Source organism: Candoia aspera, chromosome 3 (assembly GCF_035149785.1).
Source record: "Candoia aspera isolate rCanAsp1 chromosome 3, rCanAsp1.hap2, whole genome shotgun sequence".
In the NCBI taxonomy this organism is placed as follows: Eukaryota; Metazoa; Chordata; class Lepidosauria; order Squamata; family Boidae; genus Candoia; species Candoia aspera.
Genome location: NC_086155.1, coordinates 22,333,080 through 22,462,291, shown reverse-complemented (window position 1 = coordinate 22,462,291; position 129,212 = coordinate 22,333,080). Strand labels below are relative to the sequence as shown.

The following is a 129,212-nucleotide window of genomic DNA, read 5'->3' as shown; positions in this document are numbered from 1 at the left end:
AAGAAAGAGTGGGACTCCAGATGCATGAATTTATATGTAGGTACTTCTCAACAATATATTCTCAACTATTGCCAGTCATGAAAGCTAAATGGAACCTCCATGCTTAGAGGCAATATATCACAAGTTGGGAAGAAGGAGAAAGAACTAAGAATTGTTATTACTCTTATATCATGCTTGAAAGCTTCTGGAGCCATCTGAGTCAGTGCTTTTAGACAGACTTTGATCTTACCTAACAAGCCAGATAATTCATATTATTAATGTGATAAATACTAACTGCATTTGAGTCATAGTTAAATACACGAATCAAAGCTGAGTCTAATCTTTAAAAACACATCACCTTCAAGCAAGGAGACATCTAAAAGGGAGCGAAAAAAAACACACCACCACCAACTACTGGGTTAATGGAGATCTCCTAAATTAGAGTTCCTCTCCTTTCTGGAGGGACTGTCAACGATCATCCTTGTCTGGGGATGGGAGTTATAGTCCAATATGGCTGGACTGACCAGAGAGATAATCCAGGGCTTAGAGATGTTCAGCAAGCTTTATTTTAACATGTTTATTTACTATGCTTCAGCCAAAGCAACAAAATGAAAATACAGTGGAGCATCAAATTATAAAATATATTAAAGATAGCTCAGCATTAAAATTGCATAGGATAATATTCCATGCAGTTAAAGCTTGAGTATTAAAAACAGTCTTTGTTTCTCTCTGGTCAATCTATGTCTTATTTCACATGGCGAATGGAAAGCCTTCAGGGTCTGCTCTCAACAACCAATCTTAATGTCTGCTTAATTATCCTGGTGATCCCAGGTTATTTAGGACTTTGTTTGTGTGTGCCTTCAAGTCAGTCTTGACTCCTGGCAACTGCCTGGACTAGTCCCTGCAGTTTTCTGGCAAGATTTCAGAAGTGGTTTGCCATTGCCTCCTTCCTAGGGCTGAGAGAAAGTGACTGGCCCAAGGTCACCCAGCTGGCTTTGTGCCTAAGGTGGGACTAGAACTCATGGTCTCCTGGTTTCTAACCCTTAACCACTACAACAAACTGGCTCTCTGTTTAGAACATTAGTTTGTAATGTTTTTTTCTTAAAAGAACAATTGTCTAACTTGGCATTACTCCTCAGAAATTGTCTGTCTTTGCCATCCATCTATTGGCCATAAACCGGAATTACAATGGGACCTACAGCTCATGGGGAAAGTAAATGCTTCACACATGCTCATCTGGACTGCCAGGTATCTCAGGTTAAAAGATTAATTAGAGAAACTGTGATGAGAAAAACCCAAGACTCTGAAGAGCTGCTGCCAGCCAGTATGGACAAAACTGGTCTGAATGGACAAAAACTTAAGTAATAAAAACTAGCTTCCTCTACAAGCATACACATACAAATAGAAAGCTTTGAGTAGATAACTGGTCAGCCTAGGTCTTTGGATCTACTCTACCCTATCTAGTGCCAGGCATCAGAATGGCTGCTTTCTAGAGTTGGCAGCCTTCTGCTACTGAGGTCAGAGTCTTCTTGAAGCAAAATGATGATATGGGCAAGTGACAGGCGGCTAGAAAATCTCACCTGGGAGGCTAAATTCTTAATCCAACTGAACAAGATCAGTCACAAGGAGAATCTACTAAAAATACCATATTAAGATATAAGCCTGGAACCAGGTTTTTCATAGCTGGCTTGGCTGTCCAGATCAGCATTGCTAGCAACCCACTGAAACTCATTCCTTGTCTCAAGATCCATACCAAGAGATCCTTTAGTCTGCTGATATTTCTCTTTGTTGTTGTTACCTTTTTCTTCATCCATCACTTACCAAAGTCTTCACATTTCCAAGTCCAAGAATACCAGAAACAGCAAATCCACTGAATTTTTTTGCAGGAGGAGGAATAAGAATCCACAGAAGGTGGAAGGGCACTAGTCAAGGCACCTTCCGCCAGAGCATCATAAAACCTAATGTCTATCAAATGGGTGAATTTGACATTCTGGCTCTTTTCTGGTCTTCAGGATGATGTTGAGACCTGAGCACACAGACCGCCAGATGTTCTAAGAATTCAAGGCATCATGCACACCTTCCCCCAATACACATTTTATTCCCTCAGTAATCTTTGGGGGCAGGGGTTAGGCTAAGGTCTATTGCTGTAACATTTCACACAGAGTGAAACTAGTCAGGATGTGTTCTGTGACTGTAAAAGAAAAATGACATTTCCAGACGGCAGTTGCAAGGAAGTCCAAGATCAAATCAGAATTTTTGAGCCTAAAACGTTCCCCTGCAGTATCTACTATGCTGAAAATCTTCTCTTCGAAATATGCAGCCTTCTTCATGAGCATGAAATACAATAACCCTACTTTGAATTCCTGCACTGGGACAGGGTACAATCTAAGATTTAAAAAGCTGTAATCAAGAAACATTTTCAAAGTCCTGCTACTCACAAGTTTTGTGGCTTTAATAAAATGGCAAAATATACAGTAGCTGCATAGTCATAAAGGTCTCAGGCTTTTCCATAAGGATCCACACAACTGCACAGAATAAGGCTGTGCAAGGATTGCCTAGCCTGGGATCCCCAAACTCTTCAGCTCAACTGCCTCATGAAGTTTCGGATTGTTCACTGACCCCCATTTATTATATGAAAATAATTTAATAAATACTTCTTTAACTATAGTACTATGAATAACAACAACAACATCATTGACACCTTGGATAGTCCCATTGACTCTTGGGGGTCAGTACTGACCACTTTGGAGATTATTTCAAATTGGGCAACTTCACATTAAAGAGGTAAGTTTCATTCTTTATGTTTAGTTTAAGAACATTGTTAATGCATATTTATAGGCCTACACATGAAACGAATATATTAATTTTGTAACTTCTGGCCTATATTTGAGCCTGCATGTGCAGGGGTTCCCTGAGGCCTGAAAAATATTTCATGGGTTCCTCCAGGGTCAAAAGGTTGAGAAAGGCTGGTCTAAGGACTCGCTGGTCTCAACTCATCTCCAATTCTTGTGTGTGAATATTATTTAGCATGGGAAAAAATAATAAACACTTAATGGTGCCTAATTTCTTTTTTTTTTTTTATCAATGGGATATAATTTGCAAGAACATTAGACTATTATGTAATGACTCATCCAAAGCTTGTAGAAATAGAGGTTTTCTAGTTACGTGGTATTTTATTTTTTGCAATCCTTGCTTGTATCAGATTTGCACTGTTTTCAAAGCCCCAAATAATCCTTTTCTGCTCTCCCCAGCTTCAAGCTCTCCAATAAACCTAATGTACTACCTGCCTACCCTCCAACTTCCAGTAGAAAATTTTGAACTATGGGTAGGAACTCTATCCCAAGTTGATAGAAATCACCCAAGTTGCCCAGTTCAATGCCACATTCTGGCTTTGGGCTAAATCAAGCTCTGGGTCAAAGCTACTTTATGAAGAAATTTGCTTCTCTGCTATAACCATTTTTCCTGCTCCACTTCCGAACACTGAATTCTCATCAGCAAGACAATGCTGCAGATAGTAATAATAAAACTTTGAGACACTGAGCTGAACTTAACACCCCATACTTCTCCATTTCCCCAAGGCTGACACAGATACTAAAGATGGAATAAACAAATGAACATTAAACATTTGAGAAAGAATACAAATAAGATATTCATGTACCCACTCCAATTCACCATCTTCCTGTCTGTTAACAGTAACAACCCCCTACCCCACCCCTGAATCTTGCTAGATCTTAAAACAAACATTGTTGTATTGAAGTTTGATTACACACTATGATCTCCTATATACTGTAGATCCTAAATCTGCAACTCCCTCGCCCACCCACTCCCAAATGTAAGTCCAATTTATTACCACTTACTAAGTATGACATGCTTCTCTGCATCAGATGGCTTCCAGATAATTAAAGCCATTGTTTGGTTCTGAGAACAAGCATGTAGCCAGGACACAACTGCCGGGAGGAGCATTAAAAAAATGCAGAGGTAACTGGGAAGGTCAGAGAATGCAGCCTTTCCAGTAGGGTTGTACTACAATTTCCATCATCTCAATATAGCTGGGAGATAGGAGCTGGTCTAAAACATACTAAAAGCACTGGCTTGGGAAGATTCCTAATGCACAATTTTTGAACGTAAAGAAAATAAACTGAATCTAGAGTAATTCCACCCCAGATTTTCATTTTGCTTTTCTAGCCTAAATGGCTGAGAATGAGCTTTTCATTATTGTCTTTTCATTTGTAGCAATGTAGTTCTCAATAGTCCCTTTACGATAGGGAAATGACATGGAGAAGTCCTCTCAGCACTTAGAATGGTGAACTTTTATAGCACCTTGCTCCTATGTTTTACCTCTATGTATTTGATAAGGAAAAATGTATTTTTTTCCAACTTTCCTTTTTATAGCAGGCATTGAATAGATGCCGTTTTTCTTGGCATGGAAATAATATGCTTATATGCTATCAGTGGCTAGCTGATAAGGAGAACCTAAGAGAGATAGGCTTGGTCTCCCAAAGGAAGCTCTTCCCATAAAAGGGGGTGCCAGTTGCTATGCTGGCACTGATGGTGTCTTTAAAAAGGGACTGGTCAGGAGGAGCAGCTTTTGGAAGGAGAGGCAGAGGTTCATTGCTGGCAAACCATAAATGTCTTCTAGACAGCATTAGCTGTTGATGCTTGTTGATTTTAAGGAAAAGCAATACTGGCTTGAGATCTTGAAATGAACTGGGCAGGTTTGTATTACTGAAGGCTTGTTCTGTTTCTGAGATGCCTGGGTTAAGATATCTGAAGTGGAGGCTGGAACAATCCAAAGAAAAGTGCTGAAGCAAAGGAGGGCCCAAGATGGATGAATGTATCCAACACAGATGGTATTCATGGAGGAGAATGAAGACCAAGACGGGGGAGGTCAGGTTCTGCTTGCCAGAGATTGAGCCAATGCCAGTCTGACTGAGATACAAAGACAGCCAGTTGAATTAGCTCCTTTTTAAAATCTCTACATAGGACGTAGGGATAGAACATAGAAATAAAAATAAATTTTGATTTAACCACATGGTAGCCTATACACATAACAAGATAGACTTGGTCAGAAGCAAGAAGCTGGCCAGATTTAGTAAAGAATGCTTTATTTTAGAATGCTTTACCAGTTCAAAATGCCTCAAGCCCTCAATTGATTACTCCTGTCTTTTCCCTTGCTGCTTATCAGTCAGGTGGGTGGAGAAAGCAGAGACAACTTTGGGTAGCACTTGCAAAGGAATGCTGGCTAAAAGAGAAAGTAGAAATTTATTTTGCTTGACCCTGTTTTCTGTATTAATAAAATGTAGGAAGAAGAAAAAACTACAGGGCATCAGGCGTGCTGTGGCTCATATTAAATCCTGTGGATCCACAAAGTTCGATAACAAATCATGAAGAATTTTTTCATAATCTGAATAATGACTCCAGAGATATCTAGGTTCAAATTCTGGTTTGGCAGTGATGCTACTTGGATAACTTCTGAGGCACATCATGTCTAAAATATAAAATGGAATGCCACCCTGAGTTCTATAGACAAAACACTTCATACAATTATAGTAATAATGCAGTTCACCACTTCTCCCAAATCTGTTTGGAATCTGAGATTTAGAAGCTACCTGTGTAAAGCTTATGCAGCCATATGGAGGGCAGACTGAAACACTTTGGTACATACAAATCTGTCAGGTGTTAAGAGAACCACTGCATAAACATAATTTGGATTTACTGATTTTCCTTGAAATGGAGCTTTAATAAAATATACTTTCAAATAGATTTAAAGTCAAGATTTTAATAGTCGCAAAGGTATAGTATATATATTATCATTTCAAACCTCCTAATTTTGGTATTTTCCCTGGGGGGGGGGGGTGCATGCCTTTTTAGTCAATACGGATTCCTGGTGACTATATGGATAAATCCATGCAGCTTTCTGGGCAATATTTTCAGAAGTGGTTTGCCATTGCTGTCTTCCTAGGACTAAGAGTGACTAGCCAAAGGCCATTAAGCTGGCTTCCACGCTTATGGGAGAACTAGAACCCAGAATCTCCTAGTCCAGCATCACAACCACTAGATTGAACTGGCTTAGAAAATTAGTATTTCAGTTTTCCACTTCAATACTATTGTCAGCTCTTTTCAAAGACAGCCCATCTATCTTCTGCTTTGAGCAATTTCTGCCAAGCATTCTAAGGGTATGTAATGTTAAAAAAAGCTGGGTATAGGATTTGATCTTCCTCTCTGCCCTATAGGAAGATTGGCATAATTTCATTATCTGTCAAACAGACTTCTGGGCATTGGTCTTTGAACTTTTTTTCCCCAAATAGTATTATTTAAAGTAGTAACAATGCCATTAAAAGCACTGGATTTAGAACATCTAAAAAAAACCCTGCATTTCTGAGTAACCATTTGCTAGGATCAAAATCATCATCATCATCATGATAGGCAATTTTCCCCAAAGCTCCATCTAGTGGTATATTTGTTGAGCATTCCGTAAAGTGTTGTTTTTAAACAATTATTTCAGTGACCTTCTGAGTGTTGCCAATATCCTTTACTCCAAGTTTCTAGTAATATTAAGCTGGCATTGAGGATTTATTTTAACTATCCAAAATACAGGAAGTTCTTTGCTGGATTGTATTCTTGATTCTGACACTGACTTTTCTTGCCTTCCTTGTGCCTTAAAATGGGGAAAACAAATCTAAAACATTGTGTGTTCCAGAAACTCCATTTGAGTAGCACTGCTTGTCTTTTAAACAGCAAGGCAGAAATCATGTTTTGTTTGATTTCACAGTGCTTATTTTCAGACTAAATACATATGGTCATCATGGTTTCAAACTCAAGTTTGTTCTCATAGCAATACACCTATTTCATTATACCTGTATATTCTTCCTATAATGCAGGGGATGTTCAAATATGCTGAGAATCTGTTAATCAAAAGTAAATCAGAAACATTAGTTGCATTCTTTATCAAAAAAATTGATATATATATATACACACACACACACACACACACTTAAGATAAATGGACTACCTAATATTAACATATAGGAAATGATGCATGTATCATTTAATAATTGCAACATAAAATGGCAACTTCTGGTATGTGTACAATGGGTTAAACTTTCATAATCACAACTATTTATGTATGGGAATAGAACCAGCCCACACGTAAATTTGCAAGGACACAATCTGCAGGGAAACTCCTTTATACAAAAGTTTAATTAAAGTAAGCTACTATACTTTGAAGCAGCTCAATTTGTTTCAAGGTCAACTTTTAAAGGCATTGTTCCTCAAATATGGGGATAAAAAAAGCAAAACGAGCTAGCCTATTGTGTAGTATTTCCATACTACAGTAATGTATTCATCCTTATGCTGCAAGAAAAGCTCACAATTATTTCTTAAAATTTTCACTTGCTTTTTTAATTCCACAGGATGCCAAACTTTGCCTATTCAAATCATTTTCTTCAAAGTTCTGCAGAGTAAGAATGGATGTTGTATTGTGGAAGTCTTTTTGTTTTCTCCTCATGGAGGCATTTAGGTAGCTGAGGTTCCCTTTATCCATCCATTGGCTTATGGCTCATCTAACTGCTTTGTAACAAATTTCAGTGACAGGACAAATTAACTAGATAATTCATAGCACACATTTGTTTTAATTCAAATATATTATTTAATTTAAATATGTACTAAAAATAGTAAAGAAAATGAATTTGCCTGTGTTACACAAACGAGGCCAAGGCCAGCTTATTCAAAAGTGCTCTATTTGTAGCATGTCCTTGACCTCAGTTGTAAAATTGCATATCATGTAGAAAATGAATTACTGACTTGTAAATTAATATTGTTTCTTTGGAAAGGCCCTAATATAAATGAAAAGGGAGGCAAGACTCACAGGAACTCAGTGCTACAGTAAGCTGAATCTGTGTGGCATATGCAATTGATCTAGCTGTATAGTATTACACATTTTGGAAGCATTCGTCTTCAAGGAAGATAGTTACAATGGTGCTTGGAGGAAGTCAATGGCCCTGTTCACATGGCATGCATAACTTCCCTGTGGGCAGGATGACAAGCGTGTCATGTGAACTCATTAACTTAGGTTAACTGACACAGCTGCTATCCTTGAGGGAGCTAGATTTAGCCCCAGATGATCCAATCTGTTTGGGGCTAAACTAATTCCTTTAGTGAAGTAACTTTACCTATGTCATGTGAATTTAAAATGTTAATTGACCCTTCCAACAGCCATAACAAAGTCCTAGAGAGGCTGTATGAAAACAGTGCTTCTCTAAACACTGTTTATGTAATCCTTTTGGATTTCATTCCCTGTGGTCACATGGGTCTTGGTATTGAAAAAAGAGGAAAACTAGGTGGGAGACAGCATAACCTACCCAAACTTGCTCCTGGTGGTCCCAACACCATGCCTTTTCTCCTTAAGGGTGGGAACAATAAAAATGGTAGGAAGTGAAGCAGGAAGGGACATCCCCCACCCTCCTTTGTGGTGCCAAAGAAGACTGAAAATATGGCCATCAGGTGATTGATGAAGTCATCCAAGATCATGTGCTATGGACAAAGATCACCCAATCAACTGAGAGAAGTTATGGCTAATTTGCCTGTGTTATGCAAACAAAGCCAATGCCAGCTTATTCAAAAACTGGGCCACATACTGCACTATTCCATATATTGGTTAGTTGGTGGCTTAGTGTGATGTTTACTCTTAGCCACTATGGCTTATTAAAAAAAAAGAAGAAAACCCAGGACTGGAGAACTATATAAGCTCTTTGTAGGATTTTCAAGAAGAAGACCTATGTTTATATTTACCAATGAAATATTGATCTGATTAAAATCAATTTAGGGGTATATAATTTTTGCCAGAAGCTGAGACATTAAGGAAAGTTAGAAGACTTTCAGATCAGCAAAATTATTCAGGAGGAGATTTCAATCACGCTAAAAATATATTAACTGCTCCTTTGAAAAGTACACAGACTCACGTTCAATCCTATACAAGGAGCTGCACTTAACTATTTTAACTTTTCACTCATCTGAAATATCTAACTAAAGCAGGATTGAGTAGCCTTTAGGCTTGCTGGATCTATTTGTGTTTTCCTCATAAGAAATCCAACCATTCAAAGCTGGTTGCAAAAGTCATGCTTGTCAAACCAAATAACATTTTGGTTTAGCATAATGTGTTCACCAAAATACTATACATACAGGGTAAATTAAGAAGATATCTACGCTACCTCCTGAGCCTAGGAATTTCTTTTTATTATGGGAGCTGATATGAACTCAAAGTTCTGTCACAAAAAAGTCCACTCCTGTTTAGCCCAAGCTTTCTTCATTTCAGAGCATGAGGAAATTAATATTGTTTTTATGAAAAAAAATTACAAGAATAAAAATCCTTGCCAATTTACTGCAGATTTATCTAGATTTAGGAACACCTTTATTCAAAGCAAATTCTTGTTTAAGGTTCTTTAAGAAACAGAGAACTTTAGATTGTATCAAGAGGAGAAAAGCTTTATCCAGGTACATTCTTAAACCTGATTTAATGCAATGCACCTTTAAACATAGGATATTGTCTTTTTAACTTTATTTAAAAAACTACATTATATGGTGCAAATAAACGTTTGATCAAACACGCAGCATTGACAATGGACACATTTCCATCTACAGCACTGAGGAAACATCTCACTACCACCACTGAACTTCAAACCCATGATTCTCATCTCAAGTGTACATCATCTCTGCCATGTGAGACATTTTCTTGGGAATATATAGGTAATACTCCATGTACCCAGAAAGATCTTCAATAGTCACATCATCCACAAAGACTCGAGCTTGCTCAGAACAAGACCGGGCAGAGCCTGACGAACCTGTACTAGAAGGTGATCGGTTTGGCAAAGATTGCGAACGCACTTCCAGGACTGCTTTTTCACACTCTGACAAGACACTCCGCAAACCAGAAAAGGAGTATGTTTCTATTGCTTGCCATTCTTTGTCCATGCATGGGCACTGCTTCTCATAACTCAGCTTGGAAAGAGACTGGAAATCTGAAGGCTGGCTAGGATCCAGGCTGGCTTCAAAGGTCAAAGAAAAAGCATGACAACCCCTTCCCAAATTCTTTGAAGACTGCTCACTAGTAAGCATTTTCTGATGTCCTGCTCTGCTTTTTCTGCAGTTGCTGCTGTCAAAAAGTGGACACCTCTTTCCACTTAGGTACAGCTCTTCTGAAACACTAGGATCTGGACCAATTTTATTTTTTGAAGCATCAATCTGACTTTTGTGTTTCAGTTGGTTATTTACCGAAGATGCTTTCGTGCTGCAGTATGTAAACTTTGGGGGATGAAGGACAGGAGATTTGGAACGCCTGCGACGTTGTGGCCTTGTTGCCCCTCTCAAGGGTTTCCGTGCACCCCTGTAAAAGAAAGCAGCAACATTAGCAGAAAATAATTCCAGAACAAAATATATTCCAACATAGGAAAACTAAATTATTTGCTCTAGTTCTATGTATGAAGTAACTTTATGTCACATGTCTCATGATTTTTGTTCCTGAAAGAGATCAAACTGGGATTTTAAGGGATGCAACTGTAACCTAATCAGAAAGAAATATCATTACGAGTATTTAATGCAGTTAAAATAACCCACTGCATCTCTTCCAGTTACTTCCAAATAAATTACCAATCAGGCAAGGCATTAGAGGAAGGCAGAAACAAGATGCAAACAGATCACTGCACGGTAAGTTTCACATTATTTTCTAGATATTTGTATCAGCCGAGTACTGGAGGATAAAAAGAAGTTTCAAATAAAGAGTAGTTCTTGAACATACATTTACTAGTGATTCTTCTTACCTGTGCCAAATCTCTCTTGAACAGACAATCTGATGCCAGCCTCCATCAATAGCTGCTCTGCCTGGAGTTCTCAATCCCGTTCCTTCACTAACAGAAGATCTGATTTAAGGAGCAGACAACATATTAAAAAGCTATTCTGTAACTTGAGTAAGAAGAAATTGGAATAGAGTACAGGTAGTCCTCGAGCTACCACCATTCTCTCAGTGACTGTTCCAAGTTATGACGGTGATGAATGAATGGTGGTTATGACTGGTCCTCAGAGTTCTGGTCGTCCCAGTACCTCTGCAGTCACATGATTGTGATCTGGATGCTTGGCATCCTGTTTGTAGTTACGAACGGTTGCCAAGCACCCCGTGATCACATGATCTCCATTTGCAACCTTCCCTGCCGGCTTCCCCAGAAAGTCAATGGGGAAGCTGGCAGGGAAGGTTGCAAGTCACTGGTGTAAGTCTCCCCCACCCATGCACAGAAGAACTCACCCCTCTGTGCTCGTGCCACACCAGCCACTTGTGCATCCCCTCACACCCTCCCCGACCCTCTCACACACAGCCCCGGGCCCTTTCGCGTACCTCCTTGCACCCTCCCCAACCTTCATGGCATCTCTCGTGCTCTCCCCCAACCCGCGCCTCTCATGCACCCAACCTGACCCATGCCACGCCTCTTGCGCACTCCCTTGCACCTTCCCCCACCCATTTGCAACTTCCTGCCAGCTTTCCCACTGACTTTGGTTGTGGGAAGCTGGCAGGAAGTTGCCTCGCCTAACAACTGTGGGATTCAGTTAACGACAGCAACTTGGACTACAGGGATTGCCATCGCTAAGTGATGCGGTCGCACTTTATGACCGCATTGCTTAGCGATGGAAATTACAGTCCCAATTGCCGTTGTAAGTCAAGGACTAACTGTAATCAATTCTTACATTTACATCTATGCAAAAGGAATTGTGGATAAGACTCTGGCTTAATAAAGTGAGCAACTACTACTAAAACTAATTAGCCTTGGAACTGTGAACATACCATGTAAGCCTAACTAACTGGAACAAGTGCTTCTATGTGACATGTCTAAAAATATTAAAGCTACTAAAATCGAATCTATTTCCTGAGAAATAGAAACAGAACTGATTTGAACAACATGCGCTTAATCATGAAATAAGAATAGTTTCAATGGGTTGAATGGGTGAAAAGAGAGATTGAAATTACAGGTAACATTATACATGGATTCAGTTTAATCACTGTTGAATAAATCAGTAGTCTGGTTGTTCATTATACTAGCAAACATGGCTTAGCATTATGTGAGAGCTAGGCTTTGTCTGAACAGTAAACATAAAAAATCTGAGACAAAGGAAATGAACCTGGAACATTTGCTCATGAAATTTGTAAAAAAGTGAAAGAAAATTATGTTGCATCTTTGCCTTAAGAATCCTTGGCCCAAGAAGTAAAAAAACCCTCTGTAAAGCAATCCTTCTGTCACATAGTGGGACCCAGGAGGTGTGCCTTCCCTGTCATGGCAATCTTCCCTGAAATTTGGATGGCCCCAGCTCTACTGGACTTTCTCCCTGCTGGAAGGCCCTGAAGGAAGAATTGGGGCCAGGTTGTTAGTGGAACTTATTATATGTGTTCTGTTTTATATGCTGTTAGAGAAATGTTAAGAGTGCCTCAATTATGTTTTTAATTGTGGTGTGTGTGTGTGTGTGTGTTCATCTGTTTACTGTGTTTATTATGTTTTTGTTAGCTGCCCAGAATTATTTGATTAAGATGGGTGGCCATCTAAATCTGCTAAATAAATAAATAAATAAAAGCTTAAATAGATAACTGTGAAAGGACTCTACTTTTGAATTTTTAAATCTGAAACTGCTCAGAAAATCTATATAAGAACAGTCTTTGGCATCAGGATCTAACAGTAAAATAGTGATAGAATACTGCCTTACTTCCAACAGGCATACAGCTACAGCTGAACAAACATCTGAACTAACTAAGCTGAACCAACTAAGCCATCCATACATATCTCACAAAGATTTTATTAGCTGAATTCAATGCTAGGGAATGCAACTTCCCAGTTCCCCTATTAGACAGAACATTTTCTATAAATTTGGAGTAATACAAACATGAATGCTGAGCTTGAAGCCTTTCTTCACTGGCAATTTTAAGCTTACAAAAGGAAAGCAATACACCATTAAAAGCACCAAGTCCGTAAGAAAAATAAATTTAATCAGTTTTCACCTACCCAGCTGGATCCACTCTCAACTTTTTGAAAGCTGTTTGCAGGCTCTCTTCATCTCCTTCTTTAGCTTCTGATTCCATTTGTAGGTTGTTAGAATGCTACTGTGCCTGCCATATAATGAGTGCTAACAACAAAAACAGTTATATTGATTTTAGGTAGAGAACAGAAAGTGCAATAAGCCTGTAAGAACAGCATACACTCAACAGAACTGCAGACTGTATAAAACTCCATACAGACTGACTGATTTGGGAAAAGTCACCTTTTAAGTTCTTAGTTGTTTGTCAAAAAGTTCCATGGTCAATTTTAAGAGATATCCATGTCATCAGGGGACACATTTCTTGCATTACTTTGAAGTTTTTTACAACATGAGCTGCTTTCTAGACAACAACGGTTAAATACGCATTTACTAAGTAAATTATCCCTTGCTTGTTAACACAGCATTCTTAGTTTAGCCTAGTTTATACATAAACAAAGTATTTAGCATGCAAGTCAATAGTCAAAGCTCTGAGCTCAGCCACCTGTGTTCTGGACTCATGGCCCTCCTGGTTAATTAAGGCCTCCTGGGAGGTGGAACGTGATTGGGTCCAAGCAGCAGTTAATGCCTCTTTGTGGGAGGGGGTGGTACTGCCTGCCTTGAAGGAGGCAGTGGCGCACTCCCCTCTCAAGAGGCCATCCTTGGGCCCAACATGTTAGACACGTTTTGTCCAGTTTCCAAACTTCCTTTTTTGGGAAAGGTTGTTGAGAGAGAGGTTGGTGCTCAGCTTCAGAGGACCCTGGATGAAGCAGATCATCCGGACCCTTTTCAGTCTGGGGTACAGTATTGAGACAGCATTGGCCATGCTTGCTCATGACCTTTGGAGGTTCAGGATGGGGGTGATGCAACAGCCCTGGCTCTCCTGAATCTCTCAGCACCTTTCGATACCAGACTGGACTGGCTTCGGGGGCTGGGAGTGGGAAGCACTGTTTTGCAGTAGTTGTCCTTCCCCTGTGGCTGGTTTCAGTCAGTGTTTGGAGGGGGAGAGGTTGAGCCCTAGGCCCCTGCAGTGTGGGGTGCCTCAGGGCTCAGATCTCTTGCCTCTCCTCTTTAACATCTACAGGAAACCATTGGGTAAGGTCATTTGACAGCATGGGGTGTGGTATCATCAGTACACTGATGATACCAAGCTATACATCTCAACCCCTGGCCAAGCAGGTGATGCTGTTGTGGTGCTGATCGAGTGCCTGGAAGCTGTAAGGGTCTGGGTGTGGAGGAACTGATTTTGACCCAACCCTGGCAAGGCGGAGTGGCTTTGGGTTTTTGGCCCCCCAGGGTTTGGTGATTTGTCATCTTTGACTCTGGACGGAGTTGTACTTCCCCAGACTGTGTTGGTGCACAATTTGGGGGTCTTCCTGGACTCATGGCTCCTGCTCAATGAGCAGGTGGCAGCTGTGGCTAGGGGGCATTTGTACAGATTCATCTTGTGCACCAATTGTGCCCTTTCCTGGACTAGGAGGTATTGCTCACGGTCATTTACACCTTAGTCACTTCTCATTTGGATTACTGCAATATACTTCACATGGGGCTGCCTTTGAAGACCACTCAGAAGTTACAAGTTGTCCAGAACGCAGCAGCGCCTACAGTATTGGGTGTTTCTAGGTTCGCCCACATTACACCTCAGTTGCGTGAGCTGCACTGGTTCCCAGTTTCCTTTCAGGTGCAATTCACCTTACACCTGAGCCCTGCATGGCACAGGACCAGGTTATTTGTGGGACCGGCTCTCCCTGAGAGTATCCGCCCACCCTACCACACTGGATAGGGTAGGCATGCTCCAGCTCCCTTCCCTGAAATCTTGCCATTGGAACCACGCCTTTTCTGTAACTGCCCCTACGTTATGGAACTCCCTCCCACAGGTTATCCAGCAGGCTCCCATTCTTTTAGCCTTTCAGAAGGCCATCAAGAACTGGCTTTTTACCCAGGTACTAGAGTACAGTGGGGATGTCTGCAGTTGGATATGGGGCATCCCAAGGGGATGACTGAGGCACCGGGTTTTGCCTTGGTTTTATATTTTATAGGTCTAGGTTTTAATGTTATTGTGAGCTGGTGTCAGCCCTTTGAGGTAGTCCAAACAACAAACCAAAACCATGAGTACTAACACTAGCTTTATTGTAAGATTACAGTAACAGAATTTTGCAAGTGTGAAAGCACTTCTCTCCTCCCTTGCCTTTACTTTCCAGAGAACTGGGGAGGTCCCTTCTGAGATGCTTTCTCTGCCCCCTCCTTCTGTGGGCTGAGATATCTTTTGTCTGACCACTATCTAGGCTGCGGCTCCTCCTCCTCCTATCTCCCAAGATTATTCTCACAGCCCATTACAACTGCCCAGAGTTGTGTTTTAAGATGGGCAGCCATAGAAATCTCATAAATAAAAATAAAATAAACGTATAAATATAAGCTGGAAAAGTCCAGCACAGAAAAATGTCAACATACTGGGAAAAAAACCCTTAAAATTATGCCAGCAATATTACATTAAAGAGTAATAATAAAGGCTCCCCTGAATATTTTTCCCCCCAAAACAGATCTAAAATTGTCCAACTGTCTTTACACTGAATTTGAAAAACACCTGGTTAACCAGTGCAAATAATGTAGGGTAGGTGTTACATTAACATTTCATCTTCCTCCTGCCAATATCCTAGTGGCTATATTTGGAATCAAACTGAAGCCTCCAAATTCTATTAAAGGAGGCCTCCAAAATAACACTACCGTAATCCAGTCTAGACATAACTGAAGCAAACTCTAGCCAAGCCAAGAGACTCCTCTTATTCAAGTTGAGTATTAGAACTTTTAGATTCAGTGCATGATCACAACTAAGTGTGCTTTACTTAATATTTCTCTGTAACAAATGTGTGGATACCTTTTAACTAAAACTGAAATATATACTATACACACAGGACAGATACTTCCTATGATTAGAGTAGTTCTGAACAAAAGATGGAGACATCACAGGAAATTGAACCTGTCTATGTCATATTAATAGCATAGGTGGGACAGAATAAAATTCTTTTGATTGAGGGGCTTCGACAAAGTACAGTGAAATCCACCCATACAAAATTGCATCCACATAGTACTTTTGGAACATTCTTTTAAAATGGCAGTGATTCCACAAGGGAGTATATCAAAATCAGTATTTAATCTGCTGAACTGATAAGGGTACACTTATTTATTTATTTATGATTTATCTATGATTTACTTATTTAGTACTTCCATCCAGAGATGTATATTTCATTATGTAGTAACAATAAAATAATGATAAGGTTACTACAGGAAATCAGGAAGATTTATCAAGTTCTATCTTTTCAATTTAACTCTGTTCTATCCAAATTATTCTAATTTTAAATCTACTTTGCAAGAAATTCTCTCTCTCTCTCTCTCTCTATATATATATATATATATAAACACTGTATGTGACTAACTATTAATATCAAATACCATAACACAAAGTGAATTGTCTTATATAAAATTATGTAAATTCACAAATGTTCACACACTGCAGAAATCAAGCAATTACTCCACGCAGTTTAGAAGAAAACATGATGATAGACACCATTCTAGCTGCTATACTACAATACCACTATATTTTTGCTGTTAAACACATGTTCTTTAGAATTACAGTGATATACACAACTAATAAATAAGACTACGACTGAGGATCTGAAAAGGACTGAACCAAATTATCATAACGATGCTCTGTTATTATTAACATCCCTTTGTCTACTATATTTTTTGTTTTAGTTCAGTTTTTATAGTTTTTAATGTTTTTTAATAATTAATGAGAGCCAGTTTGGTGTAGTGGTTAAAGGCATCAGGCTAGAAACTGGGAGGCCGTGAGTTCTAGTCTCGCCTTAGGCACAAAGCCAGCTGGGTAATCTTGGACCAGTCACTTTCTCACAGCCCTAGGAAGCAGGCAATGGCAAACCATTTCTGAAAAACTGTGCCAAGAAAACTGCAGGGACTTGTCCAGGCAGTCTCCAAGAATCAGACACAATTGAACAGATTTTTTTTTTAAAAAATGGTTCTTAAGTATTTGAATTGTTTTAGCTTTGTTGTACGCCACCCAGAGTTGCTTGTTTGTGAGATGGGCAGCTATATTAGATAGATAGATAGATAGATAGATAGATAGATAGATAGATAGATAGATAGATAGATAGATAGATAGAATAAAAAAAATCTATCAAATTTTATTACTGCCCATCTCCCCCTCAAAGGAGGGACTCTGGGCGGTAGATAGATAGATAAATGGATGCAGAATATTATCTGAATGCTCAGAGCAATAGAAGAACCTTGCTTTACAGGATCAGAAAAAATCTTACTGAATATCTGGCAGAACAAAATTGTAACATTTCATAAGGAAGGTATTAATTCTGGGGTCCACTTCAAAACAACCTTTATACTTAGAAAAAAAGGAGATATAACTGCAGGCAGCAATTCATGTCACCTTTCAATACACATCACCTTTTCAGTAACTTCTTCAAGGACCAACATTCCATTTTAGTGATTTCACTCCTTTGCTCACTGCTTTAGGTAACAGACTCACCACCGACTAATGAGGACACAACTTCTTCAACTTCAAGTATACGTGCCTTTACTTCAGACCTACACTCTAATCTAGAAAATGTCTCTTAAAAATGATTAAGTACTTGATTAAGTACTTAAAACAGCTTTTAACTACTGTACTTGTATTTTTATGGATTTCAAAATCTATGATTTATGGATTATTCAAGCTGCAAAAAGTTCACCCATTACTTCATATGAACTATGTTGTTACAAAAATACATTTCATCTTCCTTAAACTCCTCTTTGGATATGCAAGTGAGTTAGAATTCAACTATAGTGTTAAAGTTAGATTCACAGCATTTGTCAGTTGCACACAAGTAACTATGGTCAATGTACATGAGTAGATCACTTGAAACAGGGCAAGGTAAACAAACTATGTACAAATATTTGACAGCATGTCAAAGACAACTGGTCTATTTTATCTGAGGTGTCTAAAATAATGAATTTCAGTGTACATTTCACAAGAATATATTTCTGCATGGAGCCAGCATACACTGGAAATTCAGTTTGACAAACAAGCAGCAGCAGCACCTATAAATACATACAGGTAGCAATCGAAGCAAATATTTGTAGCTCAGGGTTGAACTGTCGAGTCCTTGGTGCTCTCTGAGCCTTGTTGTTTTCTTGCAGACGTTTCATTGCCAGACTAGGCAACATCTTCAGTGCAAAGAGGGAGTGGGCCTTGCTCTCCCTCTTTGCACTGAAGATATTGCCTAGTCTGTCAATGAAACATCTGCAAGAAAACAACAAGGCTCAGAGAGCATTAAGGACTCCACATACAGGTAGTCCTCATTTAGCAACCACAGTTGGTTTGGGCAAAATGATTGCTAAGCAAACCATGTGACAGAGTGAAAGAGACACCACAAAGATCGCTGGTTGTGGCCATCTCATTTAGATAAAGTTGTCTCATGCAGCAACGCTAGCGTTACTCTCACTCCGGCATGCGTTGTCAGGCACAGAAATTTGGGTGAAAGTGTGCACATTGGTCAGAACTAACTTTTTACTACCATTTATTATCATTATTACTGTCGTATTTGTGAATGGTCACTATTCAAGGCAGTTGCTAAACAAGGACTACCTGTACTCAGAACTAAGTCTTCTGTCTGAATTCCTTCCTGTGTGGTGGACCTGTCAGAGTCCTCCCTTAAGGGCAGCGAGAACCAGCTTCAAATCTTTTGATACTCACTAAACAACTGTAACACACTCCAGAGGGGGTGCTGTGAAGATACAGTATGTTGTGGGTATGTATAATCTATATGTTCATAGGAAGGGCGGGTTGAAGATATAATAAATGCACTATAAAAAAAACACTAATATTATACAGCTTAATTGTTGTGTGACAGCTTAATTTTTGGGTTGGGAAATTCTGCATGTTAATGTGATCAAGACTTTTAATGTTGAGTCACTACGGAAGATAGGGGCGAAAACGTGTCTCCTAACAAACCAGAATGTTCGTCTTTAAGGCGCCAGGAAACTCCCGGTCACTTTTAGTAACAAGGAAACCCATTCTGGCGACCCGAGCAGGGATGTTCCCGCGGCTCCGGACGACCCAGAAGGCGGGCTACGTATTAAATAAGAAATCCGACAGTGCATAAACTAGTAGAAATGACGTAGCTGAAGAAGAAGAGGCCCAGCCCCTACTTTCGCCTCTTCGGTGCGCATCTGCTTGGAAGGGGAAGGCGAGAGAGACCAAAGACATAAACGGGGTCCCAAGACAGAAGGCAACCCAATTTATCTCAACGGAAATAAAAATCTCCATTCCTTTCCCTCAGGCGCAACGAAACCTGAGAAAATAAGGACCAACTTACCCCGACAAAGCGCACCCGATCAGTCAAACCAGCCACGGCCGGAAGTGAACATAGAAACAACAGGAAGTGACGGTAACGCTGCGCATGCGTTGAACGACCTTGAGTTTTCTGTCGCAGCTCCTCATATTTTCATCCACTCCTGTTTTGCGCGCGCAGCCAAGTCAGAAGATTCAGGAGGGCGCATGCGCACGAGTACTAACCCTCCTCCATCGGGCCTCGGCGAGTCGCTTACATATCCGGGTCATTCGTTTATTTCTGCTCACACACTTGAGGGTAGGCTGAGGGATTCGTGCGCGGCAAATGCAACATTTGAAATTTCTATCCGCCGCCGCCTCCTCCTCCTCCTCCTCCTTTGGGCAGAGCCGCCTAAGCTCGGACCTGGCGAGGCTCCTCGTCTGCTCATTGTCATCGGAGCAGAGCAGCTGGTTCTTCCCGCCAAAGCGGTTGTCTTCTGCTGAGTCACCGTGCTGAGCGCCCCATTTTCGTTGCTCTGTGAAGCACCCCTTCCGTTCCTTTTAGGCCCCTTCGGCTCTTCTTTCGGACTTAGGGCTTCGGTCGCAGGCAGAAACTCCACAGGTGAAGCTTTTCTCAACTTCATTTCTTGGAGGGGCAGGTTTTTCTGTTGCAGCAAAAAGATTTGTGGCACTTTGAAACTAACAGATTGATTAATAAGGTAAGTCAATGTTTTTCAACCTTGGCAACTTTAAGATGTGTGGACGTCAATTGCCAGAATTCCCCAGCCAGCATGCTGGGTCCACACATTTTAAAGTTGCCAAGGTTTGAAAAACACTGAGCGAAGTTTTAGTGCGGCCCCATCAACTTCATTTGATGTAAAGCAAGAGGCAGGCTTATACTGTAATAAATACTTTTGTCCATAAATGCCACAAAGTATTTACTTGTTTTTTCCTGTGGATGTATTTGCACCCTACCAAATTATGATTCTCATGTAGTTGTCCTAAAAGGAACGGTGCCCTCACATCGAATCCCATTCTTAGTGGCTACATTGACAGTCCATGTAGTTTCCTTGCCCACAATGCTGGAGTCCTTTGCTTTTGCTTTCTTCTGGGATTTTTTCCCCAGCCTGGGATTTCTGGTGGTCTCCCAACCAAGTACTCAGCAGCTATTCTTATCTTTTAGGTCAGCTAGGTGATACCACTTAAGCTGGGCTTGTTGTCAGGCTTAGAGGATGGGGGGAAGAATACAGGTTGGTACTCATCCAAAATTACAAGGTGGTCAGACCAAATGTGAAATTAAAAGTAGTGTATGTTTTTGCTTGACAATACATATGTTTCATTTGTTGTTCTAACTAAACATTTTGAAATATTTCCCATATTTGATGGCAACAGTAAGGAAATGACTGGACTATTGTCAAGTCATCCTATTCTTATACATTACATTTTTCCAAACCAGATGCAGTACTTTACATTTCTTTCTGTTCAATTTTTATTATTTATTTATTTATTTATTAAACAAATTTAGAAGGCCGCTCAACTCTCACAGTGACTCCGGGCAGCTTACAGAATTAAAATCCACGATACAAAACCCCATACATTCCAGTGTATGCATTTCAGTCCACTGCTCAAGCCTTTTTGATCTTTTTGAATCTTCTCTGTATTTGAAATATTGCCACCCCACCCAGGTTTGTGTTGTCTGCAGACTTGCATTTTTCAACTCCCCCATCCAAGTTATTGATAAAAATGGTGAATAGCTCAGGATGCATAACAGAGCCCTCTAGTACTCCTTGTGATACTTCCTTCCATGCCAAAGTGGAGCTTTAATGAACACTCTTTGGGTGCAATCATTCATCCAGTTGTGAGTCCATCAAACCAAGGTATTATCTAGCCCATTTTTTAGCAATTTATTAAGGAAAATATCATGACAGACTTTCTCAGGTTTTTCTGAGGTCCAGGTACACCATGTCTGTGCACTCCCTGATCTTTTAAGCTGAAATCAAATTTATTGTTACAATCAAAGATCAGTAATAAATCTATTAAGCTAGTAACTCTATCAAAGAAGATAGGGTTAATATGACATAATTTGTTTGTAGCAGTTCAGTACTGCCTGATTTTAATCATAGCATACCTAAGTCAAAATATGCTTCATGATCATCTTTTTGTGTATCTTGTCCAAAATGTCAAGCTGACAGTCTATGGGTTTTCAGTGTTATTTATTCTGTAGTCTTCTGGGACCTTGCCAGTTCTCCTGTATTTCTCAAAGATTACCAAGGTTGGTCTATGACCATAATAAAGATGATGATGATGGTTGTTCTGCAATCACCTCGGTTCCTTCACCAACCTAGGATGTAATATATCTTGTCCTGAGAGCTTGACCCTTAATGACTGCATGGACAGATGCTCACCAATTTGACCTGTTTCCAGTAATATTCTATAGCTCTTTCAAGAACAATCCTGTAATCTCTTATATCTCATCCATTCCCTGGGTCTAATTTTCCCCTTCTACTTTTTTCATCCTTAACAATTCTGCTTTCTAGCTAATCATATTTGCGCCACGTACCCAAAATATTGGTGCTTTTTGCTTAGTGATCATCACCTCATAAGAACAGTCTTTATTTTCTCCAGGCTTGGTTGGTTCTCCATGCACTCCATGGTATGCTTAATAACTATCTCCAGGTCCATAATTCTTTCTTTCAATTTCCAGCCTTCAGACCCATCAAGTAAGGGTGGGTTCTCAGGCTGATAAGGATTCAGGAGACAAGTTTTGTAAATTTTGTAAATGGGCACTTGCAAGCTCATTGATTATCAGTGAAAAGAACTGCGTCCCCAATAGTTAACAGAAAAGCCATTAAAAAGAAATTATAGAAATTTATAAAAGTTAATTATGTATGTATATGTATATAATTAAATTTATAGAAATTAAATTGTAGAAATAGTAACATCCTTACAAGAAATTAATTTTCACTGGGAAATAGTTCAGTTGGTAAATTGTTTTTTGTAGTTCTATCCTTTCCATTTTAACAAGGAGTCTGTGATTCATGCTTCAGGAAAAGATCAATACAGCATGCCTTGCCACTATGCTATATGACAATTTACCTCTGGCAAAAGCATATATCTGTAAATCAGTGGCACAGCCATGGGCACACGTGTTTCCACAATATGCCAACATTTTCATGGCTGAACTACAATAACACTTTCTCAAATCTTAACCCTTAAGCCCCCCTTTACTTGAGATTCATTGATGACATACTCACCATCTGAAACCATGGATAACAATTTTTTATCAGATTCCATCAAGACCTCAACAACTTCTATGTCACAATCAACCTTAGCCTCCCCTATCTATAGAACAAGTCTACTTTTTGATGTCACAATAAAACTACACAATGGATGCATAAACACATTATACAGGAAATCTGCATATCACCATGCATACCTACATGTTTCCAGATTCCACCAAGAACACACTGCCAAATACATTGCCTTTAACCAGGCTGTATGCTACAGTGGTATTGGACCCACTGGACAGAGATGCTCAACTAATGGAATTAAACCAGGCATTCAGGAGACTGAATTACTCACCCAGTGAGATTAATAGACAAATCAATACAGCCAGGTTACATAAGCACTACTAAGCAGTTCTGTTGGGGAAATAAGTTGGTTCTTATTTCCTCAATATTAAAATAACAAATGTTCTGGGATTTGCACAAGTATATATGATAGAGTTTTTTATGCGTGCAGTATAAAAAATAAATAGAACTTGCCTTGTTTTCAGAACTGTGGATCCAACATTCAGTTAAGTTTTCTGAAAAGACAGGTTTTATGTAGCTTCTGTTAATCATCCATTTGGCAGATAGGAAGCAGTCTTGGTGTATCACTTCCTTTTGTGCTTTCTTTGTTCTTTGATTCAAGACTTAGTATATACTTCAAATACATTATGACACATCCATCCTAGACGAGTCACAATGACATCAAACAGGCAACTAAGAAACATGTGCCAGTTAAACCATATGACCAAACAAATATCAACAGAGTGGAGCAGGGAGGAAGTTGTGTCCAAGTGAGCATTTTTCTGGAAGTTTTCTTCTTTTGTGCCAGTTTGAGGGCTATAAACACTTAAAACGTTAACTTTTATTTTTTAAGAAATTAACTTTGTTAACCTAAATACTTTAAAAGTTTTCAAGAGCTTTTGTATATAGAGGTACTCCTTGGGCTATGACAGCAGTTGGGACCAGGATTGCTGTCGCTAAGCGATGTGGTCGTAAAGCACGATGTCACGTGACCACATTGCTTAGCAGTCCCGGTTGCCATTATAACCCCAAGTTGTGCAGGTTGTTAAGCAGGAAGAGGTGAGATCGCAGGTAAGGGCTGCAGGGGTGTGCCACAGGGGGTGGGGGAGACCGGGGGAGGGCCTGCTCAGGCTGTGCTCTAGTCAGGAGAGGCTAGGGGAGGGCCTGGGAGGGCCAGCAGAGGCTCTGTGCGGGGGAGGGGTGCTGTGGGCAGGATAAAAAGTGTGAGGGACTTACTAGAGTGACTTGCAACCTTCCCTGTCAGCTGCTGCATTGACCTTACTTGTGGGAAGCTGGCAGGGAAGGTTGCAAATGGCGATCACATGACCATGGCTCCCTGCAACATAGTAATCATGAGCCAGGCCCCTGAGTGCCTGGATCACGATCATGTGACCGTGGGGGTGCTGTGATGGACGGAACTTTGAGGATCAGTCGTAGGTCCATTTTTTCAGTGCCACCATACAGCCAGTTTGGTCTAGTGGTTAAGGCGCTGGGCTAGAAACCAGGAGGTTGTGAGTTCTAGTCCCGCCTTAGGCATGAAAGCCGGCTGGGTGACTTTGGGCCAGTCACTCTCTCTCAGCCCAACTCACCTCACAGGGTTGTTGTTGTGGGGAAATAGGAGGGGGAAGGAGTATTAGGTATGTTCGCCGCCTTGAGTTATTTATAAAAGTAATAAAGGTGGGATAGGAAATAAATAAATAAAATAAACTTAGACTGGTGTCTGAATGAATAGATGCAAGCTGAGGTCTACCTGTATTCTGTATTGAACAGTGGTCATTATCTGATCAGTCCTTAGATATTGACCTCTGCCACACATCATATCTTTGTCCAGTTTAGGCTTTTGTGTAATGTGTTTTCATAAGATAGAAAAGATAGAGACTATGTTAACTCTCTCATGCAGCCTTCCTTACAAACAAGACAGTACCAGTCAATTTTGGCACACTTTGGCCAATAAGCTACAAGTGTAACCAAAGGCCAGTTTTACTCCAAGCATGCTTATGGTATTCTATGCAAACTAGGATCTTTAAAGACTGCCTTGCAAGAGAACATACTATTGCCCACATTTTATCAGCTAGGAGATATATACCCTATACTGGTACATATCTTGTGGTTATAAATGTGGTTAGCTCTCAGGTAGGAAGCATTCACTTTCTATCTTAACTTGGTATGCATTAGAAGACTTGACAACATTTGGATGCAAAGTCTCAGTAAGCTCATTCATCTGAAGGCTTTCTTCATCTTGGCTGGGAATTCTGGGACTTAGTCCTAGCACATCTGGAAAGCACTAGCTTGGATAGAACTGCGATAGTTTAACACTACAGCATTCTGTTCAAACTAAATCTATCTATCGAAGAATTTTGATTATAATAGTGAAATCTAATACAAACTAAACTTAAAGAAAGAAAAGAGAATAGAAAGAAGGAGTAAAAAGTGCAAGAAAAAAGGAAAAAAGAGGAGAAAAAGAAAAATAAGAATATACTGTAATAAAGAGAAAACAAATATATAAAGAAATGGCTTCCAAACTTCATCATAACAAGTATAAACAAATTTAGTAACTCTTCACCCTCTCTAAGGTTACAAACATATCTTCATCCCATATCCCATCTCTTATCTATAAACAAATCCATAAAGGGCAGCCAGAAGTAACAACATACATACATACATTCATTCATTTATTCATTCGATTTCTATAGCAGCCCATCTCAACAAGTGACTCTGGGCAGCTTATTTTAACCTTGGTCAAATAAACCAACTTTATATTCCTTTCTTTTACTTCTAACAGTCCTAATTCTTAATTTATTCAAATATTGTCATAGGATTTGATTTCTCTTCATTTCTTCTTTGTCCCATCACACAGTGTTCTTCAGGGCTTTAAAAAGCCTCTTTTGTAAATCCAGTAGGGAAAAATTATCCGGGTCACTCTCTTGGTTTGTCATTTGTATTTTCCTGTAAATTTTAAAATCTCAGCCAATTTTTTTTGTAGATCCAGTGAAACATCCTTTTCTAAATCATTCTCTTGGCCTTTCAATTGTAAATCTACTTTCGATAATGTCTCTATCTTGTCAGATAAAATTTGTTCTACACCTGTCATTTCTTCAATTACATCTTTCGGACATACAAAGCTTCTTTCCATAGAAGCAGACATCATTACTGACATCGTTGATATTGTGATATCAACATTGTTGATTTTCTGATTCCTTTCTTCAAAAGTCTCCTTCAGCATTTTCATTGTTAGAACGTTTTGCAACATTTACAGGTTTTTAAATCTTTCCTCTACCTAAGAACTTTAGTCCCCACTAGTGTCCATTTTTTTGAAATCATGAAATTGCTTATCTTTATTATGTCTTGTAAAAACCAAAACAATATCTATTTCTCATGAGAAGTGCTTGTTCTTTATAATTAATTCCAAAATCTTACTGTAAAAGTTTCAATATTACAGTTTTATCTGGACCCATAGTCCATTTATAACTTTCTAAGATCAAAATCTCATTTAGCTTTTTGCTGTTTATTTCAGATTCTTAAGCTTATGATAAAAATTTTCTATCGTTCAGGATTGAAGGCAGACTAACCTGGCATTTTCCAACTTGTCATTCCAAAGGTCTATAATAATTTAAAAGTAGTTAATGAGCAATTTTCAAAAGTGATTAGAAAATGGGGTTTGTGAACTTAGTGTCCTTTAAAAGTTTCTGCTGTGGTTGGCTAATCCTGTCATCTCCTGGCACTCAAACCCACAGAAAATCACTGTCCTGTGGTCAACTCACAAGGACCAGCCATCCGGAGGACATGTGGGTGATCTCCCATCCTCTCCTTATCTGGAGAGGTTCCAAGGAACCTCAGTCTAGTCACCAGTTCCTTGGTCTTTGCTGCCGTCACTGGCTCCGCTTTCACAGAGCTGTCTTCAGTTCATCATACCTCCCCCGGAAGTTGTTCAAACTAAATCTTACATGCAACTTAACTCTAAATTAATAAGAGTCCAGAATTATTACTATGTGTAGTAGGAGAGCACAACTTATATTGTAGATTCTAGTTTTTATTTTTGAGTAAAGTATTGAGTAAAATATTTTCTTTGAGTAAAGAAATTGAGATATCCTAGGATATAGGACCCATAATGGTTTTCAGGAAAAGATGATCCAACTTAATTGTTCTGTTTAATGATGAAGTATTGATACAGTCCTGCTGACACACACACACACACACAGAGATACAGATGGATTTGAGTAGGTGGGTATATATAAATAGGTATTGATATGCATACACACAGTTTTTAAAAGTTGGTTGGGTAAACCAATTAAGAATAGTGGGTCTTTTCTGTCATTTGTGTAAGAATAATTTTAACCTAATCTTACAAATCATACCCAATTCAGTGGTGCATTCAACTATATAGCTGAATTGCATATAGTGTTTAACTAAAGTAATAGCCCAAAGCCCATTCATATATTATACCTCATGGCCTAGATAGATAGGTGTAGACACACACACAACAAATATATATACATTACATATATATTTCTAAAGATTATTAGTTTCTCTGTATAAAGTGGGAAAAGAAGGCTTTGGTGCTCCTTTGAATGGCTCAGCTGCTGATTTCTTTAATGTGGAGGGGGACTTCAAGATTTTAAATTTGGTGGGCTGTAAGTAAGGCTTAAATGTTCTTTTGTTAGCATATATTCTGCCAAATTCCAATTCTGCAGCAGGCGTTAAACGGCAATCCTACCAAAACACCTTGCTGTGTTTTCATATAAAAATTATTGAGGCGCTAATCTACAATTAGTCAAATTTAGTATGACTTTTCCTGTATTAGTTGCCTGTATTTTCATCTCAGTTTGTTTTTCTGTTTATCTGCAAAGGGGAGAGAGCGCAGTGGATTGTTCTCTAACAATGTTGGAGAATGAGGAGAATCTCCAGGCAGCTTTCAAAAAGCTAAGAGTTGATTCAGAACAGTAAGTAACAGTGTAATTAATCAGTAAGAACTGAGCATATTTGTACTTTATAACATGTAAAAGGAGAAGCAGTTTTGTCACTTTTGTTACCTTGATCCTGAAGAGAAGTTAAATATGTGCTATCAAGTTGTTCTCTACCTCTAGTACTCAACTATACCATTTCTGTTGTTCCTTCTCCCACTCCACCTTATATGTAAGAAACCAAAGATAAAGCATAATATGCTTTTTGAGTGTTTAGAACACTTTTCCTAATAAACTCACATTCTTACTGGTCTCTACTTACCTTAGGTCCTTTATGTAGTGCTTTTTTCCTTCTCTCCTGCTGTTTTCCATATGGATATCTACCCCTTCCAAATCCCTTGTTCATCAAAATGGGGCAGTTTTCTATTGCTTATATTTGAGGGACTGTGTATTTCCTGTGGTGTTGGCTCAGCCAGTTTGCTCCAACAGAGTTGGCATGCTCCAGGTTCCTTCAATTAGCCAGTGCCATCTATCAGGACTCTTGAGACTTGCCTTTTCTGTGTGGCGCCTACCCTCTGGAATGAGGTTCCCTCCTGGGTGGCTCCTACCTGATGGCCTTCCAGAGGGCCTTAAAGACCTGGGTGTTCTCCCAGGCTTTGGGCTAGGGTGGCTGGAGTCCTTTGTGGTTATATTATACAATCTGTTTGCTTTTGTTGTTGTCCAGATCTGCCATCTTGTTACATGCTTTTTTTATTGTATATTTGTTAACAACAACAACATTTTTATGCTGTGAGGTGGCTAGAGTCAATTGGAGTCAGGTGGCATTGGTTGAATAAAATGAATACAAATAAAAATACATACAATAAACAGTGGTGTCATTACTATTTTTTGTGCCTGGCTTCTCTGGCCCTCTCCCTAAAACACCTATTTTACTGTTGTTTCCACAGTCCTTTTTAAAATGCCAAATAAGTCAGACTCACAAGGTTGGGGATCTCATATACTTGTTTCTTCATCCCATTACCTTTTTCTTCTCATAAGTAGATTGAAAACTGGGAAGCTTAAAATGGAATATTCAGTGATATTACTAGGTCACTTTTAAATGCAGTACAGCACTGCTGTTATGAAAGCTGCACTGTCTCCCAGTATGCTTCCAGGTGCAATTCAAGGTGCTGGGTATCACCTTTAAAGCCTTGTGTGACCCAGGGCCAGGTTACTGGTGGGGCTGCCTGTCTCCAAGAGTCTCTGCCTGTCCCATCAGATCTGACAGGGAGGTGCACTCCAGGTCCCCTCTATTAAACATCTTGTGGGGCTGAAGAGTCGTGCCTTATTTTGTGTGGTGCCTGCCCTATGAAACAGCCTCCTACCCCTCCTGAGATATGGAGGGCCCCAACCCACTTGGCCTTCTGGAAGGCTGTGAAGATTTGGCCTTTCCCTCAGGTGCTGGGCTGGGATGTTAGATGAGCCCAATAAAGGTGTGGTTTGGTTCCTTGGTTATTGTATTACACTTATTTTAATTCGGTGGGAGGTTTTTTTTGCATGATTTGTAGAGGTTTTTGTTGACTATTGTTAGCTGCCTAGAGTGCATATGTAAGATAGGCAGCCACATAAATTTTCTAAAATAAATGCAGCCATAGTTGTTATATAATATCCTTTACCCATTCAGAAAAACAGATTCAGCAGGCATCATCAATACTGTATAATCCAGAATATTTTCTGTAGCATGCATTGTTTTTTGAAAAAGCAGCCAGTATGAAAAGTAAGAAGTTTAAAAACCATACATCAGGCTGTGAAAAACTAGTTTTTCCGTCTAGAAAAATTTAAAGGAAGATTTCAGGCAATACCATTCATTCATTCCTGAAACTTACATAGTGCTCCATGTCCAGAGACTCTGAGTAGCTCATAGTAGTAATATCAGAAGGTTAAAAACAAAAATCAATATAATTATAATCAATCAGTCAGATGTACCACTGTATGGAATAGCATGATCATACTTTTTTTCTGTGTAAAAGTTTAAGCTTACTATCCCCCAATATCATTACTCCGGTAAAATTCAGAATAACTCAAAGTGCGGTTAATAGAAAGAACAGTAGTGGGAGAGCTGCTTGTAAATGTATATTTGCAGTGACAGTCTTATTGTGAACTATGCTAAGCAATTTGACTGACTGAAGTTAGATTATAAATTCTAAACTTATTTTAACATGTTTTTCTCATACTTCAGATCCACTGCTTCTCTCCCTGTGAGTGAGGGGGCATCTCCAAGATCATTTGTAGAAACTACAGATGAATCCAAAGTAAAGATGACATTTGGATCTAAAGAAAGTTGGCACTGGTAAGAGGAATTGATTCTGGTTAATACTTAAGATGAAGGAATGCTGAAGTGTTTTGTTAAATAACCTGGTCCACATAACTTCTTAGAATGATCAGTTAGAAAAAAAGACAAATGAAGGTGAGGAAAGATGTGATAGTTTGATTTAGTAGAGTTATTGTGTTTTTATGACTGTTGCAGCTGAGGTATATTCAGTTGCTGTGCAAGGCAGAACAAGCTGTCAGTTCTTTGCTTTCCAGATGTGGTAAAAGGAAGAGAAGATACTGTTAAAGAGAATCTTTCTCCTGCAAAACTGAAGCATACTCTTTATGTAACACATCACTGCTTCAGTTGTGTAGGGAAGGAAACTATAGGACCATGTCATGTATTCAAATCCTAGAAATGGAAGGTTGGGGTCAGATATTTCTTATAATACAAGCTATTTAACTAGGCTTGTTGTAATTCAAGTTTATTGCCAGATATATAGTTAAAAGAGTTGGGCATACTCTAAGTTAGCCAGACTTGATTCCTATTAAAGCCAACTTAGTGCAATTATGTCTTGACCAACCTGGTGTTCATGGAGAAAATCTATTTATATGGCTGCTAAGGGTTGACACTGGCTTCATGGCACATACTCAGTCAACCTCGTGTGTATATCCTTTTCAAAAGAAACTAGAGTACTGAACAGCAATGAAAATTATATAACAAATTAAATAGTGATTTAAATCAGAAAATGGAACAGCTGATCAAATAAAAAGAGGAGATGGAGGACATTCTGTATTGTAACTATAGGCTCCTTTAGTTGGCATCTAGGAACAATATTGCAGTTGAATGGTCTTCCATAGTTTGGACATGCCACAGTTTTTTCATCCATGTGTTGAATTTAGATCAGGAGCTGCCTATAAATGAATTTTCTAGTTTTTCTAGGATAGCAAAACCTTCTGAGATATTAAGATTAAATGGTACAGCATTGGGATTATGTCAACCCAGCTTCTACTATTCTACCATGTTGTCATTAATTTTCACACATTTCCTCTTAAAAGAGTCTAGAGCAGGGCCCAAAAAACCAGTGAAGTATTGTGGTGATCAGCATTTATAAAGGCCATATCCTATGTGATCTGTATCCGTCAATTTTGCAGACAGATTGTTTAGAAATCAACAGGTATAGCTCCAGACTATATAAATGTCAGATTCGGTGGAGAGATGGAAGTCTGGCATATATACAGTCTGAATGTTCAAATTCTTCATGAGAAGAACATACAGCTGCTTGTTTCAAAAGGATTTTCTGTATTATCATTACCATTTAGATAGTGGTTCTTTTAAACGATAAACACATTCCTAGCTTTCTTAAAAATTCTACACTACACTTTTGTACTAAAAAAACCACTGCTTTTAAAATATGCATATGTTTTAGGCCTTGTGAAGAATATTTTAAGCACTGTAGCAGTACCTCACTGTAGTGGTACCACACTAAATCAAAATATTTTGTGCTATGCATTCTTACATTAATGGTTATCTTCTTGAATAGACAGTATGGAAGTGTTGAAATGTGTTCACTAAAATGAATTATTTTCAGTTTTATACTGTTTTTGCTAAATAAATGAAAACAGCTAATTATCTGAGTTATCTCAGCGGTTGTTGGATATTTTATTTTTGTCAGTGGCAAGAAAAATTATTTCTGTCCAATATCTGACAGTACAACACATTTTTAAAAATAATGTACTTTCTCTGTGAATTGCAGTAGTGAGTGTCTAATAGCCATGTGGAAAATGTTCCATCTTAGAACATTCCAATCACAAACAGGCTGTTCTAAATGCCCTGAAGTGACCTGAGGTCCTTCTACAGATTGGACCACTTCTGGAATTTGAAATGGGTTGGAACAGTCCTTTCTGAGCTCTTCAGAAAGAGTTTAAACATTGTTTGATGGCACATTTTGCACACTTGTAAATGTCTAACTATCCTCCTTTGTGCAGAGTGAACTAGTATCTCTTTCCATTTTCACCTTGTAGGTGCTTGAGAAAACCTTTGAGAGGAGCAGTTAGAGCCCAACGTCGCCGGCGATCAAAGTCTCCAGTACTCCGTCCTCCCAAATTCATCCACTGCACTAAACAAATGCCCTCCTGTAGCCAATCAGTGCACAAGAACCCAACAGATGCTTCTGAAAGCAACAAAGATTTGGATACACCGAAGAAATTTCCTGAAAATGAACAGGCCAGTTACCCTCTTGAGTTTGGCAAGAAGCAAACAGATTTCAAAGATTCTGAGGCATCCATGATTGGAATACCAAAGAGTATTTCTGAAGATTGTTCTGGTGGTAGTGTTCTTCCCACAGAAATTCTGAAGGTCACAGATCTTCCTGATTTCCAGTCTGTGTCTGAACAAAATAAAGGGAATTTTTGTGCATATGTAGAGAACGAATGCCAGCGTAAGCAATGGCAAAACATGAATGTGTATATGTTTTCTGACATACAGAACTCTTCCCAGTGTGCATCTGAAAGAACAGCACATGTGCAGGACAATTCACAGCTGTTACCATCAAGAATTTCCTCCAGTTCTCTCAGATCTTGTTCTGAGCAAGCCAGAGTTCATGTAGATGATGTGACTATTGAGGACCTTTCAGGTTATATGGAATACTTCCTGCATATCCCTAAGGAAATGTCCCACATGGCAGAAATGATGTACACCTGACAACAGTCAACTTTAGTGAACAAAGGGCTTTGATATCTGCCCTGAATCATGCTCCATCTCAGAAGCAGTTTGCTCTCTGTGCTTGTAATAAAACCACTTTGCATTTCAGGGAGACTTACTGTTTTTCATAGATCAGCAATTTAAATAAATTCTAAATCAGAAAACTGCAAGGCAAATAGCAAGCCTAGGGAATTATACCGTTTTATGTAGGGCATGACCTCAATTGTAGTTTGGATTAACTGGCTAAAATTTTTAAGGACAGTGAATTATGAAACAAGAGTCTAGAGGGAAATCAAGCACTTTCCACATTTGGGACCAGATACCACATATTGTTGTACGTTCTAATTACTGTTTGTGTTGGTATTTGTATGTATTATCTGTGTAATCTCTCACACGCAAACATACATTGTGAGTTATCAGAACCATAGCAGCTGAGTATTGAGTACAAATCTATTGCTGTTGAATACATTATCTGAAATTGTAGAAAATAATGTTTTCCTTTTCAGTATTGCTTGAAGTACAACCTAAAATACCATGTTTGCAGAGTTTCTTTTACAGTAAAGGGATTCCTTCTAAAGCATCAATATTTGGGTTTTGTGGTTAGTGAATAGTAGGTAGATACTAATATTCAAACGCATATGTGGCCATTAGATGTCAGCTCTGCTCCATATCAGAATAGCACATATTTCACTAGATTTCATACTTACAAAGAGACGATTCTGTTCATTCTTCTTGCAATTTCTCTCTCAAATGTGGCTCCAAAATTAATTTCTATGCTTATTTCTGTGACAATGTTGTGCTAGAGACAAATAATATGTTCAAGCTATGTGAAGTCTGTATGAAAGAAACCAATCTATTCTGGCAGGCTTAAGCTAAGAAGACTGTACTCCCAAGGCAATATTTGGACTCCTGGTTTGTTTGTTCTTTGCTATATTATCTACTTCAATTCACAAATATGAATAATTTGAAACTGGAAATTGACTCTGAAAGGTGAAAGAACCCACTTTTCCCTTGATACAGCCATCCTAGTGGAACCCTATCTTAAAAGGTTCATGCCATGCAAGTAACCTAATTTCTTACACCCAGTGTGGCAATGGCTAATATTCGCATGATGTTTTCTCATAATTCAGTGTAGTGTCATCCAGCTTAGTTACTAAAACTCCCAGTATTTACAGTCAGCAGGCTAGCTAGAGATTCTGGAATTGTAAATCTTGGGGAAGGCAGCCATTACTTTGTTCCGAGGTCTCTTGTTTTCTGGCCCAGAACTTCCTAGGTTTCGTATTGCCAATAAAGCAGGGATCCAAAAGCTCTCTAGGAAAATGCTACTTCTGAGATACACTTTTACTTGCAACTGCACTGAGTCATCCAAGGTTGGTATCCCTTCTACGATGCAGGGAACTTTATTGCTTCTCTCTCATGTGAGCACTACTGAGCTGCTTTTCTGTGTAGCTTCAACCCTCTAGCTTCGGCTGAGTAAAAAAGCAATAGCAAATCACTGATAGTAGGTGACTGGAGGGTGCTTGAAATGATTTTCTTAACAACTCAGAGAAACGTAAGACATTGCAAGCAATGTATGAAGTGCTCTTAACATTTTCTGTGTCATGTACTTTGCTCTGTGCAAGCAATTACAACATATAGGCTGAATTAATGTGGAATTCTTGGCACTAACTATTGAAATGGCTATATAAAGTGTCAGAAGTAACATCACATTTTCCTCTGCTCCTGTATAAAGAGCATCTGTTTCCTGTATGTTCTCAGGAAATAAACATGCCTTTTAGTTTTCATAATATGGACTTTCTGGGTAGAAAGTCAGAGATTGGTTTCAGCTACTGAAAAGGGGTTTGCTTAAGTGAAGAAAGCAATCTCTTGGATTTCAGATAAATTGAGATTACCTATTTGCTTTAACAAATTTTCTGCTAGAATTTCATAATAGAAGTTCTACGTTTGGGTTCTGCAATTAGATGTGCCTGCTACTGAAGGTTTGTAAGGTTAGCTTAGCTTTATAATGTAAGGTTAATTTACCCTTGTAATGGGGACGCAGTGGCGCTGCGGGTTAAACCGCTGAGCTGCCAAGCTTGCCGATCGGAAGGTCGGGGGTTTGAATCCGCGTGATGGGGTGAGCTCCCGTTGCTAGTTCCAGCTCCTGCCAACCTAGCAGTTCAAAAACATGCAAATGTGAGTAGATTAATAGGTACCGCTTCGGCCGGCAGGTAACAGTGTTCCGTGTAGTCATGTCGGCCACATGACCACAGAGGAAGTGTCTACGGACAAACACCGGCTCTTCAGCTGTGAAACAGATGAGCACCGCCCCCTAGAGTCGGACACGACTGGACTTAATCTCAAGGGAAACCTTCACCTTCACACCCTTGTAATATATAAGGGAATATAATTATTCCCTTATAAAGGGAATAATTTGGCAAATGTGTGTTGGTGCCTAATACTGAAATCCCTCAATATAAATGGATCATATATCAGTTCAGCCCACTTTCCATTAAAAGTATTTTCTAAGTGAAGGCTGAGATTGGTCTATATTCAAAATTGGCAATCCATGCCATGTGTAAAATACTGACTAAACCTAAGCAGTGACTCCAAAGGGAATTGTAGATTAAAAATTGTGATTTTGTGTTGGGGAACTCAGATTTGCCCCTGCCACATGAGATATTGGGCAAATTACTTGTTCTTCAGTGTTACCCATTTGCCTTATTGTGAAATATTCTAGGTATTTTTGGACTGGTGGTATCCATCACTAGAAATTTTGTAATTCTGTAGTCTTTGTGATGACAATTTCGATGCTTTCAAAATTCAAATGTGCCTTCCTTCCCAAAGAGTCTGGTATTCTTGCCATAATTGTTTTTTAGTGGTTGAGTTCTTTCTAAAGAAACACAATTTGAGTATCTCTTTGGGTACTTTTCTTCATCTTCAGTCGTGTAAATTAAATTTGGGGCCTATTAAAATGGGGAAGCCATGTATTTTCACTGAACAAAATCTATGTTGAAGAGAAAAAGGATAGCTGCACAAATCCTTCTGGTTGGCTGTGTTCACACAACAAACTTAACAAAGTCATTTCTAGACCCAGTGTGTTAGGCAGTCTCATAAACTAGTTAGAGTCAGAAAACAGAACATTCTAATCCCAAAGTATTTTGGCTGAATTGTTAGTCAAAAGCACCATCTCTTGAGCATAAAGTGTTGTGTGAACTCAGAAATTCAGTCACTTTGTTGCTACTGTCCTTACTCTAGATCAGTGTTTTTCAGACTTCGCAACTGTTAGATGTGTGGGCTTCAACTCCCAGAATTCCTCAGCCAGCATGAGTAGAAGCCGCCACATCTTACAGTTGCCAAGCTTGAAAAACGCTGCTCTACTTAGTCAAGGACATTAATAGCACCTCCCCTGCAAGGTAGGTTGGGCTAGGAGACAGAGACTGGCCCCAAGTCACCCATAAGCCCTACCCTTAAGGAAGGAATTAGGTTTCCCCCAGTCCCAGTCCAACACCTTAACACTGATTAAGCATGTCCTGTGATTGCAGCTATAAGGGCAGAGATCCTAAATAAGAGCAAGAAGCACAGAGTGGCTTCCGAAGTGACCAATCCATCATTAAGCGCTGACATCGCACGGCGAGTTCAAAATCACACGCGAAGTTGCTACAGTTAGCAGAAGCTTCTGTGGTTGAAGGCAAAGGACCGTCTGTGGGACGCCTTTTCATAGCCTTTGCCGGTTGCACCTGGCTTGCCCCACACAGCACAGAGAAGGTCTGCGCGGAGGAAGCACGCCTTGTGGCCGCGGCGCCTCGAAGGGAAACCGACTTCCTCCAGCGGCAAAACCGAGCGGCTGTCTTAAGGGTCAATGGGGGAGAGCAAAAAACGGTCACGCTTTCTCCGGAAACTTTGAAGAAAGCTTCTGCCCGGCCGGCTCCACCGACGACCGCATCTTCCGAAGCCAGCCTGGGTCCTTCTCCGCCCATCAAAATAGGCTCAACCGGGGCGGCTTTGCCTGCGGGGCCGCGCGCTCGCAAAGCCCTGATTGCCCTGTTGCGCCCCTTCCAGCGCTGCCTCTTAACCTCTACATGCGTAGACCCAGTCATGCTCTCCTTGTCCCCACCCTCGTGCTTAGGAGAAGGTGCTTCTCGCGCAACCCCACCGAAAACTCCGGCGCAAGCAGCCGGGCAGCCACGGCGACCCCCTCCGCCCGCCTGCGCCGCCCCCCTCGCCCCGTGCTTCCCAGCGCTTCCCAGGGTGCTATTTTTAAAGCACACACTTGCTTCTCGGTGCCTCTCCCGCTTCTCGAGGATTATTAATTTTTATTCCGGCCCCGAAGGGGTGGTTCCTCTCTCCTCCATAAAAGGGTCCTAGAAAGGGGGCTGGGCGAGGGGGGTCTATTTTAGGAGCAGCTCTAGGGAGCCGAAGGCCTTGTTAGGGCAGCTTTGACCTTTTCTTTGGCGGAGGAGGAGGCGGAAAGTAGGAAGAGGCTCTGGAGGAGGGTCGGAGCCGTGCACATCCTACGGGGCGGTAAAGAGGCTGGCATCGTCCGGGCCGGGAGCTCGCGGAGGGCATAGTAACCGAGGGAAGGAGAAGCAACGGGGAAGGAGAACGCGGGATAGGTACAGCCGCGGGGAGAAGGTTCAAGAGAGTGCGCCCCTGTAGGTCTGCACGGGCTCGTAAAGAAATGGATCATCGGGGCATTTTTGAGGAGACTGCAAGAATGATATAAAGCCAATATAACTACTGTAGTTGAGAAAAAAATTTACAATCCTTTCCCGGGGTCTGATCAAGGTGCTTGCAGGAAGCCAAAGGATGTAAAGGCTAGAACTGTGCGGGTGGGGGGGAATTTCAATCCCACTCTTAGTTTCCAAGACCAGTGAGTAGTTTATATCTCTAATTAACGCCCCCATGCCTTCTTGTGTAACTGGTTCCATAGAACCAAGCAGGACAACTTTCTAAGTTCCCTGGCCCTGATCCTCCAGCAACAGGGACTTCTATCCCACAGCAATTTCCTGTTCTTGGGCACTTGGAAAGTGGCTGGGAAAGTGGCTCAGCGGAGCTGGCTATGCAGCAGTCAAATCAAGCTATCGTACTTTCATTAATGGAGCCATAATCTGACTAAATAGGCAAGAGTGAAGAAGAGGAGAGGAAGGAAAAGAAGAGCAAAAGAGAAGAGTGGACATCTCTGGCTTTCTGACTTTGGCTGTGTACCATGAGTGGCGGAAGGTTTGACTTTGATGATGGAGGAGCCTACTGTGGGGGCTGGGAAGGGGGCAAAGCCCACGGGCACGGCATCTGCACTGGCCCCAAGGGTCAGGGCGAATACTCCGGCTCTTGGAACTACGGTTTTGAAGTGGTGGGGGTGTACACATGGCCCAGTGGCAATACCTATGAGGGCTACTGGTCTCAAGGAAAGCGACATGGCTTAGGGATTGAAACCAAAGGACGATGGCTTTACAAAGGTGAATGGACCCATGGTTTCAAGGGAAGGTATGGGGTAAGGCAGAACGTCAGTAATGGAGCGAAGTACGAAGGCACCTGGAATAACGGGCTGCAGGATGGATATGGGACGGAGACCTATGCTGATGGAGGTAAGACTGGCTAAAATGTGGTTGGCTGCCAGTTCTTCCCCAGATGGGGCACTGGCAATGTGCTATGTGGACTAAGAGCCCCAAAGCTGCAGACCTGTGGGAAAATAAATCTGAACAGTTGACACAACAGGTGACATTAAGGCCCTGGAGTAGAATGTAGTATTTAATCTCTCCAGATGTGTGCCCTGTTTATTAAATTGCAGCTGAACATGCACATACTTTCCCTCTGTATATAAGTGTGTGTATATGCAAACACTGTCTGCATTTTATGTATATGTCATATATATATGTCCCACACAGAGATATCTTGCTTTCCCATCACCATTTCTGAATTAATCTATGTATCTACATCTTACATGTATTTTACTAGATAATTACAATGGTATCAGCAGTTTGACTCCCAGTAGTTCCTCTTTTGAAATCCCAGTTGCATCACTGATCACCTTCTTTTGCAGTGCAGGATGCGTCAGCCAGATGCTAATTGGATGGACTTCATTCCACAGTATGGGTCAGCCTTTGCTGATTGGTTGAATATCCACCATGCAACTCATGAAGTATCCAGAAGTAGGCAGCAGCTCTTATCCAGCAGAGGTGGGGGATGAGGAGCTTTTGCCACAAAATCAGAAACCTTGAGGACAACTTAATGAAACCCAAATGTTCCAAATATGTTTCTGTGCATAAACAGTTATAAAATTTGCACTGGTCCAAGCTAATCTTTGAAGTGCCATGACGTGGCTTGTATCAACCCAATGTTGTGATTAAACAATTTGTGGCTAGACATGATGCCATTACATAACTGGCTGATTAGGAAACCACAGGTATTTGCACTTCTTTTCTGGAAAGTTGAAGGCAAACTTCAAGCAGTTGGGTGTATTTCATAATCTGGTGCAAGATTCTTGATAAGGAAGAAGGTTGTTTAATAATGAGTTTTTTTCAGCTATTCTAAACTAAACTGCAATTTACAGTTTACACATTTATTTGCATTTTAAGATATTCAGTATATAGCCTGATAAGGATTATGAACAATTGGACCCAATAGTTTTTTTGTGTTCAGGAAAATAATTCATCAGTACTTAGTTGTGTCCAGCAAAATAATTCTGTGGAGAGTTGAGGTGCATTAAAAACAAAAACAAAGAAACAGACAAGCAATGAGAAGGAACGAGGCCCTGCTTGGATAAATGCTCAGCCATTAGAAACAACTGAAAAAAAATATTTTTTTTTCACCAGCAGGTGTCAAAAAAATCTTATTGGTACATTTTTCCCATGTAAATTTACCTGAGATTCAAGGCTTGTTTGACTTTGATATGTAGATATTACTGGGGTGAGCAGGTTATGTTAATTTTCCATTGAAAACAGAGAAATTGGTTTCTAAGTAAAAGATGAATAACTTTTGTTCTTATCTGAAGGTATGTGTGATAGCTGGGATTAGATAGATTGTAATCTTATACATACTCATCTAGCAGTAAGTGCTACTGAATTTCATGAGACTGACTTATATGGAATACATATAGGACTACATTATTGGTGACTGAAAAAATCTTGGAGAGACTTCTTATAATATTACTGACATTCACAATAGGCTGAATGGTGTCAAATTATGTCAATACCTCCATTAAACATTTTCAAGGCATGGGTTATTTGTGATGGAGATTGCATTAGTAAGGTATGTCCCTGCTGTGCCACCAAGAAATCAGAACATGAGTTTACTGCACAGTTGGTTGCAATCTGCAGGATGTTCCTGGGTGTCATTAGGAAGAACAAGAAAATTTGTATGCTTTATACTTTAGACAAATCTTGTCTAGATCTGATTATGAGTGTGCTTGTCTTCACACATGAGTGCTTCAGTTGCATTTTCTGTCATAAAGTTATTTTCTATTCTACAGCTACAAATCATTCCTTTTTCTGTTCCTTTCAGACAGAGTTGGGAGGGCAATTTCTTATGTTTTAATACATAGTTTGCCATTAAATAAACTAATAAACTTACCTTTGAAAAAAAGGTACCAACCTCTGAATGTTTACCCATTATACATGTACAATTTTAGTTGTACAAATATCAGTATCTTTCTTTTATATGGAAACATTTCTTCCAGAGGTCTTTATATGGCATTGTAAGACAGCTTCCACAATGACTGGATTTCATACGTTACACTAAACCATAAATAAATCATAGTAGGTCCACCCAGAATGTTGAATTAGACCCAAGGAAACTACATTACTGCTTAGCATGGTCAAGTTTGTTTGGTTTTGGCTTAGCTTATTCTGTAGACAAAGACAGTTGTGGCTTATTCAACAAATCATAATGAACAGAAACACGCCATAATGCAGTATGTAAACCCAGTCAAAGACTGTGGCTTCAAATAGCATTATAATATGGTACGGATTCAGCAGAAAGATTTTACAGGAGCTCATTATTCATATTAATTCAATTAGTAAGACAATCTAGGGAAAAAGCTATGGGATGAAGTGCCTAACTATCCCCCACTCCAGATGCTAAAAAATGGATCAGGAGTGATGAGAGCTGTAGTCCAACAGCATCAGGAAGACCACAGAGTCTCCATTCAAATCCAGGTACTACATGCATGCTGGTCCCAGGCCTACTTGTTAGCATCTTTGAATTGGATCCTGAAAGGTGGATCTACAAATGGAAAGGAGGCATGCTACTGCTTGTACTATACGAGGCTAAGTAAGCTGGACCAGTGGTCTGACTTGATAGCAGGCACCTTCCTGATCTCTCCCTTTCTCCTCTGGATATTCCCTGACATCAAGTGTGTAGGATTTACTGTACACATTTGCCATTCCTTTCTTTGTGTGTGTTGGGCTTCTAATTAGGAATGTTCCCCTCCATGAAGGCCTGATGCATATAATAATAGAATTAAGGGTTGGAAGGGACTTTGGAGATTATCCAGTCCAACCTCCTGCCCAATGCAGGAATCTCTTACTACAGCATCCCCGATAGATGGCCATCCAGCCTCTGTTTAAACACATCCTGCAAACAAAAGTATCACCACCTAAGACAGTCTGTTCCATTGTTAAATAGCTCTTAGCTTTAGGATTTTTCCCCCTGATGTCTACCCAAAATCTACTTCTTCGTAATTTAAACCCACTGTTTCTTGACCTGTTTTCTGGAACATCTCTGAACAATGCTGCTCTATGACAGCCATTTGGATACTTAGATAGTTATCAAGTCTTCCCAGTATGTTCTCTTAAACATACCCCAAATCTCCATGTTTCTCATAATTTTTTTTCCTTCCAGGCCCCTTACCATCTTGATTGCTCTCCCTGACCTGCTTCTGTTGGTTACAGTCCTTCGTAAAATAATATGGGGCCAGAACTGGATTCTGTGTGTGGTCTTACCAATGCAGAGTAGAGAAGAAGCACATTTCACTTGATCTGGACATTGTATTTCTTTTGAGGAAGGCTATGACTGAATTTGCTTTTTCAAAAAAACTTGTGTCACCCTGAAGGCTCATATTCAGCTTGTGATCCACCAAGACCACCTCCGCGCCCAATCGCTCAAAAGAGATTTGGATGCTGCCTTTGGATGTTGCTTTACACCCATCTTTGGAAAAGAGGATGTTACAGTAACAGGTCATGAGTAGAAGAGTGTCTCCACCCAATAGGAAACCTAAAGGCATCTAATATGTCTTGTAGTCCTCCAAAACGTGGTTCAGTCCAGGTCTATTGACACCAGAATTTCAGAAGTACCACTATATCTGGAATGCACTGGGGAAAACTGAATTAAACAATTCTCCATTCTTGAATATTGAAAAACTACTTATATATACATCTTTGTGCATGCATGTACATGCACACACACACACACACTCATACACAGAGAGAGAGAGAGAGAGAGAGAGAAAGAGAGAGAAAGAAATGGGAACTTTAAACAATCTCTATTAATGTTTCTATTCAGGATACACCCTGGAATAGGAACTTTGAAGTTCCTATTTAAGTCATATTTGATGGGAGAAGGTAGGAAAAGAATCCTTTATCCTTTTTTGTTCTTTAGAAGCTGACTTCCCTCCCTGCTCACACCCTATAGTAATATTAAATTCAGCTTTATGATATAATTCTATATCTATTCTTCAGAACTGTTTCCCAACTCTATTTCCTTTTTCTCCTTTAAAAAATCCCAGCTGACATTTCAGTATTTCCATTTCCATTTTCTTTTACTTGACCAAATAATTACCTCTGACCTAACTTCCTTGCCCTCTTCTCATTTTTTTTGTACATTAACCTTTTAACAAGAGTTATAGCATTCATTTGCAGTTTAGCTTAAATGTTAAATCTACACATATCAGAGAAGGAAAAAAAACTTGTGAGGAATTTTTATGGTGTCTCCTTCTGGGGCTTATCTTAATATTATAGCATAATGGAAGGCAGTGAAAATTAAGATGGAAGAAGCTGATCAAGCCATTGTTTCATTCAGCTTAGTCTTGTCTATGAGATGCTCACTAGGTTTACACACTATTCTAGTTCATTCCAGTGTCTTGCCCATTATATTTTGTGTATTTCTTTCTGGGTTCTTCCTTGTCTTCCTACTTGTTGTTGTTGTTGTTTTAGCATCTTTAAGGATTATTGTCTTTTGTTGACATGATAGACCTCATTGGTGAGCTATGGAGGTCAGAGTCTATAAAAATTCTTCATGTGTTCTTGGCCCTTTGCCTATGAGAACGCAAATCCTTGGGGGAGCTACTGTCTCTTTACTGGGAATAAATATTTGTATTTCTTTAGCATATTTCATCCCAGGATACCCAAGTTGAATGGAGAGTAGGGGAGGGTAGTTTACTAATTTTGGAATGGAATTTGAAACAGTGTGTGAGGGATAGAATAAAAGTTTCAGGGGGGGGGAGTAATGTTGTTTGTTGCTGAGGTAACCATGTCAACAAAAGGTGGACAATGAAGCAAGATAGAATCTCTGATGTGAGGAAAATTAATGTTCTGTGCTAATTGGTGGGAAATGGACCAACCTGTTTCTGTGAAAAGTTCAAATTCACTATGGAAAATAAGGGTTTTGTTACATTAAATAGTTTTCAACTAAGAATATACACAACAAAAGAATGATGTAGCATGGAGTGCTGTCACCCAGGATGATAGATAGTTAGATAGATAGATAGATAGATAGATAGATAGATAGATAGATAGATAGATAGATAGATAGAGCGAGCCAGTGTTGCCCTATTCAAATGTGGAAAACTTTTGCAAATAATGGGATTAAATTTGGTTGTTCTGCCCTGCCCCCCCCTCCATTACTTGTTTAAAAGGTGTTTCATACTTCTGCAAGCTTTGGGGGTTCTCTGAATCAGCTAATTTGTATATAGAAATTGTGTGTTTTTGCTTACTGTATATAGGACTAGACTCATAGGGCTTATCTGCACTGTCTGGTTGCCCTGTCACCAGAACAGAAAAGCAACTGTTTCTGGAGGGCAGAAATGGATGATGTTGCCCTCTATTAATCCCCCATTCACTTTCAAATTAACTTCAGGGCATGTTTCTCTGCTCCACTTCCAAGGTACTCTTTCCCATGTTTTGTTCCCTTGAATTCTCCGGTTCATTCGAGCTAGAGCACTTCACTTGGTTGCAGATAAATTCAGCTATTTATTGACTACTTTGCAGCAGAGTGGCTCTTTCAACGGAACTAATGCTTGCAATTCTGTATCTCCATTTTCCTCTGTTGCTGAAATAGTACAGTGGTTAAGATCTTTGCTAAACTTAAAGAAAGTTGCTGATTTAAAAGTCAGCAGAATATTTTTAATTACATATATTTTGAGCAGCTAGTTTTCCCCTGGACTTATTTTTTTTTAAAAAAGGCCCAAGGGGAAAACTAGCTGCACAAGAAAAGAAAAATAATAATTAATATAAAATAAAAACAATAATCTTAAGAAATCTGCCAAGTTTTGGACCAGCAACCTTCTCTCTACTAAACAGAAACCTTAACCAATATGCTATTTTAGCAGTGCTAGTAAAGGGAGGTAGAGAAACCATTATAATGGAACAAGGTGCAAAGAAGGTAATTTTAAAGCAGTTTTTTGTCTCTTATGTGCATTTTGATGTTTTATGTTTGTTTATATTATTTCAATTTAATGTGTGTGAATATGTGTGATTGTGTATATACAGTATATGTGTGTGTGTGTATACACGCACACACAACCACACCCATAAACACTCACACCCAAACACCTATACACACATTAAAAGTATATATATCTAGGAAAACCCACCCACAGGAAGGAGGGCAATCATTTTCCTGGAAGAGAAAGGTAGGAAGGCACAGCAGCAGGGGAATTGTCTAATGGAAGGACACTGTGACTCATATTCTGTCCGGAATATCTTGCAACCTGTTTCCAAAGTGTCTCAGTCTAGACAGGCTTTGGTCAAGCTGGCATGAGGATAGAATAGGAAGTTTAAATGTGTATATGTCCTTAGAGAGTAAATTTGTTCTAAATATACAGTAGTGATGAAGAACTGAATTTGTTCTAAGGGCTAGATCCAGCACCACTTAGCTAGGTGGGTCAGATTATGTCAGGAGAAGGGTTTATGGGAGGGAGACACCATTTCATGATTAAATGCCTGCCCGTTGCCCTTGCTTATCTGTGCAGGACAAAGTAAAGAGCTGGGTTCCTTGCATAGCTCTTCATATAGTGCGTTTGTCCATTAGGTGTAATGTGGTAGGAACTGGCTCCCAGCCTTGTCTTGCATAGACAGAGGCATGAAAAAAGAAATAGACAACTAGTCTAGTCTAGTCAACTAGTCTTCATCTTACTTGAAAAGTTCCTTGGATATACTGTAGAGCATATCAAAATTGGTGAGTAGTACTGTGAGACAATTGTCCTCCACCATGCTCAAGATGTATCTGTTGCTCCAGAAATACAAAGCTCATTCTGCAATCTGGGTGGCAATGCACTGAGCCATCTTCTTGAACTTGACTCCTGGAACTTCACAAACTGAGAAGGTTGCTCTCCATGGTCCCCATCTCCCCATGCTTCCCCTATGTTTTCTACTCACTAATGTTTACTTAAATTGTGGAATTTACCACCCCACACATGGTGATGGATTAGACATTAGCTGCCATAGGTAAATGGAAACTTTAGGTTCAGAGACAGCACCATGTTTCTGAATATTAGTTTTGGGTAGCATACAATAGATGCTACCTTAATGTTCTACTTGTGGGCTTCCTAAAAGCTCTAGCTGGCCATATGTGGAAACAATAAGTGGACATTCTCTTGGAGCCAGCACTGTTTTCTCTGTGACATCAGAAATGAACTTGTGATGAACACACCAGAATCACATGTGATGAAGCTGGTAAAATTCATTACTTGGATTTAGAGAGCAAACCAATGAACTGATGACCAAAGACCTCCAACTTTTCCCTATCCTTCCATGTAATATTGCAAATAAAGAGCAAATCATATTGTGTTTGTGTGTGTGTGTGTGTGTGTGTGTGTATGGATGGATGGATGGATGGATGGATGGATGGATGGATAGATAGATATACATAGATCATATGATATAGCCTATTCGTTTCTCTTTTACTGATAGAATAATATGGCTGGAGCAGTCTGAATTTTCTGATATCTGTCCATGGTAAAATATTACTTTACTTTGAGATGATTTCAGTTAATGTTCAGTATTGATATTTCAGGATTAATTCCCTTTTTTCTGGGCTTTAGAAACAAATTATCTAAGTTGGATACAACTCTGTTTTAGTCCTAGGGTCCATGCTTGAACAAATGTACACATATGAAGAGAATTGCCAATACACTCTATTCTCCCCATTACCCGTATTTGCCATGTCAGAGAGTAAGCCTGTTGAGTTGGAGAAGTATTGTTTATTTTTAATATTGAAGATCTAGTTAGACAATCTCATTGCTTAATAGGACACCAAAATCAGAGATGATCTGTTTATGCTTACATTCTTTAAAAAATAGCAGAAGATTAGGACAATCATCACCTGCCTCCCAGACTTGCAAACCTTTCCCTGATGAGTGATGTGCTTTTATGTATGCCACCAGTGAATATCACCCTCAGCAGAAGCAGTGTACAGATGCTAGCTTTAATCTCAAAGGGGATGGAAAAGTTGTATTTGCTGATTGGGAAGAAGGTACAGCTCTCTTCTTGTTATCCTGCCATAAGGAACCATTGTATGAGAAGACGGAGAAGATGGCTGCCTGAATAACTATGATTTCATATGCATTCCCAGAGAAATTTGGTGTATTAGACTTAGTTCTTGCTTTTGATTCTAGGTACCTATCAAGGCCAGTTCACCAATGGCATGCGCCATGGTTATGGCGTCCGGCAAAGTGTCCCATATGGTATTGCAGCTGTAGTCCGCAACCCTCTAAGAACCTCCCTTACGTCCCTGCGTAGCGAGCACAGCAATGGCACACTGCTACAACATGATTTGCCATCAGCAAACCAGGAACATGTTCCCATGACACCTACCATAACCCGGGGTGGCTTTGCTCTCAGCTTGTATGCAGATGCTGATGCTGGCAAATTAAAGAAGGGGGGACTCTTCAGACGGAGCTCCTTGTTTGGGAAACTGAAGAAATCTGACTCCAAGACCTCTTTGTCCAGCCAAAGGAGCCGACTCAGCTTCCTTAAGAGCGAGAGTGGCATGAGCTCTACAGGTAGTGATGCTACCTCTACTGCCAGCCTTGGAGAAGGAGTGGAAGGGGAGGACTTCCCACCTTTTGATGCTGATATTGATGCCACCACCACAGAATCCTACATGGGGGAGTGGAAGAACGACAAGCGTTCAGGGTTTGGCATAAGTGAGAGATCGAGTGGGCTCAAGTATGAGGGTGAGTGGCTGGATAATGTGCGGCATGGATATGGTTGTACCACGTTGCCTGATGGGAAGAAGGAAGAAGGAAAATACCGCATGAACATACTGATCAAAGGCATGAAGAAGCGGGTGATACCTCTAAAAAGTGCGAAGATAAGGCAGAAAGTGGACCGGAGCATAGAAGGCGCTCAGAGAGCAGCAGCCATCGCCAGACAGAAATCTGAGATTGCAGCTTCTAGGTAAGGACCATGAACTTGGAATTTTTGTGTAGCTGTGAAGTAGAAACCACCACCCAGCTCCCCTTTTTAACTGAATTTTATTTGCAATAGTTGATCAAGCCTAAAATACTCATTAAAATGAACTTCCACCTGTAGTGGCTCCAACTTAGAGATCTTCAGCAAATATAAAATTCTCAGAAATTAAATATTTACACCTAGGAGAGAAAACTTTTTGCATCCAGAATGTTTAATATGTCTCCCATAAGTAGTGATAGAGAACTTTGCAAAGATAATGAAGGAGAATTTGTATGATTTGTATTATAACTTGGCTTTATGCCATTGCTGCCTGTATCCAGCTCAAAAAGTGTTTAATATAGAGGAACAGGCTTTTGGGGAAAACAAGCCAACATTTCAAATTATTTATTTTCAGCCATGGCAAATCTGACTCCTTATTGTTCCATCTGACTGGCAGCATTTTTCCAGTGTTTTAAGCAAAGATCTTTCCAGATTTGTTTCAAATAAAATAAAATAAAACTAAACACTGGTATGCAATTGTAATCTTCACAGCATCAGTCTATATCAGTGTTTCTCAACCTTGGCAACTTTAAGATGTGTAGACTTCAACTCCAGAATTCCCTAGCCAGCATGGGCAGGTCTGGATGGAGAAAAACCATCTTTGACTTAATCCTAGCAAGATTGAGTGGCTGTGGTTATTACAGTCCTCCAGATCTGGGGATTTTCCGTCTTTAATCGTGGATGGGGTTGCACTTCCCCATTCAAGATTGGTGCACAATCTGGGGTCTTCTTGAATTCACAGCTCCTGCCTGAAAAGTAGGTGGCAGCTGTGGGCAAGAAGTCCTTTGCACAGCTTCATCCTGTGCGCCAGTTGCGCTCCTTCCTGGATCTGGAGGCTTGCAGATGCAATTCATGGTGCTGGTTATCACCTATAAAGACCAACATGGCTAGGGTCAAGTTATTTAAGTGACAGCCTGTCTCCCATGCTTTCTTCCCATCCAGTAAGAGCTGGCAGAGTTGGTGCATCCCTGGATTAAACAATGCCATCTATTAGGACCCAGAAAGCATGTGTCACAATGCCTGCCTTCTGGAATGAGATCCTTCCAGAGATTCATGTGGTTCCTACTCTGATACTGTGCCAGAAAAACTGGCTCTTCTCCAAGGCCTTGGGGTAGGGTGGATTTGGCCACCTTGTTAGACATGTTTTAATATTGATAGTGCATTGTTCGGATGAATTCCATCTTGTTTATTTATATTGTATTGTGTATTTTTTATACTGTTGCTTGTTTTAAATTGTGAGCCTCCCAGAGTCATTTTGGAGTCAGGTGGTACCTAAATCTAATAAAATAAATAAAAAAGATGCAAGTTTTTAGAGAAATCTAGTCTATTTGGTTTATTTTTCAAATTGATATAAATCATGTTGTTTTTATATTAGTTGATGTAACTTGAGCTTTGAAATTGACATAAATGTTTCTGGAACTGTATTGTCTGGTTCACTGGTTAGTGAATCTTTTTCAACAGTTATTGCAATCCTTTAATAGGATATGTCAGGGGCTGAAACTGAAGTTTATGTTCTACCACCATTTATGGGGATCAGCAGTTCAGAAGACTATAAAGATTTTAGGCCCGCTTGTAAGATTTCAAAGGACTATGGATGGTGGCTGTTAAAGTCAGAATGATGTTAAAATCAGAAGTGTCCAAGTCCTTTAAAGCCAGTGGTTCATTTGCCCTTTAAGGGGAATGCCAGGCTCCACATTTCAAGAACTAGGCAAGGACAGAACAGAACAGAAACATGGTAGCAGGTGAATTGTCCTTAGAAGGGTTTAAGGCAACCATATCAAAAATTATGCCTGGATGACATCAAGGGAGACCTTGTGAGGGCTTAGGCATTTTAATGTCTACCTCTCTACAGGCTCAAGTAAGTAGCTTTCAGCCATTAGAACAGAATGCAATGGCAGTACTACTCAAATTTAACAGGAGTCAACTCCTTTTGATCAGTGGGTATATCTATCCCACCATGATCACAGACCAAATATGCTTGGGATTAACTAGGGATTTATATACTGTAGAAAGACAGAACAAGGAAGAAGGGTGGGGGATACTATGACAAAACTGAAATTTAAATTGATTTGCATTTGAGTAAAATTACTGTAAATTAAACTAGTTCAATACTGTTAATATGATTGTGAGCTGTATTTTAATGCTTTCTGCTTTCTTTTACATTAAAATTAAAGTGGACCCCCAAGTTATATGTACGACTTGGGGCGTGGGGGCTGCAGGCAGCACTGGGGCTTCAGCTAAGTATTTTTGATCTAGGTGGATCTTATTCTATTCCAGGAAGGCAGTTTTTATGTTTAGTGCTGGTCCCAGCAGAGGAACAGTTTTTTCACAGAAGTAAGACATTTGTACACCAATTACAGTATCATAGTGATATGCCTCCAAGGGACAGATGGCACCAGTATTGTACTGTATATTATATATAACATGTAAAAGGAAGCAGGATCAACACTGCAAAGCAAAAGAAAATGAGTTAATAAGTCGAGATATTAAAGAGCAAACAACTACAAAGTATGCAATCACATTAAATATCATATAACAATTTTTAAATTGAAGAACAGCCCATTGACCTATCAAAAAGATATAGATATGAACAATTTCATATAGAACAAGTATTCAAGGATAGCCTTCTCTGAGATAAATTTGAATATGGTTAAAACACATTTAGTGTTTGTTAGGTAGGCACTTACCTATCATTAATTACTAACATTGTATTTAGCCATGTTATCTACCTTAATGTTAGGCCTGCTTTCTTTATCTGTTCACGTTTGAGAGCAGAATTTTGCTTTGGTGTATTTTTCTAAGGATTTTTTAAACAGATCTGCAGAAATATCCCCTCAATCAGATAAAGGTATGATGGGATCACATTTACATTTTTAAAAAATGTATGGTGTGGGCAAGGTTCTCTTCCATCTTTAACTTTAAAGAGCTTAATTTACATCCAGTGGGGCTGTCCCCACTTCCCTGGGAATTCTTGGAGTAGCCGTGAGAACACAATATTGAATGATCACATGGTTGATCCAACATGGGCTATGGAAGATGCCTATAGTTTGCAAAGGGCTGGCACAGTTTTAAATACGCCAAAACATCTTAATGGTTAAAGAAAAATAGAAGAGACCTCATAGCCACTTCGTATTCTAAAGCAAGTATAGTCTCTATCTACACCTATATGTTTTTCTGGGGAAGAACAAATGTCTTTATTTGGAACATTTATATGGCTGCTCAGCTGGGACAGTGTGTCTCTGGGCAGCATTCTAAAAAGAAATCAGGTAATAAACACAACAGAAAACCATACATACCATTAAAAACCAACTAAGACAATAAAATGGCAACTTCATTTCTACTAGCTCTAATTTCACCATGGATCTGCTAAGGATAGAACTTCCAAATTTGTTCTCAGCAGAATCCATAATACAGTAGAATTCTTTTTAATCCATACCTGGTTTAAATCCAACACATGGATTGTTCAACTACTACAGGAGTCAATGTATTTGCAGAGAGATCAACTGGACCATACAGATGGCATTGCATGTCTCATGGTCAGCTCCTGGGGCTGCAACATTGGTGGCAAATCCCGTTTATTAAGTAGCACATCCCAGGCCTCTTTTGTGAAAACAACTGCAGGAACAAGCATGTGAAAGAGTTTGGGCAGATTGGTGCGACAACTCAGTGAAACCACAGACATATTGGGCTGCCTGGACCAGCAGTTTAAAAGAGATTTATGCAAAATATTCTCCCCCACTCCCTACCCCATGGTTTCATATTTACAGCATTGGCATAGAGTCTGTGTTTCTAACACACAACATAGTTTACTTAAATAAAAAGTGATTGTCAGTTTTTATGTATTGATCAAACAAAACAAATCTAGCTTTATAAGCAGAAAAATTCTTCTATTACAGAAGACCCATCTGAAGAGAACCACAGGAAGATGTCTTTGCCCCACCTGTTTTTTGTTCTTGAAATTGGGCCTCCAGTGCCTGCTTTATATGGGCTTCGTATAGGTCTGTGTTGAAACAACACCATAATGTAAAGATGGTGTGAGATTAAAAAATACTTAAGAGTTGAGCACATTTGTGGAAAGAGCAAAATTGCATCCATACTATTACAGGGGATGCTCTGCTGTTGTGAATTATTTCCATGTGCTTTCTTTTGGGCAAGAAGAACAGCTACAAGGCTATGAATAATGGTGTTGGAGTGTCACTGGGCCATTTATAAAAGGCTCTTTTATAAAAGGCACTATTTACACTTCAAATCAAAGGGGGAACTCTGAGTGGTTTACATCAGGGATTGGAATGCTTCTCTCTGTTAGCATGGCTTGGACTTAATTCCCTATTAAGGAAACATTTGAGCAAGAGGAAAGAGATACATAGAACCATTTTCTTTCTCCATAGGTCTTGCACAAATGTAGCTGCTTGAGGCATTGCAGAGATACTCCTTATATTCAAAAGATCAGGTCTTTGTTCATTTTTTTCATACATGTTTAGGAGTGAGCAGCGAAGTTATCAAGCTGGCTAATGACACCAAATCATTCAGAGTGCTTAAAACAGAAAGAGCTGGCTAGAGAGCATCAAAAGACTCTCTCTCCAAGCTTGGGAAATAAGCATAGAAATAGAAAAAGTCATTCAATGTAAAAAAATAGAAAGTGGAAAATTCTGGTTTTACCCATGCATTAATAGGGATCTGAACTGCTGCTGCTGCTGAGAATATGGATCTTAGGTTTGTGGTTTATTGTTTGATGAAAATGTTGACCCAGTATATGCTTGTTGTGAAATACAAATGCCTTTATGTTGATCATGAGGAAAGGAATTGAAAATAAAACTGCAGTACAATATAAATTCATGATGCAACCACTGTTGGAATGCTGTATATGGTTCTGGTCACTGTGCCATAAAAAATATATTTTAGAACTGAAGAAGAGTCAGAAAAGAACCAGAATGATAAAGCTGTGGAGCAATGTTAACAAAAGTTAGAGGGAGTATGTTACAGCTGTATAAAATAATGAATGATGTGTAACTACTTTTGTTTGGTAATATTAGAACATGCATTAATCTAAGAAAGCTGGGATTTGTAATTCACTCAGCATTTGGAACTCATTAAAGCAAGATATAGTGAAAGCTATGGATGTACAAAACTGCATAATCTGTTCCTAGAAGGTTCCAGGAATGAACCATGCCATTTAGCACATGGGTAGAGAAGACTACCAATTTAAATTGGTTTAAAGTGGAATTAGAAAAAATATGGATGATAGAGCTGTATTAAATTTTACTGTCTTCTCAGTTACTATGGTTGCAAACAAGCAAGCAAATGCTATGCAGTTGGAGGGCTTTCCAGACTGATTTAGTTGCTCTCTTTGGGAATAGAAACTAAACTAAATTGACACTTGATTGGTTCTGAGTTTAAATACCAGGCATCTTCCCTGTAAATGTAGTCAAAAGCATTGGCATCAAAAGTGGAGGTCAAAATCTGCAAGATGGCAGGCATACATAAAAGAGGTAGGGCTTGGATTGCTACATCATGGTTGCTATCTTGCAGATTTTGACTCTCCCTCTGGAGGCCTCTTTTGTTTTCTTAAAACACCAACTGTCTTATGGAATAAAAACAAAACGCCTACTAAAGGCATTTTGGAATAAACTATTATATTTATATCCCACCTTTATGTTGTACAACTCAAGGTGGCAAACATAACCCATGTCCTATTTTTCCTACAATAACAGTCCTGTGAGATGGGTTGGGCTGAGAGAGAGTGACTGGCTCAAAGTCACGCAGCCGGCTTTCAACCCTAAGAGGACTAGAACTCATAGTCTCCTAGTTTCTACTTTAACATCTTAACCGCTACATCAAACTAGTTAGTACTAAAATCAGTACTGATCAATCAAATAATTTTAAAAAGATATACAACCACAGCAAGATGCTGAGAAAGAGGATGAGGATGCAATAAAAATCTTAGCAACTAAAATGCATCCCTATATATGTAAGCAACATGCTTCTTTTGAGTATTAATCAGTTTCAGTGTGCACTCTCATTAAACATTGGTGTCTCCTTTGAACAGTTGGGTTTTCTTTTTCATAGTTACACAGGAGCTAAGGCGCCTTCTAAGCTGAGGTCTCTTGTGACATATATTTGCATAATCGAAAAGCAATACTACTACTACTACTACTAATAATAATAAAAAGCTTTCTTCTATCATGTGTCTTCCAGATGGGTTGAACTATAGCCACAATGTTGGTTGATGATGTTAAGTATTTTAGACTTGGAGGGCCAAGTTTGGTGTAGTGGTTAAGGCATCAGGCTAGAAACCGGGAGACCCTGAGTTCCAGTTCCGCCTTGGGCACAAAGCCAGCTGGGTGACCTTGGACCAGTCACTTTCTCTCAGCTCTAAGAAGGAGGCAACGGCAAACCACTTCTGAAACCTTGCTAAGAAAACTGCAGGGATTTGTCCAGGCAGTTGCCAGGATTCAACAAAGACTCAAAGGCACACATACATAAACAGACTTGGAGGGCATTGGCTCAGATAAGGCTGCTTGAAATAATTGCTTTATTTATTTAAAAAAAACCCTATACAGATGTAACAGATTTAGCATGCACTTGTCTGGTTTCTCAGAGGGCATGAAAAAGATCATACAGTAGTTCAGATCTCTGTTTAAGGATACAGAAAAGAATCTGCCGCTCTGAAGGGGAGATGGAAACTCCCGTTTCTTCTTCTTTTTTTTTTTTTAGTAGTGGGACTCCAGCCTCCATAACAGTCTACAGGTTTTATAAGTGTAGCGCTGTTTTTCAGAACAACACTGCAAATTCATTGACATTTAACTGGGAGTATGTCCCACTGTATGTTCAGTGCGGCTTACTTGCTTACTTATGATCTCTTTTTCCATTTGTAACTATAACCTTCCACATTATCCCATTGGGTCTTCTACCTTTCTTTCTGTTAAAAAAAACCCATTAAGGAAATAAAAACAAAAATTGCCAGAGATTTTCCTTTTGGAACCATCAAGTACAAGCCATTTCACTGTACAGCCGAGCACCTACTGCTTTCTGCTCTTCAGGAAACAAAAGCAGACTTATTGAAACCTTAGCTCTGCAGAGTTTGCATGCTTTCTGTTTTGTCTCTTTTATTGTCCTGCTTCTAAAGGGCTAAGTGGAGTGATTCTTCTCTGCATTCGTGTGCCATGTGTCACAGAGCGCACTGGGCTCTCCCTTAAAATAATGGAGCTGCTCAGACTTGCCTTGGAGCTTTAGTATCACTTCCTTGGGCACTTCTGGCCAATCACACCCCTAAGCACTGTCAACTTATATCTCCAGTGTGCTCAGCATTTCACATCTCCATGACATGGACAGCAATGGGAGTCTCCTTGGGAGACACGGGTGGAGCATGGTGTAAATGACGCATTGAAAGCCCTGGAGTCAGCAGAGATGTCTCTGACTAAATAAGGGAAAGCATGGCATTGGTTTATCAGAGTGAGAGAAGAATGCAGCAACTGGGAGCCAATGTTCTTATCCAGTGAAACAGGAATGCATGTTGGTGGATCTTAACCCTGTGCTATTATGAATGGAATGGCATATTATGTATAGACCGATTCTGTGCTGTGCTGAAACTCAAATGTGAAATGAGAGCTTACGGCTTGAGGCAGTAGGCTTATGTTTATTTTCCTTGAAAAAGGACGTTTCCAATCCTCACTACCAAAAACAAAATGGAATTTTATTTTTATTTGAAAGCTTTGGGCTGAAAAATTAAAAATAGATGTTTACCCAGAATATAACACTACTTACACAGCTGCCTGACCCTCTTCTTTCTCCCTTTCTTTTTGGATGCCCTTTTTCCTTCCATTATTTTATTTTGAAAAATCACTGAGACTCATTATTTTACTAAGAAAAGCTGAATGCTGCACTCCCACTCAGTTAAGCGAATGACATTAATCTGTGTTCTTTATTGGGCCTTACTGGTAAAGCAGCTGATCTGGGTGAGGTAGACTAAGTTGTTCCTCAAATTGTCACCCCACTCTATCATCTGTATCTGTTACATAACTATTGAGGAGCTTCGTTTGTAGACAACATGAAACGTATAATCACAATACTGTACATGTCAGCACTAGCTGACTTAATTGAACCTGAAAATAGTAGGGCTTGGACCTGGGCAGTACTTGCATGGGAGGACAACATTAAGCACAGCAAGGCAGGCTAGACTGGGAAATCAAAAATGTTCTAGAAGATGACAATGGCAAACTACTTCCATATTGTTGCCAAGAAAACAACAAGGATGTGTATGTGCAGTCTGCAAGGGTTGAGACTGATTGAAGGAAGACACTTATCTTTTTATTCAATACAAAATGATCTGAAGTTACTCAAAGCTATAACTAACTTTTGTTGTTTATTCGTTCAGTCGCTTCCAACTGTTCATGACTTCATGGACCAGCCCACGCCAGAGCTTCCTGTCGGTCGTCAACACCCCCCAGCTCCCCCAAGGTCGAGTCCGTCACCTCTAGAATATCATCCATCCATCTTGCCCTTGGTCGGCCCCACTTCCTTTTGCCTTCCACTCTGCCCAGCATCAGCATCTTCTCCAGGGTATCCCGTCTTCTCATTATGTGGCCAAAGTACTTCAGTTTTGCCTTTAATATCATTCCCTCAAGTGAGCAGTCTGGCTTTATTTCCTGGAGGATGGACTGGTTTGATCTTCTTGCAGTCCAAGGCACTCTCAGAATTTTCCTCCAACACCACAGTTCCAAAGCATCTATCTTCCTTCTCTCAGCCTTCCTTATGGCCCAGCTCTCGCAGCCATATGTTACTACAGGGAATACCATTGCTTTAACTATGTGGGCCTTTGTTGTCAGTGTGATGTCTCTGTTCTTAACTATTCTGTTGAGATTGGTCATTGCTCTCCTCCCAAGAATTAAACATCTTCTGATTTCCTGGCTGCAGTCAGTGTCTGCAGTAATCTTTGCGCCTAGAAATACAAAGTCTGTCACTGCATCTACATTTTCCCCCTCTATTTGCCAGTTATCACTCAAGCTGGTTGCCATAATCTTCTGTTTTTTGAGGTTTAACTGCAACCCAACTTTTGCACTTTCTTCTTTCACCTTCGTCATGAGGCTCCTCAGTTCCTCCTCGCTTTCAGCCATCAAAGTGGTGACATCTGCATATCTGAGATTGTTGATGTTTCTTCCAGTGATTTTAACCTCAGCCTTGGATTCATCAAGCCCAGCATGTCACATGATGTGTTCTGCGTACAAGTTGAATAGGTAGGGTGAGAGTATACAGCCCTGCCGTACTCCTTTCCCAATCTTAAACCAGTCTGTTGTTCCATGGTCTGTTCTTAATGTTGCTACTTGGTCATTATACAGATTCCTCAGGAGGCATACAAGATGACTTGGTATCCCCATGCCACCAAGAACTTGCCACAATATAACTGACTACAAATGTTCTAATTTCAAAATGGCCAAGTGGGCTCAGTTGGAACTGATTTGTGGGCCGGAATGTACAGTCACTCTCACATTCATCAGTTCCTTTCATCTTTGATATGTAGTTTCGAAGGGGTTATTTTAGTTAGGAGAGAAATTATGTAGCAAAGGAAAGCTTCTAAAGCTGTGTCTGCCCTAGGTTTTTATCTGGGCCAGTGGTGATATGACTCTCATGGAATGTGCATTAGGCTTTTGATGACTTAGTGGACTCATTCATAGGACTCTTGATGTAAGCAGATGTGTATAGATTGCTTCAACCCATGCTGGTCCCTACTAGAATGTGTCATTGGCAGAAACAGGTGGCTGCATAAGTGTGGGCAGAGTGGCCTACATGGCTTCATTCTTCAGTTCACCATGGGGTTTTAAGGATGAGTAGATTGCCATTCCATTATTTTTCCAGCATTCTGTTCTGCTGTCCCTTCCACTTCATCTTAGTTTTAGGTTAACTTGACACCAACACATTTCTAAAATTAATCTCAAATCTGAAGTATGTGCCATTTGCCACAACTCTCATTCCCTTCAGTCACCATCATGTATTTTTCTCTTTATGTTGCTGCTGTTTCTTCTTCTTTCAGTTTTTTCAATGGGGATCTTGTCAAGGCAAAGCTGCATACAGCTATCAGCACAGAGCTAGAAATAAGAAGTTGAGCCAAGATGACAGAAGCCAAAGGAAACAGAGACACACACTTAAGCTTAGAAATCTTTGCAGCTTTGGCCAAGTCCTAGGCCAGATTGGAAATCTGATATAGTCCTTTCTGCCCAGGAGAGCCCACTGGACTACGTGGCACATGGGGCCAGTCCTAAGAATACTTCACTGCCAGAAGGTTGGTACCAATACCCAACACATGGGGCAGATGAACCCCAATCTAAAAGTTCCAGTTCCAGCCCAGGCAGAATGTTTGAAGATGCAGATAACTGCACACAAATTTACAACAAAGATGTATGTATAGTGCTTGGCAATTTTAAGAACTAAAAAGTGGAGAAATAATAAATGATTCTACATTAATAATGGAGAGAGGATTTCAAGAGAGAATTTCTGAAACATTCAGGGATATACCTCAATTTTCCTTGTATTATGCACCGCTGGTGATACATGGGAAGCACGATTAATACTTGGAGTTTTCACACATTCATAGCAGCTGCATTGCCAATTATACCAGTTGAAGAAGCATACACTGAGTTTGCTACATAGCTTTAATATGCAGGGAGGAAGCTTCAAATGGGAGTCAGCTCAAGATGCAGCATGTGAGTTGTCATTTTTAAAAGAACAATTGTAGCAAGTTAGCCCTTTATGCATTGTAAAACTTTATTTTAAAAATAACTATCTTACCTGTTTTTCCCCCAACAAGCTTAAGCAAAGCAGCTGAGAGCAATAAAATAAGCAACAACACAATAAATCCAAAAAATAAACATTTTTGCAAGCATTACAAATGGCAGTCCAGTTCAATGCTTACAGGAGATAGATTTTCTCAGCTGAAGTCCTTCATAAATAATCAGGTTTTAATCTGGTGACCATACACAGAACTCCCCATACTTGGTACTCTCTTAATTATTAGGACCACAATTCTGTGGAATTCTGGGATTTACAATCCCAATTCATCTGGAAGCCACCAAACTGAGGAAAGAGTCATTGTGCGTCAACTAAAAAGGGGTTTCCCAAAGTGAGGCCACCACTGAAAGGGAACTGTTCTTTCAGGCTGGAAACATAGGTTGCCTCTGGTTTTCTTTGATAAATACGAAGTGGGCATTGGTTCCCTATCTCACAGATGTATGCATGGCAAATTCCTACACCTCAAGATCCAGCATGCCCTATCACAGTACTTCTTGCAAAAAATAATTCTCTGTGCCTACCTCTACATGTACAGATGATTCAGTTCCACCAAAATCCAGGAGAGATTTCTCAGGAGAGTAGAGAAACGGTGCAGAGTTCCTGCATTACTACCTGCTGTATCTCATATAGTGGAAGACTCTAAGGTAAGTCCTCCGATTCAAAACAGAGTATGGATGGAAGAACCCAAGGAAGAACAGCCTCGCAATTTGTACTGTATCATACTTGCAAGCTGATGTCAGCCTGAGCCAAAACCTTCCCAGCATGCACCTAACAGCTGTCTGCTTGAAAAATGAAACAAAACAAGACTCCTTGGTTTTAAATACTACATGTATTTTTATTGGAAGGAGGGAACCATACTTTAGTGACAGAGCACGTCCTTTGAATGCCATAATATCATAAAGCCTGGGTTAATTTCCTCAGGTCTCCAGTAAAGTGGATTTTAGCTGGATTGAGAATACCCCCTCCCAGCACTGCTGAGAGTCCTTCAAAGTCATTCTCAGAATAGAGGGCAATGGGCTGGGCTGAAAAAACAGTTGACTCAGTTTAAAGCAACATGTTCACATTTAATTATGCCAGAGTAGTTAACCTGCACTCAATAAAGGCCTTTGGTTTAACTTACGTGCTCTCTGGTGTCTCCCCTATATTAGTGATGTCCTGCTTAGCCATAGCATGAGTCAGTTCCACTGCCACTGCAAAGAGAAGCTGCCAGGCAGGAAGACACGTACACATTCCCAGTTTTCTTTGATGGCAGTCTTGCTGGAAACATTTAATTCCAGGTACAAGTCTTTCAAAGCTCTGATTAGGAAAATGTATTAAGAAGAAGTTAAAGTAACAATACAAAAATACTCTACTTAAAATCATTGGTTTGGAGAGTTTAGAAGTCATCCATTCCAGCCCCCTGCTCAGTTCAAGATCCACTAGAGCATCTCTGACAGAAGGCCTCTGAAGACCTCCAGGGAAGGAGATCTCACCATTTCATGTGGCAGCCTTTCCCAGTGGCTGACAGGTCATACTGTCTGGAAATCCCTAGCAAGCCTGGACCTTCTTCCTTGTAATTTAAACCCATTTGTTTTCGTCCTGCCCTCTGGGGCAGTATTGAATAAATCCATTCCCTTTTCTATATGACAACCATTCAGATATTTGGAAATTGCTAGCATGTATCCCCTCATTTGTCTTTTTGCAGGCTAAATATTCTCAGATCTTTTAACCACTTCTTGGTTTCTAGACTGTTCACCATCTTAATAGCCCTCCTCTGAACTTGCTCCAGTTTGTCACTGTTCCTTTTAACTACGATGTCCAGAACCGGACACAGTACTGTATATGACGTCTGACAAGGGCAGTGTTGAATGGAACAATTTCTTCCTATAGTTTGGATTCTGTGCTCCTGTTGATGTGCTCAAGATAGCATTTGCCTTTTTAGCAGCTGCTGGCTCACAGTAAGCCTGTGCTTGTCAAGAACACCCACATCCTTTCCACATACACTATTGCCAGACTAGGTTCCTTCCATCCTATTCTTGTACCTTACATTCTTCCAGTACAGATGAAGAACTTTACAGTACATTTCTCCCTTTTAAATACTATCCTATTCATTTCAGCCTATCTCAAGCCTATCTAGACCTTTTTAAATCTTCTGTCTTTGAAGTGTAGGTAGTCCTCACTTAGCAACCACAATTGGGACTGGCAACTCCATTGCTAAGCGAAACATCATGTGACCACAATGGACTTACGATGTCACTTCCCATTTTGTTGTTAAACGAGTCGCCACAGGTTGTTAAGCAAGAAATCATGTGACTGTGACTTGCAATTTTACTGCCAGCTTCCCCATTGACTTTGCTTATCAGAAGCCAGTTGTGAAGCTTGCAAATAGCAATCATGTGACCACAGGACACTGCAAGGGTCGTAAACGCCCACCATTGCAAAGTGCCCGAATGTCAATCATGAGACTGTGGGGATGCTGCAATGGTCATAAATGTGAGGACTAGTTGTAAAGTTACTTTTTCAGTGCCATTGTAACTTCGAACTGTTGTGAGGTCTATCTGTATTAGCATCTCTCCCAGTTTTGTGTCATCTGCAGAACTGATAAATATCGTTCAACTCCCTCATCCAAATCATTGTTAGAAATGGTGAACCACTCAGAGTCCCTCGTCGGGGGGAGATGGGCAGTAGTATAAATTTGACAGACAGACAGACAGACAGTCCAGAACAGAGCTTGTGGTATTCCTCACAATACTTCCCTTGGTTGAAGGGCAGACAATAATGAACAGTTTTTGGTGCAATCATTCAGTAAAGTGTGAGTCCGTATGACAGATGTATCATCTAGCCCAGTGTTTCTCAACCTTGGCAACTTTAAGATGTGTGGACTCCAACTCCCAGAATTTCCCAGCCAGGTTAAAGTTGCCAAGGTTGAGAAACACTAATCTAGCCCATATTTTAGCACTTTATTAAGGAGAATATCATGACAGACTTTGTCAAAGGTTTTGCTGAAGTCCAGGTACATTATGTTTATGCATTCGTGTGATCTACTAAGCTGGTGGCTCTATCAAAGGAAGTAAGATTAGTCTGGCATGATTTGGTGTATCAGACCCATTCTGGCTCTTATTAATTGTGCTCTCAAATATGCTGTTTAATAATCTGTTTGAGGACCTTCCCTATTTCAGCTGTCAAGTCTGTAGATTCCCAGGTCCCCTTTTTTGAACAGGGTGTGGCATTTGCTTTCCTCCAGTCTTCTGGGAGCTCACCAGTCCTCTCAGCATTCTTAAAGATTACCAAGATTGGTATGTGATCACCTCTGCTGGTCCTTTAGGGCTTGGAAGCAATCTATCTGACCTGGAGACTTGCATTCATTTAAACTAGCTTGTTCTGTCTCACCTCTCTCTCTCTCCTTGTCTATGCTAAGCTGCGCTTGTCTCTCTCCCCCCAGGGCATAATCATGATCAACTAATGTTCTATTTCCCTTCAGAGAGTACACTGAAGTACAGTTGGAATTAAGAAATACTGCCTTATCATCATCATCCATTATCAATTCACCACTTTGTTGTTGCAATGGACCTACACGTTCTTTGACTTTCCTTTTGTTTTTGTTTTTAATGTATTCAAAGAACACTTTATTGTTTCTAGTATATCTCACAAGCCTCAGCTCATTCTGAGGCACAACCTATCTGACCACCCTCTATTCCTGTTTAATTATGTCACTAGTGGCATTCATGGGAGGCGGGGACAAGGGGAGTCAGAGTGATGCAAGCCATGTTGCAGCGTCATGGCACAGACACCACCCCTTTTCTCTGTGCATTGTGACATCACAAACATGTCCCCAAAGGGCAGTACTTCTGGTGTGACACAGCACTGCTGTTTTCACTGTTCTGATGAAGACAGAGCCTATGGATGCCACTACCTTTTAGACAGCTCTCCATGCACCCATAGAGACCTCATTAGATTTTCCTACTTTTCCTTCGTGTAGGAATTATTTGTGATAGTGCATTCAGTATTTCCCATCCTTCCTGGACACTTTTCTTCTTTGGGAATAGTGAGCTAGAAATGTAATATGAATACATTGTAAATTCTATGAAAAACAACATGCAGGTGTGAAAGATCGGAAAGTCACATTTTGGGCAATTTCAGAGCTGTTGGGCACTTTGTTCAGGGACCTAAGTCTATACTTCTGCTTCATGAATTGGGCAAATGAGACGTACATGCTAGATGCTGGGTTCTTTCCCCATCCCCTCTTTCCTATTGTTCATTTCTTTTTTCCTTGCAGCTGACAGTCTATTGTTTCTCCTCACTGTGAGCAAATCCAGTAGCAAGGAAAATATTCCAGCTGAGCCAGCGATTCATTCTTTAGCAGTAAGATTCTGGCCAAAGGCTATGTCTGCTTTGGGATTACATCCCTCAATTGCTTCCTAACTGAAATGTCTAATTCTGTGAATGTCAATCTGTGTTGACTCTCTGCATCTTCCTGGAAAATAGAACTAAGGGAAAATACTATGTGCACATGATATTTTAAAAGATGGGCAATTGGGAAGGACTAACACATTTGGTTTTGTTGTTTATTCGTTTAGTCGCTTCCAACTCTTTGTGACTTCATGGACCAGCCCACACCAGAGCTTCCTGTCGGTCATCAACACCCCCGGCTCCCCCAGGGATGGGTCCGTCACCTCTAAAATATCATCCATCCATCTTGCCCTTGGTCGGCTCCTCTTCCTTTTGCCTTCCACTCTCCCTAGCATCAGCATCTTCTCCAGGGTGTCCTGTCTTCTCATTATGTGGCCAAAGTAGTTCAGTTTTGCCTTTAATATCATTCCCTCAAGTGAGCGGTCTGGCTTTATTTCCTGGAGGATGGACTGGATTGATCTTCTTGCAGTCCAAGGCACTCTCAGAATTTTCCTCCAACACCACAGTTCAAAAGCATCGATCTTCCTTTGCTCAGCCTTCCTTATGGTCCAGCTCTCGCAGCCATATGTTACTACGGGGAACACCATTGCTTTAACTATGCGGACCTTTGTTGTCAGTGTGATGTCTCTGCTCTTGACTATTTTATCAAGATTGGTCATTGCTCTTCTCCCAAGGATTAAGCGTCTTCTGATTTCCTGACTGCAGTCAGCATCTGCAGTAATCTTTGCACCTAGGAATACAAAGTCTTTCACTGCTTCTACATTTTCTCCCTCTATTTGCCAGTTATCAATCAAGCTGGTTGCCATAATCTTGGTTTTTTTTAGGTTTAGCTGCAAGCCAGCTTTTGCACTTTCTTCTTTCACCTTCGTCATGAGGCTCCTCAGTTCCTCTTCACTTTCAGCCATCAAAGTGGTATCATCTGCATATCTGAGATTGTTAATGTTTCTTCCAGAGATTTTAACTCCAGCCTTGGATTCCTCAAGGCCAGCTTGTCGCATGATGTGTTCTGCATACAAGTTGAATAGGTAGGGTGATAGTATACAGCCCTGCCGTACTCCTTTCCCAATCTTAAACCAGTCTGTTGTTCCGTGATCTGTTCTTACTGTTGCTACTTGGTCATTATACAGATTCTTCAGGAGGCAGACAAGATGACTTGGTATCCCCATACCACTAAGAACTTGCCACAATTTGTTATGGTTCACACAGTCAAAGGCTTTAGAATAGTCAATAAAACAGAAATAGATGTTTTTCTGAAACTCCCTGGCTTTTTCCATTATCCAGCGGATATTGGCAATTTGGTCTCTAGTTCCTCTGCCTTTTCTAAACCCAGCTTGTACATCTGGCAATTCTCGCTCCATGAACTGCTGAAGTCTACCTTGCAGGATCTTGAGCATTACCTTACTGGCATGTGAAATGAGTGCCACTGTTAGATAGTTTGAACATTCTTTAGTGTTCCCCTTTTTTGGTATGGGGATATAAGTTGATTTTTTCCAATCGGATGGCCATTCTTGTGTTTTCCAAATTTGCTGGCATATAGCATGCATTACCTTGACAGCATCATCTCGCAAGATTTTGAACAGTTCAGCTGGGATGCCGCCGTCTCCTGCTGCCTTGTTATTAGCAATGCTTCTTAAGGCCCACTCAACCTCACTCTTCAGGATGTCTGGCTCTAGCTCACTGACCACACCGTCAAAGCTATCCTCGATATTGTTATCCTTCCTATACAGGTTTTCTGTATATTCTTGCCACCTTTTCTTGATCTCTTCTTCTTCTGTTAGGTCCTTGCCATCTTTGTTTTTGATCATACCCATTTTTGCCTGGAATTTACCTCCAATATTTCTAACTTTCTGGAAGAGGTCTCTTGTCCTTCCTATTCTATTGTCTTCTTCCACTTCTGCGCATTGCTTGTTTAAAAATAATTCCTTATCTCTTCTGGCTAACCTCTGGAATTTTGCATTTAATTGGGCATATCTCCCCCTATCACTGTTGCCTTTTGCTTTCCTTCTTTCTTGGGCTACTTCTAGTTTCTCAGCAGACAGCCATTTTGCCTTCTTGGTTTTCTCTTTCTGTGGGATGTATTTTGTTGCCGCCTCCTGAACAATGCTGCGAACTTCTGTCCAGAGTTCTTCCGGGACCCTATCTACTAAGTCCAGTCCCTTAAATCTATTCTTCACCTCCACTGCATATTCCTTAGGAATATTAGTGAGCTCATATCTAGCTGATCTGTGGGTCTTCCCTAATCTCTTTAGTCTGATCCTAAATTGTGCAAGAAGAAGTTTGTGATCTGAACTACAGTCAGCTCCAGGTCTTGTTTTTACCGACTGTACAGATGTCCGCCACCTTTGGCTGCAAAGGATGTAGTCAATCTGATTTCGGTGTTGTCCATCTGGGGAAGTCCATGTATAGAGCCATCTCTTAGGTTGTTGGAAGAGAGTGTTTGTTCTGCAGAGTGAGTTGTCTTGGCAAAATTCTATCAGCCTATGTCCTGCTTCGTTTTGTTCTCCCAGGCCATACTTACCTGTAATTCCAGGTGTCATTTGACTGCCCACCTTAGCATTCCAGTCTCCTGTGATGAAAATAACATCTCTTTTAGGCGTGTTGTCCAGTAGGTGCTGCAGATCCTCATAGAACTGCTCTACTTCAGCTTCTTCAGCATTTGTGGTTGGGGCGTATATTTGGATCACTGTGATGTTAGATGGCTTGCCCTGAATTTGAATTGAGATCATTCTGTCGTTTTTTGGATTGTATCCAAGCACTGCTTTAGCCACTTTACTATTAATTATGAAGGCTACTCCATTTCTTCTGTGGTCCTCTTGTCCACAGTAGTAGATCTGGTGGTCATTTGATGTGAAGTGGCCCATTCCAGTCCATTTCAGTTCACTGACGCCCAAAATGTCTATCTTTAATCTTGCCATCTCACCAATAACCACATCCAATTTGCCCTGGCTCATAGATCTTACATTCCAGGTTCCAATGGTGTGTTGATCCTTAGAACATTGGATTCGCCGTTCACCACCAGCACCGTCGTCCGCTAGCCGTCCTTTCGGCTTTGAGCTAGCTGCGTCATCACGTCTGGGGCTAGTTGAACTCATCCTCTGTTCCTCCCCAGTAGCATTTTGACCATCTTCCGACCTGGGGGTCTCATCTTCTGATGGTATACCGACATATCTCTGGTTGTACTGATCCATTGAGTTTTCACGGCAAGAATACTGGGGTGGGTTGCCATTACCTTCCCCAGGGATCGCATTTAGTCTGACCTCTCTGTCATGACCTTCCCGTCTTGGGTGGCCCTTCACAGTTTAGCTCATGGCATCATTGAGGTGCTCAAGCTCCAGCACCACGACAAGGTAATGATCCTTTGCTGAAAACACATTTGGTTAACTACTCCAAATGGATCTTCACTATGACCTATCGCTCTCTCCAAAAAGTGGGGACACCGTTTTCCAGTATGAAGATGAACTCAAGATCCAGTACAAATTTTTGTCTTCCCCCCCCCCATTTCTCTCTCTGTGTCTCAGTGTAGGAGGTGAACCCCGACTTTCTTCCATAGTTGAGGATGGAGAGAGAAGTTAATCTCCGTTGTGCCTAGTCTTAGAGTGTGCTGGCTGGGGAATTCTGGGAGTTGAAGTCCACACATCTTAAAGTTGCTGAGGTTGAGAAACACTGTCTTAGAGGCTTGGAGAACAAGTGGACTAGTGGCTTGTCAAGTTTTCAAGGTTAGGTACAGCCTTGGAAAAAAACCCTCTCCTATTCTTCTGAAGTTAACATGACTTTTGGAAAAGTCCTTATTCTCCAGCCATGGAAGGATAGCAATTTTTTGCTGTTGAAAAAAAAGTGTTCATCGATGCCTGTCATTAATAGCAGAAAAATTTGCCAATTGATAAGGCATTCATAACAATCTAGGTGCTGTAAAAGATTAAAAAGAGAATCTGCCTACAAGCTCCCCTTCAAAAAAGTATTTTACAACGTAGTGGGGAAAAAGGACATTATAAAGAGTGAAATGGAAAACAAGAGAATCCAGGTATCAGTTTTTACATAAAGAAATATAATTGCTATAATAATCAGATTGGTAATTGGGATGGTTCTGGAAGGTGAGCAAATGAGATGGAATGGGCTGAATTGTGTGTATAATAGGGAGACTTCCTGCAAGCCGTTTATACTCAGCAGCACACAGCAATGATAAGAGGAAACGAAGGTGCTCATCATTGAACCGATGTACAATCAACTGCATATTGTTGATCAGAAATGACTTTGCACATTGAGAATGAGTTTAAATCAGGGTTTATACTTTTGGATTGCTATTCACTTCCATGAAGTGATGAACAGATTGTTTTCTTTACAGATCCAAGCAGAACTTCACACAGTCTGAAGTGCCATATTAGGATGCTTTTTGTTTTGGTTGATATTTAACAATCTTGGCTTAATTGCTTAATCTGTCTCTTGTCTTGAAAAGAAAATGGTCTATCAATCAGATTTTTTATCCTATCCTTCCTCTGAGGAATTAGAGGAAGATTACAGAACTCTGCTGGTTGCTCTTTGCAGTAGCACAGCTGAAAAGGAGGGAATTTAAAGGCAGGCCTCCCCATCTTCCACAAATGCTCCAGTAAAATAATTATAATTATAGTAGGTTACCACTAATCAGCTGAATCTCCTGACATTTAGCTGGGGAGGTCTTACCCCTTCTACCAAGGACTTCGCCATTCAGTCCAGCTGTGGGATAACAGAAGAGAATATGCTTTGGATGTTCCTGTCAAAGCCCAGAAATATATAATGCCACAAATCATGTGTGGGAAGAGGCAGTTGTGGAACACATGGAATAACATGAAACCATGCAGTCGTGAAAGCAGGGGAGGTTTTAGGAAGAAATTCTGTTATGAAGCCAAAACTCTAGATTTTTTAAATTTAATTTGGAAAAGAGAAAGGCATGCATTTGAAAAAAAACAAGGGAAGACCAGAATCACATAGATAATTTCTAATAAACTCAGTGCAATCACTCTGTTAAGTTCCTGGATTTTAGCACATGTTCAGTTCCTTGTATGAAGGATGGCTGGAGAGAGATAAGTGGGCTCTTGTTTGAATGTTGTGAAACATTCCTGGATGTTTCTTCTCTTGAGCAATAGTCTCCCAATTTTATAGACTGTGGAAGATATGTGAAAGCCAGCCTTTTTGTGGAAACTAGCTGCTGGTTTACCCAGCCAATCCAAATATTCCATCTTTCTTGTCATAGGTCTAGCCAGCAAATCAGAAAATTACCTCGCAAGTTGATTATTCTTCCTAATCATCTGTTGCTGAATGATAAGGATACCAACCAATTTTTACCAGTTGTGGCTCTGTACAAAGGTACTACATGGGAGAGGATTTGGGGGAAAAGAAAGATGAGTTTTGTCTATTAAAGCCTCTCATCATGGGGTCAACAGCCCAGATGCTTTACAGGATATTTTTGTACTAAACTAGAAAACAGGGGTTGTCACAGAGATAGATTAGTGTGAGAAACAGTGGTTGTTCCAAGGCACTAAGTACATTTCAGAACAGAGCGGGGATCAGATGTAAAGACTCCCCAGTGCTGTTTCAACCATTATGCTCCAACTTCTTCCTCTCCCTTTGTAGCTGTTGATATGTTCCTTTGAACTTAGTTGATATGTTCTTTGGGCAAGTGACCTTTTTAGCTTACGTTGCTTAATCAAACATTAGGCACAATAATGGCATTATAGTTTTAGCCAAGTCCTTGAGATGAGATCCAGTACAACTTAAAAATTACCACTCTGGGTTGCGTTTCAGTGTTTTTTGTTCCTCACTGGCTGTATATGCATATGCATATGCATAAATATTTGTAATTTTGTTTGCTATTGTTAGTTGTCTTTGGAGATATTATTTTGTTGTTTTAATCTCCTTCCTGAAAGAATGGAATGTAAGTTGCTCAGAGTTCTTCTAGATTGGAGTCAGGTAGAAGGAAGAGGGGTGCTCCTACCCCTTACCTTCTTCGTAGGAGGAAGTTTTGCAGAGCCCTCATGGGAATCAGCAGGATCCAACCCATCACATCCTGGGCAACCAGGCACATGCAACCCATTTCAACATAACAAGTGTTGCATGTACATCAAGTAAATCCAATTAACTATGGGAAGGACGTGATAGAAATGAATATGGTCCTGCACCCTGTACAAAATTTGTTCTCTGTACAAGGCTTACATAAGTGATATACATTGTAGTGTATATGGGTTTTCCATGTGTGGAAGACAACATGCAGATGAGAGTGAGGGGGGTCCCATGGAAGATATTTTGATATGCAACATCGTAAGTAAGGAATTATATTTCTTTGAATTATTTTACTGTCTTTGTGCCTCTCATAAAAGGAAAGTATATTTTCTTTTCTTACAAGTTAAAGATAAAACCATTCATTCTCTTTTTTAAAAAGTCAAGGTCTGCCAGTGACAATAAGCATTAGGAAGGAAGCTGATGTATAGCAAATCAACTTATTTGTTTATAGAGCTTAGTCCTGTTGATACTGCTAGAGGTACATCAGGGTTTCCAACAGGTGTCTTTCTCATCTATGCCTAGAGATGCCAAGAAAAATAAAGAACTTCCCTGGTACCACAGCCAACTTTGATTTTTTTTTTTTGTTGCTAGAATTAGCTCACACTTTCTTTGTTCCACATGATGTCTCTTGGCAGGAAGTGTGCAGCTGCTTACATCTTGATCCTGTTTTTCCAGCCTGTTATATTTTTGAATGGATGTGAATGTCATTTTCTCAACAAAGGTCAGCCTTACTAGCTTTGAGACAGCATAGGCAGTCTTATGGCCAGAATATGTAGCCAGGTTGCTATTTTCTTCTATGTCTTCACAACATTTATTAACCTGCTTGAATTCCTTATCTGTCCCTAGTTTATCCAACCCCAACAAAAAAATATCGTAACAAGTAACAATACAATTACCAGATATTTTCAATACTTACCATTTGCTAGAGGTTTGGTTTTTCTAGGGTGAACAAGCTGTGATCTGTGAACACAAATTTGTATAAGCCATTTGCCTTCAGGTGGTGAGTCAGGAATCTCAGTCATCTCTGGTTCAAGATGGGCTGCACAAACTCATCTCTACATTTTTCATGACCGGTTTTGGGGTTGTGATTACAGAAGAGGAGAGAGAGACAGATAGTGGAACAGAATATTTTTATCTCTATTTGTTGCATAGGATAAAGCAGGTGGATATTTTAACATAGCAATAGGAAACCTTAATTAAGTTAGAGGGAAGAGTTTCAGGATGGTAGCAAATAAGCGTTTTCAGAAGAAAATGTTTAGGAGGTGTTTTAGGAGAGAAAGAAACTTATTCTCTTTGAAGCTCACTACTTCAGCCTGCTTTGCTGAGCTGCAGAATGCAGTGTTTTGTAATAGCTTATAAAAGGGGCAGAACAGTTTTACTTTCAAAATGTATTAAGAATGCAACCATGCTACATGATTGGGACTTTTTTCACCATTGTCTGACAAGACGTACAAGCAAACATCTCCAAGTCTAAGCAACTGTCTTGTCCTCCTTAACTATCATACTACACTAACTGTGGACTTCAGAAACCATGAGCCATTTCCTCACTACAGTATATGTTAAGCTAGTTTATAAATATCTGCCTCGTGTAGTGCAGAGTGGTAGGTGGCAGTATTGTGCCCAAAACTCTCCCCACGACCTGAGTTCAATCCCAGCGGAACCTGGATTTTTGGGTAGCTGGCTCAGGTCAACTCAGCCTTCTATCCTTTCGAGGTCGGTAAAATGAGTACCCAGCTTGCTGGGGAAGGTGACGACTGGGGAAGGCAATGGCAAACCACCCCGCTATAGTCTGCCAAGAAAACGTCGCGAAAGCGGTGTCCCCCCAAAGGGTCAGACATGACTGGGTGCTTGCACAGGGGACCTTTCACCTCACAGTTTATAAATAGACCTAGTATGTCCTTCATCAATACTATGATTATTTGTAAGTGGAAACCTTAACCATAGATTATACCTAGTGTTGTTCCAAGCTTGCTCAACTTAACCTTGGCTTTCTAAATGACTCTAGCTCTAGTACTTTTTCGTTTCCTTTTTTTTTTCCACACACACACAAGTTTAGCAACTTAAGGAGTTGACTTTTAAAGCAGCTACATTATTTTTCCTCCTTGCTCAGAAGCCAGAAATAAGATGTGGTGTAATGATTGCCCTAGCCCCAAATACTCAGACTCACAAGAGGATGCTAAATGAAATCTGATTTATTAGAGTACTAAAAGCAAATACAGAGAAAGCTGAGAATGAGCAAAAGCGCGCCAAATACAAACTTAAACCCTTGCTTCAAACGTATCCCGCCTCCCTCGTAACAGCCCCGCCCGGCACAGGTGCTAGCAATCGTCAGAGTTGCTAGCCTGGGAAAGTAACCTTGAGCGCAGTAGATAAGACAAACACATTCCAAAGCAAAGCCAAAATATAATCGTTCCCATCCTCCCTAGACAAATGAAACACGCATCCAATTAATGACATGCGAAACGTTACGATGCATCAAATACATTGAAACGGCGCACATGACATACCGCCCTCCTAAAATACCCCTAGGGACCTGGTTTCGAGGGATAAGCGGAGTGGAAACGGGCCACCAGAACCGGGGAAGCTACATCTGGTGCAGCGACCCACTCAGGATGAGGGAAATGCTTCCAACGAACTAAATATTGCAAAGTATTGCGAAGGCGTCTAGAGTCCAAAATTTCTTTAACTTCAAAGTGTTGCTGACCATCAATCATGATGGGGGTGGGAGGTGGAGGTTGCCGATGCCAGCGATCAGAAGGAATAGTCGGTTTGAGTAAGCTGCAATGAAAAACAGGGTGTAAGCGTTTAAGGTTATGAGGCAAATCAAGTTTAAAAGTCACAGGGTTAATCTGAGCGATAATTGGGAAAGGACCCACAAACTTAGGCGCAAGTTTCTTTGAAGGTTGTGACGACTTGATAAACTTGGTAGAAAGGTACACTGAGTCCCCAACTTGGAATGCAGGTTGGGGGGCCCGCTTCCGATCAGCATACAATTTATAATCCGCTTGAGCATCAGCCAATGCATTTTGAATCATTGGCGAAGAGTCCGCCAGTTGTGTTGACCAATCATCTGTAGTGACAGCACCTGCAGGAGGTTGTGGGAGATCAGTGATAGGGACAAAGTCTTTACCCTGAGCTACCCGAAACGGGGTCTGCCCAGTGCTTTGATGCACTGCATTGTTGTAAGCCACTTCAGCAAATGGTAGAAGGTCTACCCAATTGTCCTGCTGATAATTCACAAAAGCGCGCAGGTACTGCTCCAGAGTAGAGTTAACCGCCTCAGTGGCCCCGTCCGTTTGAGGATGCCAAGCCGTGGAGAGGGCTTGCTTCGTGCCTAACAGCTTGAGAAACGCCCGCCAAAACTGCGAGGTAAATTGTGTACCTCTGTCCGAAATCAAGCGGGAGGGACATCCGTGTAGCCTGTACACGTGTACAAGGAATAGGCGGGCTAATTGACGCGCTGATGGAATGGACACGCAGGGGATAAAGTGGGCTTGTTTGGAGAAATAATCTTTGACCACCCAAATGACCGTTTTGCGTTGGCTGGGTGGTAGCTCTACAATAAAATCCATGGAGATTTCTTCCCAAGGGGAAGAGGGGGCTGCTACCGGCTGCAGCAGCCCTTGGGGCTTGCCCACCTTGCGCTTGGACATTGCACAAACAGTGCAGGAAGCAATGTAGTCTTTGACATCTTTACGTAATGTGGGCCACCAGAATTGCCTCCGAACGAGGTGCAAGGTTTTTACAAACCCGAAGTGACCTGCGAGTTTGTCATCGTGTGAACGTGTTAACACATCTTTTCGGAGGCTTTCAGGAACGTAGAGGCGGTCGGACTTCCAAGCGAAGCCTCTGTCAAAAGTAACATTGTCTTTATTCGCAAGCAACCAAGTATCCGTTTTCAATTCTTTTAAAAACTTTTGTTGCAATTGGGAGGGAATTGACAAAGGGCTTGGCTGAGCAGCGCTTGTGGTGGGCGGTTGTTGTGCGCGCGTTTGGCTTCGCGTCACAGCTTGCATGCCCAATTGGGGCGCCGACCATAGGGTGCTTACCACATCTGGCGCCGCTCCAGAGTCTTGAGGTTGCCTTGACAAGGCATCAGCCAAGAAGTTCTTTTTCCCTGGAATAAATTTGAACTGAAAATTGAATCGATTGAAAAATTGAGCCCAACGAACCTGTTTAGGGCTCAGTTTTCGAGGGGTACTAAGTGCCTCCAAGTTTTTATGATCAGTCCATACCTCAAAGGGGTGATTAGCCCCTTCCAACAGATGCCGCCAAGCTTCTAATGCAGCTTTCACTGCAAATGCCTCCTTTTCCCAAACATGCCAACGCCTCTCAGTTTCAGAGAACTTGCGGGATAGATAAGCACAGGGTTTGAGGCATCCTGCCTCGTCTTTTTGCATCAACAATGCGCCAATAGAATAATCGGAGGCATCTGCCTGTACAACAAAAGGCTTTGAGGGATCAGGGTGTTGTAAAATGGGCTCTTTGACGAAAGCTGCTTTCAGCCGCTCAAACGCCGTTTGACAAGCAGGCGTCCACCTCAACAACGCTCCGGGATTCTTGACTCTCCTAGTATCCCCCACCCCTTTTGTTCGAAGCAGGTCCGTTAGGGGCAAGGCAATCTCAGCGAACCCCCTTATGAATAATCTGTAATAGTTGCTGAACCCCAAGAAACTTTGAAGTTGCCTGTGGGTACGGGGACTCTCCCAGTCCATGATAGCCTGCACCTTGGCAGGGTCCATTTCTATACCTTTATCAGAAATCCTATACCCCAAGTAGTCAATTTGGGTCTGATGAAAGGCACATTTGGATAGCTTTGCATACAATTCAGCAGATCTGAGTTTACACAAGACTTTTTTTACCAGAGCTACATGCTCTTTCATGGTTTCCGTATAAATCAATACATCATCCAAATACACCAGTACACCTTTAAACAGATGTTCATGCAAAACTTCATTGATTAATTGCATAAATACCCCAGGGGCCCCAGCCAACCCAAACGGCAACACCTTATACTGGAAGGCTCCCAACGGGCAATTGAATGCAGTTTTCCACTCATCACCCTCCTTGATTCGTACACGATAGTAGGCTTCTCTTAAATCCAGTTTAGAGAAGATCTTGCCTTTGGCCAGATGTGACAACATGTCCTTTATCAATGGCAAGGGATATTTGTTGGAAATTGAGACGGCATTTAATCCGCGGAAATCCGTACAAAGTCTCAATGTCCCATCCTTTTTTGGGCGGAAAAGAACCGGCGCCCCCACGGGTGAATTCGCCGGCTCAATGAATCCGCGCGCCAAATTTTTGTCCACAAATTCCCTCAACAGAGTCAGTTCCTTTTGCGTCATGGAATAAATTTTTGGTTTAGGCAATTGAGTGTTGGGCAGCAGTTCTATGGCACAGTCCGTCTTTCGATGGGGGGGCAACTGGTCAGCTTCCTTTTCACCGAATACATCAGCAAACATCCTGTACTCGGCCGGCAAGCCCTCCAGAGGAGAGGCCGGGTAAGGCGGAGTCGCAGCTGCCGCAACCCCCACCATCTCCTCTGGGGCACCCTTCCCCTCTGTCGCTTGATAAAACCCATCCCTAAATGTGATGGTCCGGTAGACCCAGTTTATTTGGGGGTTTTGCTGCACCAACCAGGGTACCCCCAACACCACCAATGGGCCCCCTACGGGAGCCACGACAAAAGACAACCCTTCCTGGTGACTGCCCAGTTGCAAGGCTACCCGCCCTGTAAAATGTGTGACCGGTTTGCCCCCTGCCATGGACCCATCCAATTGAGTAAATGCGATGGGTCTTTGTAGGGGAAAAGTGGGGAGCTCCAAAGCCGCCACCACGTCGGGGTGCATCAGACACCGGGAACACCCCGAATCAATCATGGCCCATACTTCCACCGTCTTGACTTGGGAACCCAATTTCAATTTCACCATGAGTATGCGGTAAGTGCCACTCACCGCTGGAGGCTCGCGCCCGTCCTCTACCACCTGCCCAGCGGCGCCCTTTAGAGCAGGTGGCTGGCGTTTCCCGCCGGTTGCGGGATTTCGGTCTCCCCTTCAATTTCGTAGAACATCACATCGTCTCCCTCGGTCTCAGCCACCGCAGCTTTCTGTTTCCTCGGCAACGCAGGAGACTTCGCCGGCGGTTTTCCGGGCCGTTCCTCCACCTTTGCCTTCGGGCATGCTGCCACTCGATGCCCCTCCTTACCACATCTCAGGCACAATCCTTTGGCGTACCGCTTCTCACGCTCCTCGTCCCAGGGTCGTTGTCCCGGTTTTCCCCCGGTGGTCGATGTGCGGCTGGGCTTCATCTCCCGCCCCGACTTGGCGGTCTTCCGCTGGGCAAAGACCTCTTGGGCATGTTCAGCCCTTCCTGCTAGCAGGATCCACTCATACAGCGTGTATGGGTCGTCCCTCCCCAGGGACCAGCGCAGCACCTCGGTATTCAAGCCATCTTTGAAGAGCTCGATAATGGTTGCTTGGGACCAGTCATCCACCTTCCCAGCTAGCGCTTTAAACTCCAAAGCATAATCGGCCACTGATCGGGACCCCTGCTTGAGTTCCTTCAGGGCTCGCTTTGCTCTCTCCTTAGCTAAGGGGTCCTCGAAGTGTTGCTTCAACGCCCAGAGGAACTCCTCGAGATTTTCCAGTTCAGGCGCTTCCGACTGGCACATCTGGACATACCAGTCTGCCGCCCTCCCCTTCAGTTTGGTGGCAATGGTGATGATTCTTGCCTTTTCCGATTGGAAAACCGCCCCCCATTCCTCCATATAAGCTTTCGCATTCGTCAGGAAGAACGAGAGTTTGGTCGGGTCCCCATCAAACTTGACAGGGAAGTCTCGCATGCCGCCTCCCGCCGGGCTGCGCCCCACCACCGGTGCTGCTGCGGCTGGTGCTTCCCTGACTCGGAGCGGCACGGGGCCCCGGGGCGATCGCCCGGGCGATGCTGCGATTTCCATCTGGACCGACTGGTCCCCTTCGCGCCTCCGCACCACCCGTCGCCGTTCCGGGGTCAGCCCCTGGGAGGAAGGGGTTGAATGCCTCTGGCTGGATTCTTCCCGGAGCTCTCGCATCGAGGTTACATCCAAGCTCAGCTGTTTCAGAATAGCCTCCAACGAATCCATTTTCGACTCCAGCACTCTGATTCGATCCGGAGTGGGTGAGCCCTCCGTTGGCTGCACCTGCACCACGTTGGGGGATAAGGGGTATCTCTGCCTCCAGGATGGGCCCCCCGCTGCTGTGGCATCTCCTCGGGTCTCATCCCAGGTGAGCAGCTCGCCCGGAGAATTCACGGTGGTCTCCGGGGCCGTTTTCAGCCCCCCGGCTTCGCTCTCCGACCCGGAGCTCGCCTCCTCTCTGATGGCGGACAGCTCCCCTCCTTGGGACGGTCGGCCGGACGGCCTCACGGTCGAGTCCGGTTCCCCTTCCTCCATCATCACGATTTCGGGTTCGGTCATCGCGGGCTCTCTCCCTCACAAGTTAGACGCTTGTCTTCCTTGGACAGGGGCCAGCGGAGTTAGGAACTGAGATTCTCAGCTTTATGTAATGATTGCCCTAGCCCCAAATACTCAGACTCACAAGAGGATGCTAAATGAAATCTGATTTATTAGAGTACTAAAAGCAAATACAGAGAAAGCTGAGAATGAGCAAAAGCGCGCCAAATACAAACTTAAACCCTTGCTTCAAACGTATCCCGCCTCCCTCGTAACAGCCCCGCCCGGCACAGGTGCTAGCAATCGTCAGAGTTGCTAGCCTGGGAAAGTAACCTTGAGCGCAGTAGATAAGACAAACACATTCCAAAGCAAAGCCAAAATATAATCGTTCCCATCCTCCCTAGACAAATGAAACACGCATCCAATTAATGACATGCGAAACGTTACGATGCATCAAATACATTGAAACGGCGCACATGACATGTGGCTACTTTAATGAAGAACAGAGAAATGCTATCCTTGCACTCCTGTGAATTCTGAAGCAATTCTTTCAAATTATTTCTGAAGCTTACAGTATATTACTCTATATCTAACCGATAATGAATTACTTTACAATCTCAGTATGAATAAAATTAGATATCTATCTACAGAGCTCCCTCTGGTTTCTTCCATAGTCTTTTTCTGAGTATCACACTGAAGGCTGCTTTAGAATTGAGAAACACTTATTCAGTTATGATAGCTTAACCATGGTTTGCCTTCTTACCCAAATCCTATCCTTTCCTATCTAGCAGGAGATGTGGCTGTCTGACTAGGAGTGATGGCAACTTGTTACTGTGACATTAGGAGCTGCCAGATGGCAGCCAGTAGCTCTTCTTACAACAGCAGGATAAATGTACTGGGAATAAATCAAGCATTTGATGGAATCTGTGGGTGACCTTGAAGTCATTGAACTTAAACAAAATGAGTTCACCAAAAACTCTTCCACTTGGAGAAGCTGTTTTAGTTCATCAGCAATTCTAAAAAGGTTTCCCTTGAGTTTAGTAATTTGTTTTCTTTTTGGCACAAAAAGTCCTTCTTTCACCTATTGCTCTCCTTTCCATCTTATTACTACTCTTCAAGCTATACTCAGCAGTGGGGTTGTAAAACCTTCTGATAGCCAGAGTTAACCCAGATGGAAAGAGAATTGAGGGCTGCAGTGAACAAGACCATACTGAAGGATGTTGAGTGTATCTTTGCTTGTTTTTATCCCAACATGGTGAAAAACTGACATTGGCAGCAGTGGACAGAGAATGTCCGGGGCATATGTTGCCCTGAGGCCACAGGCATCCCCCCATTGCAGTGGATATTTATCCCTTGATCAGATCAGAATAGGCATGAGCATACTGGGATATTAAGAACTGAAATGTCCTGCATTTTCTGTGTCATTTTAGTTGGTTTAAGGAACTTTTTAAAAAAACTGTGGTTTTCTACCTACTGTTACATACTTTACTAGATGATAAGAAGTTCCAGACATAATGCTTATTGGACTTTGTCATCCTTTAGAATGTGAAGACATATGGTTTTTTTGTAATTGGTGTTTCTGTTTGCAAATACTGTGTAAGTAGATATGTATTCACTAGATACCTGTCCACCCATATCAGCTATCCAATAAGAGGTGTTCAGCTTGTCATATTTCATCTCTAATCAGACTTGTGGTCTTCCTAATGATTCCTCATATTTTTTCACCTTTTTCTTATAGTAGAAAAAAACATTGAGGAAGAAAAGACCCTATACCTTTTGATTTGTGATCCTACGAGCTTTTTATTTGGGTGCAAGTGGCCCAAATAAAGGATGGATTTAAAAAAAGGTGTCCTTGAACCCTTAACATATAAGGCTACCCTGTGTAAGATAAAATACATCCTACCTTGCACACAGTTGTGCCTATTATAATGATTAAATCCCTAATCATTCAACAAACCACACGCTGCCATTTTAAAAGGCTGCCAATTCTGGATAAATATTCTTTGTAGGACTTCTTCCCAGGAAGATGGTCTTTGGAAATTCAAAATAGATGAATGAATAGATAGATAGATGGATTCCTTTTATCTATATAAAGTTCTTTTATCTATATAAAGTTAGTCTGTGAAATAATTATCTAGGTTATTTTGGATTTTTATTTTTTCTTAATTCACATGCTATTTCCATGCTCCACCTCTCTGAATGTTGTTGTTAGAACATCCAAACTCCTGATTCCAAATTCATTGTTTTTGAAATGTTCTGGATGTGAAAAAAGTAGTTGCTTTTTTTGCTGCTAATCACAAAAGCATCATAATTTTGTTTCTTTAAACTCCAATTGGCCTTTTGAGAAAAAAGCTTAAAAGTGGAACAGTTCTAAGCTATTTATTCTTTCCAAAGACATAAACATTAATCTGTTGAGTAAAGCCAGACTAGGGAGGCACATTTCCTAAATTCTTTAAGCTCAGCCCTCATATACTTTTAAATCTGTAAGGACTACACTTTCCAAGTGCAAAGTGATTGCATAGAGTTGCCTGACTATCTTTGCTGTGTATGCCACTTGGGGGTTGCAAAGCCCTAAGTGCTATTTGTAATGCTTAGAACATTCAACATATTTGAGCAAAGGGTAGATTCAGTTCCTTTGGCAATGTTCTTGTTTCAAACTACATGGCTGAAGTCTTGTCATCTCAAATACTACTTGCCTGAAGGATTCTAATATGCCAAAGAGAGGGGCTCTAATGTAGCTATTTTTAGCATTCCTGTCATTTTCCATCTGCACTCTGAAATGATTTAATCCCACTATTGCTATGTTATGTTCTTTTTCTTAGTGTGTAGATTCATTGTATTGTGTCAAGGAGCTCAGGGATAACATGTGCATGTTGGGATATGAAATTCTGGTATCTGGATTTCTTTGTCGAAAAAGGAGCATTTAGATTTTGTTCTATTTGCTGTAATTAAAACTTTTTCCCAAGATTTGTAGGGTAAAACTAGTTATACTTTTCATGTTGAATGAATCATAAATTTTAGATCTCTCAGGCTCAATACTTTTTAAAGTAGCTCTAAAATAAACTTTTTAAAAATCTGAATATTCAAATGTATATAGTACCAATGCTTTAAATACAGAATGTTAAACTAATCAAGGTAGTTAATTCAGTAAGTTAGAGAATACTTTGGTAAACAAATTGATACATTTGGAAGCTTCATTAAAATATCAAGGATAAATTAAGTGTACACTAAAATCTAATGCATATAATGACAAAATTGGGTTAGGCACAAGTGAAGGGGGGCTATGTTTTCCTACCTCATAAGGATCTTGGATCAAAGGATATGGAAAGACTCACTGAGGCTGGTTTCAGGAAAGCTAATCTCTTTAGATCCCATGCAATATTTAGGCCATATATTTCTCAGCAACTGGCAGTGAGCCATTGAAGCTACATTTACACCTTGTTCTTCTGATTTATATAATCTTATGAGTAATCTATGGATAAGAACATAAGAAGCTGCCTTATACTAAATGGACCATTAATTCAATCATACTTTATGTGACAGCCACTCTCTAGGGATTCAAGCAGGCATCGTTCTCACCATACCCAATAATGCCAGCAATTGAATGTAGGACCTTTTGCCTACATGGCATTTGCCCCACAATTTTTCTGTTGAAGTGCAAGAGAAAAATCCTTCAAACAAATATTTACTCAAACACAAATCCCATAATGTCCCATGAAGCTCATTCTATAGTGCGTTTAGCATGACACTTCTAAGTGTTTTTGATTAGCATTATGCTTCCTTAGGTAGAGAGAAGTCTTGATAATGACAGCTGCAGGCCATTTGGATGAGGAAGAATCCTTCAGGGAAGGATGCAAGTGGGCCTTGAGCTATTTAGGGCCAGGATAATGTTTCACTATTTTAAAAATCCACGGAGTAATCATGAAGGCTAAAAGTTGACCTCATTAGAGCTTAGAGACCCCTGACAATCATACCCAGTCAAGAGAAAATGATCCCCTTGGTGGAACAGAGAGTATTCCTCTCAATATTGGACTTTTCGAACTTAGTCTTTTTTTTATAATTTTTCCACACCACCTTCTTTATTACAGAGAATTTCTTGTGTGTTGCAGAATGCATGAGGTGACATAGATAGCTTTCTACAGTGGAAAGAATTTGTGGAGAGAGAAACACTGAAGTTAAGAATATAATTTTTTGTAAGAATGTATTCTTAAAGCCAGTGATTACATGAGAGAAAATATACATAACTTTATTTAGGGGGAAAAATTGTAATAGGAAAGCCTACGTTATTTCAGTCTGTCTACAGCTAAGAGCTCTTCTCTATTATGGAAAGAGGGCAGGTCAGAGAAAGAACCTGAAATGTACAGGGCAGAGTCAGAGAGAAAGAGAGCTGACCTGAAAGAGGAAGAAAAGGATGCAAGCTCTGAGAATATTAGTCTAACTAAAGGAGGCATATTATATATGAGATGAAGGTGTAGACTCACTCTGCAAACCATCTTTACATCAATTGCTCATAGTGATCAGTAGACCTACAAGTGCAGAAAGCTGGTGCATGCACAGTTGAATTACAACAGCCAGGAACCTACATGAATATACCCAATGCTTTCTTGCTGGAAAAAATAAAGGGAAGCTAATCTTTTTCTTGAGGAATTTCTGATAAGTTCTGAGGCATATTTGCAGTCCTAAGAATATAAGATGGGACAGGATGATAAAGAAAAAGGGCACTGGGATATCTCAAAGATTTCTTCCCTTCTTCCCCAAACATGTCTGATACAACACATGAAGTGGCCTCAGACTGGAAATATGCAGGTTGTCGTCCCGCCCCCCCCAGATGCATTCTGGGACAGCATTCAAGTGTGTGTAGAAATGTCCTTGGACTTGATCTGTGACTGTTAGCAAGAGATAGAAGAATGCCTGTACAAGGGCCAGAAATGACATCATAAGGACACAATGGACTAGTTTTCTATAGAGCTTGCTGGGAGGCAGAATTGAAATTTGAAAATATCTGATGTCATAGCATAATTGCTGAAGTGTGTTCAGTTCCAGAGAATTATAAACAATAGCCATGGGGTGAGGAATTTACAGTGCAAATTGGATAAAGACCAAACTATGTTAATAGGGCTGTGCCTGGCTATTGTTGTATTTTTATATTGTGTTAGCAGTGGAATTAAGAATGGTGTCTTTACTCATGAGCTAGAAATAAGTTGAATATTCGAAACCATCTCTGGAAGGCAAGAATAAACCATCATTGTCTTAATAAAAGTTCTATATGCAGGGTCAAATTTCCCTGCATTATAGCAAAGGCAATATTCAACTTTGAAGCTTTTACTTCCATGGCTAAGACTAGAGGATTCATATTAGGCCTGTGTGCCTGAGGCAAAATTTAACTTGAATTGGACTTTGAATCAAATCAAATCATCAGAGCCCATCAGATTTGGATTTTCAAACTTTTGAGAAAAAGCATTTTCTGCATATGCAGAAATGCCCAAATAGTCCATATCAACTTGGAGGCAACCAATTTGATTCAACGGTTCAATGATTCCAAAAGGTGATTAGCTGCAGAGATTCAATTTAGTCACCTTGGAATTGAATCTCCATATTGAATATTCTTACAGCACTATTTCATATAAAATATTATGCTTGTGTATAAATTGTTTCAATCTGTTGCTGGCCACATGTGGACATTTCATTACTCAATTAAAAATGTAACATATCAACTTGTTAGAAAAGCTACAGCTTTGATTGTATTCATGATCAATATAGAAGAAACTGTCAGATTATTTTCCTCTCTGACCTACTACTGCCCATACTAAGTAACAGCTCTGCTGGAGCACAGGGTAGCATTCCTTTTCTTCCAGAGAAAATCTTAACAGAGCCAAAAGTGAATAGAGTCAAAATTTACTTCATACTTTCTCTTTTTACTGTGCATGGAGTATTTTCAGACAGAGGAGACCTACCACAATCAGGCAAAATGCATTATGTTTTTTCCTGCATAAGTAATTTTTTCTGGAAAGCCAGTTTGGTCTAGTGGTTAAGGTGCTGAGCTAGAAACCAGGAGTCTGTGAGTTCTAGTCCTGCCTGAGGCATGAAAGCTGGCTGGGTGACCTTGGGCCAGTCACTCTCTCTCAGCCCAACTGACCTCACAGGGTTGTTGTTGTGGAGAAAATAGGGGGAGGAAGGAGTATTAGGTATGCTCACCACATTGAGTTATTTATAAAAATAATAAAGGCGGGATAAAAAATAAATAAATAAATAAAATAATGGAAGAAATAGTGAGAAAACATGGGGAGACAATAATGCCTAGAACTTCACTCATAAAATGAGTAAGCCAAAACAATTGCACAATAATTTGGAAGACTTGATAGTGTGACACAGTGTGTACATGCAACATCAGTACACACAATTTGCACTCACATCTATCCATTCTAATCACTTTTGGATTGCTTGGGTGGTATGCTAAATCAGATTAAGGGCTTAGGATGCAGCTGTCCTATTGTTTGTTTTGGTTTCTCTTCCACAAGAGTTATGGCTAACAAACAATTCTCATTGATTGGGATGTTGTCCAAATGCAGGAGGCATGCTGCTTTGTACTAGAATGAACCAGAAAAGATAGCTGCAAGTAAACCTTCAGAAACCATAGATACGTTCTCTGATTAATTTGGAAATAGTGTACCTCTTTTGCTGAGTAGCATAGTAAAATTTAAGTTAATCAGGATGAGCTTTTTGCTAACCACACTATTTGGGAGGTAAAAAAGTGACTGTATAACATGCTACACCATTAAGGGGGCTAAAGTTCTTTGTCTGGAGTCATAATTCAAATTTTGGTTTGGGGGAATTTATATGGGAAAATCAATAGTTCAGCAAACTGAAGACAGCTCCGTGAAAGCAGAGCCAACAACCATGGCAAAGAGTAGACTGGTTCCTTGGAACCTCTGCCATAAGGGGAGCATATGAGATCACCCACATGTGCTCCAGGTAGCTGATCCTCATGAGGAGACCACAGGACACCAGTTTTCCATGGGTTTGGGTGTCAGGAGTTGACAGACTAAGGATCCAGATAAAATTGGAATATTGAAACAAACAAACAGCTTCTCATGGGAAATAGATCCTGTTTTGGTTTTTATAAGACACAACATAGATAAATAATTTCATGATTTCAAAAACTGGACACTGGAGGGGACTAAAGATTTTAGGTAGGGGAAAGATATACAGGCCTGCAAGATGGTCATGACAATAAAAATACTGAAGGAGCTGTCCTAACAACCAGGAAACACACTGAGACAAGGAACTGGTCTCTAATATTTATTGCTAGTACTTAACAGGAATCCTAACAAACTGAAGAAGCGTGGGAAAAACCCAGACATATAACCCCCAAGGGTTAAGGCGGTCCTGATCTGTGTCTCTTTGAATGGCTGAACAATTCCTCAGTGCTACGCATGCGCTTGACAGTCTGGATGGGAGCCCCCTGCTCGCCATCCTTACTCATGACAGGAGCCTTTTGAAGAATGGAATCAGAAAATAGTAGCCATAATATAAACAATTTCAGTAATGATGTCTGCTTCTATGGATAGGCTATGTCCGAAAGATGTTATTGAAGAAATGAAGAACAAATTTTATCTGACAAGACAGAGATGGTATCAAAAGTGGATTTATGATTGACAGGCCAAGAGAATGATTTAGAAAAGGATGTTTCACTGGATCTACAAAAGAAACTGGCGGAGGTTTTAAAATTTAAAGGGAAATATAAATGACAAACCAAGAGAGTGACCTGGATAATTTTTTCCTACTGGATTTACAAAAGAGGCTTTTTAAAGCCCTGAAGAACTCTGTGTGATGGGACAGAGTAGAAATGAAGAGAAATCAAATCCTATGACAATATTTGAATAAACTAAGGAGTAAGACTTTTAGAAGTAAAAGAAAGGAATATAAAGTTGGTTTATTTGATCAAGGTTAAAATAAGATATGTTGTTACTTCTGGCTGCCCTTTTTGGACTTTCTGCTAACACCAGGACTGAAAAGATGATGTTTTAACTATTAGAATCAAAAGTCTAATAGTATGGAAAATCAATAGTTCAGAGTGCATGACTTACCCTTCCCCATCCAACACTGGTATTTGTAAATGCTTCTGGGTATGCCAATCTGGTTTTATCCCTTTCTTCTCCAAAAGAAAGGAATAAAATTATCCCAGAAATTATCCCTCCCTGGTGGTTGAACCTGAGATACTTTTGATGAAGGGCATTAGCAGGCAAGGAGAATAATGGAAAATTGCTACAGAAACAGGCTAAAATGAATTCATTGTTAGAAAAATGAGAAAGTAACCAACACTGTGCACTCCTGCAGCATAGCAAAATGGGGAGAAAGAGTATCAACACACTGGTTCAAGGTTTGCAGACTTGAACTTTTAAAACTACTTCTGAAGAAAGTTGTATATTTTGCCTGGTCTGGCTGCAAGATTAGCCTGACCTCAGTTTACTGTGAATAATTGTTAGATGGTGTCCAAGCAGTGTTTGCAGAAGTTATTGTTAATCCAAATCTCATTTACAGTATTAAAAATGTGGCTACAGAAAAACCTGTAAAAAATCTAGAGGGTCATGCTTGTTAGTTTCCAGTGACAGCTACTCTGGATTCCACTCCAGCCAAGGGAGAGAAAGAGAACCCATTCATTTCCCAAATGTGGTATGGAGTATATTTTAAGTGTTTTCTTTGCCCAGTAGTGCCTTTTACATATAGATCCCACCCAACCCATAGCAAATCAGCCTTCTCCAGCCTAGGTGCCATCTACAGAAGAGGACTTCAACTCCCAGAATTCCCAATCAGCATAGCCTTGGCTAAGAATTCTGGTATTTTTCATGCTTACTGAACTGTACATCTGGAGAACACTCAGGTTAGGGAAGGCTGTACTGTATTTTATAGGTATGAATTAATCTCTTGCTCTGTAGGAGATATACTACAGTAGGCTGTCAGGGCAGTTTGTTTTTTGTCATTAAAGATAGTTCATACCAAAAGTCTGTAGGAGATCTGTGTGCTAAAGTTTTCTATTAAATTATAGTGAGATATTATCTTCAAGATAGCCAAGGAAAGATCCCACCCAAAAACTAATGTTGAGCAATCAGATGTGTGGACTTCAGCTCCCGGAATTCTCCAACCATGCTTGCTGGGGAATTCTGGGAGTTTAAGCAGGGCCGCAACTAGGGGGGGCAAGCGGGGCATGTGCCCTGGGTGCCGCGCTGGGGGGGGGGGGCGCCAAAATGGGCGTGGAATCCATGTTTGCCCCGGGTGACACAGACCCTAGTTGCGGCCCTGAGTTGAAGTCCACCCATCTGAAAGTTGCTGAGGTTGAGAAACAATGCTTTAGACCAATCTCCCCAACAGGGGACCTATCAGATGTTCTGGACTACAACTCTCATAACTCCAGGACATCTGAAGCATGCCTGGTCTAGGCCAAGAATGAGCCAAATTCAGAGTTATAAGATGTACTTCGCCTTTCACAAGCTTCTACAACTAGAGCCAAAGAAAAGAATGTAGCTAAAGGGAGAAAACTGACTGGAGCTAACATTCTAATCTAAACAATGAATTGTGAAAGGATAATGTGCACATATTAACATAATGCTATATTCAAGTTAATACAGATTAGGGGTCCTAACACAAAATTTTAAAACCGGGTGGCACATCTACACAAGTAACCTGGTTAAGACAACCAGCCAATAATTATGGATAGTGTTCATGTTAAACCATAGGCTGTTTAATGATGGTTTGTTGACTAACTCACTATTGGCTAAGTTTTATAATATATTTATTGTTAAACTACTGTTTACTTATCTATCAACCAAATCCTACTTTAGTGCAATGTGTGATCTCTTTCAATCTTAGCCTAACCTAGGGTTTCTCAACCAGGGTTCGGTGGAGCCCTAGGGTTCTGTGAGAGGTCACTAGGGTTCCCTGAGAGATCATGATTTATTTAAAAAATTATGTCAAATTCGGGAAACTTCACATTAAAGAGGTAAGTCCCATTCTTTAGTTTAAAAACACTGTTAATGCACATATACAGGCCTACACTGGAAACAAATGTAATTATTTTGTAACTTTTGGCCTATATTTAAGCCTGAATATGCAGGGGTTCCCCAAGGCCTGAAAAATATTTCAAGGGCTCCTCCAGGGTCAAAAGGTTGAGAAAGGCTGGCCTAACCAATTTCATAGGGCCATCGTAAGGACAAAATGGGTACCAGGGATGTGGGAAGCAACCCTGTTCTTGTTGAAGAACTGTAAGAAGCACATAATGTTCTTATACCTGAGCCATCTTCGCTTCATGTAAACAAATTGCCAGACTGTTTCACCTGTCCTAAAAATCCTTTCCTGATTGGCTGTTCTACCTCTCCTTCATTGCCACTGTACTTTCCTCGTCTTCCTCAATCTCTTCATTTCCCCCAAACATTTTCTCAATATAGCCTGCATCTTAGGGCTCACTGCACTGTGAATCTAACTTCCTTCATATGTACAAGAAAATTACATTTATGCCATGATATTTATATATTGTTGCTTTCAATTCTTTGTGTCCATCATTTGGTTCCACAAGTTTGCCTTCTTTCAGCAAATAATTTCAGGTTCTCCCTCTTTTAGATCTGAGACTTCTATAGGATATTTTCCTTCTTGCTTAGTCAACAGTGCCTGATATTGACTGAAAAACATAAAGTCTCACGTTGAGTGCCTTCATGAACATGGCTATGCAGTTTTTGGGGAAAAAAGAACAGAAGTGGTTTGCCAAGACCTTCTTCTGGGATGTTTTTCAATTTCTCAATCTATCCATTAGTATAATTTCTCATTCTGGGCACTCAAAAGAAGTGATTAATTATTCAGTCTCTTCTGCACTTAATGATCTGTGGAATTTCATGGTATTAAAGTTCTTGTAGGGCTCGTGTTTAATTCTGTTAAAAAATAAAGGCTTGCCTAAATTGGAACATTTGATCTTGTGTTAATTATCTGAGAGCTTCTGTGTAGTGTGACTTTGATCCTTTAAAATGGCCACCATTCTTTGGCTGTCTCTTCATTAAATTACAGGAAAATAAAAGCCAGATTTCTAATTTTAAGGACATTTTGTTTGTTTGTTTGTTTGTTTCACAAATGTACTGTATATGCTGCCTCAGTCATAGACTCTGGCCAGCTTGCAGTCTTGGAAATAATACCATAAAATCATTTTAAAATATACAACCAAACTAAAATCATAATATTTACTTATTTATTTATTTTATTTTATTTATTTTTCAAATTTCTATTACCACCCATCTCTCCCAAAAAGGGGACTCTGGGCAGTTTACAATAAAATCAGAATTAAAAACATATAAATTACAATATAACAACCGATAAATAAAGATAAAATAGATATAAAATCCAAGAGGCAAAGATCTTATTCACTGGGGAGAGATCTATGGTACTAGTCACTCCCAAGAACTGGTGCCCCTCCCACCACAGGCGAGGCGGCAGAAGCAGGTTTTCAAGTTGTTCCAAAAGGCCGGAGGCGAAGGGCCCTGCCTCACGTCCAGGGGAAGAATGTTCCAGAGGGCGGGTGCCACTGCAGAGAAGGCCCACCCTGCCTTCTGGACCCCGCCAGGTGGAATTCCCTTACCAGCAGGGTTCGCAGCATGCCCTCTCTGCATGATCGGGTGGTTTTAATATGTAAAAACACAAAAGCTGGATACAAAACATAGCATCCATGGAACTTGACATTCTAAAGACCTGGTGGAAGAGGACTGTTTTAACCTCCTTCTGAAAAGAGAGCAAGGATAGAGCCATCTTAACCTCAGGAGGGAAGGATATTCCATAGAATTGGAGTGGCTACTGAGAAGGTCTGCCTTCTCCTTAACTGCCAGGGGAGAGGGAATTAGATGCACATCCTCCTGGACTGAAAGATCAGGCTCTACTCAAAGAAGATGATTCCAAACATAACAACCTAATAATCTTCAGAGACAGCACCAGACAGAGCACATTACAGTAATTCGAATGCAAGTTGATTAGTGACTGTTGTCAGAATATTCTGTTCCAGGAACGTTTGCATCAGGGCAAAGTTTCTCCTGGCCACAGCTACTCAAATAGGAGCTGTAAGTCCAGGAAAACCCCCAGATCTGAGAAAATGCGACCTTGTCAAGAACCGTTGTTGGAGCTACCATGGAGCTAGGTGATTTGGGGACATACAGCCACTTCATTCTGCTGGAATTTAATTAGAGCTCAGTTTCAAATCCAGGGACCCACATATCCAGTCCCTGCACAACTTTCTCCAAGTAATTTTCAAAAGACTGTTTTGGTCCCCAAGAGTAAGATAGAAATAGATTCAGAAGCTTATGATAAGCATTTATTTAGAGACTAGATCATAGAACAGTGCATGTTACTTTTAGCATTGGCTAGATGCTGATTTCATCTAACACAAATGTTTCTCAGCATGGATGTAGCTCACCTTCATTTTCATTCAAGAGAGATTGTTCTGCCTGTAAAGTCTATCCTAGATGTCTAGGAAGAGCAGCACTGTAGGGAAGTCTAAAACCTGAATCTATGTCCCTCATCTGGACACCCAGATATATAATATGAGGATAGATTGCTTCTGTTCCCCACACCATTGTCCCTTTTTGTCCATGCCTTTTTTCAATTCCAAATGTAATGTACCTGGCTGTGGACTTAGTTCTACAGCTTGTCCTGCCTCCCAAGCTGTCAGCCCTTACTCTGCTTGTCACTGGATCCTGGGTTTGAAGGCACCATAAGCAAACTTATTTTTTAGTAGCACAAGAAAGATAGGTAGGTGTTAAAGGAGGTTTTTATGTGTGTTTTTTTAAACTGATTTGACAAAAACTGGCTATGTTTTCTCTGCCACAAAGCATTTAGCTTATGGGATTAGCTGGAAAGGGAAATTGCTTTAACTAGAGTTGACTAACTGCACCTATATGGATCAGGACTACTGGCAATTTCCCCCAAATTTATAAATGAAAGGGAGTTCTTAAATAGTAAAACCATCAGTGCATACTGATGTATATGCCACACCTCAGTTAAATGAGCATTTCAACTAGTTCCCAAATGAATAACAAATATCCAGTAACAAATGTCTAAGTAGTTGCATTCTTCACCAGCTGTAGCTTCTGAACCATCATTAAAAAGAGGTCTGTATCAAATGCATTTCAGTGATGCGGCCTGAATGGAACCCGAGTATGAATAACTAAGACAATTTGTCACTCCTAGAGAGTCATAGCTAGCAAACCATCCTAATCTACCAAAGGCAATAGCCTTAAGGTAGTTTTGAGGACCCCAAGCCCTGAACTTCATATTTCATAAATGGTTTAGTGTGCCCTGAATACTTACCCAGATTAATTGATTTCTCCATTCACAGTATCTCTGTACAGTCTAGGTATCCAAAGACATTTCAAACCAGCATGAATTTACTTACGTCATTGCTACTCAACACACTCCATATTCCAGTGTATGTGACATTGATAGCTACCGTACTAAGAGAGTAAAAGGAACAGGGAAATTCTACAAGTTCCAGAATTCATACAGTCATGGCACAGCATCTTCACTGGGATCATTTTAATGAAGGCAATATGTGATGTTTTAAGTTCTGCTGACCTGATTAAAGGGATTAAGATCTGATCTGATAAAAGGTAATGGCTTCTCAACAACATGGTGTTTCATATTTGTCATCTTTTTGATAGATGAAATGAGAGAAAGGAGTTGCGATACACTTGTAACATGGGGTGTTTTTCTTGTATATTTGGGAATTTACATTTTAGCACTCTACCTTTGAAAGGGGAATAAGTCTGCAGTTCTGCATGTAAAACTTACCAATTTGGTTCCTAGCATCTCCAAGAAAGACTGGGAAAGACATTCTGAAATGGTGGACTACCACTGTCAGAATATACCGTAAAGACAATTCGGAGCTGAACAGAGCAATGGTTAAAGAGCTTCCTATATTCTCAGTTATTATTTACAAAGCCAAATAAACATGTTGTAATAAAAATAAAATGAAAAATAAAATTACATTCCTGCCTCTTAATGATCTAAGTACTCTTAGTCTGCAACCAGAATTTAGTAGAGTTGGCATTTCGAAGTTTAAAATTCCATATGCTTTTGCTCAGTTAGTGACAGGGCTAGATGATTTTGTCATGCTCTGCTCATTTCCACTGCCTTCCTTTGAAGAAATAAAAGGCAAAGCAGGTTTTCTGTCTTGTGCTGCATATTCTGGACACTTTGTATCCAACACCAGTTCTTCAAGCACAAAAAGGCATAAATATGCCACCAGGCCTCCCACAGATTACAGTGGAATTAATCGCACTGATTATACACTTCCAAAAAAGGAGATGCTCTGTCTGCTTACAACTTCTTGGAGGCCTTCTGTGAGCTGTCAAGGCTTAAAATTGCTGATTTCTACCTCATCACCCAAGTGTCTCCAAATACTTAGGAGATGGAGTGCTTTGAACAAGACACCAGGATGCTGAAAATATTTTCACATGGGCTGCCTTCAAAGGATATTGTGCATCTCTCAGTGGGTTAACCAAAAAGCTCATAGTTTCAGTTTAAAGGAAATGGACAGCATGTTGGAATTTGTGCATCAAGAAAAAAACATCCTGGTCATCTAGGAGCATTTCTGGTCTAGAGATGCCATTGGCACACAGATTAATCTGTGATTTAAAAAATAATAATAATTGGGATGTAGGCATAGAAATGTTTCTGAAGGCTTTACTTCTTCACAAAGTGTAAAGTTGACTTGTGGAATTCACTATCACAAGAAGTGGTGAAAGCCATTTGCTCTGATGGCTTTAAAAGGTAATTAGCTGGAATGGCTAAATATTATCTCCTGGTTCAGAAATAGAATGTTTTTGAATACTAGTTCTTAGAGTAACAGAGTGCAAGGGCCATGGCCCTCAAATTCTGCTTGTGAACTTCTCAGGTGCATCAATTTAGTCAGTATGGATGCAGGATGCTAGATTTTATCGGCCACTGATCAGATCTATTAAGACTCTTCTTGCATTGTGTTCCATATTAGAAATCTTCATTGAGATACTTTGTAGTGAGAAGACCTGTGGATTGCTCTTACTTGTTTATTAAAGATATTTGCAAAGTAGTCATTATAAGAATGGCAGGAGAGGAAGAGATGACAGCTGGAATAAACATTGGAGGTTAAAACACTAACAGTCAGTGTATAAACAACATACTTTGTTAGCTGAAAGTAAAGAAGACTTAAAAGAGTGCATGTGAAAGTAACATTGGAAGTGAATATTAAGAAGACAAAGATAACATCCCCCAGTATGCTTAGATCATTGACAGCAAAGATGGTAGGTAGTTTTGTTTTCTTGGGTTCAAGAATAGATAAAGATGGACAGTATATAGGAAAAGTCTTTTAGAGATAAAAAATTACAAGTATGGTAAAGATTGGGAACAATTATCTTGGTTTTATAGTTAATAAATGAGATAATCTATAAAAAGTAATTGGCCATCAGTGCATTCCTTGAAACCATGGAATAGCCTCTGTTGATGCTAGAATGACCATTTCAGAAGAAACAGCAAGCACACTCTGTAGCATCTGTCTGTACTAAATGCCACAATGGTGTTCTGTTCACAGGACTGCCCACGCCAAAGCCAAGTCAGAAGGTGCAGAGCAAGCAGCACTAGCAGCTAACAGTGAATCCATGTTAGCCAGGTCGATGGCCAGGGAGTTATCTCCAGACTTCTATCAGCCAGGTAAGAATTGAATAGTCCTTCATCCTAGTTCTTAATAACAGACTTCAATCTACACTGAGGTATTTAGAGCAATGATATTCATTGAGTAAAACCATGATCGAGTTCACCTTTCCTGTGTGACAACATGGGATGTGAAGATTTTACAAAAAGCAGTTGTCTCCATAAATTTTAGTGACGCTGCTGAGAATTCTAGAAATTGAAGTCCTAAAACTTTAGGAGAACATCATATTTGGGCAGGCTTGCTATAATGTATATATAGAGAAAGAAGTATTAAAAGCCTCAGCATGGTTGAGATCAATATGGACCTCTATCTCATATGGTTTTCTGCCAAAGTTTTACCCTATGTCAGAGAACCATAATTTTGAAAATAAGCCATACTTGGAGAAGGAATTGTGCAGTTACAGAAATGTTCAGCACATTTTTGCCATTCCAGATGCTGCTTTTCCCCAACCTCCATCCAGGCCTCCCAGTCCATCTGCTCTCTCCAGCCTTCTCCCACCTCCCAACTCCCCCTAGTACTTCTCCCCAGTTCTCAGTACTGCATCCCTCTACTCTGCCAGATCCTTCCTGGCCTCTTCTAGCCTATCTCCTCATGACCCCTACTCTCTACTTCCCTACTCTCCCCTCACTCATCTATTTTCCATCCAGAAGAAAATCGATGGGCTGCACCATTTTTTCCTTCAATAGAGGGATGGGTCTAGAAGCTACACTTCCATAGACTGTAATAGTAAAAAAAAAGCTGTATCTTACCACCTCCTTTCTGGGATGGACAGAAGAAACAATTTGCTTCTGTCCCCCCCCACCCCATGTTTTCACATCAGTAGAGGAGTCTATGAAACAGAACCTTAGTGTCATAACACCCTCTACTGCAGAACTAAAAAGCTCCTTCTCCTACTCCTTCGCCCTCCATCACAACAAGTGGCAGTTCTTAACAATCCATGGCTCATCTTGGAGGGGAAAAAAAGCTAAATACCATCAAACATGGTTAGTTCTTGGATAGGGGACTACTAGAAAATCCATAGGTTGTAGGCTGAACTGGAAGTTGAAAAAGCTTCCAGAAGAGGGCAAAAGCAATGTTCCATACTGTTGCTAAGAAAATTATACAGATGAGTCCATGCAGTGGCCAGAAGTTGAGCTTCACTTGAGGCTTCTTGATCCCCTCTATAATAAAATTCAAGAACAATCAATAAGAAAACCCCCAAACAATAACACGACATGTCAACTGATACACTGCACAAAACAGTGTGGCCCTTGAGTTGACAGACATGTGCCCCTGATCTAGTGGAGTGGCAAGTCAAGAGGTCAACAGCAAACAACCAGCATTAGTTCTGGGCTAACTGGGACAAGGTATTAGCATCCTTCTCTTCTTAAATTTAAAGAGAAAATCACAGTAATCAAAAACTTGCTTGGACAGAGTCATGGTTACAGGTGCCTATTTTATTATTTTTATACTATATTTTATTCATCATATTGTTATTATTATTATCCACGTATTCCCAAGTAATACACATAATGTCCAAGTAGGGTCTAAAATTAACTAGCTACCTCACTAAGTCAGAAGAAAGGTCACAGATGGGGATTGCTTTGGAATTCTGAGGACACTGAGCACCAGCTCTGCTAGAAAGAGGAGGAGAAATCAGTTTAATAACAATGTGAGCCTCTATCATATGCTCATTTTGTGTACGTGCAAAATAATTTCATTCAGTCCTTCAGAATTCATTCCAAAGAAATCAAACTCTGGATAAAATATTTACAGCCCTGGAGTTTTCACTACTCAGAAAATTGGGGTGGAAAGGGCATATCAACATTTTGCTACTATTTTCTTCTTTTGTGTTATATTTTATCATGCAGTGTTGGGTCATTTTTACTGGTTGTGTTTCTGTAATTCTTTTCTGCAATAAAACTAAATAGATAAACATCCCCTAATATTTATGCATTGTTGGTTGCTTTAGCCTGGATCCAGTATCTTACATTTATACTTTTAAATATTCATGCCATTTATTTGTATTCATTTTTTTCCCTACATTGTATTGTGCTCGTTCAGGACCATAGCAATCTTTCCAGAACTGATTGCCAATGGTCTGTGAAGCGGCAATCCCATTTGCACTTGTCTGGGAATAAGGTCATTGAACAAAGCCAAATTTACTTTTGAATAATCAGCAGCACATTAGTACTGTTAATCTACTACTTTATCTGCTGTGCTAAAGGAGGAGTAAAGTGGCAGATAATTATCTCTGAGCACACCTCACTGCCAACTGCAGAGTGGTTATTGTTCTGTATGAATATGACTAATGTCTTTTGTAAGATAGTAGGAAGGATGTATTTTATTATGAAAATGCCACAATACAGTTTTATCAGATAAACAAAACCCACAAGATGACAGACCAGTTTATCTTTGCAGTAAAAGAAAACAGATATTGCAGGTTCATCTTTCTAGTTAATGTTTGTATTTTCAGACGTTAAGACTTTAGCTTAACCTCTTCTCTGAATTAGTCTTAAATATGCAGTATGAATTACTTTCACAAATTGATACACATTCTTTGTCCTAACCAATATGTATGTGCACATACATAAGGAAGCCTTTGGGATTTAATCAGCAAATTAATGGTCTATGTTTTAATCAATTTATCAAATGGGAAAGCTACTGTTTGTGTGCATTTTTTCATTCATTCAGAGTAGAAGATGTTAAAACCTTCACAGCGAAGACCACAGATGGTTAGTCTGCAGAGGGCTATTTTGGGGACTCTGAGCAACTGGTAAAATAGCTTCCAAGCAGCCTGCTTGAATCCAGAAATAAATAGCCCTGAATGGGTCTTTTTATGACTGACAGGTGCCTGCAGGCAAGGCAGGCAGGCTAAAATAAAGATCTTAGGCGTCTCTTCTTCCTGCCCCCCTTTGGTATAAACAGCCAGCGGTATCAAAATCATACTTTCTAGAATGAATAGACTTGTAGCCTGATATGGTGCAGGTTTACTTAGGAATTAGTTCCTGTGGCATCAAATGGTCATACTCCCAACAAAAGTGCACAAGAACTTGTGGCTATACATATTGCATGGATTTTAATGTTCTCTGTATCTGCAAAGCCTTTTTCTTTGTTTTGGCTTTAACCATATGAATGCTTCATGTATTGACACTATAGGGCACTTCAGCTGGGTCTTGATTGCAGTGATGTGCATTTATGGCTGCATTCCATGCAGAGTTTTGAAAACATAGTATGATAAGAACAACTTTGCTGGATCAGAATAAAGGTTTTTCTAGTTACCACAATTGAGTAACCAAATATTGAAATGCTGAAACAAGACTTCAAGGCAACAGCCTTCTCTTCCCTGCTTGCCTTCTAGCAATATCTTTTCAGAAGTATTTTTCTTCACAAGGTGTAACAGTGCAAAGGCACACAACCCAGTGTCCTCCAAGTGTTTTGGAATACATCTCCCACAGATTCTCACTGACCATGTTGAATGAGGTTGGTGGAAATTGATCTAAAGTTGCCTGCTGCTAATATTGGGGTAAAAGCTTATCCATCATGGTTACTAACCATTGATACTAATCTATGCATTTCTATCACTAGAATCTAGTGCCCATCACTTGCAGTAGCAAATTCCGTAATTTGATTATAGATTCATTCTTGAGTCCCTCTCACTGCAGCACGAAGATACCTCAATAATCATTCTAAAAGGACACGTCCTCATGATGCTGCCTTTGTTTCATCCCCAGCCCACAGCAGGGACAATTTACATTGGCCTTTAGATGCTCCAGTTCAAAAGTAATGTTTTCTCTCTTCCCTTAACAAAACATTTGCCATTTGCTGTGAGAATTCATCTATAGTATGATGTTAATGGTGACTGGGATCTGTCCAACTCCTATCAGCCTGTTTAAGCTCCTGCCTCTTGTCTATTGGCTGAGCACTACCCCCCATGGCCATTTTGGCTTAGGCTGCAGGAAAGTCTGGACACCTGGCTTCTGTGGAAGCATCTGCCCACATAATGCCCAACTAATGCTTTCTGCAGTGCTTGCCAGATGTTAAGTGGTCTTCTTATAAATCCAGATTTACTACTCTTCTGAAAGCATAGACCTATATTTTAAAAGAACAAGAAATTTGCATAAGAAAATTGTAATCAAGAAGCCACAAAGCTTCTGAAAAGCGCTGAACATACCTATCTAGGTGCTGATGAAGATGATATTGATGCTGCCTCATCATACAATGCCCTCTAGTGATTTGGATCCCCTGGAGCTCTTTGGCCTTCAGATCTGGTCTTAGCCTCCCCACTTAGAAACTCAGTAATGCTGGCAGCTGCTGTCTTTCCACCTACCTCTACCTGCCAGTTGCCTTAATTTCCACCACTCTTCTTTCCAGCAGTGTTAAACTGAAACATAGTGCTATTCCAAGGAAGATGCGGGTGGAAAACACGAATTGCTGCCAGCAGAGGCTACCATTTTTCATGGAGAATTTAAAAATGGGTTTTGGGAAATGAGACAATGGAGGAGTAGCTGCTGCAGAAGAGCGCCACTGCAAAATAAGGGGTGGCGAAATAAAGTCAGATTGGAGAACTACTTCAGTTATCTTTTTGTTGCTGCTATTTTAAAGTAGGATGTTTAGCTCAGCTTACTTATGGAGGCAGACCTGCATTTTAGAACTTTCATTATTACGCCCTAACAGATTAAAAAGAAGGCTACGTTGAATTCTTTTTCCTGAGATGTTAGCTTGATGCACACAGGGAATTATCCTACTCCATAATGGAAGGTTCTGATATGCAATTTCATGAATTCAGGGATATATTTGCAGGCTCAGATGAAGCTCTACGATTTGATTTCCCTAATTGCATCAATTAACCTTAGTGACCTTTCCTGACACAGCACAGGCTATGCCAAATAGATCTTGACTTCCAGAAAATACTCCTTTCTGCTTCAGCAGAATTTTTCAAAATTATAAGCAGTGATTGATATCACAGGATCCAGATGCACAGTCATTAAATACTTGATGAAGGCCACCCTTTTTCATTTCTAAGAAATCTGGGAGACAAATTCATCATCATTTCTCAGATTCATTGCTTAATAAAGTAGCAGCAGCAGTAGCAGCCGCAGCTGATCATGGTTATTATAGATACCTACTACCGCATATGTGCACGCATAAAGAAGAGGCACAACAGTATCTGCTCTCTAACTGAACCCATTGGAAGAGGTTTGCTCCTTCATGTTCCAAATGTTTGAATTTGTTACCACTGTAAGAATCTGAATTGTTTTAGATTCTCAAAAGTTTTCTCAACATTGATTCTGGAAGGGAAGGCAAAAAGCAATTCTGTTTCCTACAGCTCTGCTCAGAAATCTTCAAAATGTTTCCTTTGAGATGAATGACATGGTTTAAAACGTATGAACTCCAATATATATTAAACAGTGTGCGCATTGATAGACTGTGGAGGGTGGTTGGATTGTGGTAGCTGATTTGGGGGTTTTGTAGTTTTTGCTAATAAGCAAATTTGTTGCATTTTAAAAAAAAATCATACCTGTGATTTTGAATGCTATTGAATTTACCAGTGCTGGCCTGCTGTAGACATTGTGCAGTGTGATTATACCCATAATACATTAGAAAATGGTAGCCCTGTTAACATTCGCCTGTTTCCAATTGCTTCTGCCCACCTGGTGCATTCTGGCACAGTGGGTATGCTCCAGGTCCTGTCTATTAAACACTGCCATCTTGCGGGACCAAAGAAGTGTGGCTTCAAATGCCTCAGCCCCCACAACATCTCCCCAGAGAGTGGAATGGTGCCCACTCTTCTTGGGTTCCAGGAAACCCTTAAGACCTGACTGCGTTCCCAGGCCTGGGGTTAATGTGTTGGTGGAGCCCCTGTCATGGTTCATTGTTAGTACTATGGCTGTTTTTAGTCTGGATTATTTGGGTTGTTTATGTTTTGAACTGTTTTTACTGGGGGGTTTTAGATTTTGTAAGCCACCTAGAGTCTACTGGGGTGGGCAGCCATAAGAAATTTAAATGAATAATAATAATTCATACTTATGACATTATCTAGTCATTATTCCTCTTGGAAGAAGGCCTACTACATGTGGACTTTTCTTTTGGAAAAGAGGAACATACCATTTTCAATAAAATAATAGTAGAAAAGAAGAAAAGGCTTAGCAAGTGGTAGAACAACACTGAATGAAAGAAACTTTGCTGGATTCCTTCCTTCTTCCCTCCCTTCCTTCCTTCTGGAATATTTTCAATTGGAGTACAGTCTAAACCTTCAGCAAAGGATCGTTACCTTGTCGTGGGGCTGGAGCTTGAGCACCTCAATGATACCATGAGCTAAACTGTGAAGGGCCACCCAAGATGGGAAGGTCATGACAGAGAGGTCAGACTAAATGCAATCCCTGGGGAAGGTAATGGCAACCCACCCCAGTATTCTTGCCGTGAAAACTAAATGGATCAGTATAACCAGAGATATGTCAGTATACCATCGGAAGATGAGACCCCCAGGTCGGAAGATGGTCAAAATGCTACTGGGGAGGAACAGAGGATGAGCTCAACTAGCCCCAGACGTGATGACGCAGCTAGCTCAAAGCCGAAAGGACGGCTAGCGGCCGACGGTGCTGGTGGTGAATGGTGAGTCTGATATTCTAAGGATCAACACACCATTGGAACCTGGAATGTAAGATCTATGAGCCAGGGCAAATTGGATGTGGTTATTGGTGAGATGTCAAGATTAAAGATAGACATTTTGGGCGTCAGTGAACTGAAATGGACTGGAATGGGCCACTTCACATCAAATGACCACCAGATCTACTACTGTGGACAAGAGGACCACAGAAGAAATGGAGTAGCCTTCATAATTAATAGTAAAGTGGCTAAAGCAGTGCTTGGATACAATCCAAAAAACGACAGAATGATCTCAATTCAAATTCAGGGCAAGCCATCTAACATCACAGTGATCCAAATATACGCCCCAACCACAGATGCTGAAGAAGCTGAAGTAGAGCAGTTCTATGAGGATCTGCAGCACCTACTGGACAACACACCTAAAAGAGATGTTATTTTCATCACAGGAGACTGGAATGCTAAGGTGGGCAGTCAAATGACACCTGGAATTACAGGTAAGTATGGCCTGGGAGAACAAAACGAAGCAGGACATAGGCTGATAGAATTTTGCCAAGACAATTCACTCTGCATAACAAACACTCTCTTCCAACAACCAAAGAGATGGCTTTATACATGGACTTCCCCAGATGGACAACACCGAAATCAGATTGACTACATCCTTTGCAGCCAAAGGTGGCGGACATCTGTACAGTCGGTAAAAACAAGACCTGGAGCTGACTGTAGTTCAGATCACGAACTTCTTCTTGCACAATTTAGGATGAGACTAAAGAGATTAGGGAAGACCCACAGATCAGCTAGATATGAGCTCACTAATATTCCTAAGGAATATGCAGTGGAGGTGAAGAATCGATTTAAGGGACTGGACTTAGTAGATAGGGTCCCAGAAGAACTCTGGACAGAAGTTCGCAGCATTGTTCAGGAGGCGGCAACAAAATACATCCCAAAGAAAGAGAAAACCAAGAAGGCAAAGTGGCTGTCTGCTGAGACACTAGAAGTAGCCCAAGAAAGAAGGAAAGCAAAAGGCAACAGTGATAGGAGGAGATATGCCCAATTAAATGCAAAATTCCAGAGGTTAGCCAGAAGAGATAAGGAATTATTTTTAAACAAGCAATGCGTGGAAGTGGAAGAAGACAATAGAATAGGAAGGACAAGAACCTCTTCCAGAAAATTAGAAACATTGGAGGTAAATTCCAGGCAAAAATGGGTATGATCAAAAACAAAGATGGCAAGGACCTAACAGAAGAAGAAGAGATCAAGAAAAGGTGGCAAGAATATACAGAAGACCTGTATAGGAAGGATAACAATATTGGGGATGGCTTTGACGGTGTGGTCAGTGAGCTAGAGCCAGACATCCTGAAGAGTGAGGTTGAGTGGGTCTTAAGAAGCATTGCTAATAACAAGGCAGCAGGAGACGATGGCATCCCAGCTGAACTGTTCAAAATCTTGCAAGATGATGCTGTCAAGGTAATGCATGCTATATGCCAGCAAATTTGGACAACACAAGAATGGCCATCAGATTGGAAAAAATCAACTTATATCCCCATACCAAAAAAGGGGAACACTAAAGAATGTTCAAAGTATCGAACAGTGGCACTCATTTCACACGCCAGTAAGGTAATGCTCAAGATCCTGCAAGGTAGACTTCAGCGGTTCATGGAGCGAGAATTGCCAGATGTACAAGCTGGGTTTAGAAAAGGCAGAGGAACTAGGGACCAAATTGCCAATATCTGCTGGATAATGGAAAAAGCCAGGGAGTTTCAGAAAAACATCTATTTCTGTTTTATTGACTATTCGAAAGCCTTTGACTGTGTGGACCATAACAAATTGTGGCAAGTTCTTAGTGGTATGGGGATACCAAGTCATCTTGTATGCCTCCTGAAGAATCTGTATAACAACCAAGTAGCAACAGTAAGAACAGACCATGGAACAACGGACTGGTTTAAGATTGGGAAAGGAGTACGGCAGGGCTGTATACTCTCACCCTACCTATTCAACTTGTATGCAGAACACATCATGCGACATGCTGGGCTTGAGGAATCCAAGGCTGGAGTTAAAATTGCTGGAAGAAACATTAACAATCTCAGATATGCAGATGACACCACTCTGATGGCTGAAAGTGAAGAGGAACTGAGGAGCTTTATGATGAAGGTGAAAGAAGAAAGTGCAAAGACTGGCTTGCAGCTAAACCTCAAAAAAACCAAGATTATGGCAACCAGCTTGATTGATAACTGGCAAATAGAGGGAGAAAATGTAGAAGCAGTGAAAGACTTTGTACTTCTGGGTGCGAAGATTTCTGCAGATGCTGACTGCAGTCAGGAAATCAGAAGACGCTTAATCCTTGGGAGAAGAGCAATGACCAATCTCGATAAAATAGTTAAGAGCAGAGACATCACACTGACATCAAAGGCCCGCATAATTAAAGCAATGGTGTTCCCCATAGTAACATATGGCTGCAAGAGCTGGACCATAAGGAAGGCTGAGAGAAGGAAGATAGATGCTTTGGAACTGTGGTGTCAGAGGAAAATTCTGAGAGTGCCTTGGACTGCAAGAAGATCAAACCAGTCCATCCTCCAGGAATTAAAGCCAGACTGCTCACTTGAGGGAATGATATTAAAGGCAAAACTGAAATACTTTGGCCACATAATGAGAAGACAGGACACCCTGGGGAAGATGCTGATGCTAGGGAGAGTGGAGGGCAAAAGGAAGAGGGGCCGACCAAGGGCAAGATGGATGGATGATATTCTAGAGGTGATGGACTCGTTCCTGGGGGAGCTGGGGGTGTTGACGACTGACATGAAGCTCTGGTGTGGGCTGGTCCATGAAGTCACGGAGAGTCGGAAGTGACTAAACGAATAAACAACAACAAACAGTCTAAAGGTCTCATCCTTAATACATTGAGTAGACAGGGAACAACAGTTGACCCTTTGGAATATTTTCAAATGGGTAAACCCTTTTTGTTTCGAGAAAGTTTGGACTGAAAACAGGATTATCACTCTGTAACATCTTATTGTTAATGTTAACTTTAAAACTTTTGAGATGAGGTAAAATGAAAATAATCTGTCCCAAAATAATCTGTCCCTGAATAGCAATATATTCAGATAAAACATTTGCAGTGTTTGGATTATGGATCTGATACACTGTAAAACCTGAAAATTCATATTACTTTGAACCAATTAGATAAAGGATTTTTGGACGCTAAGCCAACAATTCAATTTTATTGATAGTTTTAAATGTTTACAAATATTAAATTGATACATTTACAAGAAATTTGGAATACTGAATTAAATTTTCTAATTTTAACAAGTCATAAGCCTTGGGTTTTAAAAAATGTTAACTTTGTCACCTTAAGATGCAAATGATTAATTTTTTAAAAAAACAAAACCTTTTTTGGATCCCAGGGTCAATGTTGAAAGGGAGTTGATTTATCTACTTTCCTATGCTGGAGATGCAATAAATGCGAAGATTTATTTATTTATTTGTTTATCCAATTTGTCCCTGCCCATCTCCTCCCATCGGGGCACTCTGGGCAGTTATGTAAACATACATGATTTAGGCATGCCTTCTGATTGTTCTGTGTGGATTGTATATCAGAATATGATAAACCAGGTTCTAGAAAGGAGTTTAGCTGAGAGCCAGTTTGGTGTAGTGGTTAAGGCACCATGCTAGAAACCGGGAGACCGGGAGTTCTAGTCCCACCTTAGGCGCAAAGCCAGCTGGGTGACTTTGGGCCAGTCACTCTCACGAGGAAGGAGACAATGGCAAACCACTTCCGAAAATCTTACCAAGAAAACTGCAGGGACTTGTCCAGACAGTCTCCAAGAAACAGAAAGAAAGAAGGAAAGAAGTTAACATTTAAGTATGTTAATGGGTTGCTAAAGTATATTTCAAAAATGTGTAATGTAAGTAGATATGAAGAATTTAGATTTTATCAAGCTTGGAGTGTTGCAACCCTCCATTTATATATTTTTTAAAAAGATACTTTTGTTTCAGCATCAGTTAGTTTGATGAAATATGCATGTTCTCAGTCTTTGAACTGACTCTTCATTGACACAGTGGAAAGGCTGGGCAATATGATTCTTTGTGGTCAAGGTTTAATTTGTATTTAAAAACTGAATGGTATTGTGTGTGTGTGTGAGTGTGTATGTATACAGTGATGTTATTTACTGTTAACTTTTGTCTTTTTTTTTGTATTTATACATTCTGTTTTCCTTTTTGTCATAGTTGTATTCGTTGTATTATTTTTAAAAAGAGCATAATAGTGCAACACTTATGTAACAGTAGGGTTTGCTACATAATTGCACAGTATTCAGTGGGCAAGGCTGATGCATAATTATCTTCATACAAATGAGCAAAATTACTAAGATGGTAGCCACATTCAGACAATCATGTATGAACTTATCAAAGTGAGGAATCTTGCAGCCACTCCTCTCTTCAGTTGAAAAATGATCTATTTTCTCTATTTTCTAAATCATTTGTTATGATTTTCTAAATCATCTATTAACCATAGATTTGTGTTTTATCTGATTATGGGTTAATGGGTTCAATATCAGTTAGAATGTTAAACCATTTTTTGAAGTTTATTTAATATATTGGGTCGTTTATATCTTGGTTTAATTAGATGCGAAAAGATTCTCCAAATGCAACTATTCTGTTCTAAAGTTTTCAGCTGGGATATGAGGCATTTGACAGTAATTACTTATTTATTGACATAAATAAAATATACTGTATACTATTGCAACTGAAGTGGAATTTCAGGAGAAGATATTGTACCCAGACAAAAATTACATTTTCTATCATTTATACTAATTCATGCGGTGATTTTAAAAAATCTGTGACATACATTCAGACCTAGTTGTGATAGAAAATTTTTCTGAAGTGTAAATCATATTCAACTGTAATTTATACAACTGAAAGCAATTTCCATGCAAAATGTAAAACTAAGTATTCAATTTCTGGTAGTTTATCTGTGCCAGTTATAAATCTTATTTAATGTCCAAATGTCTACACATACACACACGCAAAATGATGATTGGTGTAGAATTTACATTTGTAATGTAGACTGATTTAAAGGTTATGTGTGAAGATTTTCTGACCTTGGTTTAAGACAAGACATTTCCTGCCATTTTAGCTATACTCACAAATCTTTCCTTGCTGATTAAGACTGGTTAGTCTGTTCACTTTATCAGAATGTCTGTTTCAGAGTTGCGGCGGGGACGGGATATAGGGGCAGTGGAGAAAACCAAACCAGGCTGATTTTGGCCAGTCTATAAATAATAATGTAGCCCACGGCAATGCTATGGGGCGATACTACAGAATCGAGTGAGATGAAGACAGAATGCAACCTGAACCCAGAAGTCACCTTCTTTAATCAGGTCAGGTCAACTGCTCCAATGCTTCCAACAAGATCCTGATGTCACAGGTGGATGATCTTATGAGTAAGCAATGCATCTGACAGATCACTTTACATTAATGACAAATCTCTGCTGATTTTCCCCCCACCCAGTCTTTATATAGAAGTTATACCCCTGAGAAGATATACAAGTGATATATCTCCATGTGCAGATAAACACCTAGGCAAAGCTATTTATTAGTAGGGCTACCATATCTGGGCTGCAAAACTCTGGATGATCACTAGATGGCAGCAGCATTAGGCTCCTGGTATTCTAGTACTTGCTATTAGGAAACAGAAAGAAAAGGGTTCTAATAAAGGGTAGCCCTCTGTTACCAAGCAGTGTCATTGTAACAATTAATAAATCTAATAAAGCCTTGATCCCAAGATTCTGGCACACCAATTTCTTGCTCAGAAGTAGTGATCAGGGAAAGGGTTCTTACTTTTCAGTGGATTTCATCTTGTTTTAGAAAAACTCATAACTCTCTTTCACTCTCTCCAGCACATACAATACTCCCTTACAGTGTTTTGTTTTGTTTTGTTTTGTTAGGGGGCAGGCTGAGGGCAGTAAAGACTGAGCTCTTCCATAGAGCATTTGATTATTGAGACTTTTTATTTATTTGTTTGTTTAACAGGCTTACAGGCTGCTTCAATCATGATTGATTCCGAGTTAAATGAAGAAGTCATTTTCAATGCTGGGTTTTTTTCTCTAGAGATGGCATTGTTTCCTGTAATTTTATGGATTTTATATTGCTTGCACATCTCCAAGAGTCTATATGAAGTTAGTGATATAAAAATAATTTAAATAAATAATGACTCACCGAACAACAGCAGGCTAACTTAATCTATCCCATTCCTTTTTGGCACAGCATGACAAAAATGAAGACTCATCCTACCTTTTATTAACCTACTTCCTGGTGTGGTGAGGTCTCCCATTCATAGATCTAGAGGTGGCAAGGCTAAGCTGGACCAACTACCAGTCTTTTTGACAGCCACAAACTTACAAGTGTAGGAGATATTTAATGGCCTACTGATAATACTCAGAATTTCTTTTCTTTCTTAGGCCCTGAATACCTGAAGAGGAGGCTACTCCAAGAACTCATGGAAAATGAGGAGAATGTTGAGCATATACAAGAAACACCCCCTGTTGAAGAGACATCTCCAGCAACACCTCCAGAAAGTCCTCAAACTGATGAGCAAGGTTTCATGAAACCTAAGGAGAGTCCAGCTCCGACTCCATCACCATCCGGAACACCACCTGAGGCCAAGCGTGCTAAGCAGGGTTCCCAGAAGGGTGGTTTTCTCAGCCCTGGGACTTGGAATGGAGATCATACCAAGGATGGGAATTACACAGGAAGTAGGCCAAACACATCTTCTAATGCTCTGCTGGCACCAGTGGAGAAGTCAGGAAGTAACAGCAGACCTGCTCCTCAGAGCCTCAGCCTTCCTAGCCAGGTGAAGATTGCTACTGACCAGATGGAGATCAAACCCCTTCAGAGGATACAGAAAGGAGGTGAAGTTAAATTATTTGAGGGCTATCACAGTTATGCTGTGCGAACCTCTCCAGTTACACCCCCAGTGGATAATGAGGAAGACCCATTCTCAGACTCCAAATTTCCTACCAAGCCAAGGTCCCCAGAGCCAGAAGCTGATGCGAAAACAGCAGATCACAAATTAGAGCCACAGAAAAGGGGAAGTACACCCGTCACCCAACATGAACCAGGTCACAAAGAGAAAAAAATAATCAAGACAGAATCTAAGCTGGAGCCCAAACAACATCCACCTGAGCATAAAGTAGAACAGAAAGTAGAAGCTGTGCGTGAAACCAAGCCTGAACAGAAGCCTGAAGCCAAAGTGGTAGCCAAAGCTGAGCCCAAGGCTGTGGTGAAAAAAGTTGCTCCACCAGAGGCAGCAGCAAAAGAGGTGGAAGAACAAGAAGAGGTAGTCTGGTTCTGTCTTCACAGCAGGGATAGTTGTTGATTTAGCAGGTTGGATTGGGGAGAGGGAAGCAATAATAACCATTTTCTAAACTTTCCATTTACTTTACTGTTGATAGGTGTGTGAAAACAGGTTGGTACGTGAACATTTTGTACCTCTTTTCTGGAAAACTAGATTGGTGTTTCATTTTAGATTTTTAAAAATCATTTCAAAACTCCAACGTTTAAGTGTGACTTGAGCTTTATGAGACTAATGCAACTGAGAATGGGGGAATTAGCATTTTTTTCTTAAGTAAATTAATCCCATTAGATACTGTTCAGTAGTAAATAGTTCTAAGAAAATCCTAAGAAATAGCCAAGTGCAAGATTCAGTTTCCTTAAAAGGAAGTTGCAGAGATTTGCAGCACTTTTGTGCTGATAGGGTATATAAGAGCATAAGATGGGGTTTAACAACAATTACACCACAACAAATTCCTCCTCAGTATCAGATTTCTAGGTGAACCCATAGTACTATATGATTTCCTGGAAAATTTGCCTATGAAGATCATTGCAGATTCAAATTTATTAGTTGTGGTGTTCCTAAGAAGCCAAGGACAATGAAGATGAGGAGGAGGAGGATGGTGATATAGATCTATATCCTGCTGTTCCTTCAGGAACTCATAATGCCCCCTCTTCCAAACGTATCCCATCATATGGGAGAACTTGGGCTAGGAGGTATTGACCGGCTCATAGGTGCCCAGTGATTTTATGTAGCAGAGGCTGGATTTGAAACTGGCCCCACCTAGTCCTACTCCAACCACTTAAGCATGCACTACGCTGATTGTTTTTCCTTAAAAGCCAGATAAGCAACATGGGAAAAATACTCCCTGGGCTATTCAATCAGACTAAATCAAATATAGTTTCCAGTTCAATATATTTACAGTATTAACAAATCCAGCAGAGGAGTCAGAAGTGGTGGGTAGCAGTTTAAAATAAAGCAAAACACAGACTTTACTAGTCAAAACCTAGATTCTTATTGTCTAATTGCTAGCTAAATGAATAGTTTAAAATATGCTACTCTTCCTGGTGTGTGTGTGTAACATTTCCTTTGAATCAAGTTTAATTCCTGCCAATTTCTTAGACCTGTCAATGGAGCTCTTGGAAGTGATTTGGCATTTCCTTCTTTTGGGATGTTTCTTCCTACTTCCATTTTTTGGGGGTGGGGTTGCCTTCGAGTCAATCTTGACTCCTGGCAACTGCCTGGACAAGTCCCTGCAGTTTTCTTGGCAAGATTTCAGAAGTGGTTTGCCATTGCCTCCTTCCTAGGGCTGAGTGAAAGTGACTGGTCCAAGGTCCCCCAGCTGGCTTTGTACCTAAGGCAGGACTAGAACTCACCGTCTCCCAGTTTCTAGCCTGGTGCCTTAACCACTACACCAAACTAGCTCTCTTCTTACTTCCTGTTTTGGCCTATATCTCTGGAATTCCCGGGAGATCTCCTACCTTTCCTTTTATTCTAGCATGGCATGATCCAGTGCTTCTACTTTTATTTTAGATAAGCGAAAAATGAACATACAGTCTAGACCAGTGTTTCTCAGCCTTGGCAACTTTAAGATATGTGGACTTCGAAGGCTAAAAAATTTTGGAATCAAATATGTGTTAATATTCAAAAGTTTCTTAAAGTGGATCTACAGAAGAAACCAGAACTGTTTCTCTTGGGATTAATGGAGAAACAGCTTGAGAAACAATGTGGGACTTTGGTTTTATATATGATAACAGCAGCAAGACAAAGATGGAAAGATTCACAGATCCCCAGAGTAGAAGAATGGATGATTAAATTGATGGAATTGGCCAAAATGGCTAAGTTAACAGCACTGATAAGAGAAAATACTGTGTCTGGATTTGTTTCTACTTGGCAACCACTTTTAGATTATTTGCTTGGGTCTGAAAAAAATAACCCCACCCCGGACTTGGGTTTCTTGTCAGAGCAGTGGCAATGTGATCTGAGGGGAGAGTTACAGCTGTCCCCTTTGTCATGGTCAGACCATGCCCTGGTGGCCCTGAGATTCTCTTATGCCACCCCCCTCCGCAGGGAGGCAGGACCCATTTGATTGGTCTGCCCCCGGCGACTGATGGACCCGGCAGGGTTTCAGAGGGAACTGGGGTTTATACCCGGTGATCTGCTGCACGGTCCAGCGGAGACCCTAGCCACAGCCTGGAATAGGGAGGCGGCTGGGGCCTTGGACAGGATTGTACTTGTGTGGCCTCTCTTGTCCCATCGAACCCGGCACTCCCCGTGGTTTACGGAGGAGTTGAGGATTCTGAAGAGGATTAAGAGACGCCTAGAGCGCCGCTGGGGGAAGACAAAGACTGAATTCGACCGAACACAGGTAAGAGCTGCTATTAAGGCCTACCTTGTGGCGATAAAAGTGGCGAAACGTCAATACTTCTCTGCTCTTATTGTGTCCACAGAATGCCGCCCGACGGCCCTGTTTTAGATCACTCGATCCCTTTTGGGGAAGGTGGGATCAGTGACCCACCTACAGGGCCATGCAGGGGAATTTGCTGAGCATCTGCAGGACAAAATCGCTCGGATCCACTCCAAGTTAGACTCCAGGCGTGAGGCTTGGTCTGGAGAGATACCAGGGGAATGGGCTTACCCAGTTATCTGGGAGCAGTTTGATCCTGTTGGACCTGAGGAAGTGGACAGGATCCTATGGACAGTAAATGCCACCACATGCCATCTAGACCCGTGCCCCTCCTGTCTAGTAAAAGCAGCCCAGGAGGTGAAATGTGGTTTGGTCCATGCAATGGTTAATACATCCTTGGGAGAGGGGGTGTTCCTGACTACCTTTAAAGAGGCGTTGGTGCACCCCCTCCTCAAGAAGCCATCGCTGGACCCTACTGTTCTGGACAATTTTTGTCCAGTCTCCCACCTTCCCTTTTTGAGAAAGTGGTGGCTTTGCAGCTCCAGAGGGTCCTGGAGGAAACAGATTATCTAGACCCCTTTCAGTCCCGGTTATGGGACAGAAACGGCATTGGTCGCACTTATGGATGATCTCTGGAGGGAGCGGGATGGAGGCAGTGCATCCATCCTCACTATCCTTGATCTCTCAGCGGCTTTTGATATCATCGACCATGGTATCCTTTTGGGGCAGCTCAGGGAGCTGGGGGTGGGTGGCATAGTTTTACACTGGTTCACCTCCTTCCTCCAGGGCCGGTCCCAATCGGTCTTGATAGGGGAGGAGAGATCAGCCCCACGGCCCTTTCTTTGTGGGGTGCCGCAGGGATCAGTACTCTCCCCTCTCCTTTTTAACATCTACATGAAACTGCTGGGCGAGATCATCCGTCACCATGGAATGAGGTATCATCAGTATGCTGATGATACTCAATTGTATATCTCCATCCCGGGTGAAGTAAGTGATGCTATGACTACCCTCTCCGAGTGTCTGGGGGCTGTGGGGGCCTGGATGGGGAACAACAAGCTTCAACTGAACCCTGGTAAGACTGAGTGGCTGTGGGTCAATGGTTCTTCCGTATCCAGGACATTAACATCTCTGGTTCTGGATGGGGTTGCACTGCCCCAGACAGACCCGGTGCGTAACTTGGGGGTCCTCCTGGACTCACGGCTCCTTCTCGAAGAGCAGGTGGCAGCCGTGGCCAGGAGAGCCTTTGTGCAGCTACATGCTGTGCACCAGTTATGCCCCTTCCTGGATCGGGAGGCCCTTCAAACAGTCACTCATATCCTTGTTATCTCTCATATAGACTATTGCAATGCACTCTACATGGGGCTACCCTTGAAAAGTATCCGGAAGCTTCAGCTGGTCCAGAATGCAGCCGCACAAGTTGCTTTTGGTGCCCCTAGAAGGGCACATGTAACACCGCTTCTGCGCGAGCTGCATTGGGTACCAGTTTGCTTCCGGGTCCAATTCAAGGTGTTGGTTATTACCTTTAAAGCCCTACATGGGATGGGGCCAGGTTACCTGAGGGACCGCCTCTTCCCCATTACATCAACCCGTCCCACCCGATCGTGCAGAGAGGGCATGCTGCGGGCCCCGTCTTTAAGACAACTTCATTTGGCGGGGTCCAGAAAGTGGGCCTTCTCTGCAGTAGCTCCCACCCTCTGGAACATGCTGCCCCCGGAGGTGAGATTGGCCTCATTGCTCCTGGCCTTTCGGAGGAGACTGAAGACCTGGTTTTGCTGCCTCGCTTGGGATGGAGAGGGGAATAGATCTACATGGGGATGGCTGCTATAGACCACTCTTCCCACACTTGGACTGTTTTAGACTCTTTCGCCACTTGGACTTTTTATCTTTACTTTTATTTATATTATTTATTATTGTATTTTTATATTGTATAGTTGTGATTGTTGTTTTAATTGATTGTTGTAAACTGCCCAGAGTCCCCCAATGGGAGGAGATGGGCGGGGACAAATTGGATAAATAAATAAATAAATAAAGTTTTGATTTTAGGTTTTGATGATTAAATGGTTCAATTTTATAGAAATAATGTTATTAAGGTTTAATTAATGGTAAGAGATTATATCTGTATATAATATGTGCATTTATATTTGTATTGGATAAAATTGGAAGTCACTTTATTCTTCTGTTTTCTGTCTAATTCTGCACCTTTTTAGTTTTTCTTTTTTCTTTAGTTCTATATCTTATCTATATTCTATATTTTGTATTTTAACTATACTTTGAAAATTAATGAAGTTCTTTTCTTTATAAAAAAAAGATATGTGGACTTCAACTCCCAGAATTCCCCAGCCAGCATGCTAAAGTCCACGTATCTTAAAGTTGCCAAGGTTGAGAAACGGTGATATAGACTGTGGTTCATAGGTTAATAGTTAGTGAAAACCAGAGAGCTTCATAATCTGTGGTGCAGTTGTCATGAAAAGTTCCAGTTAATCTGAAGATGAAATTAAAAGTCATTCTTGCAGCCATACAGGAGGGATAGGGTTTAAGCCCAAGGTGCTTATTCTTATAATGCTAAAGTATGGTATAGGACAGGGTAGGTAGCAATGCGTGTTGCTCCAAATGTTGCTTCATTATAATTCCCAGCACCTCTCACAATTGAACATACTTCCACAGGACTCTGGGGCTTATACAGTAGTTCAGCAGGACCTTTGTGTATATAGATGGATAGTCTTTTTAAAAAATTCTGTTTGTTTCATTTCATATTTTGAGAATATTTGCAAGCTAAGTCTTTGTTTTAATCCATAGCAGATAATAGAATGCTCTTGAATTTTTCCCCCTTAGGGACCTAACACAATAATCATTTGCATGGTCATCTTACTGAACATTGGCCTATCCATCTTATTTGTACATTTTCTGACATGATGAGATACAGAAACAAGGTAAGAGTAACAATACTGGTGTGACTTAAGGTGCAGTATTTTTTGATTGCCCTTCCTTCCTATGGCTAGCTAATGTGGGCTTTTATACATGAATACCATTGCTACTTAGTTACTTATCTGGGCAGAACTCCTATTTCTTATTTTGTTGTTATAAAAAGCATTGCAAAGAAAATAGTTTATCAGACCAGGCAGTACAATTCTCTTCATGTTTATTCCAATTCAACATCCATTGAGTTCAATGAAAATTGTTTCCCAGAAGCTTGTCATCAACATACTCACTGATTCTTCCCACCAGTCATTCTTTAACTCAAAACCTCAAAATCATCTCACTATGTATTGAAGTAATGGCTGGGGCATATAACAATCCTTAAGTGGCACAGAGCCCTGATTTATTCATTTTCCAGAAATTTGGAGTATTTGTTTGTATGACACAAAATATAGGTGTCATAATTATAGGAATTCTAGTTGGTTTCCAACATATAATTTTAAAACATAATAGAAGCCATGTACAGTAATAACAATAAAAATGAATTTAAATTCCAGTTAAAATACAACACACCAGCAAATTAAAGTAGAATACAAAATACTAGTTGCCCTGGTCACATCATGACTGGATTATTGCAATGTGCTTTACATCGGGCTCTCCTTGAAGACCATCTGGGAGGTATAGCTAAAACACAATGTTGTGGCACAAGCAGTAATGGGTAGCTCTCAGTATGCCCATGTGTCATCGCTGCTATGCAAGCTGCATTGGTTGCCAGTCAGCTTCCAGATGCAATTCAAGGTGCTGGTTGTTACCTAACTGTTTCTGCCCACCTGGAACGTTCCAGCAGAGTGGGTACGCTCCAGAGTGGGTATGCTCCAGATCCCTTCTATTAAACTTTGTCATCTTGCGTGCCTTCTCTGTAGAATTTCCCCCACTCTCCCGAGATACGAACAGTGTCCTTTCTCTTAGGATTCCTAAAAGCCCTTGAGACCTGGCTTTGGTCTCAGGCCAGGGGTTAATGTGTTTGTGGGGCCCCTGGTTTGGCTTGATTTGTTATTGTTACGAGTATTTCAGTCCAAGCTGCTTGTGGTGTGATACGTTTTTAACTGCTTTTATTGTTTTTGTATTTGTAAGCCACCCAGGTCTGTGGGAATGGGCAGCTCTAATAAATTTTAATAAATAAATGAATAATTATCTCAACCCACTTCTTCAGGACCTATTAATTACTCCATCTGAGTCCTCTTCATCCATTTTAACCTCTCTGCATATTACCTCTCTTTCCTTCTTCATATTACCTATCTTTCTTCACTCCTCTGATACTCTAAACTTTCCTTTCTTTCTTCTCCACCTTCGTATTTTTCTTCTTTTCCATGCTCTGTTTCTTCTCACACTTTTGTTTTGCATGTACTCTTTTCCCTTCTCTCCCCTGCATCATCTCCACAATTCTCTGTACTTCCACTCATCCACCAGACTTCCTCCTTGTTCTCTTGGCCTCCACCACTGACTGATTCTTCCTCCACCTACCTGACTCCTGTGGTCACTGTGTCCAGCTATGGAGACTGATACAATAAGCATTCCAGAGTTGGTAGGAAAAGTCAGACAAGAAGCCAGCCACTTTTTGTACCATTTGGTTTCAGCCAAACTGGGAGGATGAGGTGTTTGTTTTAACAATAATCTAATTGAACTCCCTGATGAAATTGTCCTCAGGCCACCATGATTTTTTTTTTAAAAAAAATGAAAAAGATGGGTGAGAGAAGATAGAAGGATTGGAAAGAGTAAAGCCAATTCATATATTGGGGTTGCCTCCCCTTTGCTGAGAGTTTCTCCCCAACAACTCCTATTCAGGCAATTTCATTCTGTGGATGGGGGTCTGGGAGTCATACAAACAACATTGCATTTTTTAGCACTGCAGAGTAACCACTGACACAGTCTTCTGTTCTTTACTGTGCATGATCTATTCTATTTTCTACCACAGGATGGCTGCTGATACCATCAAATTATTAATCAGGCAAAGATAAGCAAGAATGTGGGAAATAGAAGACAAGCATGGGAGATGGAATAGGGACAGCATTGTTTTATTGTCCAGTGATAGGGTTTGTTTAAATGCATAGGTAAGCAAACCAGAATGTTAGATCTTAGTTTCTAATCCTAATGGAAAGCCCTCCTATCCTACTGATGGAACCGTCTCCATTTAACATTTTCCTAGTGTAGTATCAGAATTGTTAAACACATTTTTAAAATTATGAATTCTGCTATGACGCTAATTTATACCTTCCTAATTTTTTAAATTTTATATCTTCACAGAAGTTTATGCTGGTCTAAACAACAATCCTGATCAGAGATAACATCAACCATTCAGAGCTATGTTAAAAGGAAGATGCACAGAAGCACCCAGTGAGTGTACTGAGGTCCTAAACTTTCATGCAATGCTTCTGGCAAACTGTTTTGCTCCAACCATAGCAAGAAGAGGTCTCAAATTTTGCAACCCTTTTTATTCTTCCTTTTGTTTTGAATCTGCATTGCTTTAAAGATTTATAATTTTGATGAACTACACTGCCACTTGTTGAAGAAACAAGGATTCATCTTAATTGTGGAATGGAAACACAAACTAAAAAGTCTTTTCTTCGAATTTCACTGTGAAAACGTCAGACGTAATGGTACAAATCTTCCCACCCCATATTTCTAAATTGCGCTGCATCTCCAAATCATGGTTAACTCCAAGAGTGTGCTGAAGGTGGCTGGAGGGCACTTTGAATGTTGAGGATTTTTCCAAATCCCTTGAAAAAAATAGTTTGCTAAAATCTAATTGTGGCCCTTCTGTTTAGTCACTAAAGTTGGAGCCAATAGGAAAGATTTAGAAATTAGAAATGAGGGCTTAAAACATCTTCCTGTCTCATGAGGGACCCCCCCTCCCCCATCCTGTATTTTGCATTCTAGAAGCTGTGGCTTTTTTTTTTTCCTTAGCTCCATTAGGAGAGCCAAGGTATTTGGGCATCCTTTTCCTCCATTGTCCAATGTGATGCTTTTCTCCACTAGCAAAGCAGCACACTCGTTTCTTCCTACACTGTTTCAGTTCAAACTGAGTTTAGGATTTGGATATGTAGAACTTGTCAGCAACTTTCTTAGCTAATGTAGAAGTGGAGCAAAGCTTCTTATAATGAAGAACTGGCTCAGCTGGATTCATTTAGACATCTAGTGGGCTACATATGAGGGCTTCTGCCGCTTCTTTTATCCCTTTGGTGTGTCATTTCCCACACTTTCCTTATTCATAGACTATGCAGCTTCCCTTCAATCTGGCTAGCTGGCAGTGGTGGGAGAGTGCCAGGCTGACAGCTCGTTCAGACCCTTTACTTCTTAAAGTTTCCAATTAGATGTCCTCCTTCCTTAGCAATTGTCCTGGGCCAGTAGCACTTGAGACGCTTTGAGGAGTTGCTATGCCAACTTGTCTACATTGCGTATAATCCTAAATGGTTGTTCTTGTCAGTCATACTTGGAGCTGTTTTCTTTGGAGAGTAGCCTTATTTAATGCCCCCTCAAAACAATAACTTGAAAGAAGTTCACCTAAGAAGTTGGAGGGGCTAAAGAAAAGAGGACTCTCCCAATCACAAGTGCCACAAAGCCTCCAGGATAAGGCACACACGTCATAGTGCCAGCAACACAAGTGAAGCCTCAGCCGGCAAAGTTGGAGTGCTGGGCCAAGAGTGACAGAACTCCCCTGTCCCTCTGAGTATGGGCAAGCAATCCTCTTGATAACCAATTGGCAGCATATCCCCTAATTCAGGGTTCCTCAACCTTGGCAACTCTAAGCTGTGTGGACTTCAACTCCCAGAATTCCTCAGCCAGCAAATCTGGCTGGGGAATTCTGGGAGTTGAAGTCCACACAGCTTAGAGTTACCAAGGTTGAGGAACCCTGCCCTAATTAATTCTGGATGTAGTTTCCCCATTCAAACCAAAATGAATCCAGTGTTAGGAAAAATCAGGTGGTTTCACCTGCTGCTAATTCTGTTTAGAAGTCCGTCTTCCAAAATGAATGAAGCTTTTTTTTTTTTTGTCTGAATAGCAGATCCCATTCTAGGATGTAAGTAAAGCCACAGTTTAAAAAATGAAAATAAATCTTCTCGTCTTTCATAGATGTCAGTGTAAGGGGTGCTGAAATCTGGTCTTACTGTAAGCAATTCTCTTTGCATTGCTGACTAGCAGCAATTAGATACCCTGAAACTTGTTTAGAACTTAAGCTTACTAACTATAGGCTACATTTTAATGTGGTTTGGTATGAATGTTGGTAGATGAAATCTATGCTCATTTAATAATTATGCAGTGCCTTGCGTATTTTTGTTGCTAGTTTTGATTACCCCCATCCCACCCTAAGATTAGACCTGTGGCAAGATCCACTTTAAACTCTGTCCTTTTCTCTCATTATTCAGATGCACACATGGCTTGACATTAAAAATGTAATATGTGAATCTGTCTTTAAAGTGTGTGGGTGCTCTGTCTCCCAACCTTCTTTTTGGGGGGAAAAAAAGAGAAGGATTTTTGTGTCAGTTTCCAAAGCTTTTTAAAAAGTGCCTTCTTTAAAACTGACTATGATTTGTTATGTGTAGTGACAGTCCTTGGAGTTGCAGCAGTGGGTTAAAAGTGTGCAAATAAAATAGAGAGGAAAATTAATAGATAATAGGAGACTGTAACTGAAGGTGCCAAAAGGTGACAGGCTTTTAAATGCAGCAGGTAGACCGAGGGCTGGTGTTTGCAGAGCGGATGACTTACAACTCATGAACTGCTGAAAAAGAATTCAGAAAACAGGGGTGTTGCTATTTTGTGTCTTTCCCTCCACAGCTTTAAAAAATATATTTTTTTTTACTGAAATTATATTCTACATTGAAGGAGGAGAAAAACATTATTTTCACCAAGGAATGATGTATTACAATACCACTCAGAAAATTGTGTAAGATTATCTTAAGGAATATCCTCCAGACATGAAGTAATAGTAATACAGGCAGCTTTGAGGCTTTTATTGCTACTTTTCCTTTTCTTCTAAATATATTCTCCTAAATATAACCAGGCTGTTATTTGCTTTTGAAACCTGACAGCCTCTTTCCTGGCTTTCCAGGTGTACAGTTCAGTATGCCAGCAGCTTTATAACAGTGAAAGTGATTTTCTCTGAGAGATGTCCGTGTCCTTTATCATGAAGCATTGTTCCCATCCACTTCTGAACTCTTTTGCAGAAATACTGTATGGTTATTTTCTTTGTCATGCTTTCTTCCTTGCAATGTAACGACAAGGATAAATACATCTGCTGTTTGGGGCAGATACAGGCCAGGATCCACAGACTACCCATCCAGAAGCATGTGTTCATCTGTTGTTTTTTAAATTATTATTATTTTATTTTCCTTTGGACAGCTGGATCTCCATGCCAAATTGCAAACTGATTTTGAAATTTGTCCCTTTCAAATGTAATATGGCTGATGAATACAGTGCAAAATGTTCAGGCTCTCATTTGGAGTGCAAAACATTTTTGACTGTCCTTGCCATGTATGTTGTATGTTTTTATATAAAGATATATTTATGTATATTAAAAAAAACTTTAAAGAGAAGGAGCTTCTTGGGGCTTATGTATACATTGGTATCCCCTAAGTCACTAGTAACTGTTGTGTTTACATTAAAATAACCACAAGCCTTCTCCCAAGGAATAAATGTAAGTAATTCAGTAAAGCAGGAATGAATCACATATAGCATTTTGGCTCTCAAATGATGCCAGTTCTTTCTACAGTCCTGAGAACCTTAACTTTTAGTTTTGTTTAAAGGATCTTCTTTACTTCTTCTTCCAAACACCATTTTGATCAAGATGGCACAAATAAAATCCAGAGCATCATCTGGAAGTTCCTGCGGGTGTGAGTTTTTCCATTCATACTCAAGAGGCCTCTTTTAAGGTGAACAGAAAGGTCCTGCAGGAAGATCTGCACCCTATTGCTTACCTTGCCCAAAGAGCTGCTGGACTGAGACTAATGTGTACACAAGCCCTGTGGAGTTTTGCTTCCTAGGGTGAGCAGGAGCAGGTTTACCTCAATTTGCATGCCTTCAAACATAGAACGGTATTCTTAAAAAGTTCAGGGCTTTCAAAATGACAGATGTATCACCACCAGAAGCACACCTTTTAAAATCACAAGTTTTAAAAATAAAAAATATATGACAATTTTGCAGTGCTATCCAGGACTTTTTATTTGCTGTTCTTCTGGATTACGTGCAATAATAAAAGGTTATTTTGTTCACTTTACCAGTTCTGATTTATTTTAGATGAAAGTGGGGGAAATTTTCATATCTGACATGTTTAACAAACCAAAGGTGTATCAGGTGCAAACTACAAGATGCAAAGTCTAGCCAAAGTTAAGCTATTTTAAGCCACACAGCTTTCAATGGGGCAAACATTAAGTATATGTTAAAAGTTCACTCATACCAGTTTATAGAACTTAAACATCTTTTGGGTCATCCTCAAGAAGTTTTCATTTTGTTGGGTATGTCAGATTGTTACACAATTACTAATCAAAAGTGGCCAATCTGGATGCTGAGTATTGACGCTGATGATAATTATACATGTTTACTTCAGGCCAACCAAACAATACTATCAAGGTCCTTTCCCAGTGGTTGTGGTGGGCCTAGATGAGAAAGAACAGGCTTTGGCTTAACTCTAGCAAGACTGGGTATAGGACTTAGTACCCCTTGGATCTGCGAATTTTCCACCTTTATTTCTAGATGAGGATGATACTCCACCAGATAGAACTGAAATGCTATTTGGGGGTCCTCTTGGACTCTTGGCACCTGAATGAAGAGTAGGTGGCAGCCATGACCAGGAGAGTTTTTACACAAATAAATCTTATCTGCCAGTTGCATCCATTCCTAGATTGGGAGGCACCGTTTATGGTCACTCACACCTTAGTCACCTCAATATTGCAATGTGCTTTACATGGGGCTGCCCTTCAAGAGCATTTGGAAGCTTCAGTTGGTCCATAATGCAGCAGCACATGCAATGTTGGGTGCGCCATGGTATGCCTATGTAACACCACTGCTATATGAGCTGCACTGGATCCCAAGGTGCTTTTTGTTACCATTAAACCTGACATGGCATGGGACCAGGTTACTTACAGGACTGCCTCTCTCCAGTGGTTTCTGCTTGCCCCACCAGATCTGGCAGAGTAGGCATGCTTCAGGCACCATCAATAAAACAGTGTCATTTTCATGCCTTCTCTTTATGGCCTGTAATAGCCTCCCTCCTGAAATAAGAATAGTCCCTACTCTATTGTCGTTTTGCAAGACCACGAAGACCTGGCTCTTCCCCCAGGCATTGTGGGATGTTACCATGGGGGCTCTGGCATGGGTATATGTGATAAGTAGTTTTGTGGTTTTATGGAGCTTCAGTAGAGGGGGTATTTTGGGGGTGGGGTGGCAATGGAATTCTTTGCTTTTATCTTTTTATCTTCTTCACCACCCAATTTCTTGGATAGATGGGTAAGGTAAAGGTAAAGGTTTCCCTTGACGTAAAGTCCAGTCGTGTCCGACTCTAGGGGGCGGTGCTCATCTCCGTTTCAAAGCCTTGGAGCTGGCGTTGTCCATAGGACACTTCCGGGTCATGTGGCCAGCATGACTCACGGAACGCCGTTACCTTCCCGCCGAAGCGGTACCAATTAATCTACTCACATTTGCATGTTTTCGAACTGCTTGGTGTGCAGGAGCTGGGACGAGCAACGGGATAGATGGGTAAAGGACAAATAAATTGGACAAATAAATAAATACATTTTAATTCATATTTAATTTTTATTTTTCTTTAATCAAATGTTTTCCTATTTCTTGAAGACATTTCAATTTTTGTTGTTCTAATACATAAAAGAAGCAAATTAAATTCTCCCCTCTTCCCAGTTTCAAGGCCAGAATCCCAATTGTTCATCATACGTTATTAAATGACTCCTAACAACAGCTGTCCTTTTAAATACTTCAGCATTGATGAACCAGTTTTGTCTATTCTAGCATTCTATTTTCATTGTAACCACAAGCTGAAGCAGTGAATTCTACAAGAAGAGCAAAGTCTCCATCAAGTTGACTTCATGGGCATATCAATGTAGTTCCATGGATTACAGAAGGGATTTGCTGTTGCCCTTTTCCAGGATATTTTCTTTTCAACTTTCTAGTCTAGTCTATAACCCAGGAAGTCTCTAATCCGAGTACTAAGCAGCCTATCCCTGCTTAGTTTATGTGCCCCCCCCAAAAAAAAATTGGGTAGGTGCTGCTGCCTACTGAGACCCCTAAGAAGAAGATGAACATAGTAGCATCCTCCCCAGTCTTATTGCTCAACGACTGGTATTGAACAGCTATTGCTTCCAATACAGGGGTTAATTTATTGTTATCATATATCATGGCTACTGAAAGGAAGATTGGGGTATTAAAATAAGTAACTACATGACAGCTTATGGTAGGTCTTTTTCAACAATTGCTAAACAAGCTTGACAGGCCAGCTCAGCACTGGCAAGGTGTAACTTCCAACAAGATTTCTTGCAAAGAATAACAGTTGGACAGAGTGTTATATGTCCATTTCATATTACATTTCAAAGATAATGGAGGAACATGGGAGATCCTTCCATCCACTGACAAGTCTGATCTCTTTGAGACGATACAGCAAGGATAAGATTCCATGTTAATGCCTTAGAAAAATTCCAGTCCAGAAATACCAGTTGCAATGGAATGTGGAAGGGTTATAAAATAACTCCAGTGAGAAGGTGGATCACTCCACAGACAGCTTTCACTTTTCTTAAGTGTCTAATAATTTGTGCAGTGGAACCCTCTGCTGGAAATAAAACACCATGATGAAAAGGGTCACTTAAGCTTCTAGATCCACCAGCTCCAATTACTGCAGTGGCTTGTGGGAAAAAACACAAATGCTTTCTCTGCATGAATTCTACTAGCAAAAAAATTGCTTCTGCCTTCACTCGCAGAAGGAGTTGATTTACATTCCAGCAAGTATCATATCCTGAAACCTGAATTCAATCACTGATCAAATCACAAAAGAAAGGACATTTGATTCCTGTCATCACAATCTCTAAAAAAAATATCACAAAGGAACTCTTCTCAAGGGACTTTCTCAGTTGTGGTGCTACTGTTAGCATTAAGGGGTAGTCCTGTTGAGAAATATTTCTTTTCTGTGAAAAAAAAAATGCACATAATTCGTCCATAAATCTGGAAAATTTTGGAACAACCCTGTGAGATGAGTTGGGTTGAGAGAAAGCGATGGGCCCAAAGTCACCCAGCTGGCTTTCATGCCTTTTTTTTTTTTGCAATTAATTTCCAGCTAAATTCCTTTCACTCTTACTAATTTTTATTATAAAAATAATGATGTTATTATAATCAATATTTAATGATAATGCTTAGAAATAAATTGTCTATCCCTAACAATCTGTTCCCCCATGCCCACTATAGGATCAGTGTTGCATATAACTTGAAAAAGACTTCCTTTGACTGAAATTATTCAAGGTTTATGTTGGACATAACAGAACTAATTACCTGGAATTTAATTATTCATGTACTAAATGTAGTCAAGATGAACTTTGGCAGCCTCAAAGTAGCATAATTAGTTTCTTATTTCTGGGTTGTTTCTGCTGTTTTAAGCTCAAAAATACAGGCAGTTTTAAAAAGTCATCATCTTTTCCTGCAATGAATTTTCTGCAAAGGTGCAAAAATGCAGAGAGTATAATGTGTGGTCTGGGACATCTGCAGATGTACCACAGCAATTCTACTGATGAAGTTTAAAATTTGGCCTTGTAAATTGCTTTAGCAAAAACAAGATGAGAACCATCTATAAATGGCTGAATTTAATAAAATAGAGAAATGTTCGTGTTTTGGGCAATGCATTTTTTTAATGCAGTGGAATCATATACAGTAAGTTCATAACACTACATATATCATAAATACATATTTAAATCTCTGAGGCAACCTAGCTGCATTGTTTGGAATATATGTATCAGGACAAAGAATAAGCATTTCAGCTGATCCTTATCCTATTATATATCTATAAATGTGACTGCCCTCTGGGTAGAAAGCTGAGTTACACATTGACATTATTTTATTGATTCTTTAGTTACAGAAAATAATAGAGCCTTCATTTTTTCACAGCCACTGCACTCCTGGACAAAAGTGTTGTTGAACATCCCATAATAAGCTGAAGTGTCCTTAGTTTCCTGACCATTCATTGTCAGGTCAAACTCAGTGTATATGTGAAGATACAATTTAGATTCTTCCATTACAAAAAATGCTTTTTTACTACTAGGGCATTACCACACTTGGGTTATAATACACCCAGTTTCAAAAATGGCTGCTGCAATAGGTGTAGCCCCTCATGAAGCTGGGCAAATTGTTTCCAATTTGAATAATCTTCAGTTCAAAACACATTCCATTTGAATTTGAATGCTGTTTCACGCTTGGAGTGGGATGTTCAAATTTGAAAGAGTTCAAATTTTAAACAATTTGCACGTTCTATCATACATATCCATTTTAAAAATTAAATGATTGATCCAGACTCACATTAACAATTCTGCTGATGTTAACCAAAACCACCACAACAACAGGACAAGACAAAACCTTATGGATTCCTCAGAACTGAGCTGTTCCAAATGAATAATATTAAAAGCATCTCTGTTTACTCCAAACCAGATTTAGAAGTTATTTTTAAATTGTAATTACCTCATAGTATAGGCTTTTCATGGGAAAACAGATCAAAATGCTATTAATAATCATCCATGATTTAAGAGTTGAATAAATTTAATCAGTCCAAAAGATAGAACTTTGAGGAAACCCAAAATAAATTAATGCTACTTCAAAAACTGCCAGGAATTCATATCAAAGGCTTTCTTGTCATCCAAAGAAATTCTAGCTGCAGTCTGTATGTCATACTTCTTCTTCAACAATCAGCTTAGAAAATCTACGAATTAAAATAGCAACACCTCTTGCACACCTGTGTAAATTATTGTTGCTGTTTATTTGTTTAGTCGCTTCCAACTCTTCGTGACTTCATGGACCAGCCCATGCCAGAGCTTTCTGTCGGTCATCAACACCCCCAGCTCCCCCAGGGACGAGTCCGTCACCTCTAGAATATCATCCATCCACCTTGCCCTTGGTCAGCCCCTCTTCCTTTTGCCCTCCTCTCTCCCTAGCATCAGCATCTTCTCCAGGGTGTCCTGTCTTCTCATTATGTGGCCAAAGTATTTTAGTTTTGCCTTTAATATCATTCCCTCAAGTGAGCGGTCTGGCTTTATTTCCTGGAGGATGGACTGGTTTGATCTTCTTGCAGTCCAAGGCACTCTCAGAATTTTCCTCCAACACCACAGTTCAAAAGCATCGATCTTCCTTCGCTCAGCCTTCCTTATGGTCCAGCTCTCGCAGCCATATGTTACTACAGTTAATGAATAATTTGTGAAATCGGTTATAAAGTATACTTGTTACGTTTTTTACTTCAGGTTACAGAGTAGCCTCCTAAAAAGTATTGAGGGACAGAATCCTCTAGCATTTTCATAACGAGCTTGTCACGTTGGTGCTGAAGCTATGTGAAAGAGAATTGCTTTATAAAATGTTGCTAAGGCAACATATCTATGAGAGTGTGCTATGTTTGCTTTGTAGTTTAATCTCCAGTTCTCCAAAAGGCAACAGCACAGCAGGGGATTGAGGAGCAAAAAACACGAGGCTGGAATAATACCATCTATGTAAGGAAAGTCTTAGAGATACAATGGAAGGACAGCAAAGCGATAAAGGTAGAAATAACATGCATAGTACAGAACTGTATCAGAGTGTTCTTTGAGCTGTTCTTTTAAAAAAAAAAAAAATCATTTTCATTGTAGAGTAAATTAAAAAAACCACCAGCACAGCATTGTTAGCGGTGGATTTGGGGACATGAAAACCATATGACTATCTCAAATATTGTATTGATTTTCATGTTGACAGTATGATACTTTGGTACTTCAGAAGGCAGTTCTAGGGCATGGGATGTTGTGGACTTCTCCTTATAAAGGTAGACAGGGAGAGTTCTTCCTTTGACTACCAGCAGAATACATTGATGCTGAGGCTAGAAGCACCAGCAAGGTTCCATCTCTATCAGTAAAAAGGCAAAAATGGGGCATGTTGGGATAGATTAGGGAATATGCCCTTGTAATAGGGAGTAAGGAAACTGGGTCAGCCCTGAAGAAAGCACCATTAGTTTCACTCACAATAGAATCAGTGGGAAGAAAAAAATTGAAATTAAAAAAAAAAAATTACAAATGGAAAGGAGAAAAACTCATGCCTTTTGCTACCTTCTATCCTGCTTAGTTAAAACTTAGAAGGTTTTAGAAAGAGAATGTTCTCCCAACATTGCCTCTACCTCCGACCATGACTTCCATAGAATTACTGTGAAAGATGTTTACTGTTTGGGCATCTTGTTTTTCTTTCAATGTTTGCTATTTCGGCTATAATGAGTTTAGGCTTTTCAGTAGTGATGAATAACCCAATTCAGGTTGTCCAGACCAAAGAATTTTGTCACCCCTTCTGGGTGCAGGTGTGCACAGCTGCCATCAAATAACAAGAAAAATAAAAAGGAGAACAAATACTGGTATCCTTTGTCATCTAGAACATTAGTCCAAGATATTTTGCTGCCTGAACAGAAATCCAGATAATGTTCTCTATTTGTTAGGGCTAACACTTTAATAAGCCTCCTTAGCATCCAGTTATCATTTTCTGTTGGGGAGGGGTGGGGAAGAGAAACATTCAGATCTCAGGCTGCACCCATGGTTGGTAGAGATAACTGAGACCATTGTTTCCCATTGGGGTCATCACAAAAAATTATGGTTTAAAAAAATTAGAGGTAGACACAAATGGTCTTTTGAAAATTTCTACCAAATTTGTGGACAAATCAGATGGTTGATGTCTCCAAATTTCTCCTGGGTAGGGAAATTTTTACAGCCTTTCACAAGGAGAGAATGCTGCCTTTGTAGTGACAGAAGCACCAGGCAGGAGAAAAAGCTGCACGGGAGGATTACCCTCATTACGGCTTTCCTTGGGATTTAATGGAAACTTGGAAAGGGAGGCTGTGGATTGATAGAGATGACTGGATAGTGAAAGGCAGGACATTCATACACATAGACCAACAGAGTGGGCCACATACAGAAACATCCCACTTCACATTGGAGAATTTCTCCAAAATTCTGTTCTCCTCGGAAACAATTTCTAAGGCAAATTCTCTTTCAGCAAATTGCATAAGAATAGGTGGAAAAAATAGAGGATAAGTTCTCTTTCCAGAACTTTAACAAATCCAGCAATTCTTCTCAAGATGTAAGGCACACATGAAGCATGAAGAGGATATGCTGATGGAAGTACTCAAATTCATTATTCACACTGAAACCAGTCAGGACTTCTGAAGCATCCTAGTTCCATCTTAACCTTACAATGAAATCCATCTCCTTGCAGTTCCAAATCGACGTTACAACTACCATCAAGGTACCTTACTTATTTAGTTTTATGCATTCAATATATGTCTGTACTGTATTTCTATGTTAAAGCATATCAATGTCAATTGCCCCCCTTTTTTACTTAATTAATCCATAGGTGTTGTATGAAATTTTACCCAGGCCTGATGACTCTTTATTCTTTGCTTTTACTACAGTATATTAATTGGACTGTGTCCGATACTTTCCCCACTGCTTTGAGGGGGGATTTGTTGAATATTATGTCCCAGTAGTGTATTATATTGGCAGTTGGCCTGGGAGTATAAACTTCTTTCCTTTTTTGCTAAAATACGCATGGCAGATTATCCCCTTATTTATTAATTTAATGTTTATGAACTTCATATTTTTTTTCCTTTCATGTATTAAATTTGAAACTTTATACAGTAGGCTGATAGGATTTTTTTTAGCTTTTCATATATTTTGGTTGTCTCTTATTTATTTACTCCCTTTTTCATATGATGTTAACTGTATGAAATTTATTCTGCTGAAAGGATGATGCAGGACCAGACATCTGTTGGATTTGATCCAGATTCCGCCCCCCAACCATTATTTATTATTATTATTATTTATCCACATGTAGAGGCTGCCCAACTCTAGCAACTCTTGTTGTTGTTTATTTGTTTAGTCGCTTCCGACTCTTTGTGACTTCATGGACCAGCCCACGCCAGAGCTTCCTGTCGGTCGTCAACACCCCCAGCTCCCCCAGGGACGATTCCGTCACCTCTAGAATATCATCCATCCACCTTGCCCTTGGTCGGCCCCTCTTCCTTTTGCCTTCCACTCTCCCTAGCATCAGCATCTTCTCCAGGGTGTCCTGTCTTCTCATGATGTGGCCAAAGTATTTCGGTTTTGCCTTTACTATCATTCCCTCAAGTGAGCGGTCTGGCTTTATTTCCTGGAGGATGGACTGGATTGATCTTCTTGCAGTCCAAGGCACTCTCAGAATTTTCCTCCAACACCACAGTTCAAAAGCATCGATCTTCCTTCGCTCAGCCTTCCTTATGGTCCAGCTCTCGCAGCCATATGTTACTACAGGGAACACCATTGCTTTAACTATGCGGGCCTTTGTTGTCAGTGTGATGTCTCTGCTCTTAACTATTTTATCGAGATTTGTCATTGCTCTTCTCCCAAGGATTAAGCGTCTTCTGATTTCCTGACTGCAGTCAGCATCTGCAGTAATCTTTGCACCTAGAAATACAAAGTCTTTCACTGCTTCTACATTTTCTCCCTCTATTTGCCAGTTATCAATCAAGCTGGCTGCCATAATCTTGGTTTTTTTGAGGTTTAGCTGCAAGCCAGCTTTTGCACTTTCTTCTTTCACCTTCATCATAAGGCTCCTCAGTTCCTCTTCACTTTCAGCCATCAAAGTGGTATCATCTGCATATCTGAGATTGTTAATGTTTCTTCCAGAGATTTTAACTCCAGCCTTGGATTCCTCAAGCCCAGCATGTCGCATGATGTGTTCTGCGTACAAGTTGAATAGGTAGGGTGAGAGTATACAGCCCTGCCATACTCCTTTCCCAATCTTAAACCAGTCCGTTGTTCCATGGTCTGTTCTTACTGTTACTACTTGGTCATTATACAGATTCTTCAGGAGGCAGACAAGATGACTTGGTATCCCCATACCACTAAGAACTTGCCACAATTTGTTATGGTCCACACAGTCAAAGGCTTTAGAATAGTCAATAAAACAGAAATAGATGTTTTTCTGAAACTCCCTGGCTTTTTCCATTATCCAGCAGATATTGGCAATTTGGTGTCTAGTTTCTCTGCCTTTTCTAAACCCAGCTTGTACATCTGGCAATTCTCGCTCCATGAACCGCTGAAGTCTACCTTGCAGGATCTTGAGCATTACCTTACTGGCATGTGAAATGAGTGCCACTGTTCGATAGTTTGAACATTCTTTAGTATTCCCCTTTTTTGGTATGGGGATATAAGTTGATTTTTTCCAATCTGATGGCCATTCTTGTGTTTTCCAAATTTGCTGGGGTATAGCATGCATTGCCTTGACAGCATGATCTTGCAAGATTTTGAACAGTTCAGCTGGGATGCCGTCGTCTCCTGCTGCCTTGTTATTAGCAATGCTTCTTAAGGCCCATTCAACCTCACTCTTCAGGATGTCTGGCTCTAGCTCACTGACCACACCGTCAAAGCTATCCCCAATATTGTTATCCTTCCTATACAGGTCTTCCGTATATTCTTGCCACCTTTTCTTGATCTCTTCTTCTTCTGTTAGGTCCTTGCCATCTTTGTTTTTGATCATACCCATTTTGGCCTGGAATTTAAAAAGGACTCTGGCCAATCAGAAAAGCAATAAATCTAGCCATTCCGCAGATGTAGCAAATGTTATGAAAGGGGACCCCCCCACTCCCCAGCCACCCTATCTCAAGGCCTGGGAGAACAATCAGATTTTTAATAGTTTCCTAAACACCACAAGGATGGAAGCCGCACCAGTCTCTGGGGGGATGTCATTCCAGAAGACAGGTGCTGCAACAGAGAAGACATACTTCCTGGGTCCTGCAAGATGGCAATGTTAAATTGACTGGACCTGGAGGACACCCACACTGCCTGATCATACTGGATGGGCAGAAATTATTGGAGATAGGCAATCCCTCAGATAGTCAGGCCCTAAGCCTTGAAGGGGTTTAAAGGGGATAACCAGCACTATTGGAGATAGGCAATCCCTCAGATAGTCAGGCCCTAAGCCTTGAAGGGGTTTAAAGGGGATAACCAGCACTATTGGAGATAGGCAATCCCTCAGATAGTCAGGCCCTAAGCCTTGAAGGGGTTTAAAGGGGATAACCAGCACCTTGAATATCACCCAGAAGCTGACTGGTAAGCAGTGCAGCTCACAAAGCAATGGGGTCAGATGAGCTTGAGGAGAAGGTGCACCACAGCCTCCTTCAAGGTCAAAGGATCACCCCCTCATTCAAAAAAGCCAATACCACTGCATGGACAAACTGCAGGTCACCTCCTCAGGTCACATCCTAGGTGGCTTTATCCATCCAGAAGGGGTCTGGATCTAACAGGCAGGTGGCTAAGCTAACATAGAATCCTGTCCACTTTTTCAGGAGTCACAAACTTACTCCATATAATCCCATAAGACTTGCCACAGGCACCTTCACTGGACCCGTCCAGTCAGAATCCAACTCTGAGCAAATCTAAGTGACTTTATTTGTCAAATAGCAAGAATATTTCTCACAGTGACCCTGCAGGTGGTCCTGCTGCCTCTCCCTCTCCAACAGGGCCCAGGTTGCCTTAAACAGGGCTTCCAGACTGCTATAAGCAGATGCAATAACAATGTTTTGCCACCCTTATTGCCACAGTGTAATCCCTAATAGGGGTTTTTACTTGTGCTTGCTCAGATTCACTCTTCGTCTTCCTCCAATGGTGCTCCAGGCATCTCTTCTTGCACTTCATCTCCCAGAGCTCCTCAGAGAACCAAGGACCACATCAGGATCAGTGCAGGCAGTGAGATGACATAAGGGCAATCTGCTCTAAGGCCACTGCCATCTGCTCATTCCAGCCTGTGACTAAGGCTTCAGCCAAACTGCCCAAGCTCCCTCTGGAACCAGTTGGGTCCATCAGTCACCTGGGGTGGGCCCATCAACAGGCCCTATCCAGTGGAAGGTAGAGGAGGGTAAGTCCTGAACAATATTCTCAATACATTTCCATCAGCAGAAATGGGCAAAGATGATCTTTGCCAATTCTCTTTTTCCATAGCAGCATCCACAATTACTGCTCCAAAAGGTTACCTAGCCCTTTGAAACAGAGTTGGGCAGGCCCTCTGAAATCCAGCCTTTGAGCCTCCTGCCATAATAAAAATGACAGAAGAAAACAAAATAAGACATGCAAAAAGTAAAATCTAATTTGAATATTTTAAAGTTTTAAAAAGTGCAAGAACCTACATTTGCTCTCCCCACCCAAGTCCTGCTCTGCTGCCTCTTTGTGGTGAATGGGGTGGTCCCAGCAGAGAAGAGGGAAGAACTCCAGGAGTGCATGCCAAGAATCTATATATTCCCAGCAGGTCAGCCAAGGTGTGGAAGTCATCCCAGCTGCCCAGCTAAAACAAGCAGGCACCTACAGTATATTGGGAAGCGGTGATATAGGAAGATGCTTGAGGCAGATAATGAAACAGATCATTAAAGCCAACCAATTTCCACAATATGATTTTTAACATATGTCCACTATTTTCAAGGAGAACATCAGGAATTACTTTGAAGTCCTTACCCTCATTGATCAGGAACCAGAGAAACTATGGAATGAAATAACACTAGTTGTTAAGGATGAATGTGAAAAGAAATTGCCAAAGACCAAGAAACAGAAGAAAGCAAACAGAATGGTAGAAAAGAGAAGCCGAATCTAAGAATGACAAGAACTCAAGAAAGAACTTAATGAAGAATTTCAGAGAGTTGTTAGAGGAGGCAAGAAGCAGTATTACAATGACATCTGTATAAACATCAAAGAGGGAAACAGACATTAAAAAAACAAGGAAAGTCCTCCAAAAGATCTCTGAACACAGAAAGAAATTCCAGCTTCAAACTGATATACTAAAAGATGCCAATGGATAGATAGTAACTGAGTCGAAGGAGATCAAAGGAAGATAGAAGGAGCATACTGAAATTCTGTACAGTAGAGGTGTAAAGTATTCAAGACATTTTAAAGATATTTCCTACTTACTAGAATCTCTAGTACTAGAAAATGAAATTAGATCAGTACTCCAGTCATCACCAAGTCAGAAGGCAGCAGGAATTAATGGAATATCTATAGCAATATAGCAAGCAACAGAAGAATTACTAAAGATTCTAACCAAGCTATGCCAGCAAATCTGAAGAATGAAACAGTGGCCAACAGATTGGGAGAGGTCAACCTACATACCAATACCACCACCACCCTCAAAAAAGGAAACCACGGAATGGGCAAACAATA

General features: G+C 40.6%; 3 protein-coding genes across 5 annotated transcripts; 2 read left to right on the top strand and 1 right to left on the bottom strand.

Moving 5' to 3' along the window:
• Nucleotides 1-9,518: 9,518 nt before the first annotated feature.
• LOC134492933 (oxidative stress-responsive serine-rich protein 1-like) lies at nt 9,519-19,499 on the bottom strand. The gene is made up of 4 exons (XM_063297113.1): nt 19,407-19,499; nt 13,014-13,134; nt 10,794-10,892; nt 9,519-10,360 (listed from the first exon to the last, which is right to left on the bottom strand). Exons 2-4 carry the CDS (start codon nt 13,088-13,090, stop codon nt 9,673-9,675), a joined length of 864 nt encoding a protein of 287 aa, XP_063153183.1. The 5' UTR covers nt 13,091-13,134; nt 19,407-19,499; the 3' UTR covers nt 9,519-9,672.
• Nucleotides 19,500-19,734: 235 nt separating this feature from the next.
• Nucleotides 19,735-33,128, top strand: LOC134492932 (oxidative stress-responsive serine-rich protein 1-like). Of its 2 annotated transcripts, none has more exons than XM_063297112.1 (4): nt 19,735-19,982; nt 27,473-27,590; nt 29,770-29,880; nt 31,866-33,128. In XM_063297112.1, exons 2-4 carry the CDS (start codon nt 27,529-27,531, stop codon nt 32,542-32,544), a joined length of 852 nt encoding a protein of 283 aa, XP_063153182.1. In that variant the 5' UTR covers nt 19,735-19,982; nt 27,473-27,528; the 3' UTR covers nt 32,545-33,128. The 2 variants fall into 2 exon arrangements, with proteins under 2 accessions (XP_063153182.1, XP_063153181.1); XM_063297111.1 differs by having other exon boundaries at nt 19,736-19,982; nt 27,498-27,590.
• Nucleotides 33,129-36,995: 3,867 nt separating this feature from the next.
• JPH2 (junctophilin 2) lies at nt 36,996-113,684 on the top strand. Of its 2 annotated transcripts, XM_063297109.1 has the most exons (6): nt 37,000-38,111; nt 46,355-47,138; nt 91,421-91,539; nt 104,581-105,458; nt 110,692-110,789; nt 113,080-113,684. In XM_063297109.1, the coding sequence occupies exons 1-5, from the start codon at nt 37,733-37,735 to the stop codon at nt 110,770-110,772; spliced, it is 2,241 nt and encodes a 746-aa protein (XP_063153179.1). In that variant the 5' UTR covers nt 37,000-37,732; the 3' UTR covers nt 110,773-110,789; nt 113,080-113,684. The 2 variants fall into 2 exon arrangements, 1 of the variants encoding a protein (XP_063153179.1); XR_010067533.1 differs by lacking the exons at nt 46,355-47,138; nt 110,692-110,789; nt 113,080-113,684 and having other exon boundaries at nt 36,996-38,111; nt 104,581-104,692.
• Nucleotides 113,685-129,212: the final 15,528 nt, after the last annotated feature.

Bases quoted from the DNA above. Each gene is read 5' to 3' on its own strand.
- LOC134492932 (XM_063297112.1), top strand. From the start codon at position 27,529: ATGTTGGAGAATGAGGAGAATCTCCAGGCAGCTTTCAAAAAGCTAAGA. The intron at 27,591-29,769 runs GTAAGTAACAGT...CTCATACTTCAG, and splicing joins CTAAGAGTTGATTCAGAACA to ATCCACTGCTTCTCTCCCTG. The intron at 29,881-31,865 runs GTAAGAGGAATT...TTCACCTTGTAG, and splicing joins TCTAAAGAAAGTTGGCACTG to GTGCTTGAGAAAACCTTTGA.
- JPH2 (XM_063297109.1), top strand. From the start codon at position 37,733: ATGAGTGGCGGAAGGTTTGACTTTGATGATGGAGGAGCCTACTGTGGG. The intron at 38,112-46,354 runs GTAAGACTGGCT...TTTTGATTCTAG, and splicing joins GGAGACCTATGCTGATGGAG to GTACCTATCAAGGCCAGTTC. The intron at 105,459-110,691 runs GTAGTCTGGTTC...TTTCCCCCTTAG, and splicing joins AGGTGGAAGAACAAGAAGAG to GGACCTAACACAATAATCAT.
- LOC134492933 (XM_063297113.1), bottom strand. From the start codon at position 13,090: ATGGAATCAGAAGCTAAAGAAGGAGATGAAGAGAGCCTGCAAACAGCT. The intron at 10,893-13,013 runs GTAGGTGAAAAC...TCCTTAAATCAG, and splicing joins TTGAGAGTGGATCCAGCTGG to ATCTTCTGTTAGTGAAGGAA. The intron at 10,361-10,793 runs GTAAGAAGAATC...TTTCTTTTACAG, and splicing joins TCAAGAGAGATTTGGCACAG to GGGTGCACGGAAACCCTTGA.